Raw genomic sequence first — 141,361 nt, 5'->3', positions numbered from 1 at the left:
TTCATCATATGTGCACTTGTAAATTGAATGAATTTTGAAATAATTTGTGGGTCCATGCAAATTTTCAGGACATTAAATGCTGATTTAAACCACTTTCCGAATCTATCTTTCCCTTCGACCATGAAAAAAAATTCCTTGTGCACCAAATCAACAATTTCTTTTGGTGGGTGTTCCATGCAGCCGTTCTAGAATTTATTTAAAATAAAATTAAATAAATTAATATATTATGAATTAATTTTTTATTGTAAAAGTGCTTAATTTGAATTGTATATGTTTACCTTTTCCATTTCATCCAAAATTTCGTTGCTTCTTTTGTTGATCAGATGACAACCATCGCTATAAAAATTTGTCAAAGTTGTAGATCCAATATTATCAGCAACATGTATCAACAGCTTGTACCTAAGGTAAACATCCATAATTAAACTAAATGTAATGTTTATTGAACAAAATAATTTATTTATTCAAAATGGAGTTTACCGTATGGTAGAAGTGATGAGCTTGTTACACTTTGGACAAAAATATAGTGCTCCATCAGAGTATGTTGTTGCTCTATCATCTGTGCTCACAATTTTCTCAATCACAACATACACAATGAATATTGTGCGCTGTAATAATGGATATTTGATTTAGAATTTTGTTGTATTAACAACTGTTTGTAATATGAATAATGATAATAAAATATGTATATTTAATACATTTAAATATACCTACCTAATAACATGTTTTTTTAAATATGTATGTATTATGGTAGTATTTGTTGCTATTATTTAGCTAAAATTTTATGTGTAAAAAAAAACATTAAATATGTTTACTAATAAAATTTATTTCATAAAAGTAATAGAATTTTGTTCTTACTGTTGCTATCATTTAATAAATATATTAGGAGTTAAATACGCAATTAACTCTACCAATTATATATATTTTTAAAAAAAGGGTAATACATAAGTAATTGTTTTTATAAAATTATTATTAATATATGTATTTAAAAAGGACAGGAATATAACATTTTTTAATTGATTAAAATTTAATGTATTTAAAAACCAGTAAATGTAAAAAAATACGCTTTTTTTAAGAATGGCAAAAAAATATGTTTTGTTCTATACAAAAGGAAACATGCTTCGGTTTTTTTTAAATTTATATTTTATAAATACAGCTAAAATTATTTAAGGACTTAAGTGTGAAAAACATACCGATCTGCACGCAACCAAATTTCCAATGTTTGTGCGTGGAAATAGTTTAAGAAATTCATCTTCTTCAATAACTTTGAAGCTTTGAAGCAGGACATTTATAACTTGAGTAGGGATTGCGTCACACTGAAATAACCTGTAAATAAATATTATTAGTTGGAATTGTCATTAAAAGTTGTTGAAACGATTATTCAATATTTTGCATTGACAAACCTGTCTCTGTAGCACTCCGCTTCATGAATGTTAGGATTGAACATGACTTTTGTGCATTTTAACCCAGTAGTTAACTGATATTCCCCTGCAAATTTTTTATTGATCAGATGTTATTTACATATTAAACCCGTTACTGTTTTATAGAGAAGATTATTTTAGAAATTAGATCAAAATTATAAAATGTACCTTGATGCCTTGTTAGTGCTCCCAGTAAAATGATAAAAACAACATGTTTGTTATCTTCTCCGCTTAGAACTTTATCTAAATTGTTGACAAATTCGCCGTATAACAAACATTTAAATTTTTTCCTGCAAAAATAATAAATTAATCACGCTAATTTTTTTTTCCGGTAGGTAATATTCTTTTTTTTCTAGTTTTTTTATGGTAAAAGCTAATAACTTACCCTTCAGATTCGATTTCAATGTATCTGATATCACTCGTCACTCCGTTCCACTCATATCCTTGATAGTTTCCGACGTGCGTAATTTCCCCCATGACATCTATTTTCATGTTAATGTAAATGCTTGAAAGTGATAGCCTACGTGAATTTATTTGAATCAATTGATTTACTTACCAACCAAGTATCTCTCATCGAAGTCATCGTTAAGAACATCATGCACGTTGTCAAACTTCAGCTCACGCAAAGGAACCATACTTTCATCATATTTAAATATCATTGTTCTATTCAGCAAGTGTATCTTATATTGGTGTCTTGATGAACTTAAACCTTGGAAGTTATGCCATACGAAAAACTATTCAAAGCTGTATACTAATCCTTCATTGATTCTTTTTGCATGACGTTCTGAACTGCTTAGCCAACATTCTGCATGCATTGTTTGACCCTACAAATGGTGAAAGTTCATATCGATGTAAGTTTCTAAAGTAAATTAAACGTTATTAGGACAATTAATAAAAAAGTTGGTGTTTTTTGTCACTAACCTTGCGATCCATCAATAACAGATTATAGGTTGATGGTGGATTCCCTTCTCCTTCCACTTCTGTATTCCACACCCTGATGACTCTGACAACAATTTTCCAGTTTTTTGTTGCAGTATTTATTTGGTCAAGATTACTGACGTGAGGATTCATGCTGTAATTTCTTAGAAGAAAATGAAAAAATACTTGTGGTGTAATGGAGGAGACTTTGGTGCTATGATATGAGTAAGGAGATACATATATATAGATGTTCGCTTAAATGATGCTATCCAATCAGCCTATTTTTTGTGGTTTTATTTTTCTTTTTAGAGTGTTATCACACGAAATTTATTTTTAGTTATTTTTATTTCTTTATAATTATAAGGAGGAAATTAGGATTTTATCATTAAATTCGAGTATTTACTTTTAAACAATAAATGACCGTTCATTTTGCCTTAAATTTGGTACCTTTAATTTTAAATACAATGATGAATGTAATGTTATTTTATTTGAAACTGATGAAATATTTGAAATGTTTGACTTAAAATTGAGTGGTAATAAATTTATTTTAATTTATTTGTCTTAAATGTATGGTGTAAAAGACAACAAAACGTGATTTTTTTTTATCAGTAATTATTACTGAATTAAATGTTGTAAAAGGTTTTTTTTTTTAAATTAAGTCAACGAATTAAATTTTATTAATATTTGAATTTTTTGACTTAGACTTAATTGGTAATAAATTTATTTTAATTCATTTGACTTAAATGTATGTTGTAAAAGGCAGGAAAAGGTGATTGATTTGTTTTAATAGTAATTATTATTGAATCAAATGTTGTTTCACGTTTTTTTTAAATTAAGTCAGCGAATTAAATGTATTAATTTGTGATTTGTTTGACTTCGAATTAATTTGGTAATAAATTTATTTTAATTAATTTGACTTAAATGTATGCTGTAAAAGACAAAAAAACGTGTTTGATTTTTTTAAAAAAGTAATTATTAAGTCAACGAATTAAATGTATTAATTTATGAATGATTAATAACTTAATTAAATGATGGTAATCATGACATTTAGTATATTTTGTAAATTTACGATAATTAAAATAAATGATGGTAATTAATGTATTTAAACTATTTAAGTAATGGAAAAAAATATGATTATTTTAGTGAAGAATTCAAGCTATAAACTTGTTTCCCCCATCAAGCAATATAAGATAATGTTTCATCCACACCTCTCTTTTGAGGTGGAGAGGTTGAATGATGAGAGAGATAGGAAGAAAAGAAAAAGTAAGAGAGAGAAAATATGAGATGTGATAGATGATAAGATGAGAGATAGAAATAAAAAGAGATGGAAATGAAGTGTTTAAAAAATGGGGTGTGTATATATCATTACTCAGTAATATATAGTGATGAAGTTTTCCATCCATGGAAATGGGTAAAGAAATATTGATTAGAGCTTTGAAAACACATCTGATAGATTTGAGCTTATGAAGTGTCATCAATCATGGGCCAGTTGTATTTCTTCAAATCAAGTGTTAAACATTAATATTACATTTACATTTATTAAATGAACAGTGTCTATATAGTCATACCACCATGATGACCATCTGGACTATGAATTGAATATCCATGTTGAACATCAATATTACATTTACAATGGAGCAAGCCTATGTTTGTTTTAGATGAAAGCTGCTGCAGAGGGAGAAGCGCGAGTCCAGATGCATGTCTTCTTATAGCAATTTATTTTATCCCATCAAACCACATTTCTACAATATTCCTGCCTCTAAAACATATATACCACAGGTTTCATGTTCCTGCTGAACCTAAGAGCCTGAATCCTGATATTGTGAAATCTTTCTGAAGACGCCATGCATTTAGAACCAGAACTGCTGCAGCTTTCTTCTTTGCTAAACATCACCATTTTTTATAATCTATAAATGCCTGGGTCAGCAAGTAAAAAAAAGTTGCAATGTCCCACTTTAAAAAGAAAGAATATAGAAGAAAAATAGAATACCTGCACTGGAAACCCAAATCATGTCATGGCACCTGCCTGTTTTCTAGTCAACCAAGCATATAAACCATCTTTTAAGATAAGTTCCCTGTGACTTTCATTCTGCGATGATAGAAGTTAATGACAATTATGTTTCAGGTCACGCAAAGAAAGGATAATGAAAAAGAAAAAAGAAAACCATATCATTCAATAAATGAAATCCAAACAGTTTCAGGAATGCATTGAATGTTAAAGAAGCAATACTGTACTCATAAAGTTCTATGAGGGCAATATGAACTGAGTTTTATCTCCACATTAACCCTATCAAATGCCATATTCATCATGACCGAGCCGGAATCAAATTCAGTAAAAAGAAAAAAAGAATTAACACACATGTATAGCCTTTTTTTTGGCATCATAACTGAATAAATTCCATTTGAGGAAAAAATTAACTTAAAATCAACTAACCAAGTATTGGTTAATACATAGTTTTCAGCAGTTTTTTTATTTCATTATTCCATTTACTTGAGAGACAAAGCACTTGAAAGGCTTTCTCCGTCCAACTTTGTTGAATTGAGAATGGCAGAATGATTAAGCATCATCTGCATCACTTCCACCAATATTTGCTTCATGGCTGATCCAATAATTTCTTCCATCAGGACCTGACATTTTGTACCTGTTCAAAATAGAACTCATCTAAACCACCACATACTTATGGCTCAAGATGATTTCACTTTGAATTATATTAACATTTTTTTCAACCTTCAGTATTAGCCCAACATGTGTGTGAAAATTTGCAAGAAACGTGGACAGAGAAATGAGAAAAAAAGAAAGAAATGAGAATTGTTAGAGAAGCATTAGCCCAACATGTGTGTGAACTTTTACATTGTTAATGAAACAAAAAAAAAGTGGGGCTCATGTATGAAAGATAATAAACCTCAAGAAAGAATACTGATTAGAATATTTGAGGTATTCAAAATATAATAGAAAAATATACCAACCTCAACAACATGACCTCTATCCATCACCACAATCCTGTCAGCTACTTGTATGGTAGAAAGCTTGTAAAATCAGTTCACACATTTCAAAACTAAAAAATTATGAATTGGAATACCACTAATTAACACTGACAAGTGACAACTAAAGTATCACCTGTGTGCAATGACTATGACACTTCTCCTTGATGCAGAATCACATCTAACAGATCCAAGAACACCCTACATATAATGGAAATTGAAGTTTTCTTAATATTCCACACACTTAACACTTAGTGTGTGTAATTTCCATCTGGCTTCTAGTAGTTTCCAGAAGCAGACATTCACATTATGTTCACTTTTAGCATCCAATGCACTCGTAGCTTCATCAAGGATCAATATTTTTGGGTCTTTAAGAATGTCTCTAGCAATAGCTAGCTATCTCGAATGCTAATAATAATATTCTTTTCAAATTGCAGTTTGAAGAAGATGGAGAGTGTTGAAGATTTGGTCAAAACTACTTCTTATTTATAGTAGAAGGCTCTAGCAATTCAGGATGTATGGGTTGGCAAGATTGGCCAATTATAACAAATATGGCAGAGCAATAATAACAATAACACAGGTAGGTGTTAATTGAAGTGGGAATCAATGAAAGAATTTTTGTAAACAATCCAAAGTGATATATGAGGCAACTAATCAAATAATCAATTCAGCAGCTTATCAGCTAACTAATCAATCACCTAAAAATATTTGAAAAACGAAAAAACTAAATACAGCTTGAAGATACCTGAGATGGCAATGAGGGCATAATGTCAGCCAAGGTGAAGATATGGAAGACCTAGCCGCTTGTGAAGATGAAAATTAGGGAACAAACGCCACTGAGAGACATCCAGAGGGAGAACCACTTATTGCCTCCGTTCTCACCTGCTACGACCTGTTCAAAGATACAATACTTCATGGTAAGAAAAATCAAACATTACACTGTCACCCGTAAATAACATACCAAAATAGTAAAACAAAGATGAGAGATGGGAGAAACGCGTTTTGATAATAGTAATTGACATTAAAGAGAGATGAGCGTAGGTTAAGAAGAAAGGTGTAGGATAATAGGAATGAAGGAATGCATGCCATGTAGGATTTTTTCTTATATCAACCAATCAGGAGGTGTCATGCAGGCGATGACTGGACTGAGATCTTTTCCTGAATGTATATACTATGGATGGGTGTCTTACCTTAACTGCAAACTTCACTCCTTAATATAAGGGTCATTATGTTTTTTAAATTAATTTCTGAAAAAAGTCAAAGAAACATAACAGTCAAATCACTGATTAATAGAATCAAATTTTGAAATTGCAAAAGGCATATTTGGAAATACATTCAACATAATGGTAAGAAAGCAGCTAGTGAACATTCAAAAAATTAAGGATATCTTAACTATATAGCAATTGAAATTCCAAGTGGAGTGTAGACTGGCAATTGAACTACCCATCAAATTGATAAAACTTATCTCTGTAGCATTTTCAGTTTCAAACACATCCCAATGGAGAATTTTTAGAAACCTAGAGTGAACATTACCTAAAGGAGAACAAAGACAAAAAAGAAAAGAAAAGGTATATTATGCATTACCTAAAGAGATGACTGCAACCAAAACAATTGTTTTTTTGTAGATAAGCATTAGTCTTATAGAGCCATAAACTAAAAATCAAGTACTTCTGCTTATTGTTTTAAACAAAACCATTTAGACTATCAGTTTTGGGGCTTGAGAGGGAAGAATTAACAGGGGAAGTTTCATACACAAGTGCAGAATTTACCTTGATTTGTCATGTAAACTGCAACATTGAATTCTGCAGCTATCTTTATCAATCAAGAAAGCATTTGTGCCAGTTTTGACTGCAATGGTTATTTTTCATATCAGCAAAAAATGACATAGAGAAGGGAAAATGTTGATGTAAAGGAATTTAAATGACCGATTCATATACCTGGCGCTGCAAGCTCTCCTCTTCCTGAAAAGTCCACCCTATACAAAGCAACCACTGAATCTACAATCTGCCATAAGTCAATTCTGTTAACTCTCCATATCCCATAATATTGCAATTGAAGATAATTCTGTTCAATGTCAGTAACATCACACCGGTTCTTCATACATTTTAGCAGCTAAGCCAAGGAGGAGGTTGTACTGATGCTCATAAGTGTAGGCACGAGCATAGATAATCTTGCAGGCACAAATAGATGATGGTGAGCAGTCAGCACAAAATTATTTCTCTCCAGTACCCAATTGAATGATCCAGGAAATAGAGGAAACTTACATTATCCAAAAGCCATGTAATAATGCAATTAACAATGTATATATCTCAGGTAAAAGATCCCAGGCAGAAACATGATTTCCATCTAAAATTTGAAAACAAAGAATCATATCAGACAAATCATTGCAATTAATTTTACAATCACAAAATGACTCAAGTGTATGTTGTTGCTCTATCATCTGTGCTCACAATTTTCTCAATCACAACATACACAATGAATATTGTGCGCTGTAATAATGGATATTTGATTTAGAATTTTGTTGTATTAACAACTGTTTGTAATATGAATAATGATAATAAAATATGTATATTTAATACATTTAAATATACCTACCTAATAACATGTTTTTTTAAATATGTATGTATTATGGTAGTATTTGTTGCTATTATTTAGCTAAAATTTTATGTGTAAAAAAAAACATTAAATATGTTTACTAATAAAATTTATTTCATAAAAGTAATAGAATTTTGTTCTTACTGTTGCTATCATTTAATAAATATATTAGGAGTTAAATACGCAATTAACTCTACCAATTATATATATTTTTAAAAAAAGGGTAATACATAAGTAATTGTTTTTATAAAATTATTATTAATATATGTATTTAAAAAGGACAGGAATATAACATTTTTTAATTGATTAAAATTTAATGTATTTAAAAACCAGTAAATGTAAAAAATTACGCTTTTTTTTAAGAATGGCAAAAAAATATGTTTTGTTCTATACAAAAGGAAACATGCTTCGGTTTTTTTTAAATTTATATTTTATAAATACAGCTAAAATTATTTAAGGACTTAAGTGTGAAAAACATACCGATCTGCACGCAACCAAATTTCCAATGTTTGTGCGTGGAAATAGTTTAAGAAATTCATCTTCTTAAACCCCTTGTTCATACTACCTTTCCGATACATAATTGAATGTTTTGAAAAAAAAAACCATTTTTTGCATATTGAACTCGAAGTGTCATGCTATTATTACTTAATATTCATACGGCGCAGGCATAGTCTTTTATTTTTTCTCGAAAAAAAAAAAAATCATTTGGGCCAAGCGTGAGGGAATGCCAAAATAAAAGATCACATTGAAGCGGTTAATCCCATACATATTATAAGTACGACGGCTATACAAATTGCATAGCATCATAAATAGCTATTTCGGAGATTACCCATCTTCCGAAAGAATTAATAAACATATATATACAAATGAAACTTTTCTAACTTTCTTCACTCGCTTCAAATTGTCATTGTATCTTTTATAAGCAAAAAAAAAAAACCCATGAAGAACAACCTCATTCATAAGCAATTTAATTTTTAAGAAAGTCAAAATTTAAACATAGTATCAAGCTATGGGTTCACATATTATTTGATGAACTCACCAACTAAAAGAAAATGACTCAACATATATCCCAGAAAATTGTTGCACAAAAACGGTCGTAACTATACTCAAGCAATTTTTTTCTTAAAACACATTTGTGAATTTGAGTTTTTTTTATTTCACCTACAATATCATAATCTGACATTCAATTTAAGAAAGAACTCATAATTAATTAAACCAATCTGAATAAAACAAAAATGAAAGAAAATCATAATCACTTAAAAATATGAATAAAACAAAAATGAAACCAAAAAAATAACATTGACACTATCACAGTCTCCCAAGAGAAGAAGACCTTGAGGGAAAACATATTGAGTTAGGAAATTGAAATAATCAAATGACTGAAGCAAAGTGACTGAGTCATACCTTCATGTCGAAATCGGCTCAGGTTTGTGGAGGGCTGGTAGAACTATGTTTCTCTGTTGCATGTGTGCTGTGATGTGAGGAAAGCTTGTTGAAGAGATTTTATAGGGTGATAGTTGAAGTTGAAGAGGTAGGTGATAAATGATCAAGTGGAACTTGAGAAGGTGGAAAATGAAGAAACAATGTCAACCTATTTGATCTTAGGAATGCCCATTAAATACAAAGTAAATTCGTTGGATGGTGGAAAGATTGTTGAAGCCCAAAAGGTTGATGAGAATGTGTAACTTTTGAATGTGGAAGAGGAAGAGGCTAGGAAGAGAAATTAAACGGTCAAGATTGAAAGTAATAGATGGCCAAGATTTCATCTTTGATTATTATACTGAGATTTACTGAAATATCCATGAGTAAACTCTAGTTCATGTACAATGATTTATTGAATTCCCGTTTTACCCTCCAAGTTGTCAAAACTTTCCCTTTATATATAGTATAGATATACTTTTATATTGATTTTTCCAAACTTTCCAAATTGAATCCTTCAGATCAGCATTCAAACGTTGACTAACAAATCCACATTTATTAATTCAATATATCGTATTTATTAATCAATAATTATAATATATTGAATTAGTAAATGTTATAGTATGATAATTAATAAAATTAAACATATTGCTTTATGACTATTAATTTATATCCACTTTATAGTAATTTTTAATATTTATAAAAATTGAAATAGATGAGTTACATGTCAAATTAATACAATAGTTATTTTTGGAAAAAAGTTACAATTAACTTTTGTTAATTAATTTAATGTCATTAATAATTATTAAATGAAATATTAATACATTAATTATTTAAAAAAATTATTGTTAATTTTTCATTTTCAAAAAAATTATTTTAAAAAAAGTATGGAATTAGTTAATATTTAAATTATTGAAAAATCATAAAATATAAATATATATTAAAAAATTCATTTTATAATATAAAAAAAACAATAATTAAAAAAAACTTTGTCAGCATACATCTTAAGGGTACAAAAGTCACAATTTATTTTTATTACTTATTCTAATGTTATTAAAAATCATTAAATATCAAATTACTGCAATAGTTATTTTTGAAAAAAGGCACAATTGATTTTTGTTAATTATTCTAATCATTAAGAACTATTAAAGGCAATATTAAAACATAAATTATTTTCAAAAATATGAAATTTCTTAATATTTCAATTACTAAAAAATCAGAAAATAAAAATAAAACTGAGTGGGTGACACTTGTAGGAGTGTCCACTTTTTTGTTTAAAAAATAGTGTATAGTATAGGATAGGATTTTGTGTGTTTTACAATTTTGATTCTAACATTATTTTGTCGAGCTGTAAATGAATTATCAAATGAGCAATTTGAAGCCTCAAACTTTGAACAAACACAACTTCTTTGTGAAGCTTGTTGCTTTAAGTGGTGCCCAATTTCGATAAGAACTAAAATTTATTAAGGAATTTAATTATGTATTTCTTCTGTTTCTTTGTGTTCATTAGGCGTGTAAGTGGGTATGGTCTAATTCGTGAACCCGATCAAACAAAACCAAATATATTATGTTGGTGGGTTGGAATGAGTCCTTGGCCGGATTGAATATCCGACGAATCCGAATCAACCCAATCGTACTTAATTTTTTTTAATACCATATAGTGCAAGGAGCTTCATTCCATTACATAATTTACATTTACTCGTTTTACATTTCAATAAATTTACGGATTTACTTTTACCTTGTTTATTTTGGATTACATGGATTATGAAACATTTTGTTCTTTTGAAGATGTTGGGTTATATGAAGTTTCAATATTTGTTTGATAACTTTTCACATTTATAGAATAAATATTGTGCAATTTTTAATTTTTTTTATTTCAAATCTAACCACCTGAACCAAACCAATCCAATTGAGATCGGGTTGGTTCCGTTCGGATCCATAAGCAAAAAATCAAGAACCTTAAACCAACTCAAACCGAATATTTTTGATTGATTTGGATTATTAAACACCCTAAATTCAAACCAACCCAATCATATTACAACCTAGTCTTTATTTTTTTTGAAAGCAAAAGAGATGATATACTAATCAAAGTCAAGAAACAAGCCCTCTTGACAATGGGCAATACAACGAAAGCACGAAGAAAAGACGAAAGCAAAAGAACAAAACTAATTTGTTGTCAACGGGCAATACACCCTAGTCTTAATTATCAAGGTGACATCATTTGTTTAGTTTTTATCAAATATTTTGTAATTAAACTCTGCAATTCAAATATTTATAAAAAGGAAAAGAGAAAAAATCGGTTGAATAAAAGTATTTGTTCAAAATGTAGCTAACTCATTTTATTGCAACTTCATCCAAATATTAATATACAGCAATTGATCAAGCACCTCTCAAGTCATTTGATAAGACAAGAATAATTGAAGTAACCTGCTTAACAACAAAAGCATATTTTGGAAGTAATGAGGGATCATGAACACCGGGTTGTCCCGGAAACTCCCCTGAAATACAATCTTCACCTCGATCAAAGAGAGCACTTGCGTGGATGTTCACACCAAGATAATCTTTCATATTGAAAGACCGTTGAGTGTCATCAACATCGCCAAGAGCACCTTCTTCCCCATAAATGTCCAAGCAATCTTTGTAATGGGCTGCTAGCTTTGGATCTTTACTTTTTTGGATCAAAGATTTGAGTAGAGTGATTGTGTTGGTCACATTGGCACGATCCACGTCAATTATATATTGGGTAAGACTAACAAGGTCTTTTCCACCTGGGCTGGAGTTTAAAAGGGCTGAACAAAATGAAGGAGTTACAGTTGTTTTGCAAATCTCACTGATATCCACTATTTTGTTGGTTGCATCGGAAGATGCAACAAATAGAATAAAAGCTAGTACAAGGGATGAGAGGACATATGAGAAGGTGTTAGCCATTGTATGGGTTTTTTTCATTTCTAGCTTTGATATTTCAAGTATTACATGAGTCATTTTATAGTAGTTCTCAATCAGAATAAATAGACCCATTAATGTCATAAAATAGTATTTTTAAATATTTTATATTGATTTTTTCAAACTTCCCAAATTAAATCCTTGAAATGAGCATTCAAACGTTGACTAACAAATCCACATTTATTAATTCAATATATTATATTTATTAATTAATAAATTTAATATTTTGAATTAGTAAATGTTATAGTATGATAATTAATAAAATTAAACATATTGCTTTCTGACTATTGATTTATATCCACTTTATCGTAATTTTTAGTATTTATAAAAATTGAAATAGATAAGATTGTTATTTCTCATTAAATGTCAAATTAATACAATAGTTATTTTCGGAAAAAAGCTACAATTAAATTTTTTTAATTAATTTAATGTCATTAATAATTATTAAATGCAATATTAATACATTTATTATTTTTAAAAAATATGGAATTAGTTAATATTTAAAGTCACAATTTATTTTTATTAATTATTCTAATGTTATTAAAAATCATTAAATATCAAATTACTACAATAGTTATTTTTGAAAAAAGTCACAATTGACTTTTGTTAATTATTCTAATCATTAATAACTATTAAAGGCAATATTAAAACATTAATTATTTTCAAAATATGAAATTACTTAATATTTAAATTACTAAAAAATTAGAAAATAAAAATATTACATCATCTATCTACTAATTATAATATGATGGAGAAAGCTTATAAAGAAAAACATAAAACTGAGTGGGTGACGTACACTTGTCGGAGTGTACACTTTTTTGTTTAAAAAAATAGTGTAGAGTATAGGATAGGATTTGTGTGTTTTGCAATTTTGATCATAACATTATTTTGTCGAGCTGTAAACGAATTATCAAATAAGCAAATTGAAGGCTCAAATTTTGAATAGACACAACTTCTTTGTGAAGCTTGTCACTTTAAGTGGTGCTCAATTTCAATAAGAACAAAAATTAATTAAGAAATTTTATTAATTATTTTAAAGTCATTAATAACCATTAAATGCAATATTAATACATTAATTATATTGGAAAAATGTAATTAATAATCCTTAAATGAAATATTAACACATTAATTATTTTGGAAAATATCATTAATAACTATTAAATGCAATATTAGTACATTAATTATTTTAGAAAAATGTCATTAATAATTATTAAATACAATATTAACACAGTAATTATTTTTAAAAGGTTTAAATATGTTAAAGGTCCCTCTATTTTAGGGCTTTTTTGGTTTAGGTCCCCATAAATATTTTTCTTTGAAAAACACCCTCAAATGAAAAATAATATTGATGTTTTAGTCTATGTCGTCAAAGTTCATTAAAAAAATGTCACTCAATAAACAGAGGCTGATGTGAACATTTGCCACCTCATCAGGTGGGCCCTTGGGGTGCTGACGTGGAAATGAGAAGAGAAATTTGAAAATGTTCAAGGTAAGGTTCGAACCCCATCATGGTGCTTAAGGAGCTCAAACTTTACCGGTAGGCTAGGAGCTTTGTCTTTATTATGGTGCATAATTTAATATATAGCTCATTCACAATGACATTGCTGAAAATTCATCTTAAAATATTATAAAATTTACCAATTAAGATTTGAACCCAATAAGATTAAAGGGATGAATGGTCACTTTCGTCCCTAAAGTTCTAGGTGTCGGACATTTTAGTCCCTATTCTTTTGAAATGTCTTTCGTGGTCCCTAATGTTTAAAAACATCGATCACGTTCGTCCTTGAGTTCGATCCCGTTAGTGAACGGTAACGACCAAGGTGATTTGGCACGTTATGTGCACATGTGGACTTTCCACGTGGAATTTAAACGTTTAGGGGAAACTTAGAAGCTTCAAGTTAGTCCTTGAGAGTAAGAACCCTAGAATACTTCAATTTGTGCATCTGCTTCTCTTGCTTCCTTCCTCCTTCCTCCCCTCATCTCCATTCACCGATTCAGCAGTACCCATTTGGGAGCAGAGGAAGAATGACATAAAGTTCTGGTTCAAGGAAAGCGCGATCTGAACATGATTATCCCATTACACGTCACCACCATCATCATCTTCTTCATTTGCTTTGAGTTTTTTTTTTTTTTCTGGGTTTGGGATTTTTCTGGGTTTGAGCTTTTTTCTAGGTTTGAAGATGCAACAAAACACGAATTGAATTGAAGCAGTGAACTCAGAGATTGAAGGAAGAAATTGCAAAGATAGAGTGTTGTCTGACCTAGATAGGCAAATAGAGCAGTTGAAGAGGTACGAGCCTCTGAAGGAGTCTGAAGTGAAGACACTTTGCCTCAAAACCATGGAAATTCTCGTCTGATTGTCAATTTACATACTGGGTTGTTGTGATTTTTGCTCAAATCAAGTAAAGGAACTTTCATTTGTATCTGGTTTTCATTAATAACGGGTATTCATTTTTCATGTACCTTTCTCTTAGGGGATTTGGAATTCCCACCCCAACCAATGGATTTAGCACCCCAACTTTATTAAAATAAATGGCAGAAGTGCCTTTCGGTACTTATTTTCTCGGATCGAGTTCGAAAGTTGAATTCCCGAATCACGTGATGCACATAAGTTTCATGTACTACCGTCTCAAAATACGGTAGTTTAACTTCTGAATTAGTTCGGAATTTAAATTCCCAAACCAATTCGGGAATTAATTTGTCGAATCACTTAATGCCGATAAACATTTGCTTGTAATTCAATTGAAGCAAAATAACATGAGTTTATAATCTTGAAGTGAAGCAAAATAACATACATAATCCTGAGGTCAAGCATTTGAAAAGTTACAAATAGTCCATAATCTAATATTAGCAAAATAACTAGTCTGATATGTGTTTGGAACATAAACTCCCGAACTAATTCGGTATATTATGTTCCGAACTACAAAAGTGAATTTCGCACCCTAGGAGTTTTCCAATGTTCAGAAGTTTATATTCCGAATTAGTTCAGGAGTTTAACTTCCGGACCCCCTAACCAGATGACTTAACGTGAACCCGTGCTATGTTCTTAAATGAAAGAATCCAGAATATTAACTTTCATATCAGTCCGACATTTTATTTCCCGGAGTAAAACACGCAGGGGCATTTATGTATTTCTCCACTATTAAGTGGGGTGGGAAATCTAATGCTTAGGGTGCGAATTCCAAATCCCTTCTCTTAGCTATCTTCTTCGTGTGTTTGTTTTTCTTTGATTTGAGAGCTTTGGTTTGGATTTTCTTTTGTTTGTTTACGATATGCACTGGTGCAAATAGAAAGGAAGCTTGAACAGAACCATGAGAAAGGGGTTCATTATATTGAATTACTAAATCAACTATTCATCTTATCTTATTTTTTATTTTTATGATTTGGTTCATGAATGAGATGATAAAGAAAAAGAGAGTTTTTATCATGTTCAATTATTTTTTCTGGGTAAGATTATGATAAGGAAGAAGATGATGAAGAGATTGAAGCTTTTCTGATTTGGGGATTTTGGCCAAGGACTAAATTGAAGTTTTTAAATTTTTTTAAAAAAATTCTTAATATTTAAAACCACGTGGAAAGTCAACTTGGGCCCATAACGTGTCAAATCACCTGACCGTTACTGTTCACTAACGGGATCAAACCCAGGGACGAACATGATCGACGTTTTTAAACATTAGGGACAACGATCATTTTGAAAGAATAGAGACTAAAATGTCCGACACATGTAAGTTTAGAGACGAAAGTGATCCTTCACCCAAGATTAATGCTAATAACAAAGTCCTCTACAACTAACCTATTGATTAATTTTTGATATATAGCGCACCATTAAATATAGATTTAGAAATATAGTGACATTGCTAGATTTTATAATGCTAGATAAACCGCTTATGGTAGTGTTCAAAATTACATTTTGTTCATTTTTTTGACAAGTAGAAAATGTATAAATTTTAAACAAAATAAAATATAAAATGTCAATATATACTTAAGTAAACTAAATTACAAAACATGAAAATGTTTAAAAAAAAGTTCAAAAAAAAAATGTTAAAAAAGTTAAACCTTGCAATTTTATTAGAGTTCAAATATTGAACTTTTTTAAATATTGATGAGTATATAAAAAAATAATTTTTTTCATGCTTCTAGTAGGATTGAATTCTTCTTTTGCAAATGTTTCAAAATTTAGTAGTATCACTTTGTTTTTAAAATATATTTATTTGTGCACATCAATAAGTTTTTTTTTTTTAACAAGAAGCTTTATTAACATGATAAAAATGAGCATCAGAACATCCTTCTCATGGTAGGAGAAACAAAAAGATACAAGAACAGTATCATAAGAACAGCACCAAACCCGCCCTAAAAGATGCACACCAAGCGAGAGCCTCATTAAAACTTCCCAAGGAAAAACCCAGTGGGAAAAACCCTTAGGAGGAAAAAGAGCCCTTGTAAGGAACCTTTGTCTTTGTGGTAAGAAGTTTTGTAATAAACCTCCATGAATCGGGTAAAGGTTTTGCCCCCAAAGCTCCATGTTGGGGGGTTTGAACCTTACATTAGACATTTTTCAAATTTCTCTTCTCATTTCCACGTCAGCACCTTGTGGGCCCACTTGATGAGGTGACAAATGTCCACGTCAGCCTCTGTTTGTTGAGTCACCTTCTTTTTAATAGACTTTGACGGCAGGGACTAAAAGAACACTATTATTTTTCATTTGAGGTGTTTTCCAAAGAAAAATATTTATGAGGACCTAAACCAAAAGAGCCCTATAATAGAGGGACCTCTAACATATTTAAGCTGTCGGGTTAGTAGGGAAGGTAGTTGGGTCAGTAGGGAAGGTAGTTGGGTTAGAAAAATCGAAGCTATCAGACATTTTGACATTTAGCTCCAAACTTTGAGCACATAAAGACATAGAGAAAAGCATCAGAAAGAAGAAAAGGATGCAAGGTTTATGAAGGTTACCTCTGTGCCTATGCAACGCAACTGAAATCGGGACGATCAGGCAAGAAACGACGAAGTTCTCTCCTCCTTTCTCTCTCTAGGCCGCGGCCTCTCATGTAGAAATGAGGAAGCTATTTTGTTTTTCTCCTTTTATAGGAGAAGGGAAAATGCGAAAAAGAAAGATTTCGCGGGTGCAGTCGTCTTGGTACTTTCATCTATTGATAAAAATTGAGTATTCGGCGACAAAGTGTCGAAACTCATTTCAGAGGTCATTCAAATTAAAGAAATGGTTCAAACGCAGTATGGATCGATTTTCGCCGAAAAACTACTTTTTGCAGTTGACGTTGGATGAAGAAACTTCCTTCTAGGAAAAGATCGCAAACATCGAAGGGAATGAGGAAACACAGATGGAAACTTCGTTAGAAGTCCCGAATAGAAAAACTCTTCATTCAAGGTCTTAATTAAAGTCCCCGAAAAGTTAAAGTCTAGCTTCGACGAACTTCCGGGAAGCAAAACCTAACGTGCGTACAGTCCAGAGATTCGTAACGAAACAACGGTCATGAGAAAAATGCCTTAAGGTTCTTATTCTTCGTTCAATTCTAAAATTCTCTTAAACAGTGCCCTAGGAGCGGATATAGCATTTTTTCGGACACTTTTGACCTTAGTCGGGTGCGAATATGACTCGTGCTAATATTTAAGCTGACTACAGTATCATCCATAGTCATAAACTAAACCTAATTATCATATAAATAATTTCCATGACTCGTAATAGGGTTCGAGTCAGAAAATAACATAAGAATAATAGAATATAAATACTAAATTAATTAATATAACGAATATAAATAAATAATCTAGTTATTTATTTCAGGGTCTTACATAAGCCATTTTAAAAGTATGCAATTATTTCTTATTTAAATCACTGAAAAATCAGAAAATATAAATATGACATAATATACCTACTAATTATAGTTTGAAAGAGAAAAACATAGAATGATGGTGTGACACTTGTTGGAGTTGCCAGTTTTTAATTTCGGAAATATTATATAATGAAATTATGACAAAGTTAAAAATAATTAATTCATTAATTAATAAATTTATTTTATCATGAAATTAATATTTAAAGCTATTTAATTAATAAAAGCTATGAACATAATACTACATTTAGTCCTTATAATTGTCAAGAAAGAGACCCACATATATTAATTAAGTGGAATTAATAAAATTAATTTCATTAAATTCTTACTATCCTTATTATTTTGAATTATATTTATTCTCATTTTTATCATAATTATTTTAATATAATTTTACCATTATCCTTTTTATATTTATATACACTCTAAACCTTCATTATTTTTATTTTTAAAAAATTACTATCCAATTTTCATAAAATTTAAAAAATATTTTGGTAATTTTTTTTTGGTTACAGGAGGAAAAGTAACAAATTAAAAACCCAAACTTGCTAACTACATCTAAATAGAAATAAGGATAAACAAACGATGGGGAGCGCCTCCAAATTCTTCTCTGAGCTCCGGACAAACTAGTATAATGCGCCAAACAATACGTTGTATTCTTCTTCTCACGCTGAACATGTAAGAGTTGCACCGGCAAGAACCTGCAAACCATATCTCGAATTCGCTGGAGGACATCTCTAACCTCACTTTATTAAATTAAAATATAAAGTTTTTATTCTCATATTTAAATTAATAAAAGTATGAAAATAAAATAAATTAAAAATTAATGTCATACTTTTGAGATAATAAAGAATTTGAACTGAATTAAATTATTTAAAGTGATAATTATTTTAATATTATATAAATATTGATGGGTAAGTAAATATAGACAAAATTTTACGAGATGTCATTTTCCAAACTTGTTCAACAGCTAGTTTTATCAAACATTTTCTCAATCAGGCAGGTTTCCAGTTATCTACTATCTACTATATGCTTTCAGCTAGCTTATAAGCTTCTAAACGATGAGTAGTTTTGGTTTCTAATACCCCCTCCATTCCAGAAACATTGTTGTTTTAGCCTCACTTTATTTTTTAGAATGTTTGTTGTTTCAAAAAACTATTGCATTTTTTTCTCACTTTTTCCATCTATAGCATTAACTAAATTTCATCTCACCTATCAATTTTTATATTGACCAACCACAATTCTTCTCTATGCCTCGGCAACAGCGTCAAATTTGATAAAGGTTTTTTCCTCATTGTTTGTACTGCTTTGGAACTAAACCCTTAAGATTCAATCATAGTAAAGCAGATACAGGTTTATCGTCCTCAGGGATTGTGTGAACATCAGTTCCACCAGTTAAATATTGATCTGAGCAGATAAAAAGATGTTTGATAAATTGTTTTTGTGGTTTTTGAATATAAAAGAAAACAGTAAAAGAAGGTTTACTGATGTAACAAAGAAGAAAACGTATTTAGAAATGTTGTCACCTAGTTCTTTGATTGTTTTCAACTCAAACACTTATGTAATGGTTCATTTCACTTATGATGCCGAGAGCTATCCACCTAACTATCCCTAGCCTAGGTGAATCTATCAATTAGAATTCATAGACGTAATTCATAGAAAACCCAAAAGGAATAATATAGCTCAAGTTCTCTCTCAAAGACATTCCCAATGACCAATTCATCCTAAGACAAGGTACCCTAGGCTTGCAAGTCTCCGTTGTCACCCCGGAAACTCCTGTTAGAACTCAAAACTCCACCTGTCACGTGGAAGCCCACTATTGTTCCTACCTAAGATAATCTCAACATAAGACAACTAGTTCATTGAGTAGTTTCTCTCTTGAACCGGACCCGCAATTATCTCCCGATCTCATGCTAGTCCATAAAAATCTATCACAAATCAATGATACTTGAAGTGTAGAAAGCAAAACTTTAACATACGGCGTGGCCTAAGACATAGACATTCTACTTTCATTGATCTAAGCATACACCAACTCATATCAACCTATCGATCTATTTATAAATTAGTGAAACTCTTTTGATTATCAATTGATTGGTTAGAAGCATGAAGTACGAAGAGAAACACCATACATGAAAGATTTCCACTTACATCAATGAACGAACTTAGAACAATCAAAGAGTCAAGTAATACAATCTAAATACACAAATAGAAAACAAAAACTATAAGGGAAAGAGAAGAAAGAACCGAAACCCAAGAGGAGACGACGTAATCACGACCATGGAAGCTTTCCATGGCTTCCGGGAGGTTGTCACTGTCCTCCCATGGCTGCCATCACCATCTTGAAGCTCCAATCCATCCAATCCTAGCCCAAGGACCCCTCCTCCATGAAGCCCATCTCCCTTGCTATGTTATGATGCCAAAATTGGGAGAAAATCGAAGAGAATGGGAGAGATCCCTCAGAAATCTGATTTCTGGCCTTTTATACGTGTTTGAGGCGGCCACAGGCGCTCAGCGCCCTTCAGAGGCCGCTCAGCGCCCCTGTTTCTTCAAGTTGAAGAGTTCCCACCGTCATGGGCGCTCAGCGCTCTGCTTTCTTCAGGACAAAGATTCTTCAGCTTCTTAGGGTGCTCAACATCTCCAAGTTGGTGCTCAGCACCCAGCCTCTCTAAAATTGCACATTTTTACTTTAAACTTGGATTCTTCATGAATTTCTTTCCTACATCAAAATCCAAGTTAAACACATGAAATATATAATGTTTACACAATTTATAAGTTAAAATTATGTATTTACTAAACTAATTACTTTGGGGATAAAATGATAAAAAATGCAAGCATACAAGTCAAATAAGTGCTTAAAATGATATTCAAATATACTTAAAATGAGCACTTATCAGTTCTACACTTTATCTCTATTGAATGGAGTGTTTATTATTTCTTGTTACTAGAAAATAATAAATAAGGGTACTTTAGTAAAATGCAATTATTAATAATTGTTTCATTTCTTTTTTGTGTCATAACCTTAAACAACAATATTTATAAGACGTGAGAGTAGTTTTTACTTTTTAGAGTTAACTAAGCTTTTGGTCATTGAACTATGATCGAGTGCTGGTATTGATTCCTCGTCGAAGTAAAGTTCGAGAATAGTCCCCACGGTTAGGGTAATAGTTGGGATTGGTCATCGCATGAGAGGCGGCTTCAACCAATATGCTTATTTGTCACCACAGTGCCTATCACAACCATGTCACTTAATGAAGTCTAGTTGGATTTTTTTTCTCTTTATTTAAATTCATTTCCAAATCAGATAAACTAATTATTAAAAATAAAATTAATAATAAAAATATAAATAACATAATAATTAATTATTATTTGAATTAGAAATCAATTAATCATCAATGTGTATTACAGAGGTAAAAAAAAACTTCTGAAACATCATCTTCTTCCTCCTCGTCATCTTCAACCTCTATCATGTTATTCAAAACCCAGAAGAAAAAATAACCCATCTTCAACATCTCATCACCATCTTCAAAACCCAGAACCCAAATCTCCAGTGAGAGAGACCCAGAACGCAGAGAACAAAACCACACCAACATCCCTCTCCTCCCCAATCCACAAACCCAAGAAACCACAAACGAAGAAACCCTTCTGGTTGTTCTTCTTTAACCCAGAACCCCCATAACCTCAACCCAGAAATCTCAATAAAAAAACCCTAAATCCAATGAGAGAAAGAAAGGGACGAGATTGGGATCACACGACAAAGATGCAGAGAAGACAGATCGAGATGTGGTTTGGGTCTTTCTTATGCACAACGGGAAGAAAGAACGAGATGTTGAAGAGGAGAAATCTAAGTCGGGACGAGGATGAAGAACAAATGTTGAAGAAGTAATCTGGTTTTTTTGTTGTTGTAATTTATGGAGAGATAATTAAGAGTGCAGTGTGAAGATGATCACCTATTAGGAGAGGAAGGCAAAGTTAATTGCACGATTGCAAGCTCAGATTGATCTGTTTCCATTTACATGGTGTTTTTTTTTTACATCAGAAAGATAAATTGTACATGCCAGGAATCGATTCCTGGACCTCCCCTACCCACCATATGTCCCCCAACTCCTACCACTTGAACTATCATAGTGGGACATTTACATGGTTTAATTAATTCACTACAAAATTTAAGGATTTTTAATTAGTGTAATATAAATATTAATGAAAAATTACACGTAAGTGTGCCACGTCAGCACCATCGTACACTTGGCAAACCTCGCCGGAGCCGCCTCTCAGGCAAGGACCAATCTCGACTACTACCCTAATCGTGAGGACTATTCTCAGACTTTGCTCCGGTGAGGGACCAATACCAGCACTCGATCATAGTTCAGGGACCAAAAGCTTAGTTAACCCTAGTTTTTGAAGCAAATTGCTATCACTACTAGATTTTCTTTATTCTACTTGACTCTCAAAATTTTATTTTCTAAACAAAATGTTCATAAATTGGTTTAAATAAATCATTTCAAACATCAGTCCATTAAAAAATAATGAATACAAATATTAAATTTTTTCCCGCTCTTTAAACACCCTACCTACTCTTGTGAATGTAAAAATCATTGATTAGTGTTTTACCGCTTGGTGCGCTAACCCGAGGTGAGTAATTAGTCTCTCGACTACCGGCACTGGAAATATATTTGTTAAAAAACCTGAAAATATTAAAATAAAAAATTAAGTGCTTTTGCTACATTAATTTATTTTAAAAGGACCAAGTTTTCTTCATTTAAAAATAAAAATATTTGATTAGCTAAAAAAAATCAAATGATAATAGTATAAAGATTTTTTTTGTGAAATGTTATTTTTTTTCAAAAGAACATGTACTTGTTTTGGTTGGGTTAAAAAAATTGTCAAAAGAAATTGTTGATTCCAAAAAGTTGTTTATAAGTGAACATGGTTATGTATCAAAAAAAGAACATTTGAGGTATTGAGCCCGGACCATTACCTCATTCCATCCGGCTCAACATACCATACCATAAAGTTTTCTTTTCATTTTCTGGTGAAGGGAGTGTTTTGCTCTTTGGTTTGCTTTTTCAACAATTGTTTTCCCTTTTGTAGTTTCCTCTTGATTGAATAAAAGTTTCATCTATACGACAGATACTATATCAAGTGCCTTTTAATTTGTTTACTAGCTTGTTTAATTATCATGGGAGTTTTATGAAGGATTATGTTAAAAACTAGTCACTTATGAAATTTAGTACATGTTTATGTCCCAAAACTAATTTGCTTGAGAAACTTTTTTAAACTTTGGGAAATATATTTTTCGTGATTCATGAAAGACAAAGTATAAATTTTAAGTAGGTTTTATGTGACACTTGTTGAGTTAATAGGCGCTAGCATTGATTCATTGTAATTGCTCAGAAGGAATCTAAACAACCATAGTACTCCTATGTCCTAACCCTTTATCAATATTGGCTGGCCAAATTAAAGTGGCGGCTATCCAGCTGGTAAAAGGGGAATCAAGGAATGCATAGTTAGAAAAACTCTCATTGAGTGGTGATTATATACTTTTCATTCTTCAATAGATTTTTCTGAGACAGAAGCTCATTCTACATACGTAGAGCTTGCAAAGACCGAAGATCGATCGGAAGATAGAAGATGAAAACTTGTCTATGAATGAATTAGATTCTTAAGAGGAACAACCCATAAGATTCCTTATGATGATGAAAATTAAGAGGTGTTATGGATCTTTGGCTTGACCTAAGCCAGGTTGATCAACAATCAATGTTAACTATGCATTTGATCTAGTGAAATAGAATTGACTAAACTTTAATTTCTTTAATGAAACAATAAAAATAACTTCTAAGTGAATCAATGGTTATTAACTACTTAGTGTCTTAAGACCAACTCATTTTAGCTCAATTGGTAAGGACGAGTGACTTCCTTTTAAAATGTTGTGTGTTTAATTTTCACTATCAATGTAAAAACTGTGTTGGTGAACAACCTAGCTAAAAGTGATTTATGGTCCAGAGCATGTCGTGACATGTACTGGCAACCAAAACCGAACACACTCTAACTTCCAATCGTAGAAAAAGAAGAAAACTTGGAAAGGGAAAATTATATACGTAATTGGAGGTCGAGGATACTAACACAAACAAAAAATGACGAGAAATAATATATAAACTTACACTTTTTTATCGGACATTCGATCGATACACACATAAATGACAATTTTTAACTGCTATAAAAGTTAGCATAGGTTGAAAAGAGCCACCAACTATATACGTGCCTAAAATTTTGTCCGATTCAATCCATTTCTGGAAGAAAAAAAATTATGCTTTGGTGTATGCTTTCACCATTTTTTTTTTTAATTTGAAAAGTTCTTCTTTAACTTTATCTATGTAGAAAAGGGTGAAGCTAAGGCCTAAGGGAATGCTAAAAGAGAGTTGTAAAGAAAGGATGTAGAGTGATGAATAAGTACGGCAATGGTTACCAAAGTGATTGTCTCATCCAATTCAATGGCGTCTGGGAGACTAAGCGAATAACATGGTTATAGTATGTGCACGAGAAGAGAAGAGAAATACATGAATGTGTGTCAAATGTCAACAGCTAAAAAGGAAACTAGCAATGAATAAACACTCATATTTACGTTTCCTCTTTGCCTTTGTTTGGTAAAACTGAAACACATGAAGGAGAATGAACGTTATGACCACAGCCCCATCTAACATTAACATATTACGTTTCCTTTGTTTGGTACACTCCTCTCTCCTTACCTGCAGATTATTCCAACAAATGCATGATTCTTTATTTCAAGGAAAGCAATTCCTAAACTATCACCTGCAGAATCTGAGAAGACCTTTTTGGAAGACTAACTGTATGTTGTGTCAACGCTTAGCTTTTTCCCTCTCCACTCTTTATATCGTCTTAGAAATAGCAAGATTGCAAAATTTTCAGTTTTGATTGATATAATTTAGGGTTTTGTCTATCGTTGATCACTCTCAAAGTGAACCACGGTGAGTCAGCTTACATTTGCTCCGTTGGATATGATATTTTTAATTTTTAGCAGTTCAAATAAATTATCATTAAAAAAATTCATTTGTTAATTATATCTTAATTTACTAAAACACCCTTCTTCATTTCCAACCCATCCCCACCCCCACATTCTCCCCCAATCTTGAACATGGTTTCACGTTCTGTAGAGTGCAGATCCACTCCTATCGTCGACCGTTTTGATCCAAAGCGGTGGCGGTGTATGATCAAATCGAAAAATCACTGTCGATGACAGTTAGAGCAAATGGTGGTGTCGGGGACTATGGAGATGATGGAGGGAGAAAAACGAATTTTTTTTCGAAATAGAGGATATTTTTGTCTTATTAATCTAAAAATAAAACTGACTCACCATGGCGCAGTTTGCAAATAACCACGGTAGACACAACCATGATTTAGATTTTGTATCCATTAACTTAGGTTTAGATTTACGAAAAAGATGGGTGTATACAACCTTTTGTGGTGGATAGTACTATGACACTTTTAAGTTTTTTTTTACCGTCATTAATTTTATATTAGCTAGGCAATTTTTGACGATAAAAAATCCTAACAAACTTTGATGCTTACATGTTTTAACCAAACAATTGTACGTTGTATTTATTTATCAACTTTATTTACATGTTTTATGTGGCATTACAATCTCTACTGTGTTACGATCTCTTATTAAAGATGCTCTAACCACCATAGCCACCAGCCACCACTCCCAAAACCTCTCCCTCGTTAGGATTAAAAATAAAAACATTGTTCCCGTTTGATATTTGAACTTTGGAACCACCGCCGCACCAAACGAGTAATTGGAAACAATTTCCTGCATGTTGTTGGCTGGTATAATTCAAATTAGAAAAGCTAAACCCTCAGTCAGATACGTGATGGGGATTGGGACTGTTTAGGCATGATTTTGTTTTATCATTATAAAATAAAACAATTATAGTCTATCTAAAGTGGCACAAGTGGTGAATGTGCATTTCCTTAAAGGATTTTATCTAGATTTCTGGCCCGGGTTCGATCCCCTCTAAGGTAATAAATAATACATTTGTGGCCATGGACATCACTACCGTATCCTGAGCCAGATTAGTGATGTGAAACCCCTTTTTCCCGTGGAGACTAGTGGTCAAAGGAAAAAGAAACGATAAAACACATATTTTCCTCTTATAACAAAAAAAAAAACTAAAAGACCTCATGTTTTTGCTATGTGGACATAAGAGAAGAAGAGGAAGAAAAGGGAAAATCAGGGAATGATTAAATTTGATGAAGAAAATACTAGTATTTTAACCTCGCACAGGTTGTTCAAAAAATAAATCAAACCTCTCTCAGAGAAAATATTTATAAAAAAAAACTAAAGGATTTAATTTTCTAGTGTGAAAATTTTAATATATATTTCCAACCAAATTTCTTCATTAATCACAGTTTTATATAGATATCTAATCACATTTTTTATCTTATATATTTTTTTTACCTTTTATAGTTTTATTTGGAATATAATGTGATAGGTGTGAATTATGATCCATGTTAAATGTTTTTTTTATTTAATTAGATTTGAATCTTATCACATTATAAGAAATAAATAAAATCTAATATTTCCAATGTTAATTAAGTTATCTACCTAATTGATTATTAGCGTACCAAGCAAATAAGATATTAACTGATGACTTTTTTTTCATTCACAACAGTTGGGAATCGAACTCCTAACTACTACTTAATTCTTTTTTCTTAAACATACTTTGATTTCTTACAGTATTAGTCTATAGTATTTTATTAGCCACACATATACATGTATATATGTTTTTATCATATCTAGTCAGCAACACGCAGCTAATCATTTTATATCTTGTTCAATACACAAGCCAATTGGATCAAATCACTATTAGCCGAAAAAGGATAAAATAAGTTCGAATCTAAAACCATCCAAAACTCCAAATACAACATTGATTTCCCAACCAAAACCAATGACCAGACACCAAAATCTCAACTTTCAGCAAATCAATTTTATATTCCTATCTGACTCCTCGATGATAACCTGAGTGCCCCCTGACCCTGAGTGCATATTTTAGATAAAAATATACAAAATTTAATCACCATAAAAACCTAACTATTACAATTTCTTTAATTTTAATCTCCGTAAAAATTATTTTTAATTCAATTATAATGTGATAAGACTAATTTAGACCCCATTTGAAATTAAATCTTCTCCTTAATTTTCATATCCATTTCATAATCTTTTCTTTCTTATTTTGATTAATTGGATGAATCCTTGATCATGTAAAATTGTAAATTACTTAATTTGTTATCTATCTCAATTTCATTCTCTCTCCTTCTATATAAACACCACCAACCCCATTCTCTGCCTCTCCCAACACTCATTGAAGAAAATCAACACCTATCTCTCTCTCTCTCTTTCCTCAAAAGTCAAAATCAACCTCCAATGGCGTTGAACAATGGCGTCCCCAGCACCGGCACCGGCCTGATCGTCAGCTTCGGCGAGATGCTGATCGACTTCGTCCCCACCGTCTCCGGCGTGTCCCTTGCAGAAGCCCCGGGATTCCTCAAAGCCCCCGGCGGCGCACCCGCCAACGTCGCCATCGCTGTTTCCCGACTCGGCGGCAACGCCGCCTTCGTCGGGAAGCTTGGCGATGACGAGTTCGGTCACATGCTCGCCGGGATCTTGAAGGAGAACGGCGTCCGCGCCGACGGGATCACGTTCGATGAAGGCGCGCGTACCGCACTGGCGTTTGTCACCCTACGCGCCGACGGGGAGCGTGAGTTCATGTTTTATAGAAACCCCAGCGCCGACATGCTCCTCAAACCTGAAGAACTCAACCTCGAACTCATCAGATCTGTATGCATCTCTTAAACTTTTCTTTAACGTTTTGCTATGTTCGTCGTTTGTTTCGTTTTCATGTCATGTTTTTGGTTTTGATTTTGGTCCTATAAGATTCAGATATATTTGTATCTTCTCCGAACGAGTGTCGAGTTGCTCCATCTAACCATCGATTATGGTCCATGGTTAGATGATGGTCCATGGTTAGATGAAGCAACTCGACACTTTCTATTGTTTTCAATAGAGAGGATCAAACCCATTTATGTGTGTGTTTGGACGCACGCGCGTAAGCGATTACGTGGGCGTGAGGTGGGAGGAAAAGACATGGCCGCTGACGCGGCGGTGGTGGGGCCCAGGGTAGATCTAGGATGCACGAACCTTACGTTATACGCATAGGTAGCATTGATATTTGTTTTTGTCGGAAGTGGGTGGTACGGTGACCGGACACCGATAATGAAGGTGGTAAAAATGGGTGGGTGGGGTTGGTGGTGTATCAGAATGCGTGCTTCACGTGCCACTTGATAGCTACAATTAAGCAGCAAATATTGGAGTGGATAAATGGATTATGAATCCACCGATCCTCTTGGTTTTTTTCCTAAATCAAAGGTTTTGGACATTTCTATTTTCTTGAGTTGTTTGTTTTTGACAATTTGTTACAATGCTATTCCACCGGCTATCCGACCGATGATAGTTATCAGACTAATCATTTGAAGGCTCTGAGATCACATTAAGAGAGTGAAAATCGTATTTGATGGTTTAAGACTATAGGCTTACAAATTCTAGTATGATTTTTGTTTTTTCTTTTAATAATATGTGTGTGGCATTGTATGTCACGCTTTGTTGTATTTGACAATCTCATGCTCTACCACGTGATTATCGCCTTCATTTTATTTTATTTTTATTTCCAATTTATTTCCTTGTTTTAAATAGTTTGTAGGACTTCACCAAAAATAAAATAATTTGAAGGACTTGATGGGAGAATACTTTTTTGGGGGCCCACATTGAATTTAGTGGTTTGTTCGTGCTCTTTAAATTAATTGAATATGTAGGGGTCGGCGGCACATTGATAATTTAATAACTTTTCCTTGGCTTTTCGATATTGGACTCTAGATCTATAATTTACAGCCAGCATGCTACATGTAAAAAAATGCATTATTTAGTGGCCTGTCTCAATTAGAGCAATTATGCTGTACAAAGGTTTGAACATTAGAAAAAAAGGAGAAGAAAGAGATGTGTTGTGACTTATGAGTATTATAATTGATTGATGAATTGATACAGAGAAAAAGATGCTTTTGCAAAAAAATGTTGAAAAAATCGAACACTGCTTTGGTTATTGACCATTTACTTTCTTACTACAGGCAAAAGTTTTCCACTATGGTTCCATAAGCTTGATCGTGGAGCCATGTAGATCAGCACACTTGAAGGCAATGGAGGTTGCCAAGGATGCTGGATGTCTTCTCTCCTATGACCCTAACCTCCGCCTGCCGTTGTGGCCGTCAGCAGATGAAGCTCGCAAGCAAATTCTGAGCATCTGGGACAAGGCTGATCTGATTAAGGTCAGTGACAATGAGCTGGAGTTCCTCACTGGAAGTGACAAAATTGATGATGAATCTGCTTTGTCATTGTGGCACCCCAACTTGAAATTACTCCTTGTCACTCTCGGTGAACATGGTTCAAAATACTACACCAAGGTAAAATCTACACCCTAAATTTGATTCACCTACCTCACTTCCTTTTTGTACTCTACACTGTTGGTTGTTCAAACTTCACTCTTGAATGCTTTAGTGCTGTCATACTAATAAACAGATGTTTGGTTAGCTTCACCTAAAAACTGAAAAGAATGTGTTTCTATAAGGTAGTGGATATGGTGCATGTTTGGATATACAATAGAAAACTGCAGTGGACATCCCCAAAAGCTAAGGGAAGTTGTTTCTGTCTGCCGTGATCTTGGGTGTATCCAAACATGAACATATACTACTTGATCTCAATTTGAAATAATTTTGTTATGCCTTAGGTAATTTTTGTTTAGGGTAGAAACACTAACGAGCTTCTCTCTGTTTTCTTTCATGAGCCAGAATTTCCGTGGAACAGTAGAAGGTTATCATGTCAACACGGTTGATACAACAGGCGCCGGTGATTCCTTTGTTGGTTCTCTGTTGTCCAAGATTGTTGATGATCAATCCATTCTTGAAGTGAGTGTTTAGCTACTAGTTTTGTTGTGATTTTGACAACTCTTTATTAAAGGCTTGGAAACACGAATTATAGAGATCCTTTAAAGTTTTATAATTGATGACTGATTTGTTTTTCACCTACTCTATTTGCAGGATGAGCCAAGGTTAAGAGAAGTGCTCAAGTATTCAAATGCATGTGGAGCAATTACAACTACTAAAAAGGGAGCAATTCCAGCCCTTCCCAAGGAAGAGGATGTGCTGAAGCTCATCAATGGAGCATAAAAACTTTTTACCGCATAATCTCATTTTCTTGTCCAGTTTTTTTTTTCACTTTTTTTTTTCGTTTGAGTTGCTGGTTTAAGAGGGAATTTGTCTCTTGAATTTCTTTAGTTTTCATTTCTTGGTCTTCTGTATTTTGACGGCAAGATCATGTGCTTTGAGATTTTGCCAAATAATGTTAACTTCCAAGTTTTGAGATCAGTGATTGATGAAAGCTTGATTCATAAGCGTTGCAGCTTCTTAACCCACATTACCTTTTTATTAATTAGTTTTTCTTTTCTGTCTAATTGTCGATAGAAGAGCTTGTGCCAACTAATTAACTATAACTAGTTCCATGAATTTGTTCAAAACTAAATTTGGCCATAAATTAAATCAAATGCTCACTTCTACATACATATCAAATTGCCAACATGTAGTTAACAAAAAAATTTGCCAACATGTATGTATGATTGCCTACCGGTTGGCGTCTGTGTTAACAAACATTAACACTCAAAAAAAATATGAACGAAATTCTTATAGATTAAGATGATAATGTAACAAACTATATATTCTTTATTTTTGAAACTCCCATGTACACTTTATAAGTAGTCCATGTCGCAAGTAGCAATTTCAGAATCATATATCCTTCAACAACTAAAATAATTTAAGTACACTTTTCAAAGTACATCATATACCTTTTTGGGGGATTCAAATTCTATTCAGCAAAGGTAGAACCTAGATGAGGTGACAACTAATACTAAAGCACGATAGCTTGAGGATGACACTCACTAACCTCCATCTTTAACGACTTCCAAGCATTTGGACATCTTTCCCACTTTGCACGCATGTGAGCCATAAAAGCCTCTACCCATTCTTCATTACTCCCCCTCATGCTTAGATCATAAGGCACTGTAAAGCTGTTTAAACATGCTTAAAATGTAAGCAAAGTGGTGTTACATCATCAATGTAACAACAGACAACCTATTATAATTGTTAGCAGCTCCAAGAAATAAATAATGGACAAACGATCTGTATCTTAATAGTAATTATAATTTGTCTCTTTTTCCCACTTTTTGCATGCAGCTTAATCATCTTAAAGGTTACCATACCAATATTTCCAAAACTTGGAATTACAAAATTACCAAGGAGTTTTTTTCCCCTCTTTTAGGGTAAAATGCTTCATCTTCTCACACCTTTTTTTAATGTGGGGCTAACCCCGGGTCAGTTGTTAGCTTGGCCTAGGTCTCTTCAGAGCTCAATTTATCAATTAAGACACACCTAGTGGCTCAATTGCCAAAATTCTGATTGACTAAATGAAATTCACAATCACATGCAATATTCACCTTAACAGTTCTTCAGCTTGAGTTCCTTTCTTGAGAGTACTATTCCTGCAAGAGTTCAAATTTTGATGTACTCAATTTGTGAGAAAGTGCTTAACCACAAATACAAAAAGAAAGAAACTAAGAAAGATTGTTGTCATCTTAAGTGAGTCCAATATATGTATGCGTGTGCGTGTGCGTGTTTTACTTGGTAAGTCAATGACATCATCCCCATTCTGAAATTAGGTTGAACCGTGGCCAAGCATAATTAGACCTCTTTTCTTGACATAAAGCACCCTAAATACCTATATCACATTATCATTGTTATCTCCTTTTACCACCTTTCTTGGCCTTATTTATCCTTTTTCCTTACTTTCTGCCTTTGCAAACAAAAGCTTTGGAACAAACTACATTGTGGAGAATTTCACACAATTCCTACATCAGACATATAATGGCAACTGCACAATATCAACCATGGACAAAAGTGTACGAAAACAAACCTGCAGACAAACACTTGGAAAATATGAAGATATTTGGTCGACAGATTATAAATGGCATCAGCTATATGCTCCTTGCCAAACAGATACACCACTGGGTAGCCTAGAAGCCATCTGTAGCAAATAAATACAGTCAAATTAGACAGTTCCTCCACATAATACATGTTTATTAAGAAATCAGAAGCAAATAAGATATGCTATACAACAGAACCACCATTCATGTGGCACAAATTGATACTGATCCCCCAAAAATCCAAAATGATTCAGTGTTTGGTAAAAATGCAAATTCCTTCATACAGACTAGTTTTAATGGGTTTACTTAGATTTTTTATATCAGGACATTACATGCTAATGTTCAGTTCTCCACAACGTGTGACAGTATTAACTTACTACTTTTCAGTGACTGTAAATATAACAGTGTAGTTGACCAATTGGTTTGAACCATCCTTCTCCTGGCAAGAATCAGGTAGGATGACACAAACTGTTGTTTGGAATCTGACTCCCCAAAGGGCAATGGAATCTGGCATAAACCATGTATCCTCCAGCAGATAAAAATATACCCTATAACATACTATTACATGCAATTTGTGTAACATTCCTTGCTAATTTCTATGAACTCTTCAATCTACTGTACATGGAACACTTCATACATAAAAGAAACAGCAAATGGGTTACCAGTGGAACTTTAGGCAACAAGAATTTATTTAAGTAAAAGGAAGTTTTTGAGATAAATGTGAACAAAGTTAATCAACTTTTTGTCTCCAGACTCCTATACATTTGCAGTTATATCAAGATGAAACCAATATAGAAAATAGTAAAGTAAATGCTAAATTTCCAGAGTCATGTCAGCATTCTTTTTTAATCAGCATGTCTTGAATCCGCAAGTACTAAATCAGCAAGTGTAAGTGTCAACAAGCACATCACTAGAAATGAATTACCCATTCAAGGTTGGCACAATCACATCAGTGTTGTCCAAGAAGTTACTGAGATCAATGCAGTCAGTAGAACTAGAGTTAGAACACCCAACAGAGGAGTTAGCATCATCCACACATTTCGCTTCCTGGGATGGCGAGGGATCAGTGATCCCCTCAGAAGAAAACACTGTCAAAAACTGCTTCTGAATCGACACGAACTGCATCGCTAGTTGGCTTTCCTCTATTTGTGTTATCAACTGAACACAAATTAACAAAACACACATAAGGATAATGTATGAAATTGAAAAAAAAAATGATAAATTAACAACAATCCAATTTGCAAAGCAGTGAAAGAAAATACCTTTGGGGGATCATGTTCCAGGTCCACAAAGAGCAATTTGGGTTGAGAGTTCAAGCATGAAGTGACATAGTGAGCTAGTTCAGTTGCATGTATCAAGTATATCATGTCTTGTATAACCATCACTCTTATATGCTCAAAAATGGGTGACTCCTGTTAAAAAGTGTCGATGAAAAAATGACAAAATAAAAAACCATGAGAAGAATGAAGACACCAAACAGTCACTACATCCCAAACACACCCAACTTTTCTTTCTATGATCCTATCAAATACCACATATATCACTTCCCCAAACTGGTGACAACGAAACGATCTCAAAAATAATAACAGGGCGTGTTTGGATAAACATCTTAATTACGTGCTTATGACAAGAATCACTTTTCGCATAAACGCTTATTTATAAACTAAGTCCCCGTTGGGAAGAGCTTATTTGAGCTTATCTGATAGCATAAGCGCTTATGCCAGTGTAACAATGTTTGGGAAAGCTTATGCAAACAGCTTCCATAAGCTGTTTTGAGCTTATTTTCATAAGCTACTTAGGATAGCTTATGCTTATATATAGCTTATTATCAATTTATTTCAATATTTTTTTTAGCTTATGAGTAAGCCCTAATGTCATAAGCACTTAATTAAGCTATTTTCCCAAATGGGACCTTGAGAAACTTATTGAAATAAGCTGAAGCTATTTATATAAGTTCTCTCGAACACATGCATAAGCACTTATGCTATAAAATAAACTCTTCCAAACAGTGCCTTAAAGTGAAGAAAATGGACCTTGTGAGCAAGGTGGAGGAGTGAAGAGAGATGGTGTTGAAGTTGAGGCATGATTCCTCCATAATCAACCATAACAACTGGTCTCATTCTGGTACAGAGTGCAAGAATATCTGCTATTCCACAAAAATCAATGAATGAATATGAAGAAAATTGATTGAAGAAGATGATGAAATTGAAGTAGAGAAAGAGTGACCTAATTGTAATCGACGCTTGGAATAAGGTTTGAGGCGCCAATTGATGAGGGATAAACAAGAGTCCAGCACTTTCATGGCTTCATCCAACTCTGACGCTTCCATGTTCATGGTTTCTTCGTTTCAGTGAGTGTTTGAGCTCTGAATCTACCACCACCATTGCGTATGTGTATTGCGCGGTGGGGTTGGTTGCAGCACCACCAGCCACGGTGGAGAATGTTTGGGCCGGCCCAATCATGATGAATGAACGTACAGGCCCATATTGAATATTATGTGGTTGGACTTGGGTCCATTGGAGAACGCAAACCGAAAAAAAAAACTAAACAAGAAGATGGATCGAGTGCATGATGTGTGAACCGAAGTAAATTCATTCTCTTTAGATGAAGTCAATCTTCATCAAGACGGCTGACCGAGTCTAAACCTACTGCTCAAGTTTGGTGAATGTTCATGAGCTGGTAAAGTTGAGATCAATCAATTGGGATCGCGCGACACAATTCCTCAAGCATTTGAGACAGTTTATGGTAAAGATACTCAGTTTGCCTATCTTGACGCACAAGAGAGTTCAAGTTGGAGGGGAGGAACTTTCCATATCCGACAATGAGTTGTATCTTATAGATTGTACGCTTGAAAAATCAAAGTATCTGCAACTAAATTGAGCTTACGAGAAACATGAGATAATGTTCTTTTTTATAGGCAAATGTTAGTTGTTAGTACTGTTAGTAAATTAGTCATTCTCAGGGTTCGAACCTTGGACCCTTCACCCTTCATCCTACTCAACTCTTATGTCCCTAACTCTTACCACTTGAGCTATCTTTCGGAACATGAGATAAGGTAACTATCCAATCTCTGACCAAGATGATATAAATGCAAATAATTTTCTCCATCTATCGGTAGCTATGAAGGTATATATTAATTTTATTTAAGTTCAATACCTATACATTATGTTTGCTATGGTACCTTAACCCAAATCAAGGTATGGTACCCAAAATGAGATAATTCAATAATAAAGAAGTATGTACAAGTTATAAATTTGATGTTATTTTATCGTAGTGATGCAACGTTTAATTTTTAGAGACATGAGATTTGTAGGTTGTGTTTTTTAGGCTTTGTTCATCCGTCAATCATGGTCATTTTGCGCGCATCCTAACAATCATCGTTCATCTCTACAACTAAACCATTTTTCATTAAAAAACAAATTTCATGAGATGAAATTAATTGAATAGTAAAATGAAATGTGAAAATGTAAAAAAATTTACCTAAAAAATATAATAATCATCTATTAAATTACTCAATGCGGGTACCATACCCAAAATATTTTATGGGTACCACAAAATTTACCAAATTTTTTTATACATATATTTGCTAGGTGGGTGATAAAAATAGATGAGATTATATATGCCACATCAGATAGGGATGAGATAAAATTAAAAAGAGAGTAACATTTATTAAAATTTAAATAATAATCCATTTTAAATAAGGTACTAAAGAATTTTGTGGAGGAATTTTGTCCCACTTTTTCAGGAAAATAAATATTTTATAAACCCTAAACAATAAACATGCACAATTACCTAAAGCATAGCTACCTATATAAGGAAAGAATAATCATACCTAATTACCTAAAATATGGCTGACTAAATAAGAAAAGGATAAACATATGATATTAGTATTACCTAATATATGGTTTTTTTGGTAAATACCTAATATATGGTTAACTAAACAAAGAAGATATAAGCATATATTGTTACCTAAAATATAACTAACTAAATATAAAAAATATATCATAAAATATTCCACGCACTAATATGTAATATCCCTTAATATTGGAGCAAGGTTTAAATTGACCAACTACTTGCAATGAGGTTGTCAAAATATCGCTTCCAAGAGCCTTATTAAGAATATTAGTCAATTGATTCAGAAGTATGGACATAATAATCTGGTTGAATGTTCATACTTTACCCCCCTCCATTCTCCCATTTAACTTTTTCACTTAGCTAGCTTGTAATTAACTTTCGAATGATTATTAACTATTAGAGATTCTTTTAGTTCCAACGGTAATTAACATTATCAGTTATTTAACTAACCCTCAAGCTTCTTAAACCTGTTATATCTTTAGGGGATTGAGCCTGAAAGCCTGTTCCCAGAAAGATCTAAGTGTTGAAGGTTCTTGAGCCTGGAACTGTTTTAGGAATTGCCCCAGTGAAAAAATGCTCTAAACTGGTGAGTCTTGTTAGTTTTCTTAGGTTGCCAAATGCCAATGGCTTCTGGTATTGGCCCTCTGAAATTATTATTGTTGAGATTGAGCACTGTGAGTGAGCTATGTGAGGTTCCCAATAAGTGGTGTTAAGAATCCTTCATAACCAATGCCATCAAGATCAACTTGTGTCACTCTACTAGAGGAGTTGTCTATAGGCTAGTTGGCATATAAGATTCCTAGAAACTGTGACCCTGTGCTTCACATGGGTCCATTGTGAAGTCCCAGCTGTTGAGATAGGAAGATGGGGTGACCGAGTTTGGATCAATGGCACGTTTTATCTCACGAAGGACAATGCTATCAGCTTCAAGGGTAGATGAGAGGGTTTGTGTTCGCATAAGACATAGAGTTATGGTTAGCATGGAGTAGAGAGAAAGAAGAGTTTAGTTGGAATTGTTTTGGCCATCTTATGAGAGAAACTTGGGTTAATTTTAGGACTTTGTTTGATGATATGAATATGAATTTCCAAATCCTTTTTTATAGGATGCTCATAGCATTGATGAACAGGAAAAAATGATTTTCTATGTAACTTAAGAGTTCTGGGCCATGCCAAGAACTCAGGCTACCTAGATACATATCATAAAGATTAAGCAGCTGAACCTACTGAACTTGGAACAAAATCTAGTAATCTTGTTTCATTTAGAGGATTATTTGCAAAGAAAGTTTATTTTTGAATAATGGGCAGGTATAATATGTATGTTTTGATTATTCCATAGCTAAGTCTGTCAGATTATTGAAGCATAGAGTGAACTGAAAAATGTTGCCATAACTTTTTGGGGAAATAATTATTTTTTTACAACATCTTTAAATTAAGAGCTATTGAAAAAAATAATGTATATTTCCAAAACTGGTCCCATGCACATGGTCATGTGCTTCAGCCAAGATTAGGCACAGTGAAGTACTCATCATCATCTTCATCATAATGTAGGACTTCAATCCTAGCCTTTTTGTTTGACATGGGGGATTTGGAGGTTCGGTAGGAAGCAACATTGCTGCTGGTATAAGTTGCTGGAAGCTGAGGGACTTCGGCTGCAGCCAATGCTTCCTGAGAAAATTGGTCACCAAAAAGACCATCATCTGCAAGCCATTCTAGCTCTCCAAACTGCAGAGAGTCCTTCTGAGCATACTGAAAAAAAAATAGAGTCATAAATATTATAAGGTGCTGGAGGCACATCATATTTAAGTAACTGATTAACTACTTATTAAGGCCAGTATGAAAATTTCTATATCATAGCCATGATTACATATAGTTCAAAGTATATTTCAAATAATCAAGAACCAAATAAAAAACTGGATTGATCTGTCTTCATCACAAAAATCAATAACCTTCATAGCTACCGATTTTGGTTCCCTACAGTCGATGCAATCCTAAGTTCGCACATGTTAGGGTTTATCAAGATCAGACAGCTCAGATAAATTAAACATTTGAGCCGTCTGATTTTGATCTTATAGCTCAAATACCTTGACTGTGTGAATTTAGGATTTCACTGCAGTTAGCAATCCAAATTCCCCTTATCTACTAACCAATTATCTTGATGTGATAAATCAAAATGCCCACATTTTACTAAAACTGATTTTAATGTTCACATGTACTATTGTGTCAGGATCATCAGCTACAACCATGTGGAATTTCAATTGGGACAATAAATACCACATGCTAATGGTACTAAGATCTTTCATTAAAAACACATTAATTTCCAAGTCAATTTAGACAATTTATATAACTCTAATTATGGAATAAAGCTGTCTTACTTTATCAGGGGAATCAAAGCTTGATAACTCCATATCCAACAAGTCATCAACAGCCCAAGAGGATGTGAAGTTAGGCACTTGCTGAGGAGGAACTTTTTCAGTGAAGTTAGGCACTTGCTGAGGAGGAATTTTTTCAGTGAAGTTAGGCACTTGCTGAGGAGGAATTTTTGCAGAAATTTTAGATGCATTCCTACTAGGTGGCTCCAAGTGGCTTTTTTCATCATCTTTGGTGCATTTTGAACTCCCTGCTACTTTGATACCGGTAGCAAGGAAGCGCTGGTGGTTCGCAGAGATGCTTCCAGGTGCATGAATTGGTTCATCACAATCCTGACAGAAGAGTGCTCTGTCTTCAACACAAAATATGAAAGCTGTCTTTTCCTGTGGTTACATATAGAAAATAGCAAAATGAGAAATAGTTATTGGATAATTAATATTTAATATAACATCCATAGACATTAGACAAACATAAAACAATGTAAAATCCATTTTGAGAGAAGGTATTAACTCATAGTCATAGATGCAACTTCAGATATCCTAATTCATGTTTCAACAGTTAGCCCAGCTCAAAATCCAGGTGTTAACAGTAAAATGGAGTCAACAAATGTCCACATTTCACAATAATGTCGAAAATATCAAGCAACATTCTCATCTAGAATGTTTACTTTACCTAATAATATGTTTTTAGGAAGAGTTTCTCTAGAGTTTATTTGAACTTATCTTGGGATATCAACAATTAAGTATATATTTGGTTAAATTTATTAGAATAGCATATAGGGATATTATAAGGTGGACCATTTTATAGTGGTCCAATGGTGCACCATTATATTTGACCTTCCAAATATGATGGTTCACTTGTGGACCAGTATTAAAATACATGGTTCACTATGTACCAGCCCTATCTTATAACCTAAACTCCTTTGAGCTTATCTTATTAAATTTCTCAGATAAATTGATGAACAGATGCTCATTGAATAAGCCTTTTTCTAACATAAATCTCAGTCCATTGGCCATTCACTGGTGGTGATTCCAATAACATAGCGCATGTTTGGAAATCTTTGTTACAATTAATTTTAAAGTCAAAATCAATTATGTGGATAAGCTCTTCTGCTGTCAGAATTAATTCTAAAAACAAGAGGTCGGTCCAAACATGCTAATAGTAAGTTTGGCCTAGCTTAAAAGTAAAACAATAGAACTTGAATTACCTCCTAGTTTCTCATGTCAAAACATGTATTGATATCTAATTATCTATAACTAAGAAAAATCAGCACAGTCAAACCATCCAAGCACAACAATTTATGAGTAATAATTTAATAGCATGATAAAACTAGAAGTTAACATGGAAAATTGAGGTGCTAACCTGACATATATCACACTTTGGAAGCTTGTTTGATAGACTTTCAAGAAGAAGCCTCTGGTGCTTGCTAGCAAGCTTGTTAGCAGCATGAATCTCAACATCACACTGAGCACACAAAGCAGCTTCATCTGCACAACAAATCACAGTAGCCGGAGCTTTCTCACATGCATCACATTGAATCTTCATAATATCCTTTCCTTTCCTTATGAAACTTGAACTTCTCAAGTGGGAACAATATTTCAAGACTCTAGAGGGAGTGAGTGACAGCTAGCTTAGCTATTTGCTAACAACTCTTCCCAGAAAGGAAAGATTTAGAACCTATAGTCCTATAGTTGTTTAGCCAAATATAGTTAATGATGGTGTAGAAGAAAGATTATATGAGAACCACAAAAAACATAGACATAACATTTGAAGTTTGTGATGTGAACATAGATATTTAATGTAGGAAGAAGGTGTTGGAGGCAGAAAATGAAATGCATGGATGAGGTTTCAAAGGCATCAAATTGTGACAAGGGTAATGAAAACAACACGAGCTAGTGGGGTCAACTTGCATTGTGTGTGTGGCTGTGGATACATCAACAAAGCACTAAGCATGTTTGTGTGGCTACTGTATTTTCTGGATTTTCTTTAACAGCTCAGGTAATGTATGGTCCTTGCATTTGACTCTGCTTTCAATAAAACAAATAAAAAAATGAGCGGATCAAAATAATGCTCCCTTATTAAATTTGGATTTTAAAATTCAATTTTCTTTACTCTAGTCTCTAGGAAATCTAATCATGCAAAATTTCAGTCAATAATAGAAAAGGAAATAGCAACGCAACGTGCAGAGAAAAAAAATTCCGTCGCTAATTATTTTAGGATTTAAAAGTTTCATCTCAAATTTTCGTCGCTAAATTCTTTTTTATTATATTTACCGGGGATTTTGTGATAGATTATTATGTTGCTAAATACTTAGTGACAATCTCCGAATGATAGCTTAAGTGGTAAGAGCTGAAAACATATGAGTTGGGATTAAAGAGATCCAACGATCAATCATTAAATGGTGCAACTTATCTTTCCGATGTACCAAAAAAGATAAGTACTTAGTGACAAAATATTATGTGACCAAATTACATCTTAAATTTATTTTTTATTATTCATCAGGATTTTGTGATGACTTAAATTTCCATCGCATTAAGAGTAAAAAATAAGTAAGTAAAATTTTTTAAAAGTGATATCACCAATAGGAGTGACGATTTTAAATAAAAAAATATCCCAATATTAATGGCAATTTACACTTATATAGTAAATAATAAAAATGAATATCTCTATGGATTAGAAAAATTACTTTCATTTTAGCTTTTAACTTCTATCAAAAAATAGAGTTGAGGACAGATTTAACTTCTGTCCAAAAATGTAGTTGAGAACCAAAAGAGATTTTGGCCGAACATAGGGGGGGACTTCTTTTGAGTTGGTTGGAGTTACCCTGAAATGCAATTTTTTTCCCACTTCTATCCTCTCTCATTACTGATCTTTCTATATTGTTGTTGACCCACCATGTGCTTCCAAATCAATTCTATGATATTCAGTAATTGTCTCATCAACAAGTATCAAGGTCTCCGGTTGATTAGAGAAGTGGATGCTTCTGCGGTGGCTATGCCTCCAGCCCTCCACAAACATAAACATGATCTGAATGCAAAATTGTTGCATAGGCTTCTCTAGGACCATTTTCATTTTAAACCCTTGATATTTTATATTTTAATAAAATATTAAAATAAAAATTATAACACTACTTTTTAGTACACCTTGAATATAATGAAATAAAATAGAAAGTGAATTAATATAAGGAGATAGGGACTTCAAAGTTCAAACCAATTTAATAAAATGGAAAACTATCTCATCAACACAGCTCTTCTGAAATCTACTTTTTTATAAACTTATTCAGTGTGTTTGGAAGAAGAAATTTTGATAAGCTGGCCTTCAGCCAATTTAGTGTGTGTTCAAATTTTCATTGAAACGAACGTCATCCCCATTGAACTTCACACTAAAAAGTCTTATATCTTCATACGTGGGCTGGGATATGTAAAATGGCTTTTGCAAGGGAATACAGAGTTATTGGATATTGGATAGTTGTTGTCTAGAAGATGCTCAATCCATTGTGAGTTATACCTTATCAGCATAAACATTGTAAGAATATTCGTCTATTTGAAAGTATTAAATCTACTAGACAAGTTACTAAAGGAGAACAAATTCATAACATCAATCCAACCAAAAAATTGAAGCAATTGTAATTTGGATAAGCACAAAAAGTACCCTAGACAAGAAAAAAGTCATGAATTTAATTTTCAGCTACGGACTATTTTTCAACTATAAATATGAGGGCATTCTAAGTTCTAACTTTCTGAAGTGATACAAAATACTACCATAGGGCAAGAATTCAGTTGTACACCCCAAAAGGCTAAAAGAATAATCACCTAAAATGGAACTTCATACCCTTTGCAATTCCTGCAATTCCTCCAGTATATCTGCAAATGATAACATGGTACAGAAAATACAAAAGGATCAAAACATGGAGGAAATACAAAAAACAAAAGGAAAATAACTTCACTAGAAATATAAGGCCTAATATTCATATATGGGAAGAGGGAACCTGTTTTATGTGTGAGTCGATTACAACTTATTATACCTAAGGTTTTTTTGACATGATGTAGCTTTTAAGTCACAGATGGAATAAAAAAGAATAGAAAAGACAGAGGATGCTGTAACAAATAACAATACATGTAGTAATGACAATCAAAATCAGTAAGAAACTAAAAATGCTCAATCAGCCAACATACATAAAGTGGAAGTTTTGTGTGTGTGTGTGTTGCAATGAAATATCCTAACACTACTAGGTTACAAGCAAATAGGCAAACTGGAATCCGAATTGGTCATATTTCTTCCCTGTCCATTCTGTTAATCCCTTCACAAAGCAGGCAATTTTCAATCCAAAAATTGCAGGACACATGTTTAAAAACTAGTTGTACACTTGTACTATTAATTGCTGCAAAGAAGACAGGGCCTGTTTAGATGCTAACCAAAGAGCAATTTAGTGCATTTTTTAGTAGATAAACTCAAATACTCTTTTGATCCACATCCAATCGGGTTCATAATAGATGCTAAAAATATACGCAGATAATTAAACCTGTGATCTTACATATATGATCACAATGACCACTTCCCAATCATGTCCCTTGGTAAAGGGAAACAAAAAAGAGAAGAAAAACGTCTTTGAGCAGTTGAGAAAAATAAGTTTTAAACATGCAGAATATTTCAATAGCAAACTTACATCTCCAAAGCATCTGTAATCATGTTACCAAATGGTTATTAAACTGCATAAACTTACCATTGCTTGACATCAGTCTGACTATCTTTTTTATCTAAAATATTAGCATGTTGTGATCCAGAAGTAGAGCCATCTTCTTGAGGACCTGAATGAAGAATGTGGGAAAACCCCTGCCCAATAGACTGCCACCACCTAGTAGGTAAAGATGTCTGTAAACCTTCCGAACTCTCGACAGACGATGGCTCGATTGTTTTAGCTGAAGCAGGATCGAGGTCAGAAAATCTGAAAGCACCTAAAAGTTTTTCTGGAAGCTCTAATTCAGCTTGGCTCTCAATAAGAAAAGCCAAATCAACCGTCAAACATGAGATATAACCGAACGCCAAATGAACTATTGCACTTGCAACCATAGAAGACCCTATATCAATATCTACTTCTATGAAATTCTCTGTAACGGAATATTTACAGGAAAGGGCACGGCCGATTACGCAAATAGCCTGCTCTCCAACAGCTTTTCTAACAATCCAAGGACCTTTTACAATGTTGGCAATCAACTTAAGTCTTGAGTTTCTGAATGCATCATCACCTTTCAAGAACCTATCCATTAGCGACCCTTCAGCAATAGGCTCTTTGGTTGTAAAATATGCAATGGCACTATAATGATCCTTGGTTGGGACTTGAATATTGAAGGCCCATATAAAGGGTTTATCACCTGCTGGAAACTCATTATCAATGACCTTCCTAACTCGACTATTTGGATCATTTAATATCTCCCCGATTTTCACCGAACTTCTAATCCAATCAAAACCAATAGGCTTGAGTAGATAATCACCGGCAGGAATCTTAACCCTTGTTGTAAAATACTCAGGACCTCTAACCATGAATGCATCTCCTGGAGGGGAAGCCCAACCTTTTGAACAATTATCCGGCTCAAGAAGTGGAACGGCTCCTTCAGATAGTATCCTTTCCATCCATTCAGCTTCCTTTCTATCACCAAGGCTGGCCATAATATGCCCTGCTTCCCAGTAATAACAATATAAGCTTTGAAGTGCTGAGAATAAATAATACTTTGATTAAAAGACAAAAAAGAATCCCACATACATGAGTTATAAGGTCATCTAAATTCCAAACATGTACAAGATTTCACAGATACTAATAAAAAAGAAAGAAATATACATCCTAAACCGGGAATGAAACTTGAAATAGACAAATATGTAACTAACATAAGCTTAGCCTGGTTTGCACCCCTTCCCCCCACAAAAAAAAAAGAAAAAAGAAGAAGCTTATCCTTCATAGGCAAACATGACCAGCAAAAGAAATCAAAGTAGGCTTTGATTGTCTTTAGGTTTCATTGATGGAAAAGGGTATTAAAAATTAAAATTACTAAACAGATGAGATTGATGATCATGTTCATGTCTTTCAAACTTTGTAAACACTCGCATACAGATCAACTACATTGGCATCATTTACTTGTAGTGTTGTTAATGGCGGATCGTGGACAATGGCGGAAAGCCAAAAATCCACTATACCAAGCCCTCAAAGCGAAAAATAGCGGTGAGCCCTAAGAGCGCTACGCTATTTAACAACAGTGTTTACTTGCCTACTTAAATGTAGAAGGTCATATACATTAATAGAGAATAATATCATAATGACTTGATAATACTACACTACTATAGTTGGTACAGTAATGATAAGTTGAATTTGGCTACTATATGATGGATAAATCAATTTGGAAAGAATTGAATTTTAGGAAGTCCATATGGAAGAGCAGCACAGTAACAATTTTTACAGTAAAACCTATTCCATATAATAATATACAGAAATAAATAATTGGGTGATTACTGGTTAAACAAGTGAAGAAATGCTGGGGAAGATAAAAATCAATTGTGAAAACAACACAGATCATTGTGGTAAGCTTAAACCATTGCAAGATCATGAAGGGACATGTATATGCATCATTCATCTATAACTATGAATCAGAATTCAGAATAATAGGCACAGTTGACAGAAATCTATGAAGTAACAACGCAAGGTGAGGTGAAGAGAAGGAGAAGTTAAACGCTAACCAGCTCAATTGTTAGGAATCGGAGGTTTGGATTTCTCTGCAATTGCGAGCGAGCACGAGCACTCTTTGATGATGGATTCAGGGTTTTGTTTTCGTGATCTTCAAAGACACCTTTGTGTTCTTTCTTTCTTTCGGTTTTCTCTTTTCTGAATAATTAAATAATAATTTAAAATTACTTTATTGTTTTGTTCGTTGGTGCCACCGACAATTAGAGGCACCTAGGCCCAAATGTTTGGGCTGTTATGTGGACTTGTACCTCTTTCTAGCTACTAACAAATTCATATGTTTCCAAAAATAAACATAAGAAAACTAATTAGTATGAGACAAAACACTCTCACTCTCTCAAACTATCGGGCAGGACGTTAGTGACTTGCAAGAACAAAGTACTTATGTGTGCCCTGCTTCTTCAGGTGGAACTCCAGGTTGAGGAGTTACTCGAAATGCTGTTAAGATATCCGTATCTTTGGTTTCATAGTCAGGAGTATAATAAGTCAATTTATAATCTTTAACACCAGCTTTGAACCCAACACTTGCTTTAATTTCTGTTTGTGGGGACATAAATTCCTCCCTACAACTCATGAATTAAGAATTCTCGCAACAACAAGGGCTACTCGACATAACTTAATGACATGGATCACGCATTTGTGAGCTTGACGATTAGCTTAGGGAAATAGGTCACTTGGTGATACATGTCATACTTTGGTTTGAACTTATTTTCTATCTTGGATTTGCACCATGAGATCTCCTTTAGGTGGGAGACCCACCAACTGAATGCAAGTGATTTGAACCATCAACCTATTAAAAAGGTAAGTTAAGTCCGGAAGCAGTGGTCATTTGTGTCAACTCAACATAATTGTTTAATAGTTTATAAATATATAATAAGACATTTACATAAGTTCATTAAGGCCCCGTTTGAAAAAACAGCTTAATTAATGACATAAGCGCTTATTCATAAACTATTTTTAAAAATTTATTGAAATAAATTGAAAATAAGTTGTACATAAGCATAAGCTGTTTCTCATAAGCTATCCTGAGTAGCTTATGAAAATAAGCTGAAAATAGCTTATGGCAGGTCATAAGTTGTTTGCATAAGCCCTCCCAAACACTGGCATAAGAGTTTATGCTGTCAGATAAGCTTAAATAAGCTCTTCCAAACTGGGCCTAAATCATATGGATAAGAGCTAAAATAAGTTAAAACAAGTTATTCCAAGACTTAAATCCTTTCTTTCTTTTCTTTTGTAGTTTTCTTCTCACATTGCAATTATTCATTAACTTCTTTTATCTAGATGGTCCTGAACAAGTGTGTGATTTACAAATTATGATTTATATATTTTTCATTTTTGGTTTAGTGCATCATATATGTGAGGACCTATTCATACTTTTCACTAACTTGTCATCCTTTATGAGTTTCTATTATCGAAAGGAGAAATGATATGTAGGTGGTAGAATATTATTCACCAAACTTATAAATAAAATTAGTATGACTTTCAAACAATCCCACTATATAATACCATGTGAAAGTTGTTTGTGTGTTGTTGTCTCTTGCTATCTATCCCACCCTAGAAAGTACACACACATCTAAATAGCAGTTGTATCATGTTGTAGCCATGCTAACACATAAGTTCATCAGACACATCACATAAACCTCTAATCTTCCTTTACAAATTTTTTCTTCAAAAACTTAAACTTTATAAATGGAAATATCACAATAATTTGATAAATAGGTCTTTTTATTATGTCTAAAATTTATGCTAAAATTCAAAATATTGATTCTCTTTTGAAGTTTTAAATTTCTTATATTAATACTGAAAATGATGAAACACATGAAACGATATGACCGCACAACTTGGGTTATAAAGAGAAAAAAATGAAATATATATGGTGTCCGATAATTTTGAATTTTAATATTTAAGTATCATTAATGTTTTCACATGTGTTTTTTTTTTGTTACTTATGAATAATGGTTACCAATTACCATTTCTAGCTTTAGTGTAGTAATACTGTAATGTAATAGCTTTAATAATTGGTTGTTCAGTTGATTGGAGACCAATTTTTTTCATTAGTGTTACATTTGTGCTCATCTCAGTTTTTAGGGATGTGATTTCTCAGTGAGAGGAGAATGAGATGGACAAAGTTCCTTGAATAACCTGCAATGCGATTGTATATATTCTATTGTTGTTTATTATTGTCTAGATTGAATGCGAACGTGTATCAGCTTGGCTTGATCCATCTAAAGTAGATGTCTCTGATTTTCCCCTCTAGAAAATAATTGTAGTCTAGATTCAAAACATATATTATTATTGTGGATACAGGTTTCCTTTTCCTGGATTCAAGATTATAAGCATGTCAAGGACATGGACACGAATTCTAATTAGGTGAGGCTTCATTTCCCTTTACATGTAGCCACATTCATCAAACCATGATATATAACAAATGATGATTCCATAAACATGATCTAATCATCTCCCATTTCTCAGTGTCCTCATCATAATTTATCATTCTGTTATGCATAATCCAAGGTAAAAAAAAAGGTTTTCCAAAGTCCACCTCCTCTAGAGAAGTCACACACTCACACTCCGTACAAAGAATCATAGCATTCGTCATAGGATTCTACTACGGTTATCCTAATTTGTCTCACAAGTCAGCATAGATGACACTTGGGAATAAAAAAACACAAGACTTTTTCACCAAGCAAATGTTGTTTTCCAACAAAGTCATAGAATGCAATCAATATAGGAGTGTTAGTTTAAGGTTAAATTTCAAATTTAACTTGTTTGTTACGTATAGAATATGCTGGCTATTTTAACTCAACCTACCCTCAACCTGCACAACAATAGACAACCTACCTTCAACCTTAAATGCCATCATGAACAAAACATGCTTTGAATTCAACTCCCTCAAACCAATTCAAATATGAAACTCTCTCTAGTTCCACCAAGTTAGACAACACTCAAGTCTCAACTCAACACTTTTTTCTCACCTTGGTGTGCGCACAATGGAGAAGAAAAATCTGCTAAAAGATGAGACATTTCTCCAACACCCACTTCTTCTTACCCTTGTTCTGCTTCTGGGTTTCTTCGTGATGGACCCTTTTCATCTGGGTCCAGTTTCAGAGCATGAATTCAGACCCGTGAAGCATGACATTGCACCATACCACCAAGTCATGGGGAACTGGCCTAGGGACAACGTGAGCAGATTAGGACTACATGGGAAATCAGAGTTCAAGGATGAAGTGTTTGGACCAGAATCTCTGGAGTTTGATAACATGGGTCGTGGTCCTTATGCTGGTTTAGCTGATGGTCGTGTTGTTAGATGGATGGGGGAGGAACTTGGTTGGGAAAATTTTGCATTTGTCACATCCAATTGGTAACTCTCATATTCATCATCACCCACAATTATCACAAAAAATTTAACAAAACACTTGATTCTCATAAAGTTTTGTCACTTAGCATGTTTGAATTATATCATTTTTCCTCAAAATGCACTCATAAGTTTATTATTCTATAGAAAAACACCAAAATGGGCAAGCTTTTACACATTCTTAAATGTTTATATTCCATCTCAAGCTAATTAAATGGACTTTATCATGGGCCTTTGGCCCTCCATATTATCCAAAAGAAATGGACTCTATCAAGTCAATTTTTACATCAAATAGTACAAACATTTTACACTCGTCACATTTTTTTCTTTATTTTTTAGTTTTTTACATTACATTATATATCACACATGAGAAGATGAGAAGTGAATTATATCAGTCAATTTTTTATGCAGCCACTATAATGAAGGAGTCTAAGGCTCTCGGCCTAAACATTTGACAGATAATATTCAAAAAAACATGTTTTGCATGTGATTTGTTAGACTTAAAAACAGAATTGTCTGATATTCATTCTAAATATGAGATTTCTTGACTGCAGTAGTGCAGTGACTACACCAAAAATTGACAGTGAACTCAGATCCCACTTTTTTCTCTTCTTTTCCTTGCTCTTTTTCTGTGGGTCTACATGTCTACTTAATGACTTTTGGTGCCTAAAAGCCTATTATAGCTTATTCGTAGAATTAAATAATCAATTATAGTAGAACATACACTTGATTATTCTATCTAATTCATGCTAATGAATGGCACTTGGTATTTTGGTTTCGTGATTTTGAAAGGACTGAGAAGCAATGCGTGAGGGGGAATGATTCAACCACTGCCAAGCAATGGAAGCATGAGAAAACTTGTGGGCGACCACTTGGCCTAAGATTTGATAAAGAGAGTGGAGATCTATACATAGCGGATGCATACTATGGGCTTCTTGTGGTTGGGCCAAATGGTGGACTTGCTACATCATTGGCAACCCATGTTGAAGGAAAGCCCATTCTCTTTGCAAATGACCTTGACATTCATAAGAATGGATCCATCTTCTTCACAGACACTAGCACAAGATACAACAGAGTGTAACACCTTCTTCTATTGTCATTTTTGTGTTATTCATTGTCAATTTTAAAAGGCTAATGATGGGTGTATACTTGTTTACAGGCAACACTTTTTTATATTGTTGGAAGGAGAATCTACTGGTAGACTTCTGAGATATGATCCTCCAACTAAAACAACCCATGTTGTGTTGGATGGTCTTGCTTTCCCTAATGGTGTGCAATTTTCCAAAGATCAGTCCTTTCTCCTCTTCACTGAAACCACCAATTGCAGGTGAGATCACTATCTTCATACAAACAACATTCTCTGTGATACACTTTTTTCATACACTTTTTCTATGCAATGAAATTCACATGAAAGATTAGCAAGTAAGAGTGTTTTCCCCTTCAAGTGTCTGCTATAGAACCTTGATTATAGTGAATTTCAAAAAAATCGATGATATTGTGAATTATAGTAAGTCGTCTTTTGATATTATATGCAATTCTATTTCGTTGAAACAAATAAACACGTAACTTAAGGATCTACATAATTTAAAGACTACTCATATGTAAACATACATATTTGATATGTGTTCAAATATTTGTGGTGGTTAAAAATCGCTACTAACATATATCTCAGCTGAGTGACATCCAGTTTATGTATGCTTAAATATCATTATTGAAATATTAATTCCTTAATGACATGACAGGCTAAGAAAGCTTTGGATGGAAGGTCCAAAATCAGGGACAGTGGAACATGTAGCAGACCTCCCAGGTTTCCCAGACAACGTGAGAATAAATGAGAAGGGTCAATTTTGGGTTGCCATAGATTGTTGTCGCACTCCAGCTCAAGAGGTTCTGAGCAACAATCCATGGTTGAGGAACATCTACTTCCGCTTACCCATCAGGATGAGCTTTCTTGCTAGAGCCATGGGGATGAAAATGTTCACAGTGATCACGCTTTTTGACGATGAAGGGAAGATTCTAGAAGTTCTTGAAGATAAAAAAGGGAATGTGATGAAGTTGGTCAGTGAAGTTAGGGAGGAGAAAGGGAAGCTTTGGATTGGAACCGTGGTTCATAACCACATTGCTACCCTGCCTTATCCTTAAAATAAATCAAACCTTATTGTTACTTTAGTATTGCATCTTTGTGTGTTCTTGTTGATCTCACACTTTGTAGTGTGTATTTAGGAGTAGGATTTCCATTTGGTCGAATGTAATGATGTTATTGATCATCATTAATAAAATAGACTTCATGAACTTCCATTCTCTGTCTAGATTAGGTATATTTTGTTTTATTTGCTCGGGATAGAAATGACATGAACGAAAAATATAAGTGGATTTACATCTTACAAATATTGATGTTACTACCAAAATTTTGAATTTGAAGAGGTACGACGAACATTGTTTCTCGAAATAGAGGGTTGAGTGTTGACCATTGATTGGTTTCAAGAATCTCAAAGAACAATATCAAGCTATGGAATCAGGACAACCAAAGTTTCATTGATCTCCTTGATCATAGACGAATTATAGCATCAATTATGCAAAAGCTTCACAACAGACTGACCCACCACATCCCATTAAGATTGGGAAAAAAGGGATTCAAACCATCAAGACATGGAGCTTTTTAGAGCATTTATGTTGAACACCGTCGCTCTAATCTCCTCCTTCGAGAAAGAAGCCTACTGATCCCTACCGGGTTGAATGCAGAACCGTTTGAATCTGTGGCTCGAATGGTCAGGGGAATGAGTTCTGGTTCTGGTCACCTAAAAGTAGAGTGTTTAACTCAAAAAAATTATCTAAGATCATTTAGACAACTCATTGAGTTTATTAATTTAAATTAACTTGCAAAAGTTAAACAAAAGACACAAGTATAAATGATGGTCAACATCAACGAGTGTTTGGTCCAAACCGTACATAATTCTCTTTAAATAATGGATGAGTTTGAGTCTTATGGTCGAGAAGAATTTTCAAAGAAAAAATTAACTCTATCAAGATGTGAATGATTCCAGATATCTTTACGCTCGTGTCGATGCGGAGTGACTATTACTAGAGGAGATAAAGTTGTACACTTGTACTAATAGATGAACTCAACACGTGAGACTCAAACAAACGTGTTATCATGCGCTTTCTTTCTGATTACAGTGAGATAGTATCAAATCAAATTAAGTTATGAACTAAACGATCACTCATTCACTCACTCACTCTGTGTTTGAAATCGATCATCAACACTCGTGAATCACGCTCACTCTGCAGCAGAAATGCTCAAGTTTCGAACCATCTTCTCCAAATCCAAATCCAACTTCAACACCATTCTTCTTCGCACTCTCACTTCATCATCTCAATCCACTCACATTCACAACAACCTCCACTCTCCACTTCGCGATGCTTCCAAACCACCACGTGCACCCGCACGTGCCAATAACCGTCGCGGTTTCTGCACCGCACCGGAGACGGAGAGGGATTCCATCGAGTACGACGTCGTTATAGTCGGAGCAGGCCCCGCCGGTTTATCGGCCGCGATACGCCTGAAGCAAATGTGCATCGAAAAAGGCGCCGATCTCTCCGTCTGCGTCCTCGAGAAAGGTGCTGAAGTAGGTACGTGAGTGAAAGCTTCATTCCTCTTTCGATTTCAATTTGATGATTGCTTCGTGCTTAGTTTGTTTGCAATTTTGTTGAGTTCATCAACATCAATCCACATTCAATTTGATGATTGCTTAGTGTTTGTTTGCAATTTTGTTGAGTTCAATTCAAAATCAATCCACATGCAATTGCAAATTCTGCGTTGTTGTTGTTTTTGTTAGGTGCTCATGTGATTTCCGGAAACGTGTTTGAACCTCGTGCATTGGATGAGCTTCTTCCACAGTGGAAGCAGCAAGAGGTGCGTTCTGAATTTCCTTTGTATAACGAACTGAATTCAAGTGTATTCGATTTGCAATTCAATTTGAGGTTTTCTGTGTTATGATCTGCAGGCTCCGATCACCACTCCAGTTTCTTCTGACAAGTTTTGGTTCCTGACTAAGAATCGTGCAATTTCACTTCCATCTCCTTTTGATAACAAAGGAAACTATGTAATAAGGTTTCTATAACACGTGTATATTCATTTCGTACGCAGTTTTGTGATGAATCATTTGTTTGTGCAATTTTACCTGAACACCTTATGTTTTGTGATGAATCAGTTGTTTGTTCTTCTATCTAGTTTCTTACATGTGAAGTTTTGATTATTGCTTGACTGCTTAATCTTCTCTTTTGAAATTGTTCCTTTATTTTTTTCTTAATTATTTGGTAGTTTGCTGTATTTGGTTTCAACCGTAATAGCATTTTGTTCCCTGTGAAAGTATTTGTGTAAAAATGTTGGTCAGTGCCTGTAGAAATCAAAACTGCTGGAGAGATTGCACTAGACATAAGGTTGCAAATTAGAATTTATCATGTAGACTATATCAGAAGTACAATCTGCTATATGCCTTTGGTGACATGAATTTCTAATAACTGAAGTGGAGATATTTTTTTTATTTTCTCTCCTTTTTGTTAATTAATAAATAAACAAATTGAAGATTGAAAGATTCCTTTTTCAATTTTTGTGTTTTAGGTTTACAATATTTTTGTTCACATATTTAGTTATCTTTTCACTTTGAAAAAGCTTCTTATTTCGGACCATCTGATACAGTCTAAGTCAGTTAGTACGTTGGATGGGATCAAAAGCTGAAGAGTTAGGAGTGGAAATATACCCAGGATTTGCTGCTAGTGAGGTATTTCTGCATTTCCTTGGATGTTACTTCTCCGCATGTGTTATTGTGTTATTGTTTACAGGTGTTTTTCTGGACCAGATATTGTATGATGCGAACAACAAAGTTATCGGTATTGGAACTAATGACATGGGAATTTCAAAAGATGGTTCAAAGAAGGAGACTTTTCAACGTGGTGTTGAGGTCAAAGGTTCTGCATGTTTCTTTCTCTCATACATACATGAATGTGCTTTGTCTCAGTTCTTGGAGAAAAAATGGATGCCCTAACTACTACTGCCTGTCTAGCTGTTCCAACAACTTGACTATGATTTGGATCAATAGTTGGTTGTCCAAGTGTTTGTGCATATTGCTGTCTTTTTTGGAAATGGGTTACAAACTTTTGCGGACGTGTGTTATGGCATGCCTAAACTTGTGTGTAGTAGTCAATAGAAACTAGAGTACTGTCACAGCTAAGCCTTTGTCACTTCTATGGCATATGATATTCATAACTTCGAAGTGAAGTTACTACGATTTGCTGATTGTAGTGCTCATTCTAAGTATATGAGTCCTATTGTTTGATTGGTTTCCCTTATACGTTGTGTGTATCATACATATGTTTGGAATTAGTTGTGATCTGTTTATGTCATTGCCTACAGTTATTTATATCTTTAGGAGGCTTAGTTGTTAATTGTGTATATGTCAAATCAAATGTAGGTCGCATAACACTTTTTGCTGAGGGATGTCGAGGATCATTATCAGAGGTTTGAAAATTAAATTTTAGGATTGACTTAGATTCAAGTTTTTCCATTTAATTATTGTTTTGATGGCACAGCCTCCAAACCTCATCCCTGTTTTCCCTACAGAAAATAATGAAAAAGTACAACCTGAGAGAGAAGGGAGGTGCAGAACATCAAACATATGCTTTGGGAATTAAAGAGGTATCATTACTTCACTTATTTTTTGAAGCATTATTTTAAAAAAATCTCATCTTCATTTTTTGGTGAAAATTGTAATCTGTCTGGATTACACTTATTTGTCCCGGTTTGTGCATGAAGATAATTTGATTGTGTAATACCTGAAAATTATGGGTGTTTTCATTATACATTTTTGCCACCATCTCTTAGATTTTGTAACCTTGTATGTATTCTTAGGTTTGGGAAATTGATGAGGAAAAGCATCAACCTGGCACAGTGCTCCACACACTGGGATGGCCCTTGGATCATAAAACATATGGAGGATCTTTTCTGTATCACATGAAAGATAAGCAAGTAAGAGTGTTTTCCCCTTTAAGTATTATGCATTTTTTTTTTTTGAATTTTGGACTCAACTTGTACCATTTACAAAATCCATCTTTTTTAACGTAAATCAAACTGATTAGGAAATCATCTTCTATTATATTTTCATCGTTATATTGATCACTGTTTTTATTCATTAAGTGCTGCCTCCGCATATGTGCATGTTTAATTGCAATAGCGAATATTAATTTTTCTTGTCTTGCATACAAAACTGCAATCTGAAGATAAAAGTAAATTTGTGACTGCATATATTTTTCAGCTGCCTAATAACATAGTTCCAATTTGGCAAACTAAGTTGTTAGTTGCCTGCCAAAAAAAAAATTGTGATTTGAATTTTGAAAGACGGACTGCTATCTCATTATGATTAACCAATTTGGCAAACTAAGTTGTTAGTTGCAAGCACTATTCTGTATTTCAAAATTAACCAGTTGATTTTCTAAAATAATCTCTATAAAAATGCACATGTAGTACAAAACTAAACTCACCAACTTTCTAATTCTATTTATGATCACACCAACTTGTTTTAATCCATTTATTTGTACATTGTTATACTCACAGTCTAATCACAGCTCGATGGTTGCTCATTACTAGAAAATGCACAAAACCACTATGGAACAGAAATGATGTTTCAATTTAATGAAGTTATATTTCTTACTTTTATATGGTTTTTTGTTCTCACTAGAAATCATTTTTACCAAGTTATTCGCAAGTTACACTTACATGCAGCTCTTGGTAGCCTGACTGAACTCTACCAGTTAAAACTTTTCCTGCTAGTTTTTTTAATTCATTTTTCTGACAATATATTCGACAGATATCTATAGGCCTTGTGGTGGCTTTGAACTATCAGAACCCTTTCTTAAATCCTTATGAAGAATTTCAGGTAAAGTTTCTTTTTCTTGGGGTATGTTTAAAGCCCATATTTAAAAATATTTGTTATCATGTTTCTTGATCTTGCTTCATAATTTTGAAATTTGGAAAGAAAAAAAAACAAAGGGAAAGCATTTCCAGAACTGCTGCCCTTGCCCCCGCAGCAGGAGATTTTATTTAACCAGACAAGCTATGTCAACATAAAGTGATTTTCCCGTCTTTTTATGACATCTTCCTGTGCTTTTTAAGAGACATTTTATTCCTTATAAATATTAAAATATGTGAATATTTGTGGTATTTATCTTGGCAAGCTTCGACCAAGTTTGTTTTCCCATCTTTCTATGATGTGGATGTATGAGTTTTCTTGGGTGCCTGTGTATTTATGCAATTTATATGAACGGAATATTTGGGTAACATCTATCTGAGTACCATTTAAGGAACACTGCATGTTAATAGTTCATACACTATCTCTTTAAGAATTCTTTTAAGTTACATTACATATTCTGATCCCTACTCTTGTTCGATACTTCTTTGCTCCTGCCTTCCCTCTCCCTTGTGCATGGTTCACCAGAAACTTAAGCATCACCCTGCAATCAAACCAATTCTGGAAGGTGGAACAGTTATCCAGTATGGAGCTCGCACATTAAATGAAGGAGGTATTCAGGTACATAATAATGATGATTCCTTTTGTTGCGTTAATCAATCGGAAAAATTCAAGAATGTAGAGAAAAGTCTGTTAATGCCCCACACATTGTATGTAGTATGCCAAATGGATAGTCCTTTAACTTTTAATATTTCTGATGTAAAATTTCATGGTATTTGGTGGTTGGATAAGAACTTAAGATTTGAATGATGTGGACTAAGAAGCATTAACACTGCAGACATGGACATTACAAAAAATTGTAAAAAATAATAGTAAGTGTCCAACACTCAGGGTACTTTTGAAGCGTCACATTGAGAGTGACACCAAAGCAGCTTCTTTTTTAAAATGTTTATGCTTCATATTATGTGGGCAACATGTCTGCTAATTGTTACAGTGATCCATGTAAGACTTAATTGTTGTTTTTGTTATTGATAGAGAAATCTTACATCAATGAAAAGCAAGTTTTCAGAAAAGGATAGCTAGATCCATGATTGCCTTTTATTTACTCATTAAACTTTATACAAATGCGAATGTGATTCTAGTTAAATTTCAGTCTATCCCATATCCAGTTTTTCCTGGAGGAGCAATTATCGGATGTTCAGCTGGCTTCTTGAATGTGCCTAAGATAAAGGGAACTCACACAGCGATGAAATCAGGCAGGGTCTTACTTCATTTTTTACTTAGTTAATGTTATAGTTTTGGTTGAATGGGTTTTCACTTAAAAAGTTCCATATTTCAGCATTAATATGAACAGACATTCATTCACATTTGACATGGATATAAAATATCATTCTGCAATTTCAAGGAGTTTACTTGCCTTTAGTGCCTTCTAAATTCTTACATTTTTAAGTCAACCATGAATTCATTCTTAGTCAACTACATAATGGGTTATGCAGAGTTGTCAATGGTTCCATGTGATATGGAAATAACAATTCTTTAGATCTTCTTTTACATACATCTAATACTTTATTTTGCAGGAATGCTGGCAGCTGAAGTTACATTTGGCGTGCTTAACGAAGGACTGGATATGGATACATATTGGGATACTTTGAGGAATTCGTGGATTTGGGAAGAACTATTTAAATCTCGGAACTATCGACCAGTTAGTGAAGCAAATCATTGCCCTTTTTTTGTTTTTGTTTCTTCCCCTCTCCTTTAAACGAAACTACCTTAAGTTTTCATTTTCTGCTGATTTTTCGCTTTCATTTTGAAACCTTGAACTGATATACGTACCATCTTATCTTAGATGGCTATGTATTTGTTTGATAGCTTTAAAATAAATTATAATATTATAAATGTTTGCACTAGGTGGCACCACTTGTTTGAAACATAAATCTCCATCATTTTACCGAATGAAATACTTATAGGTCTTTCCTTATTTTTCATTAACATACAGTAAGCTGGATCTGACAAAATTCATGTTAGATATTTTGCACACAGGACAAAAGCATGATATTAATTGGTAGATATATTTCTAGCAGATAACCTAGAATCCTCTGGGCCAATAACTCTGGAATTCTGCAAAATTAAGGGAAACTCCTTGAAACTAATTATAACTTATGGGAAGAATTCTAAACACTCTCCTAAAGCACCAGAAATCCTTAATAGTAATTGGAGATAATCCTGAACATATTAGTTATCAATTACAAAATAGTTATAGGAAGGTCAATGGATGTCATTGTATAATCAACACCCTGTAGTTGTTCTAATTCATATATTGTTACGGAAAAGCATGGTATATTTTTAATTTGTCAAGTTATTTTCCCATATTGATCTTATAGAGACATCTTTGATTGCAGGCCTTTGAGTATGGACTAATTCCAGGATTAGCCTTAAGTGGTCTGGAACAGTAAGATCTAACTTTTCTTACATGAAACTACTCTTCAATTTCATGTACTTCCTTTCTTATCTTCAAAGTTCTTTTACACTTGTGTTATTCCTGTCAGTTACTTACTCAAGGGGAGGCACCCTATTACTTTGAAGCATGGTAAACCCGATCATGAAGCTACAAATGTAAGCAACATTGTTAAGTTTGTTAATGAATTCTTTTATCTACAGAATGTGGTACTTTAATTTTTCTTTTAGGGGTGGAGTGATTGGGATTATTATGACATAATTAAATTATTCATGATATTTTCGAACGTACATTTTAACATATTGTCCTTTCTGTTTATCCTCATGAATCATGATTTATTTATATATTCACATCTTTTTTTTGTGAAGTGCCTTGCCTTCATTTTTTTTTCATCATATCACAACTTCGTCTGGTGGCAATCAATATTTGGGCTCTCATTCAATGTGCTTTTATCCTTTGTTTAGGCCTTCATGGAAACTTGAATGTTTTATCGCTTAAATATGTTTTGGGTCCCTATCATATAGGAAATATATGTTTTTGGACCCTATTTTTTGTTGTTGTTTGGGTCCCTTGCCACCATGACCAAAAGGACTAAATTATGGTGATTTATAAAAATTAGAGACCCATACCAAAAAAAAATGTAGGGACCAAAGCCATCTTTTTCCGATATTATACAAACCAACAACATATCTAGCCTTGTCTTATATTCGTGAGAAGTGGATCTGCTAAAACCAATTGATTGTACTGATACCCAAAATCGACATTGAAGTTAGCATTGTATTCTTTTGATGCGTGTAATAGTATTGCATTATATGTGAAGAAAAAATGGAGATGTATTAAAAAGAAAAGGAGAGAGAATGAAGGAGGGAGGAGGAATGAAAATATCACGTAAAGTCCCCTGCCTATTCTACCTATGTTTCCACCCGTTTAGTTTAGAGCACATCTTGATTGCAAATATGCTTGACTAGGAAAGCAAAAAGAAATAATTAGAAAGTTAGAGTTAAGATGATGGATATTTTTGGGTGGAATATAGAGGGAAAGTTTCTTTTTAATGTGCAATCTATGCTATTAATGCCATAATATTCAAGGATAGTTTTTTGCTTTTGCCTCATATCATATGTTTATATGGTAATAAGTGGTTTACCGGCCTAAAGGTGCCCGTATTTAATATATAGAGAGATTAGCGTGTTTTTCTTACTTAATGTGTTTTACTTGTTTGTTCTTGCAAGAAAACAATATTAGCATGTTTGTATAATATTTTTTTGGACATTCATGCAGGCTGCACAGTTGCATTCTCCCATTCACTACCCCAAGGCTGATGGTGTCTTGTCCTTTGATGTACCTACCTCTCTGCACAGGTTTTGGACCGTTAATTCCCTTCTGTTGCTCACAGTTCAGAGTTGAGACAAGTGATCATTTTTATAGAAATGAAACAAGGGCATGGGAAAAACCGAGCAAGGTTGCTCAATGTTAGGTTCTAACACAGATATAAGGTTGCATGGTTTTTTTTTCTAACCCTGTACCAAACTAATACATGATGAGAAGAATTTTATGAGGTGAGAGAGCATAAAGAGGGAGCTAGATTAAGGATAAGAATTCAGATTAATGGAAAGGGCTCTAACTGAAACCCAAGTAGTTCATTTATATAACCAGATACGCTTGATATCCTAATTTTGTAGGAATAACCAATTTATGATCATTTCCCTAATTTTCAGCTCATTTCCTTGGTCTTTAGGCACTTATGTTTATATTATATGCAGAAGCAACACAAATCATGAGCATGATCAACCTCCTCATCTTCGTTTGAGGGACCCAAAGATTCCTGAACATGTAAATTTACCAGTGTATGCTGCTCCTGAGTCACGATATTGTCCTGCAAGAGTATATGAGTAATCCCTCTTACTAGAGCTTGATTTTTAAAAGGTTTTTCAGCTTTTGAATTATTATTTTGATATTTTCCATCTATCCCTTTCAAATATAGGTATGTTGTAGATGAGCAGAATCAGAAGAAATTGCATATTAATGCACAAAACTGCTTGCATTGCAAGGTAAAGTTTTCAGACCAATATGGGGGGATTGCTTGATTTTATTGGTACAATATTATATGCGGTTAGAACACAGGAATATATCTTATAATAACTTGATCACATTTTAGAGTATTTTAAGGTAATTTTGATTATTGTTTAGGATTGGTTTCTTTATTTCCTTGTTTATATTGACTTGTTTCTTTGTTTACTTAGGATTATGGGTCTTAATTAATTTCATTCTTTTACTAGAATTAGAAGTCTACAATTACTACAAATAAGGGTAACTGTTTTAACTTTGTAGGATCAAGTTATATATGTTATATCAGTACACTTATATTGTATATCTTCATTTCTTTGTAATTTCATTATGATATATCCTCTGTGACCCGTCTCACCACTATTACGTTGGTGAGTTCCGCAAAATTTGGAATTCTATTATAATAATGTCATTCCCTTTCCAACAAGAAATTTGGTCAGTCCTCAGCATGTTATTCTCCATAGGAAAAAAAAAATTACCCTTAGGAACGATGGCTTTGCTTGATTAATAATGAACCCTAACTTTCAGGCTTGAAATTTCCTGTGTGGTCTCTGAGTTACTATATATCTTTAAAATCTTACATATTATTCTGGTAGAATTTACTATAAATGAAGAGAAAATACAGTTGGTAATAACGGTTTTAGCTTTTAGCTAAGTTGAAAGTCTATATTCTAATCTCTGTTGCGATACCTATTTCTATACTGAGATGAGTCTTCCGTGCTTAACATTTTTCTTTCTGTCTGCAATTAGGTTTAATCTTTAAATATCAAATATTATTTAATACGCTGCTTCCAATATACAGGCTTGTGATATCAAAGATCCAAAGCAAAATATTGAGTGGACAGTGCCTGAAGGGGGTGGAGGCCCGGGTTACTCAGTCATGTAGAACCACAACGTAGTGGTACTATCAGCAAACTGCGACCTCTTCTATGTTGATATGTTTCTCCAGATTAAAAAAACTATATGAAACTTTTCATAGTTAAATTGTATAAAAAAAATTAAGAGCCAGTTGAAATCAAAATTGTATACAATTTTAGACAATTTTAGTGTCCACAATTATAAATTAGTTTTTCACCTCAATTATTTTGATAGTTGCAGTGTTTGTTTTCCAGCTATCCTCTTAATAAACTTCAGTTCTCAGGAGGTAAAAGACTTGCTTTTCCGTCTTTAAAGCAGCAGGATATTTATGGAATTGTCTAGGTCATCAAAAATCTTACCTCACCACGTTTTAGGGATTTGACTCTTTTAAAGTGAATGATCTTATTTAGAGTGTAGATTTATCACAACTATTGATTGAGATTTAAATAACATCATATTTTGGTAGGCTTAATTGCACATTTGGTCCGTCAACTTTGCCCTTCCCGTGAAAATCGTCCCCCAATTACGAAATTTGCAAAAACCGTCCTTTTGGGGGACAATTTTCGCAGGAAGACAACGCTGGGGTGTAAACTTCCAGGACGGTTTTTGCTTATTTCATAGTTGGGGGACGATTTTCGCAGGAAGGGCAAAGTTGGGGACCAAATGTGCAATTAAGCCTATTTTGGTATACTTGTGCAGACATATAATCTCAATCACCATCGTTTCAACCTTTGAAGTGACTCCCTCATAACTAAATCCAACAATTTTCAGCACTCCAGTCCTGCGGTACATAATTATCATTTTTAAAAAACATTTAAAACTCGAAATAATTTACTATAAATATAAGGTCTTGTGAGTTTTAAAAAAATATAAGGTCTTGTGAAGTTGTGATTTAAGATGGAGTATTATTACTACATGAGTAATAAGAAAATTCTCACCGCAGGAAAGATTATTTTACTGACTCCTACATGACTTCCCTTCTAACCCTTCGTACTTCGTTCCAACTTTCAACCAACGGGAACGGGACTACTTTCTTGCTTTGACGTAAGGCATGTTTGAAACTGTGATTTCTGATTCCCCATACATTGAAATGTTGCAAAATGAAATATGGATGGCAAAACAAACATGCTATAGGACACCAGGTGAAAGAGAAACGAATTAATCTTGATTAAGACATAGAGGAAAATAATAAAAATAGCTAGTGCTCTCCTAAGTTGGTTTGGTTCAGGTTTCCCTAGATGATTATCAGGTTTCTTCACCAAACTAATATACTGACCATATGTCTTGCTCAACAACAATCAACTGACTTGAGTCCAGCTAACAAATCTTAGTTGGTTGGACCAGGTTCAAGAGTAAGTTCAAACCTACTTACACCCCCTTGAAGACTATAATCACCAAGTAAAAACATTAACAACTACAAAATCAAACCAACAGAAGCTTATCACATAACCTTGCGTCAAGCCTTGTGCAACATACCAGTATGATTCCATTTACTTGTTTCTGTTACAACTCAAGTAACAAATCAGTTAGAAGCTTCCCAAAATGAAGTAGAACTCACCGATGTGACCTCTTGTAACTAATTGGGAAAGCCCTTGTTTGATAGTCCAAAGCCCTCCAATTTGACAGATTAAACAAATTAACTAAGGGTTTTGGAGGAATCTTGGAGGGTTTTTAGAAATACCCCTAATCCTTCCCCCTTTTTAAAATCTCTCAGACAATGGGGAAACTTCTCATAAGCCTCCCCCCCTTCCCTTCATTCCCCTCCCCTCCAAAACCCAACTCACATATACACCCTAAAGGGAGACCGCAAATGGAGCTTCAAATAAAGCATTCGAAGATCACATCAGCCGTGCTTGTGGTGAAGTGCCAGTCTATGAGAAAGGCTCAGATACAAAAATTGCCAAGGAAGTCAAGTACCAAGTATCTCAAGAACATAAAGTTGAGGGTAAAAAGCAACTAAGTCAGACTTAACAAACATAAACCTAACCCCCCTATATCCATAGTCAATTAACTAAGGTGCCAAATGATTTTAGAATTATACATAGCAAAGATGCAAAGCATTATTCCCAATCTCTAACTAGGGACCATTTCTATTGTTTAAGAATAAATAAATAAAACAAGGCTGGAACCTACAGACACTAGGACGCGAGACAAAAGGATTTAAAAGCAATAAGATCATAATGTGCAGACTCAACAATCCTTGGCCGTAGAAGGATTTAGATCTGGTGAATCGTTATCTTTGGGGGAAGGAGAAGATGTAGCTGATCTCATTTTCAAGTCCCCTGATTGTTGATGTTGTTCCTGCTGCTGCTGCTGCATCTGTTGCTGTTGCTGTTGTATTTGTTGCTGCTGCTGTTGCTGTTGCTGTTGAATTTGTTGCTGAAATTGATGCTGGTGCTGCTGGTGCTTCTGAGGATGAATTTGGAGCTGTTGAAACTGTTGAGCAGCTAAAAGAGTGTGCATGCTGTGATTATTGGGATAGAACTGCTGGCCCCCTCCAAAAGAAGCATAGTTCATCATAGGTCCTCCTCCATTAGGTGGCATAGCTTGCCCAGTCAGTATTTTCAAATGCTGAATTTCCTCTTTTAACGCATCGTTTAATGCTAGAAGGACAAAAAATGAATTAATTCTCATGATATTTGAAGAACCAAGACCAATATAAAATGGACACCTTCCATGTGCTTAAACATATATTTAAAACAAAATATGAAACTCAAATTTCAGGCAAGAGAGCATGTTTCACCTATAACCAACCCAACAACAAAAAATTTAGTAGCCAGCTTTAAACTGAACATACGCCTTCATGGTTTCATCTAAGAGTTATATGTATTAATCCATTGGGAAAGCTAACTAAAGTCATATCATAATGTAAGGTGCAAACAAGATACTGCATACATAGATCATAAGGCTTAAAATGGTCTTCTAATAAAGATTTTTTTCAAAGATGGGATTATAAGGAAAACAATATAGCATTAGCCTCAGAAACATTTATAAGAGCATGAGCTTACCATCTTGCAAGTGAACTTGTTGCTCCATGGTTTGCAACCGCAGCTTCAGCTCACTGTTTTCAGAATTAAGTCCGGTTGTATCCCGCTGCTTATAACAAACCAAAATGTACCATGAGAATGTTGTATGATGCAGTAGTAGTACACCATAGAATGTCTAAACAACAGACACAAAAGTTAATACCTGCAAGAGAGTTAATTGTGCAGACAAAGACGTTGCTTCTGTCTGCAATGTCTGCACCTTCCGTTCAAGTTCAGCTATGTAACGCATCTTCCTCTCTTTTGACCTCGCAGCAGACTGCCTGTTGGCCCATATCCTGTGATACACAATTAAAAGCAGAGGTTATCATTGTGGAAAGTTTTTCTCCCAAAATAAATTAATTAATAAATTTGTGCGCACGCGTGCGTGTGTGAAAGAAAAAGACAGAAAACAAAACAAAAATAGTTCACGCACTCTCCGCCTTTAAAGTGTCGGAGATAAAGCAAAATAGGTCCCACAGGAAGTCAAATACAGAGAGGCTGAAATGTTAATTTGCATTTTGCAGCAATATAAATATGGATAGACTGCCCATATGGGGGTGGGGCAGGACCAGGGGCATTGTGCTTCAGCAATATTTCCCCAATGCCCCCTGCAATGCAGGCAGTGGATCAAAATCGCTGATAACGAGGCATTTCGGAATAGGACAGTCCCTACTGACTAGCCAAGTAGCCATGACCAGAAGGCCAAAACAATATTTAACAAAATTACTAAGGCCCCGTTTGGAAACACAGCTTAATTAAGCGCTTATGGTCATAAGCGCTTATCCATAAGCTATTTTAAAATATTTATTGAAATAAATTGAAAATAAGCTATATATAAGCATAAGCTCTTTTTCATAAGCTATCCTAAATAGCTTATGAAAATAAGCTCAAAACAGCTTATGGTAGGCCATGAGCTGTTTGCATAAGCTCTCCCAAACACTGGCATAATAGCTTATGCTATCAGATAAGCTCAAATAAGCTCTTCCAAACGGGGCCTAACACTATTTCAGTACTACCAACATAATGTTAATGTATAAGTATAGCAAATTAGAACTATGGCCAACAGGACATCAACATTTTCCTTCCAGTAGGCCTTAAGAAAATTGTAATTTTAAGCCTCCTAATCTTTCACAATTATCTTTAACATATAGAGTTTAGTCAATGCCAGCCTCAACTATTTCTATAATGTTACCAACAAAGAAAAGTCATAAATCATAAACTTACCAGGTATCAAAGTAAAATGCACATAAATATTAGTCACAATTCACAAAGGGTTACAAAACCTAGCAATATACAATATACTAGTTAAAAACATTATACAATACAGTGTTCTTTCTTGCAGCTCAATTTCGATCATGCCTAGCATTGTGTTTCTTGCAGCTCAATTTCATCAGGGAATCACTTTCCTATATAATTAGATCTTCTCAAATTAATCTACAATCCAACTTCTGAGAAAAAAAATTTCATACAGAATGTCCTAAAACCCAAATGAGGTAACATCTATGGATTTGAGTATGTGCACTAAACATCATGTTTATAAGTTATAAATGATATAATACCTAATGTACGTAAAAAAAATATGCACCAAAATATCACACAGCATAATAAAACATTCGGAAGAAAACATCGTGGAGACACACCGGAAAGGATAACGACAAAACAAAAAGGACTCGTTCAGAAACCATACCTTTTTGCGCGCTTGGGGTCAATCAAGGCAAGTTCTGCAAGCTTGGCAGCCGACATAGCTTTCTTGGAGTCAACTCCAGACATCTCATCCGAACCCGACACTAGCATCTCAGGTTTAATGGAAGTTGACCCATCCATGGACTGGCTATGCTGGTGCCTAACTCTCCTTTCACTACCACCAACAGCAATGTTCTGTGCAGAAAAGCCTTGCCCTGGCATCGAACCTGACGGCCCTCCCGCATTAGACGGCTCACCCATTTGAAACGACGATGTAGCGGACGACGAGTTGAATTTATCCATATCAAGGTACATGGATAGCAAGTCCTCCTCAGTGTCATCCGAGAAAGAGGGCCCATCAGCACCACCAACCACACCAAGGTCACTGTCAAAGCTAATATCATCAGGCAGAGTGAGAATCTCCGAATGAGCACGCCTGTGACCTCGATTCCTCGGAGGATTATCCGGCATTCTGCTAATATCATGGCTAAATCCACTCGAATCCGCCGCACCGGTGGACATTCCATGTCCAAAATGAGTATTCACGTCTGAGCTGGTACCCGGAACCAGTTGCGGATACGACGACGTTCCCGCCGGTGGTTCAGATTTCACATTGAAGGCGGTTCCGGGGGGTGAGTAACCGGAATAACGACCTGGCGGAGGTGGCAAACCACCGCCATGACCCACAGATTTGTCCTTATCCATTCCTTAATCCCCCCACCAAAGAAAGACACAATCTTTACGCAATTTCAGAGCTAACCTAGTCCAATCAGTGCAAAACCCTAGTTACATCTCATTGTAGAAATGGAAAAAATTGAAACTTTGAACATGAAAATAAGAAAGTTTTCAAATTTCTTATTGGGAAAAGAGAAGAAAGCACTGTAAAGATGAAAAATGAAGAAGGGTACCTTGATTTACGCGTAGATCATTGAAGATCGGAGAAGGGGAATAGGAACCCTAATTCAATGGAGAAAGTCAATGAAAGGGGAAATTGAATGAAAATGAATGAATGTTTGGTTGAAATGGAAATTGTTGTCTGGGAGAGAAAGAGAAAGAGAGAGATCTGGAGAATTATGAAGGAAGATTTGAAGTCAAGACATGAATGAATGAATGATATCAAAATTGAGATGATAGGTACTCTTCTTCTTCTTTTACCTTTCTCTCATTCTTTCTCTTTCTGTGAAAAAATAAGATTTGATTAATTAATAATTTTTATGAAGAAGTGCAGAAAAAGGAAAAGAAAAGAAAAAGAAAGAAAGAAAGGAAGGAAATAGAATATGATATTCTTATTCCCTTCCTTTCAGAATTCAGACATTTGAATAAGATTGTTTGTTACAAACAGGTATTTATTACATAGCCTCCGATAATTTGTCCTCATTTTTTTCAATTTTTAGTCCTCATTTTATGGCAACATGTGATTTTAGTAGTGCTTCTACAATGCATTGAAAAATTTACAATGCTTAAAAAAATAGTGCTACTACACATAATAATTTTGGTTTCATATATAGTTGGGAGCTCCTTCCATATAGGTTTTCATATAAAATTAGTGTCATTTTTAAAAGTGTTATTAGTCATTTAAAAAAAAAATCTATACATATACTTTTAAGTTACGGGTCATATATTTTTGTCTTTTGATGTCTTAGAGAAGACATTGAAAAAATTCCATGTACTATTTCACTGTATAGGCTACAGGTTTACCTGGTCTAATAGGAGGAAAGCTCTGGACACCATTGACGAGATGATGGATTATGCGTTGATAAATGACTTGAACTTTGGCTGGTCACGGCGGTTGCACATCTCCCTAGGTAACATTATGATCATAATCTCATTATTTTATCGTGTAGACTTACCAAGAAAATGAACGAATTAACCGTGTAGAGCCTGTTGTTTAGGTTTGAGGAAGTATAGCTTCGAGCTTGAGGTGGAGGTGGAATCTTGGTGTCACAAAGGTTCTAATCGCTTATCAAAATTGGGATGTGTTGGCGAATCCCTTGGTAGTTGGGTGCGAGAAAAATTTGAGGATATCCCATAAAAGATTGCTAATTAATAACAAGGTAAGCTTGCAAGAACTTCAGTGAAGGACCCAAACTGAACAAGTACTTGAATGACAGAAGTGGAAAGAACTCTTGATTTGTTGCTTGATCATGTGGAGCCAACGCTCTTGGGCCTCTTGGCTATAGCATAGGGATAAAAACACTAGGTTTCTCCATTCAAAAGCCTCTCAAATGTGTAAGCGTAACATGATCAAAAAGCTTGCAGATGACAGGGGAAGAGAGGTGGAGGACAATAGAGATACTGCTTGTAATTGATTATTTTATGAATTTATTTTCCTCTTATAACCCTGTTAATATTGTTGAAGTTACATCTCTTGCGACTAACAGGATTACAGGATCACTAAGGGTCATAGAAAGATCATCAATATGTCATTCACTAAGGAGGATATGTGTGATACTCTTTTCGAGATGCACTCACAAAAGCTTCAGGTTGGATGGTCTGATGGCTTGACTTTATTATATCAAAAGCTCTGGTACATAATTGATGATGATGTTTTTTTTTTAATTTTAGAAGTGCTGCAATGGAGTATCTCCCCAGGTATGATTAATCAAACCCTGTTGGTTTTAATCCCTAAGATCAAAAAGCTTTTACATGCTAGTCATTTTAGGCCCATTAGCTTAATTTATGCAATTTACATTTTAAGATTATTACAAAAGTTATAAAAATAGAATTAAGCTTATTTTACCTGATATTATTTATGGTACTCATAGTGGAGAGACTGAAAGTGATATATATTCACACTCTGCGTATTCATCCCTAATCCGGCTAGATTGATCTAAAGACAGTTGAATGAAAAAATAATGACACGTAAGAAGAGATATCATTTAGACTATTTGAACTTCTTTTTTAAGGTCCAATTATAATGTTTATTCTCATAAAAACCAATTTAGGGTTCTCTTTAAAAGTTAAAGCTTGAACATATTTAAGCCTAATTTTTTTTTTTTTTTCATTTAATTTTGTAATTGATACTTTCAATACATATTCATAAAACCATTAAAGAATCAGACAAAACCCAATAACTTATTGCCATAACATCTACCACTCCCCTTTTTTCAAACAATACACTGGGTAAGTGGTCAAACGTTGAAAAACTTGATGTTCAAGCTCACATGTCACATCACATGGTGCAACAGTATTTGTTCTCTTTCACTGGATTCACGTGGTCATGTAAACTAATAATGAACCAAACACAACACAGCACAGGTTCTTATTATAAATTTTTACAGGTAATAATGGAGTGAGCGTGACGGTGGGTTCAATTCCTCTGGCACGTAACCCATCACGAGAGAGAGACACACACATATAGTTGACAATTTACCATGAACATTCTCGACAGAGAATAAAATAACCCAGGGATTCAACCAAAATTTTAGTTTTCTGTACTCAGAATGTTTGTAGAAAATTGATTTTCAAAATAAAAGAAAAAAATAATTTGAATTAGATGTTTTCTAATATTAAGAAAATTACAATTTTAAGATTAAAAACAGAAACAGAAAGCATTTCTAAACTGTTATGCCATTTTAATTTTAAAAATTGAAAATGAAAAACTGTTATATTCATTTTTAAAACAAAAATCCATTCTAAAAACTGAATCAAACAAGGCTAGAAGTCAAGAATTGAGAACTCTTCAATATAATTAAAGAGAGACAGATAAAATAATTGATATATATTTTTCACCAATCCAGCAGCTATGTAACTCATTTATCAAAGCTCTGAAATCACAATCAGTGGGTAAATTTTTTACAATAAAACATTTTCTATACACAATAACACACTACTCAAACAATATGTGATGTGATGCTTAAAAAACTTAACAATCAACCAAATACTTAAAGAACTCAATTATCAACCAGATATGTCAGTAGTATCATACAAAATTTAACATGAAAAATAACTAGATAAAAATATTCAATAATGTCACATTTATTTGACCAATGAAGTATTAAAGAGCATCCTAATACGGAAAATGAAATGATAAAGTTTTAACATGAGAAAATCCTGCGGAAAATGAAATGATAAAGTTTAACATGAGAAAATCCTGCTGCAGAAAATGAAATGATAAAGTTTTAACATGAGAAAATCAGAAAATCCTGATACTGCAGAAAATGAAATGATAAAGTTTTAACATGAGAAAATCCTGATACTGAGCAAAAGGGAGTAAATAACAAGTGCAACTGAGCATCATCTCCACAGGCAAGTCTGATTGTCCCTGTCTCTACGTTAATGCTAACTCAACCATCATCATCACCTACAAGTCCATGCAGAAAAAAGAAGAAACAAACGATTAGGATCTTGTGTCAATTATTTCTGTACACATGTCAATAACTAATAAATACTTTTGCCCATAAAATTGCGCAAGTTGCTGCAGCCAAACAACATTTCAATATCACAATGGTGACAGAAAAAGAAAAGAATATCACAATGTTGAAAAATAGTTAAACCAGTACTAGTGCATATTTAGATATATATGGTACAAAATCATTGAACTTAAAATCATGGTAGATAAAAACAACTTCTTCTAAACTATGTTTTTCGCTATCATAATTTTGACTTATGATTTCTACTGTGTATCTAAACATATATTTAGTCCAGCTAACTCAATGCAAACAAAATTATGAAATCAACCACAAAATATTCGTTATGTCGAATGCGAAATATTCCATTTGCATGGGATATGATTCATATAAACAGGCGTAAAAAGTAGCAGAAATTAATTAGAAAACAGAGAGTCCAAAAACTAAACTTCTTTTAATTAATATTCTTAGTCAAAGCCTTATCCATTGATGTACCAAAAAAGCCTTATCCATTGATGGAGTTATATACCACGATTCTTAAATTGAGCTGAGGTTATGTCAACGCTAAACCATAGTATTCCTCATAATTTGAAACATGACAATCCATCATTAATGGCTCGGGAATTTGGAAAAATCGAATTGAATCCATTGTGGAGAACACTTAGGACTCTAGAAAGTGACACAAAATGGACACCAAACGCACTAACATTCATCACTTGAAGTCTCTGTACCGCTCTGCTTCTCCCCCTTGGGGGATCCTCTTTTACCGTTAGGGAGGTTCTTTTTCTACTGGCCTTAAAGTGTTTTTCTCCCACAATAAGTGAGTTTTTCTCACGCTAGGTGAGTTTACTATCACATTAAGTGGTTTATTACCTAAATAAGTCTCATTTTCACCATTATTTAGCTGACCCCATAACCACCCTTCCTTAGCCAAGAACCACCAACAACCTAGCAAAAACCACAACGACCCAACCAAAGAACCGCTGAAGTCCAACCCCTCATTTTCATCACCACCTCCACACCTCATTGGAGATCTATGTCTCCCCTAACTAAGCACCACAACTACTAGCCAACCACAAACCTCACACCATTGCTGGAACAAAATAGGGAGACACCACACTAGGCGATACCATCGCAGTCAGCATTACAAAGCCTCCATTGTTGCATCCTCATCACTTCAGATTGATCCATAATTTCCATTGTCCTTGACTTATTGCACCCACTAGTAGACCACATCCCTCCACCACCCCTCTAACCAGCGAAGCCCCTCACCGTTGAACCCATAATCCACCAATGCAGAACCATTTCCTCATCGCCACAACCCCACCAACTAACCCAAACTCACGTCCCACATCATACCGCATCAAGCCACGCGAAGTTCTAAAAATAAGGGGCACCACACCAAAAAATAAGAGGAAAGGGAATAGAGAAATCATAAAGCAAAGCAAAGATGAAGGGGGCAACGATTCCACTCAGGATGCTCTGAGCATTCGCAAGCGACACTTTTGGCATCGGAAAACCTAGTTATAACACGTGGTGGTGTGCAATAGAGCGAACATTGACAAAGCGTGTGAAGGGAAAAGGGTAATGGTTGGATGGTCGTACGACGTTGTGATGCAATTATAGTTGGGCGATTGGAATTTCGTTGCTCATACACAATGAGTGGCTTAACAAAGAGGGGAAGGGAGACAGTCGAGGAAGGTGCCAAATTGGTGGCTTGGTTGTGACGAGGAATAGTGGGGTTTGCAGGTCCTAGAGTTGCTACAATTTTTTGATTTACAGGGGGTGCCAAGTTGGTTCGATGAGTGTTTTGGGACGATGCGATGGACATAATGGTGCAGTTGGTTGTGTAGAAACAAAGCACAACTAGGTTTTCATGGTAGGGTTTTGACAAGGTATGTTTATGGGTCGATTCTACTCTTTGAAGTCACTTTATCCATCAGGTATCCGGTCATTAATCCAAACCATCGATAACAAAAAAAATTAAAATATGTGATGGGTTAAAATGCTCTTAAACGAGTGAAGAACCCATGCACCAATTCACCTATGACAAAATCGATAATAAGTTCCAAATAATTTTCCCATAGCAAACAAATTGTATCCACGTTCTAGCATATCATAATAAAAGTATTAGTCGACGTTTGGCCTAACTTCTTTTTGTCTTAAAAGCTACTTTTAAGTAAAAGCTTAAAATAAGAGCTTTTAAAAAAAGGAAAAAGTTTATCAATTTTTATTTTAGCTCAAAAGCTAGTTTTGATTTAAAGGCTATTTTACAATTTGTAAATTTACGACAATGAGTGGTCACATGACACGATGGTAGAGGGGTTAGATAACGTAGATAGTGGGTGTCAGTATTATCTAATACTGATGGCGGAGGTGGCGATGGCTATCTGGTGGCAATGGTGGTTGTGGTTATGGTGGTGACGATGACGGTAGTGATTGACGGTTGAGGCAATGACAGTGGTGGTGGTTGTAGGTAGGTCTTATTAATGGTAAAGGTGGTGGTGGCGGCATTGGTGGAGGATTAAGGTGGTGATGGTTGCAGTGGCGGTGGTAGCGGTGACGACAACAATGGTGGTGGTGGAGGGCGGTGGTCTTATTAATGGGAGAAGTGGTGGACTGGTGGTGGAGGTGAAGGTAACGATGAAGAAGGTGATGGTGATGGTGGCGACAACAAAGTAATGTTGGTGGTGGTAGTGAAAACGACAGTGAAGGTGACGATGGTGGTGGTAAAGGTGGTGGCGATGGTGGTGGTGGCTAAGGGCGGTGGTCTTATTAATGGTAAATGTGATGATGATTGAAGGGTGGATGTGGTGATGAAGGAGATGGTGGTGGCAGTGGTCTTATTAATGGTGGAGGTGGTAGTGGCGGTGGTGGTGGAGGGTGAAGGAGGCAATGGTGGTCACGGTGGCTGGGACGACAATAGTGGCAATACGATGGTGGTAGCGATGACGATGGTGGTGGTTTGGTTAATGGTAGTGGTGGTGGTGGTGGTCTTGTTAATGGTGGTGGTGGAGGTGGTGGCGGCGGTGGAGGGCGAAGGTGGTGATGAAGGAGGCGGTAGTGGTGGTTGTGGCGGAGATGATGACGGTGACGACGGTGGTGGTGGTGGTGGACAACAATAGTCTGATTAATGGTAAAGGTGGCAGTGGTGGTGGAGGGTGAAGGTGGTCGTGGTTGTGGTGGCGGCGGCGGCTGGGACGGCGACGACAGTGATGAAGGTGGTGGCGGTAGGGGAGGTGATGGTAAAGAGACCGTGTAAGAGTACGACACTTTGACCTCCATACAAAAATAAGTTGCTTTTTGAAAAAAAGCTCCTCTTAATACCTTTTTTTCTAAAAGGTTACTTATCATATTTTTCTTCAATAAAAATAAGTTACTTATTTTTCAAAGAACTTATCCTCAAATGTGTTTGGCCCAACTTTCACTTCTAAGGAACTTTTAAGTCGTAAAAAAGCTGGGTCAAACGCTACCTAACTGGATTGTGTTAATCCCAATTATATTGGAAGTTACATGGATGAGCACAGGACATGCCATAGGCATCTATCGCAATCACAAGGATTATCCGAATCCCATAAAAGTAGAAAGTTTTAGGAGGATTGTAATTTTCATCAAAATTATCCTGCCTAAAATAAAGAACAAAATCAACAAGCTCGCTCATGAAGGAGATTTTCATAAGCCACAAGTCAATTAAAAATCTATGCTATCAAGCCAGTTGGAATAAGGACAGATTCGTGGTTGCTATACATTTATTGGAAATCAAGTAATTTAACGAATCTCTGTACGATCCCTTAATAGCAAGGAAACATAGGGGAAGTTAGAATTGGCATTTGGTACCAAAATTATTTAGATCCAGTCAACCGATCCCGAGTATGGTTTAGCTGGGAAAGAAGTAAACAGTGGTAACTCTAAATTTACAAATTTGATAAGTATCTTCACATAATCTTTGAAAGGACATTAAAGATCCTTACATAGTGAAAATTACAGCTTGCAATGAAAAAGTTATAATGATTCAATTCCCAACCATAAAAGCTGTCTTCTAGGGGGAAAAGTCCTCCAATCCTACCACTAAAAAATATTGGCATACAAAAACTTGAAACTAAGGTTATTACCATGCAATTGCAGTAGAGCAAAGCTCACAATATTCAATCAAATGAGAAGCTAAGCAATGGCAAATTGAACAAAAGTAGAAAGAAATTTTATGACCTATAATGACGATAGAGGACACGAAGCAGTATGATGGAAATCTAAAGCAGAATAATTCAAATCAATCAGAAATAAGTACACTGTAAAAATAAAAAAATAGACGCTAGAAGGAAAAATAAACAAAAGTGTGTCTACTATAAATGAAGTGTTTACTAGACTCCATCTGATCCATAATGCAAGGATCCTAATCTGCAGCTGTCATGGCAGATTTCCTGTACAGGGGATAAAAACCCCATAAGTTGTACTACCCCATGTCATGTTTGATTTAATGAAGCCTAAAACTCCTTAGCCTAGCATAATTAATTATGCAAACCTACCAAAGAACACCCACGCTAATAAGAAATTGACAACAAAAAATTTACCAAAAGAAAAACAGCCTAATGACAACTTGTCAACAAAATCTACCAGTTCCAGTCTTGCACTCTCTCTTCAAATCCATCCCTACCCCCAAAAGCATAAATGGTCAAGTGAAAGCACATCAAAGGTTTATATCATAACTAACACTCCCTCAAGTAATAGCACTTTGGGGTTGGAGCGTGGACAACCTGGGTTGAAATTTAATTTTTTTCTTTAGAAGAATGGAAGCTACAAGAATTGAAACCTAATGTCCACCACCACCCCACCACCCAAAAAATAGAGGTAACCTGTTCCAAGTGAACCCATCCTCAATCTGGATCACAAGAGTTTCTCACAAAGTCATTTAAATTGCCTAAGAGTGCTTAATTTTTCTTTTTAAGTTCCAATGATAAAAGTTTCCATAGTGATCATGTGAGATTATGATTTTCAGGTTAACAATCGAAGATGGTTTACCTTTGCCATTTGCTACGAAGCCATGCAACAAGCCACAAGCAACATAGTTTACACATATGGCATAATAAGACTTGGGAAAAAAAATATGATGACATCTCTAAAATCATTCAACCTTAGTCTATCATGATATAAAGGATTTCTCCATTTAAATGAATTAGCCATAGGATAGATACTTACAGAAAGCAATTCTTATTGTTGATTTCCTGGCCCATGCCCTCCTTGTGGTTGCTGTTGCTGTATTTGGAGAAGGTTTCTAGCAAACTGTAGGGTTGACTGGTCTCCAAAGAAAGCCAGTTGATGCTGCTGCTTTGGAGGCTCTGAGTTAACGCTGTCTGCTGTGTCCGCTGTATAGGGTGTCACAGTTTGTTGCTGTAAACCATTAGCACTGGGAACTTGAGTAGATGGGGGAATAAAATTACTAGGTTGCTGGAAGCGATTAGAACTATATAAAATTGATACATCTGTTCCCTGAGTGCTGGCGGAGACATCAACATGATACTGCTGACCCACTTGAGGAGATACAGCTACCTGTCCACTTTGAGAAGGTATGGTGAAATTAGGCATGGGTTTATATGAAACAGTACCTAGCTGCTGCAGGCTGGCAGCAGTATCTTGGAAATGATAACTATCTGAGCCAGAGACCACTTGAGCATAGTGGTAAGGAGTAGAAGCTGGTGGATAAAAATGATATTGAGCACTTTGAACGTTATATGAACTCCCAAACTGCTGAGGATGATGACTAGTTGGATATGTAATTTGATGATCTTGTTGTTTCCATAAATGAGCTTGGTTTCCATCATTAGGTGCAAAAGGAGGAAAACGTGGCTTCACAGTCGAGGAGTCAACTGATGTCTTTGCAGCAACAGTGGCAGATGATTGTGTTGTTGCAGGGGGTAAAGAAGTTAAAGTTGCAATAAGCTCAGGTGTTAACAATTCAGAAACAGTATTGTTAGGAGGAACAGGACGAACTGAATAGAGCCCACTTGTAGCACGATGATCTGGTTTTGAAGGAAGCTTAGAATCTTCATGCAACAATCTGTTATAATCAACAGGTAAAACCTGTTCCTGCTTTGCAGAGATTGAACCATACTCAGCTTGCGTAGGAAGAATATGCTGCATATAATGAGTTGAGGGTGAAGGCAAATGCATAGATTGTTGCATTGGTGTAGTACTAGGATTTAGCGGAAATTTGAGAACTACACCATATAAACGTTCAGGTCCTATGACTCTCAAAACCTTCGTCAAGAAATCCGAAGGTGGGACTAAAAATAAACGGGTGTTATCAACAAACTTGACAACACCAGCACAGTTTTTTGCTTTGAGGTAGTTAATGAATTCAGTAAATGAAGCAAAATCAGCTTCGCTATCAGGGAGAAAGAAAACAACATCAAAACCGGCTGCATCAGCATAGTGCTCTGTGAGCAAATCCAGTCTTATCTTAGCTGCACAATTGATGACATCAGGACTGCAGCAAAAGCACAGAACAAACTTTAATTACCAGAGCAACAGTACCCTGAACAACTACATGCAGGACATCAAAACATTGAAGGGAGCATGGAGGTATAAACTATAAAGAAAATAGAGAAGACAACAAACAATTTTCAGCTGCAGACAAAAGTAAACTTTAAGAGTGAATAAAGTGATAACTTTCCCTCGGCAATAGCACAAAATAACGTCATTGAAGGCCCAACCAAAAACATTATATCTCCAAATCTTAAACTAATGCAAAACCACAATTTGGATGCTAAACAAAACCAAGTATTTTCAACATAGGATATTTTGTAAAATTTTAATAGAAACAATATCATTGACAGTGCTCATAGCCTCAAGTTCAAGATAAATGGTATCCTGCACAAAAATAAATTATCAAAGCAAAAATTCATTAATTGTATGCAAGTAAACAAACTCCAGGAACAGAAGACTTTGCAGAATCAAAAGAACAAAGGAAAGAAACATCATGCAAAGGACAAAAAGTTCATGTAGCATAAAAATTTCTCTGCAGTAAAGAAACATCATGCAAAGGAAAGATTGTATGTCACATGACACCTCACTACTAGCAATGACAAAAATGCAAATGCAAAAGAATCCATCAAAAAAGCACCAATTCTAATGAACATTGCAATTTCGTCCATCCTGTCTTGGATTTCCAAAAGTAAAGAAAAGGAAAAATTATACTCACAGCTCAGTCGCTATCCCTTTCCCAATAGGTACACATCTAGCACGACACATGTCTGTACCTCCTTTTGCAATTATTCCACGCCATATATGATCAACATCAAGTTGGACAGAAGTCACAGAACCAGTAAATGCAGCTGAGATCCTATTGCCGACCGGACCAAGGTGACTCTTTGGACCAGAACCACCTCCATCAATAACAGGATCAATTCGATATGTCTGTTCTAGTTCGAACCCATGGTTATCGATATTCCTTGAAAGATTACCAATAGGAAAAGCACCATTTGTCCTTGAACGTTTAGAATCTCTCTGAAGTTGGTTTACGCCAAGTAGATCCCATGCACCAGAGGTGGATCTTGTAGGAGGCCTAATACCAGGCATAGAAGAATGATGCATTCCTGGTGCGGGAGGAGATGGCCTTTTCCAGTTTGGACCGATCTGATTAAACCCAGGAGCAGAGATAAGAGGATCATGACCTTGAGGACCAAAAGGGCGCATTGGTGCAAGCGGCAGCTGTCCAGGAAAATGATTTGGAACCCTAGGACGATTATGACCAAATGTATCCATTGGCAGAGGTTGAAATGGAAATAACACAATCCACCTATTTCAATAAAAAAATGAAAGCAAACGTCATCATAACAAAGCTGATATAGCTCCCACCCAGAAACACATCGAATCAATCAGACAAAGGTTTGATTTAAACTACAGAATCCAAAGTTCTCTTTATAATTACTTAATTACAAATATTTACCAAAAGTTGTTTACTCAAAAATGGAATATTGTTCAAGGTTGTAAAGATTAAGATAAATCACATAAGATTTCACACTCCAACAATCATCACCCCAATCACAGCCACCAAATGGATTTGATCGGGTTCAGGAATGATTTTCAATCGAGCTTCTAGATGAGTGAAATGAGACGATCTATACGATTTGGACGAGACCACCATTGAAGGTGGCCGATCAACCCATTTTTTGAGTGGGCAAATGGGGAAAAAACTAAGCCCACCCAAAACCTAAACACCCCAAAGGCCCATTTCAACTCCGATGACTATCTTTCGTTTAACCCCTTCTCTCATTCTACCTTGTCTCTCATTTGACCCCTTTGATCTGCTTGGATCCTTGGTGTTTGATATGATACAAGCGATTCATGATACGATACAAACGATTCAAGTGCAACTCAGGGGAAAATCGATACACACATGCGATACGTATCGCCAGACCTCAAAAACGTATCGTATCGGTGTATCGTACGATACTTACTACCATGCTTTTGACGACTTGAGGACTTATTTAAAATTATGAAGGTAATTAAATTGGTCACAAATTCATTTCTAAATATACTTAATATAATATAGACCACATTTTTTTAGGGGCATATAGACCACATGTTTAAATCTATAAATAAGTAAAAAAATAAGTAATTGCAAGATAATATAATAAAAATCTAATTTGACAACAACAACAACAATAATAATAATATGAATTGTATTCATTTAAATAAGATGGTTTGTTGGCCTTAAAAAGCTTTCTGAATGGCCTAAGCCTCACTTTATAACTAAATAGGCTTTTGAAAAAGCAAAAGCCTTGGCCTAGTTTATTTATTAATTTTGTCTGGCCTGACCTGATGTAGGCTAGGGCATAGGCCCCTGGAACGGCCTGACGTATTTCCATCCCTACTTTGAAGCATGGATACTTCATTTCGTGAGTCATACACATACATATTGAGTACATACACATGTTGGATTCAGTTGGATATGAATCAGGTAGGTACCGAAACATTTAAAAAAAAAATCTAATATGCATCTCGAGTACATCTCCAACTAGATTGGATACAGCTTGACTACTAGCTAAGCCATTTTTTCTCCCAAAGCAACACACTTTTCAGTTGGGATTAATTTTTGTTTTTCTCTTTGTTCCTCATTTGCCTCCTCATGGTTGTCAATAACGCAATATATTAGGGTGCCACATCGCGATATATTAAACTCTCTTTTGGGTGATCTCGTGAGATGTCGCGATATTACCAACGAGTTCACAAGAGAGCACATGATAGGATAGTAAAAAAAAGTTGGAACAGGGCAAGGTTGTTAGTGGCGGATGTGGCCAAACACGTCATATATTACAAATAATGGCGGGATATCGGCCTTGATGGAGATCAAAAAACCGCCAAGAGAACTCGCCATGGCGGCAATGTCGTTAATTGCAAATGGCGGGACATGGTGGAAAGCCAAAATCCCGCCATAGATGACAAATAATGGCGGAATATGACGGAAAAGGCGGCCATATGGTGGGATATCGGCCATGGCGGAAAGCCAAAAAACCGCCATGGGGGATATTTGATAACACTGCATGGCGGATATTTGATAACACAGGAACAGTGGCATTTTAGAAACTTTGCGCTTAAGTATTAGGGTTTTGCTTTCATCTTTCAACGCCCAATCCCATTTGGAGCTGAACACCATCAACCCCCCTCTTCTCTCTCGCCAGCGACCAGCAACCACCGCACGGACACCATTCCGGCACGGCGACCCATTATCTGGCCACACCTCTGACTCTCTCCCCTTCAATCTTCTTTGAACGGATTAAGTAAGGGAGTTGCTAATTGCATGACTCTCTCCCCGTTCTGTTTTTATGAGTTGCAGTCTACTTAATGTCTTGTTAGTTGTTATGACTTATGAACCTTAGATTTGGATATTTAGCAATTTTATGCATGGTTTTAATTGTTATTATTAGATGATTTGGTTAATTTTATGCTATTATTGTGTCTTCATCATTATTATGGCTTTGTAAATATTATTTTTGCATGTGTTAATCTCTTACAAGATCACAGTACGAGATTGCCCCCTCCACGAGATTACGTAAACTCTCGAGATTGAAACCTTGTGCCTCCTTACTCAATTAGAGCCATTTAACCAGAGATGAAACAAGAAAAAACAGGTATTGTGGGCAAAAAATTTAAAACATACTAAACAATATTAATTGACACATAATAAACACTATTCGAGTCTTGTGGAAGTAATTTTTCAGTTTTATTCTTTTTTGGTTCGGCAGTTTGAGATATAAAATATTAGTATTAAGGGATGAATTTTGTTTGGCAAGAGATGGAGCACAAACTTTGTTCAAGCACAACGTATTGATATTTTTATTTTGGGGGGGGGGGGGGTGTTCCCTACTTAACCAAAGGCAGCTCAATCCCTGCATTTGACAAGTTTATCATGCTATATTATATAAAGTTCAATTTCACACACATAGTGTGTGTGTGTGTGTAACCCCCGAGCATGTGACCAAGCAGGCAGGGTTGATCTAAGTTAACCAGTGTGTGGGGTTCGAGCCCAAATATGTAGATGCATTGAATTGAATACTCAATGGAGATTTTTGCCGGCTATACCGATCCTACCCTGCCCTACCCGACCCTAGTACAATATACTTGTGGTCTAGACCAAAAAATCATATATATAGTGATCCTATGTAGAACATTGATACATGTAGCATTACTAGAACATTGAAACAAAACATTCTCTTCTTAAAAAGCAGAAAACAGACATACTTTCTTTGTAGATTGTGACCGGGGGAAGTCGACGCGAATCTGACCCCCGCCTAAACGCTTCCCGTTCATGACTTTCATGCCCCGAGTAGCATCCTCCAAATCAGGAAACTCAACACAGGCAGTGTTGCGGTCTCTGAAGAACCTAAACTCCACAACATCACCAAACTTGCGAAACTCCACCTCCAATTCTTCCTTCGCCACAGTGGAACTCACACCACCAATCCATAGATTCTTACACAGTTTTTCCTAACAACAACAACAATGATAATAGCAACATGATTGGTTAACAGAAACATAAATTCATCATTGACAGTGAAAAACTCAGCAGAAGAAGAGATTAAGAGAAGAAGGAAGTACAAACAGGTTTTGCGAACTCGATTCTGATGGTGAATCCGCGAAGAGGAGAACCTTGCGATGTGGTTTTAGCGTCTTCGACGCGGTTGAAGAAGACGAAAGCGTAACTCCGAGAGGAATAGGAGGTGACGCTGTCGAGTGCGAGAGATTTCCGACCCGGAGGTTGTTGGAAGGGCCCCCGCAGTCGTGGTATTCCGGCGCCGATTTGCTCTGATGTGCCATTGCCGTTGTTCAATAACCGCTTCTTCGACGGTGGGAGGGTTCACCGAATCTTACAGCGGGCACATGTCACCGCTCACCCCTATTCCAGGTGCTGTGTTTTTTGTAATATTCATTTTTTTTAAAGGTATGCACCACACTTTAAGAGTGGTGCAATTTTACACCCTTTACTTTAACCGATTATAGCAGGTTAACACATTATTATTTTTTAAAGAAATATTATCATTAAAAATTTGTTATATATTAAATTTTTTTAAAAAAATATGTGTTGACATGTTATAACAGGTTAAAAAAAGTGGTGCATATTAAGGGTCACCTTTTTGAAAGGGTGTTCTTTTAATATTTAAAAAAGACAAAAAGTGGATTAGTTGCTAGTTCAAAACACCTTATTATTGCCTTCTTAGCGAAGCATGGAGCGGAGCAGGATATGCCTTTAGTGGTTATAGAGCAACCCTTGGAGGGTTTGAGGTTTTTGGTTTTGGCTGATGCCTTGGGAGTCTCCTCTGTGAGGCCTTAGCTGTCCTTTTCTTTATGGAATGTACCAAAAAAAAAACACCTTATTATTTGAGTTTATCAATTTGTTTGGTACTAAGTCCTAACATCGTGATGCTGATGTAATGACTTCGTTGTTGTTTTAATTTAATAAATATCATGTTTTCTTTCAAAAAAAAAATGTACTAATATGGTCTTGTATAAACGTATCCATCAATCCATTCATATACGTTAAAATGATTGAATATTTATAAAAGTATGATTATAAGTTATTTGAAACATTTTATCCACCACTACGCCACCAGCCCACCACCACCCTTCACCATCGCCAATCGTTGCTACTATCGCGCCACTGCCTCCATCTTTCACCACTACCATTGTCGCCACCACATTAGAACCACCACCCTCCATCACTGTTACTGCCACCACCACCACCCTACAACAATACCACTACTACCACTATTGCCGCCCCTCCCCCCCCACAACCGCCAATGTCACAATTATCACCCTCCACCACCATCATCACCACCACCACTACTACTGTCACCTCCATCGCCACCATCACTACCATTTCCACCAACGTCATCACCACTATCACGACCACCACTCTACACCACTGCAACCACCACCCTCCACCGCCACTACCACCATCACCCTCCACCAAATATATGTATTTATCTGATTGACAGTTTGAGTTGTAAGAGCGTGAATTAAGGAGCGGAAGATTCAAGGATAAGTTATATAACAGCCTAACTCCTCTAAAAATGATTCCCTCTCTCATGATTTTCCATTCATCTAGATCTCTCCTTATCATCCACAAGAATCACAATCTTGACTATGTAGGCGAGTCTGAAGGGAGACTCGCCCATTAAACAATGAGATAAGTCTGATAGGTTCATAAGATCTTATTCAATTGCCCAAACCCAGTTTCCTTTGGCCTCATCTAGCATTCTTCGAATGCTCAAAGGATAAACCTAGATTGTGTCTTAGCTTACCCAATTAATTCTTATAAAATCTATTCTAATTATCAAAGTACATAATTACATATATATTCTATCAGTCATCAACCTATTTTAAAATAGTTTACATTTTTATATACATACATATTTACAACTTACAAGATCCGCTAGTTAATAACAATTTTTTAATGTTTAGCTAATAACAAATAGATCAGTGTCAAAGGTCACAATCTTATTACATTTCGTGGCTAGGAAGGCCGTTTCTAAAATGATAACAACAGAGAGTGAGAACTGAGAACCACATGAATTGATACGTCAAGTTACCCTAAAGAAACAACCAAACAATGTCATAATCACAAATAGAACCAAAAAGGATTAATAATCCTCAAGTGACAAATCTCTCAAGCACCAATAAACCAAGGATCTTCCATATACATCCATTCAAATTTTGAACCCCATCTTGCCAACAAACCACACATTCTTTATCTAGTTCACTAAAATAACTTCCAAATGAACTCAAAACCAAAATTCATAAACCGTATTGAGAAGATAGCATCAAGCATAACAATGTTCCATGATGGATCATTGACCTACTCTATACAAAAGAAGTGCATATTTGGAAACCCTTCTACAATTGATTCTATAACCAAAATCAATTAAGGGAAGAAGCATCTGCGCATCTGAATTGATTCTGGGTTATTAGAAGCTAATCCAAACATGCCACAAGTCTCTTTACACTTTTAAATAAAAAAATTTAAAAATTATCTTTTGCTTGCCGTATGATAGCCAGGGCTTCTATATCATCTGCTGTGGCTGCAATCTTTAAGGATTGCCGGATTTGTGCACTGGATGTACGGAGGAATGGATTACAAGCCTTTTCCATCTTCAGCGTGGTTGGAATCTGGAAAAACAGTAATTGGTCATTTGGTTAAAGCAAAACATAAAAGGATTCAAACACACTAACAAAGCTTGATAACAGTGATTTGTGGCGCGTGAAAAATATTAATAATTAAACGTGGTTCAACAACTTACCGTGGGTAAGCCTTTATTTCTAAGGGAAGCTACATGAGCAGCATAAGCTTGAAGTTCCTTGTTTTCAGGTTCGATAGACAGTGCAAACTTTGTATTACTCTGCCAAACCCAAAGCATCAATGTAAATTCCGCAGCACTTGGGCTAAGAAAACAAAGTTATATGAAGGATGAAAGTAGAAAATAACTAACCAATGTGTATTCGTGTCCACAGTATACACTTGTAGCTTCTGGCAAAGACATGATCTTGCTTAGAGAAGATAGCATCTGTAACATGGATGAAATTCTAAATAATTGAAAATATAACATCTTTTACAGGCTTATCAAGTGACTTGACACGCAAGAATTGGCTTGCATTCACAACCACACATTGCATCAGCATATTTACTCATGAATATCCAATATTCTCATAACTCATGAATATCCAATATTCTCGACATAAAAGTATGATGTGCACATCCTCACAAAGACATATATTCAGAGAACAAAATGGAAGCATTATTGTAACAATAACTAGACAAGTATTTAATCATGCGCAATGGACATCGAGTGATCCATATAGCCGACCTCACTTCGTGAGATAAGGCTTTGGTTGTTGTTGTATTAATTTCTTAATCAGACAATAACTGTTATTGAATAACACAGAAAGAAATGGCACAACATATGATTCAATCAAACTTTTCGTACACTTAGATTGCAATTTAAAAATAAAAAACATATAATGGGTTATGGAAAAGACTCCCCTAACCTCATCAAATATAAGGCCTTCCAGAAATAAGTCAAATAACAGTAACATATTTTATACAGGCATCTTACATTCACAGGTTGTGAGTTGCAGAAAAGGGTACCAGTTATCCCAAAGTCCTCATTTAATTGCAATTCAAATTTAGTCCAATAATGATATGTTCACACCTCATTTCCTTTCATTTTATTTCTATCTCTCTCCTCTTATCATCTATCACATCTCATACTTTCTCTCTCTTACTTTTTCTTTTCTTCCTATCTCTCTCCTCCTTCCACCTCTTTCCACCCCAAAGAAGGGGGTGAAAGCAACATTATTCAATCTAGTCCCTTTAAGAAGGTATTCCAAAATTTCAAGGACTTCAGACAAAGGGGTAAAACAAGATATACAAACTATGAGACATCAAAGATGCAACGACTTACGACTAGCTCAAATCTTAAAATGAATGTGGAAAAGTAAATGCAATTCAATCCAACCTGTTCTGGGGTTCCTTCAAAGAGCTTGCCACATGATAAGCTAAACAAAGTGTCTCCTGTAAAAATTGCCCCAAATCCAGGAAAGTAGAAGCTAATGTGGCCTGCTTCAGCATAAATAAATAGAAATTTAGCAGGGAAAAAAAGAGCCACAAAAGACTACGCCGCTTTTAATAAAAATCAAGTAATCAACATTAAGATGATTCACTAAAACTGCAAATAGGGCATGAATGTGACCTCGGGTGTGACCAGGCGTGTCCATTACATGCACCTCATGGCCAGCAAACATCCACTTATCACCATCATTCAAATAGATATCAATCCCAGGGATCCTTTCCTTGTCAGCTCCCGAACCAATTACCTTAGCAACAAAGGAAAGGTTAACATTTACCCTAAGTATAATGAGTAAGCATATAAAAACTACATCAAATGTTGCTTTTGGATAATCTAGATCTTTTCCTTAAGTAAGCATAATTTAGAAACACACATCACAGACTCCAATCAACTCTTCCAAATTGTTTGATTTGTCACAGAAGTTCTTAATATGCCAAACTGTCAATAACTGATCCATTCAAATTTGCAACACTTTATTTTGCCAAATTTCATAGTTATTAGGCCAAACATGAATGCTAAGTTGGACAAGAGGTAAACCCCACTGCTAATCTATTCTATACAAGGGGAGTTGTATTTCAAACACAAACAAACTCTTGTTATTATTCTCCAATGCTATTCACTGAAATTACATAGAGAATATTGATAAAAAGTGGAGCAAGAAGATATAAATACCATACCTTTGCTCCATATTTTTCTTTCAATTCCACATTTCCACCAGTGTGATCATGATGGTGGTGGGTGTTGAGTATGTATGTCAAATTTCGTTTTGTCCTGCTCAACGCATCTATGATAGGCACAGCTTCAGAAGGGTCAACAACACCAACTGTACCCGTATCCACATCATGTAAAAGATATGCATAATTGTCCCTCAGGCAAGGTACCTAATTTTTTTTCAAAAACATGATAACATATCACAAATTAGGCCTACGGCATATTTCTTGAGAAACATTATCAGCTTGGGCAACTTGACGATAATACTTAATCCAATTGCACCATAACAATTTATAAAAGCAGTAAGAGACCTGCTCTCACCAATTCAATCTGCAACGAGGAAGACATATTTGCAACACTGCAAAACCGAGCCACTCTGAGCGAGCGACTAGCTCCCCCACGCAGTGTTTTCAACGGAGTAGAAAAGAACCTCATAAATCCGTATAGAAAGTCTTTTCTAAAGCAAAGCTGTCTCACATCCGGCCACACGCTAAACCCAGTTCTCATCTAAGAAACAGAAAATAATCAACCTCCATTGCCAAATAATCAATAGTGAGTGACCTCTTCAATCAAAGTAATAAGTCAAAAACAACTCTAGCTATTGCTGATAGGTTACAATCACAACAAACAAACAAACAAACAAATGATACAACATATAAATGCAAAAGCGTAACTGAAGCAAGCACCTTAAAATTAAATCTAGAATTGCATTGTAACATAACATGATAGCAAGGAAAATCCAAATACATAAGCCAAATCAAATAATGAAGACACATATAATCATATAATTCTCAAATAAAACAAGCAAACCAATGTTTTTCTAATAAAAAAAATACATCTATCAATGATTGAGTTGCTACGGTAAAACAAATCATGACAGGGACCAAAAACAAAACACAACACATTCATACCATTGGAAGACAAAAAAAAAGATTTTTTTTCCCTCTTGTTCCCTTGGAAACTCAAATGAAAAAAACCCCACATGAAATTTTTAGTTTTTTCTTCATAATTCACCATAATTTACGAAAAAAAATTAAAATTTACAACAACGAGATAGACAAAATGGAGAATTATCATCATGACGAATGAATAAGAAAAAAGAGGGAAGAGAGAGAAAGACAAACCCTAGAACAAGGGAAGGTGGCCATGGCAGTTGAAGCTTTGGAGAGAATCTGCATCTGGGAAATGAAAATTGGTGGGTTGACTCAATTCAGTGTTGGGTTGAAATTGAAGATTTTTCGTCCTCTTGTATCTACTACTACCACCGTGTTTTGCACCACCACCTCTTGTTCATGTTCATCAACATTCATTCATTTTCACATCATGTTGTTGTGTCTTTCTCATTATATATGATTTTGTTTCTCGTTTTTGTGAGGTGACGAAAGAGTATCCATTTTTCAATCATCACACGACCTCATAAATTTTGGCAAATATTTAATGTATTAATGATTCCACGTGGACAACTTGTTTCAAATCATATCATTTTTGTTTTCTTCGGATAATCATATCATCGTTCTAAGTTCATCAAACTCGCACTTCATTGGATTTCGTTTGTTTAAGTGGTTAAGTTCAAATGTTTAATAATTGGATTCGATCAATATTTAGGGTTAGTGAAAGACGAGTACAGCTCGTCCCAACTTGTCCGGTAAACCCCACTTAACCACTATTTCAAAACAGGATTTTTCATTTATATAATTACTTGGAAATACATTATGCATGCCACCTTATTTAGTTAACGCTATGTCACTTGCTTCTGTTAGAAATTATATGGATGGTCTAAAATTGATGGTGATACAAATTTGAGGATGCAAACTGCTCGTTTTAAAATAGTGAGATTAAAATCGCACAATTTTTTTGAAACAAACTTATTAGTGAAAGATATAATGAGCATAATTTTTATATTTTGTACATCAGAAAGATAAATTACTTTTTCAATGATTGATCCATGAACCTTTCTCTCGATCTATATGTTCACAACCCTTACCACTTCAACTATATATATATATAAGGAATAAGCTAAATTTTTGTGAGCCTACGTAATAATTTTGATTCAGATTTTATATCAGTTGATATTTTAAGTGGAGTTGGCCAAGTTAGGTTGTCAGTGTGAAAGGGAGATCATCTGTATGGTGGGTGACAATGATGATGTGTGATTGTTGTCTTTGAGTATCTGGCAAGAGGCAAACATCTTGCACCACCTACCTCTTAATTTCTTTGATTTCACTTACAAGTGGTATGAGTTTTAATATATTCACACTATACTTTTTTTTCTTCTTTTTTATCGCAATTTATTTTTTCTATCATATCATATTAGGATTATTGCTATCATCAATAATTCAATATGCACACAAATCGTAGACTATATGATGTAACATATATCAACGTGTGTGGACTCAATAAAGAGCATCATCTTGTCTATTAAAATTCTTCATTGAAGGTTCAAGGACGTATCACTAAGTGACCTTCAACAAGATAGATAGATGTTGTTGGAGTTTCTTGAGCTAAGCTTCAACCATATTTTTATGGATATACTCTTTGGTACTCGTCAAGGTGCTTAATCCAGAGTCTAAGCTTTTTTTTTTTCTTTTCAAAAGAGTCTAAGCTTTGATATCAAGTGAAATAACCACAAAAATGCAAGATGAGATGTTGAATTGATTTAAGATTTGGCTTAGGATTTATTTCCTCAACTTTACATATAAAATACTGCACACATGATTTGAGAAACACAGTAGAAACTATTCCTATTCAGATTTAAGTAGTTCATTTGTCAATTGTCCTAATGCACCCCACCAGTTAGATACTGTTTGCGATTGATACTCACAAGAACAATGATGCCATAAAAGAACCACATTCAAGGCAAGGATTGGAAAAGTTTCTACTGATATCTTCCACCGTTTTAATTTGTATGATTTCATTTGAACAATATCAAGAAAAATCAAAGAAAGAAAATATCTTCACAAATCACATTTGCTATCTCCATTGTCCCTCTAATAAATAATTAGCACTCCACCATCTATACCTCAAACCCCATGTAGGATTTATGTACAAACAGATTAGAAAGAGGGAAAAAATGATCTTTTTGAGGGGATCTTGATTTTTGGACAACTTTGAGTGACCAAGGTTAGTCCCACTCTACCCTACTTATGCAATTGTTAAGCTAAGCTATGTACTCATTCATTCACCTTTTGCCTTTAATCTGTGTTGTTTGGATCGGAGTTGATGATGATTGTGGTCCACCACTGAGTGCAGCAGCAGCAGACTCAACATGAGTAAGAAGATATTCGTATATCTTCTTCCTTAGTCGGTCAATCGTCTCTGCTGGAATCTGGCATGATTCTCCCTCGTCTTCCTCGTCCCTGCTCGACCCTATCTCATCTAACCAATCATTTACACTCTTCAGCTGAGAGAGCATACCTGCAATTTGGCCATTATCTGACAAGGTATTGTCCCCGTCAATGTCCAAGAACCTCTCAACGAATCCTACGAACCAGTCTCGGGACTGTAATTGCAACATTTCAGCCAAATTAACCACCTCATCGAGGCCATTTCCCCTAACCCACTCCGGGAGCGGTGGTTGGACTAGCTGCTTGTGCCTGTTTGCTGACCCATCACCAGGTTTGCGAGTAGCTCCTTGTGAGGCGTGCTTGGAATAAAGTGGTTGACGAGTTTTCCCAGGAACTTTTGATGAAGAATCTTCACTTGAAGAATTGTGTAGTACTAACATGGGCTGATTTCCCATGAGAGTCTTCTGATTTTGAGAATTACTTGAAGCTGGAAGCTTGGATGATTGAGGTTCTCTTGTGAAAACAGCGAAGGATGAAAGATTCGTGGCCAATGCTGCTTGGACCCATGAAGATGCGTGTTTTTGTCTTTCTGATTTTAGTTTCAGTGCTTCTTCCAATTTGCTCCTTTCATAATCTGGAGATGAACCATCTGGAATGGGTTTAGATAATGATTCAGCAATCATCAGGGTACTGTTTAGGCTAGCATGAAGAGTTAAAAACTGCTCTACTGCTGGCTGGGGGTTCTCTTCCTTCGCAGAATTTGTTAACTCCGAATACTTACTGCCAGAAACATCACAAAAAAGTGTTAGCAACAAGTACAACTTGGTATGTGGCATTGAATTACAACATTTCCACATAATAGAATAGTCTATTGAAATGGGTTAACTGCATTGACGGTTAAACCGGAAATTCAAAATTCTGCTGTACAATCAGCATCTTACCATGGCATAAGCTACAATGATTTTCAGTAGTATTGTGAAATTATGGGTAGTCTCCAACAAACGAATCTAAGATAAGCTATGACACCATCATATAATTCAGGTTAGGCTTAACTCTATCCCTAAAGCTAGTTCATGGGTGAGGATTGCTCTATACAATGACTTATTTGGCCATATCTCTAGTCAACGTAGCCCTAGGACTTCAGTCGACTTCTTAAATCTCAACACAAAGAACAATGGAGGAAATATTTTAATCAAAATAAGTACAAAGATCCAGGATTTGTCATGCAGGTGCCGTTCCAAGCCTACTTAGTTTGGATGAACTACATGTACTCAAGAACAATGAGTATGGCCAGTGGATTTGCAAGATGCTATATCAGTTCCAAGCACATAAATGAAAATGCAAATATAACTTTCATCAGGTATGAGTATAAAAAAAACATCAGAAATACAGGGGCAGGAATTTATAATGACAATCTATCCAACTGTTGACAAGAGATACCCAAGGAATGATAAAACAGACTATTACTAATAAATACATGACCGGTAATGAAATAGGGAAAATAGCTTCAAATAGGACGAAATGGTGAAGAAAACCTGTATATAACATTGCTAATAAGTAATGAAGTTCAGGATTCCTGCAAATGCCTCAGTTTCTACATTCTTATCTGTATCATCTGATGATTACATAGAATATCGTAAAAGTGATAGATAATAGTAAAGTAGCAAGAATATTTTTTTGATTGAGAATGATTTATTGATTTACATCTTAACTGAACCGAGTATAGAAATGTTTTCCCTATCCTCTAGAAGTGTTGTGCTTCAGTAGATGGAGAACTCACTCAGAAGTACAACTATCAGCAATATATCTAGGTTTTCATGTATACACAGTTAATCTCGGCAGTGTGGAGTAACACTAAGAACTAAGACCTGATCTAACAAATCGAGCAGTCCAGAAGAATAATCTATACTTAGTTGCATGAAGTTAATCTCCTGAATATTTTCATACCTTAGACATTGCAGCAAACTCTCAGCGGCGGCAGCCTCTTGCATAGCCTCATTTGCTGCTATCTGTGCCGCATCTCTGTGCCTCATAACTTCCTGTCACAAAGGTGACCATGGAATAAGAATGAAACAATACAGTTACAAAATTTATAATTTGAACAGAAAGATTCAGTAAGCCATATATAATTTTCTGAACAATGCATCAATTGGTTGAAGGGCTTGTACTCGAACAAGGACACAGAATGTTCATCAAAGTGTAATCCATGCATATATCCAAAACTATTATACTTGCAGCATACTTATTATATTTGTATTCATGAATGCTTAGACAATTGACAGCCAAGAATCAAAGAAATTAAGTGTAAAAAGCCAAGGATTTTTCAATGAATATACCCTTCCAATCTTTGAAATAGATGAGGGGAGTGAAGCCCATTGAACACTTGCATCTGTCACTTTTCTACTATTGAGAGAAACTTTGACCAAGTTTCCGGGGAGTCCGTGGTTAGCAACTTCTGCTGATTTCTTTCCAATGGAAGTTCTTTGTTTACTTGACTTTTCTTGTTCCTCCAAAGTTCCATTAGCAGTAGCCTTCTTTATAGACATCTGAGTCTTATGTTCGTCCTTGGAAGACTTTGTTGGTGCTTGGACTTCTTTAGATGGCAACTTCCCATTCGAGAAGCTTCTCCTAGGAGTCTGGTAGATCATAAAACGTAAGGAAGATAATGGCTTGATTGAATCAAAAGTCAAAGGAAATGAAATCCAGGTATCACAAACACCAACTATACTACATAGCACATATTCCACATGAAATTTGAAAGGGACAGAAAAAAAGAACAAAACAAAGATGCAATATATCCTACAAGGCTTAGTGTTTGACATCAGGAGCTGCAACTAATAACATGTTTGAATCAGGTTCTCTTTTATCAAAATCACTTCATGTCTCCAGAAATTACTCACATAAGCTTGTCCCTATAATTGATTATGGCTCTAAAATCAAATGTAAAAAAGATCTCCAAACATGCACTAAAACCAAAAGAATGAAGATGAAATTATATCACACTCACCGAGCTACGAACTTCAGGCTTAGGATCAACCTTGGCAGCACCCCTAGCTCTGGGAGACTCTCTAGTCTTGACCTCCATATTCCCTTCCCAGCTCTTCCGCAGAACCTTAGCCCCAAGGTCAATACCCTGCATCCAATTTCTGATTGGATTCCCCACCACCATTTTCTTCCCAGAAGAACCACCTTTTCCTGTCTCCACCACTCCCACATTTGCAGTGACCTTCTCCACCCTCTTACCACTAACCTTTGCCTGCTGCTGCTTCACCCCATTGGCAAATTTCTCAAAAGAAGTCGGCAACGAGTAGCAACTACTCGGCGACGAAGGAATCGACCTTGAATTCATAGACTTCATCCGAGGCAACGGTTCCTTCTTCACATCAATCTTCAGTGCTGCTGGCTTTGTTGGCTGAGCCTGTGATTTAAACCTACCAAGAAGACCACTCTTCTTCTCTGATCCTTCTCCCATACCACCACCACCACCACCACCACCACCACTACCAACCCCATTTGATCTCACTCTCCTCTCCTTCTCCTTCTCCTTCACCTTCTCCCCAGAAGAACCACCACCATTATTCAGAAATGCAAGTGGATGAGTGGCAACAATATCTTCAGGTGTTCCTACACAAGGATGCCTCCCCGGAACAGGCCTAACCCCTCTCAAAATCGGAACCGGCGAAGCCGCCTCGACGCGATCCACAAACACAAACTGCCCCAGCTGAATCTTATCACTCAAAATAAGATCATCATCTTCATCAGGCAGAGAAACATACGTAGCATGAGACGAATCTGAAACCTTCAGATAAAACCCTTGATTCGGAAACAATTCTCCACCTGCAAGCGCAGGAACAATGCTCACAACTTGCAACAGTGATGATCTATGCTCCCCTCCAACCTTCACATCTGTATTCATGTGCTGTAACAGCTTCAGAAGCACACCAGGAACCAGATTCGCCATTTCCACAACCACCTTCTTCACTCTGCATCACTCACCAAAATTCCACACAAGAAATTTTGTTCGTACCCAATTTGATTTTTTCTCTTAACAAGCAATTCTAAATCATGGGCAATCCTAAAATGACAAAAAGATTCAATTTTTAGAAAGAATTAATCAAAATTAGCAAAATTTAAATGCATAACAAAAACAACAAAATAAAAAAAATAGTTTGTATTTTTTTGATTTTTTCCAATCATAGAACTATACCCTTTGTGATTATCTGGTTTGGTAGTGGCACAGCGAAGAATCCAACATCAAAATCTTAACTTTAGGAGAAATCAACAATCATGGACATTTTTTATGCAAATTTCAGAAAAGGGTCATGAATATTGAATAATAATATATAGGTTTGCAGACAATAATAATATTGAATAATAATATATAGTAGAAATTAGGATGAATATTAAAGGGGTGGTGTCATTGTCTGTGAGGTTGGATAGAGCTGAAGAAAAGCAAGGATCACAGAAAAATGGGTGAAGGTTGTAATTGACGGCAGGTTTGAGTTTGAGGTTCTCATGCATGATGGATACGCAAAGAGCTGTCAGTGTCTGACAAATGCATCTATACACACATGCGTTTCAACTCATTCAATTTCTGGAATATGACCCACTATCTATTGTTTGGTTATAGTACCATGTTTGTTTAGGGGAAATAATGTCTTTTTGTCTTTAATCACCCAAAATTCACTGAGACTTGCATTATGTTTGTTTTGGGGGAAGATAAAGGAAGGAAGAGAAAAGGAAAGGATTATAGAATCTTTCGTGTTTGGTTCGCAAGGATAATGGAGAGGAGAGATGGACTGGGAGTAAGGGGCTACGCCCAGAGGGACTCTCGCTAAGGGGCGGGCGCACAATCCGTAGTTGGGTCTCGCTGGCCAAGGCGAGGCCCAATAGGCCCATTAGAGGCAGTAGCGCGGGAAGCTCACTTCCCACCCTATAAGTAGAGGACACTTACCAATTGTAAAAGACTTTTGACGCATTTGATCAATTCATACATATGAAATTCAGTTATCTTCTATCTTTCTAGTGCAATATCTCTACTCTTTAGGGGCTACCCCTTCTTTGAGTGTTCGAACCAAGAACAAGAGATTAATTTATGTGGGGCCCCGAGTTTTCCCTTCATTCAAACAAGGAAAATTTTTAGAGAAATCATATAATATGTGATGGATGTTGTGATAAGAAAAAAAAAGAATAAATAAGATGAAATAAAAAATTAACGGTGATAATATTCTCATTTGTATTAATAATTTTTTTTTACATTTTTATTAATATTGCTATTTGACTTATTGATATATCTTTATTTTTTTAGATTTTGACTACTCAATTTTCCTATTATCATTAAGAATTATATCCCGTTATTATCAATAAAATTTAATTAATACTTTATACAAGTGACAAATAAATAAAATTTGAAAATGGTAACAAATTCACATGAAAATTTCATTGATATTAGAATATCATGAACCAGAAATATGGGGTCAGTTGGACCGTGAGATAGTTTACTGAGGATCCAAAGCGTGACAGATTTAATACTCAGAGGATTAGAGGAACAAAAAGAGAATGTAATTGGGGGCACATAATATGATTCTATTTTTATCATGTGAACTCATTCTCTGAATAAAGTGGAGGATAAATACAACTCATTTTATATAAGCTATAGAATGATTAGTGTTTTTGGACTTATCATGCGACTGCATGTGCTTTGGTTAGGACCTAGGTAAACAAGAGTAATGGTGTGTCGGTTATCTATAAAAAATGAATCACCTCCTCATATACTAGTGTGGAATAAATGCGACTTTCTCATTTGATCATAACAAATATGTAAGGGCCCTGCTATAGATAATAGAATCAAAACATAGAAAATGTTTATTAATTAAGACTATATGATTTTTGCTAACTTTTTTTTTAACGTAGAACATATATTAAAATCAAGAGGTCATAGAGGTAGTTACATCAGACGCGACCAAACCGAAACAATCTGGGGGAACCTTCTCAATCCAAACGCAGTTGGGATACCTTGAGGAGTTCTTAGCAAAGTAATCAGCTACAGAGTTACCGGATCGACGACAAAAGACAAACGAAAACTAGAAAAATATAAAACCAAATCCTTACAATCTTTAAGAATAGAAATAAAATAAGAAGCTCCCTGCAAATGCTTGTTCCAAGCTTCATAGAGTTTGAGACAATCTGTTTCCACCTCTATATCATGGAAGAAAAGATCAGCTGCAAGAGAGAGACACCATCTAAAAGCAAGAACTTCAGCCATCAATGGAGATGAAGCATCCACCGGAGAGACCGTTGCTGCCGCCATAACCTCACCGTGGTGGTTCCGCGCTACACAACCGAAGTCCGCCGCACGATTAGTCTTCCAAGAGCCATCAAAATTGAGCTTGGTCACGTTCGGTTGAGGCCTTTTCCACACTGCTGCAAAGTCACGTCCTGGAGGAGAAATGGAGACGCTAGGGGGCGCATGAATCATCTGCAACCGAGAAGCCAAGACGTCCAACGAAGACGTAATGCCTTGAAACACCAACCTGTTGCGAGCTTCCCATATAGCCCACACAAAATTCACACACCTTGAAGCCATATCTACATCATTAATATCAAAACAATACTGCAAAATACCTTGCACCGAGCCATACGCCTCAACACGTAAAGAACCCATGAGAGCGAACCACCAACGACTCACCACCGGGCATGAGACCAAAATGTGGTTGATAGACTCCTCCTCATCATGGCAAAGTGGACACACCTCCTCAACATCAACACCCCGCGCATGAAGAAGCTTCCGCAGGGGTAAAATCCCTTTGACCGCGCGCCAAGCTCAATACTAATTCACTCTATACTTTTCACTTAAATAAATTTGATTAACTTAAAATCAGAGTGAATTAACTCTATGGATATATCAGTACTGTTGTACTGATGTGTTTTTATCGAATGAATGTTTAAAGTGATTTAAACTTACTTATTAGTAAAGATTCGCAAAGAAAAATGAGAATTTGAGATATTTAGGTATAAAACTAGTCGATGGATTTAATTATAATTATTGAAAATTTTGAGGGATTAAATTTAATAAAGATATATTGGGATCAAAATCATAGGTACATTAAGTACAACCATGTTCCTACTGACACTATTCGTTTGAGGTTGTTTCCATTCTCTCCCTTACGGATAAGGTGTCGGCTTGATTGTCCTCCTTGCCGGAAGGATGCATCACTACATAGAAGACACACTTCCTTCGCAAACAGAGCCCAACTCCAAGGACACAAGACACACTTCCTTCACAAACAGAGCCCAACTCAAGGGAGGAAGCTAAGACTATCACACTTGTTGGACTTACAAAAGAGGATGCACTTAAAGCTGAAGAAGCACAATCAAGTTTTGCCTCTGTATTGATCGTAGGAATTCGCACTAAAGGGAGTTCCCAAGAGCTTGAAGAAGAAGGTAAAGGCCAATCTGCATTGGCTACTATAAGTATTCTTATTCATGATAATGAGTATAATGCTGAATACAACATAATACTAAAGCTATTGAAGAAAATCAAAATGGAGAACCCAATAAAGATCAACTAGATTACCATCTAAGCTTAAAGATTCAGGGGAATTCAGTCAATTCACCAATCCTTGAAATGTGGGAAATATATACTCTGAAAGTGTTTCATTGATTTGGGGTCAAGTGTGGATTTAATGCCTTATTCGATCGGTTTTATAGAGATTAAGAATAGTTAGGTTAAGAGCCATTAACATTTCACTTGAGCTTACTGACAAGTCAATCGTTCACTCAAAAGAGATAGCAGAAGATGTGTTGATTCAAGTGAGAAAATTTACATTATCTTATTATCTTACAGATTTCAAGGTGATGGAATAACTAATTCTAATAGAAAACATAATGAACCTAATAATACCATACATAAACCTGAAATAATCTTCTAAGTTTACTCTCCCTTATTTTCCTTCGAGCCAGTCACGTTTTTTTTTTCTCTCTCTTTCTGAAGTGGTTGGGGATGAGCATCCATGCGTAAGCATGCAGCTTACGTCGAATCAAATAAATATTGTCGGAGTGACACCTGAAAACCTAACGCCACTAATGGCACCTGTTTGACCAACCTTGTCCTTGGGAAGTGTATTTTCCTTTCCTCTCAGACCGGGAAAAATGTTAGTAGGTGGAGTCCCATAGCCTTGCGCCATTAAGTCTCTTTCTCTCTCTGAAGTGGTTGAGGATGAGCATCCATGCGTAAGCATGGAGCTTACGTCGAATCAAATAAATATTGTCGGAGTGACGCCTGAAAACCTAACGCCACTAATGACACCTGTTTGATCAACCTTGTCCTTGGGAAGTGTATTTTCCTTTCCTCTCAGACCGGCAAAAATGTTAGTAGGTGGAATCTCATAGCTTGCGCCATTAAGTCTCTCTCTGTGAAGTGGTTGGGGATGAGCATCCATGCGTAAGCATGCATCTTACGTCGAATCAAATAAATATTGTCGGAGTGACGCCTGAAAACCTAACGCCACTAATGGCACCTATTTGACCAACCTTGTCCTTGGGAAGTGTATTTTCACTTCCTCTCAGACCGACAAAAATGTTAGTAGATGGAGTCTCATAGCCTTGCGCCATTAAGTCTCTCTCTCTGAAGTAGTTGGGGATGAGCATCCATGCGTAAGCATGCAACTTACGTCGAATCAAATAAATATTGTCGGAGTGACGCCTGAAAACCTAACGCCACTAATGACGCCTGTTTGACCAACCCTATCCTTGGGGAGTGTATTTTCCCTTCCTCTCAGACCGGCAAAAATGTTAGTAGGTGGAGTCTCATAGCCTTGCGCCATTAAGTCTCTCTCTCTCTCTCTCTCTCTCTGAAGTGGTTGGGTATGAGCATCCATGCGTAAGCATGCAACTGACGTCGAATCAAATAAATATTGTCAGAGTGACGCCTGAAAACCTAACGCCACTAATAGCACCTGTTTGACCAACCCTGTCCTTGGGAAGTGTACTTTCCCTTCCTCTCATACCGGCAAAAATGTTAGTAGGTGGAGTTTCATAGCCTTGCGTCATTAAGTCTCTCTCTCTCTCTCCCTCCCTCCCTCCCTCCCTCCTAGCCTGCATACAAAACAATACTCTAAAGTTCCACCATCTTACAAATGCCCTAGCCTCTCTTTAAGTAGGAAATAATTAGGTTTTCACGAGGCTTCTGTTGTGCAACTTAGCAAGCTAACTTTAATACTTAGCATGGGCAAAGAAGAGGAGTGCATGGTTGTGGAGCTTCATTTTCAAGAGCATGGTTGTAGTATTTGGCAAGCACGATCATGCCTCTACGTTAGCATGTAAAATTCCACTAAAAGAGCAACTTTTCACTATTTTCTCTTTTTCCCCTCTTTCTACCTACATATTGCGAATACACTTAAAAACATGTGAATTTTGTATAGCAAATACAACAATTAGGCCTAGATAAAACCATAATAAAAACAAAGTACAATTTATGCTATGTTAACGCACATCAATAATTCAATATTCGAAGTAGCTTTCCGGCCCTTTCTTTCTTATCGCAGCAAAGATCTTGATCTCCTCACTCAATTAAATTCAATGATCTGTTTTGACTTGTTTTTTGGTGGCACCCCTTGTGCGTAATAAAATCATTGCTTATCTAAAAAAAATTAAATTCGAAATTCCATTATATTTCAAAATAATTAAGGAGCACTCGCAAAAATTCTGTTTGAAAGTCTACTATTCTCTGTCCAAAAAATAAATCCTAACTATTTCAAGAGCACTATACCAATTACCAATTAACAATGTTCTACACATGACACACGTGAAATATTATATTAAAGGATCTACAAAATTAAATGATACGCCTTACCTTGTGGGGGATTACTTGTACTTTTTATAAAGTCACTCTTGTTATTCTATTATTGATTTAGTGTCCAATAATTCAAGTTCAGAAAAGTGAGCTTCTATATGTGTCAAGCATATATATCAATTTTATGGTTCCTTTGTGTTTTGCTGAATGAACTCATCTCTGTAATGGAGTTTTTCATCACTCAAATATCTCTTTTTGTTTTTGTTTTCACTGCTACGTCAACTACACTACTGAACCCTGTATATGGCGGCGGTTGTGATTTTCCAGCCATCTTCAATTTTGGTGCCTCAAACTCAGATACTGGAGGCTACGCTGCTGCCTTTGAAGGACCAAAACCACCACATGGAGACACTTATTTTCACAGACCCGCTGGAAGGTACTCTGATGGCCGAATCATCATTGATTTCATAGGTAACGTAGTTCTATTTCTTGTGGGAATGTTTTACTTACCTTAAGTATAAAAAGCATGATTCTAGATGCATATATGGAAAAATAGTATTTATTACAAAACTATTAGGAATTACACACATATTTTACTCTTTTCAATGAAGAGCAAACGTTTTGGTCGGTTTGGTTATAGTGACTACTATAGTTCATGATATGCCTCCAGGATTATATGTCACTTGCAGATTGTTCATTAAACACACAATCAAATACACAATTTTTTTGAGGTGAAGTGATTTGTCTTTAATAACTGAGCCAAGCATATCTCGGTCACACACTTTTTACTTGAATCTTTATATATAAATAACACCTTTAAATATTAAGTCTAACTTTGATTCATTACTTTGCAATTTCAACAGTGGTTCGGGAAAAAATAAAATTATCCTTCAATCACTTACTAACATGTCGAAATTTAATAATCATTTAGATCATTCATCATTGTAAAGTGAAAGGTTTTAAGTTTAATTTTCATTCACATCTTTGTAATTTCAGCACAAAGTTTTGGACTTACATATCTTAGTGCGTATCTTGACTCTCTGGGATCAAACTTCTCTCATGGTGCAAACTTTGCAACATTAGGATCAACAATTATACTCCCTAAGAGTGTTAAACCTCGAGGTAGTCCTTTCTTCTTAGGAGTTCAGTACCTTCAATTCAAAGAGTTTAAAGCAAGATCACAATTCATAAAAGATCAAGGTCAGTCTAGAAATTATTTTCATTGATATAATTTGGTTATTTTGAGTTCAATTAACAACAATGTGTTTTGCATGTTTTTCTTCAAATGTTTGTCGGTTAGGTGGCATGTTTTCAACGTTGATGCCCAAAGAAGAGTATTTTTCTAGAGCTTTATACACATTTGATATTGGTCAAAATGATCTTATTGATGCCTTTTCTGGTAACACGACTATACAACAAGTCAGTGATTCTATACATGATATGGTCGACAATTTCGTAGCGAATATTAAGGTAGCTAAACACTCTTTTGATATAGTCGTGAGTCAATAATCAAATTAGTTCTTTCATGGAACGCCACTTTCATATTAGTTCTCAATTTCTTAATTTCTTGTTTTAAATGAATGAAACTTGGTGATCAAGAACATATATGATTTGGGGGCTAGATCGTTTTGGATACACAACACAGGACCAATCGGGTGCCTCCCTGGCATATTGACTAAATTTCCATCTGCCGAAAGAGATAGTTCTGGTTGTGCAAAGCAATATAATGAAGTAGCACAATATTTCAACAAAGAATTGAAGGAAGCATTAGCTAAACTTCATGAGGACCTTTTGGTTTCAATGGCATATGTAGATATCTACTCAGCTAAGTACTCTCTATTTTGCAATCCAAAGAAATATGGTGAGCCAAAGCAAATTGACCTCAATTCTCATTGAAATAATCAAGCTTACCTAAAAGGAATGTTACTAATTTAAAGATTCATTAATGTGCAGGATTTGAGCACCCACTAGTTACTTGTTGTGGCTATGGAGGAAAATACAATTATATAGATGGAGTTGTATGCGGGGGAACTATAACCGTAGATGGTGATAAAATTTTTGTGGGCTCTTGTGAAAAACCATCCACTAGAGTGATATGGGATGGGTACCACTACACTGAGGCAGCTAACAAAGTTGTATTTGATCTAATATCTACGGGAGCTTTTTCAGATCCACCCATTCCCTTGAATATGTCATGTAGTAGAAATTTCATAGGAGGTGCAAGAAGAAGTATTTCTAGCCCAAGAAAAAAGGATTTTGATGAAGACAATCAATAGCATGAAGAAGGATGCTTTAAGTCTCAAGTCTAGTAAATTTGTTATATTAGTATATTTGTTATATTTTTTAGATTTCATGTATGTCATGATGTATCATTAATTAATCTCAAATCAATTGTTCTCAATCAATATGCAAATGATATTCAAATGGGTTGTCTAAATAACTCATGCTCAATTTTGGGTTATATCACCCATTGCCTTGTTGTACCAGTTATATTGTGACATGTGTCACGTTATTATCCACATCACTTTTAATATTTTATTTTCGTAATATATATTTTATTATTTAATTTAATTCTAGAACAACCCCTGCTAATTTAGTTAATAGCTTAGTGCTCCTCCTTTTTTATAAAATTAAAAAATATACCCACAATCCTCTTTCACGTTCTTCCTTTAGTTTCAAAAGAAAAAAAAAATGCTCTTCCCTTCGCCGGCGGCAACCGCAACCTAGATCGACGTGGTGCGGTGGTGGACGCTTCTCCAACCAGCATGCCAAAGCTGTTTGCCTCTTCTTCTTACGTCCTTCTTGAATTGGTTTGTTTTTCTTCAATTCAGTTGTTTACACAGTTTACAAGTTCAATTTTTCTATACTGTTTTTATTTCAGTGGTTGATTGTTTCCATGGAATTTTAAGACTTTAATCTGAGTCTAGTTTCTTTTCTACAATTGTGGTGTTGCATTTCTACATTTGTACAATCTGATTTTTATGATGCCCTTAAGTTGTTCGATGAAATGCTTCATTGAAGTGTCTTTGTTCAATTACTTTGTAGTAAGATTGGTGTCAATCCTGGCTCTGAGTTTTGAATGATTACATATCATGCTTTTTTCATGCTGAACTAGTTGGTGTCCTCTGTGACATCGAAGATTGTCAAGATGCCATTGAAGTGTTTCATTTGTTGGCTGGCCTTGGAAGGTTGTTCCCATGTCATGGTTCTTCACAAAGCTGTCAAATTCTCTTGGTTTTCCTCTCACCTATGAAGGGGTTCACTATCCATCTTTCAATTTTTCTTTTACCTTTTGAATTACTGATTTGGATTGATTATGGTATTGCTGTTGTATGTGTTGTTGTGTCTGCTGCATCGGAATTTCACTTCAACATCATTATGTTTGCTTGAGGTGGCCACTCCTTTTTAGCAATTTGTTTGCTATGAACCGAACTGAATCTGCTACCACATTCTTAGAGATCTTCAAGTTTCACTGTTTTTCTTTTCTTTCCTGCACTTTTTTCTCGTTTGAAAGGAGTCTGAGAGGTTGACCTGCTTTTTTCGCTTAACGCCAGTGTCACTTTTATCTATTTGTAATTTCATCTCATAGGTATTCATGCCCTTTTTTTTTGCTGATCAAGTTTCTATTACTTCTGCCAGGATTAGAGACAAGAGTCCAAAAAAGATGGTAACATCTACGCAATATGAAAGATTTTCAAAGGATTTTGTCATGGGAGGAGTTGCAGCAATCATATCAAAGAGTGCAGTGGCACCAATTGAGAGAGCCAAGCTTTTATTGCAAAACCAAAATGAATTGATTAAAAGAGGACGACTCAAAAAACCATACCTGGGTGTGTCAAATGGCTTTAAAAGGGTTTTCCTGGAAGAGGGTCTGATTGCTTTTTTGGAGAGGTAACCGGGCCAATGATATAAGGTATTTCCCCACACAGGTGAGTTATTCACTTTACTGACATTCTGATTAATGTTCAAGAACTGTATCCCCACATACACCATTTTAATCTCCTCTTTCTTTCAAGATATCATACACATTATCTTTGAAGAAAAGAAAAGAAATCAAAAGAATGAACATGACATGTTATGTGGGATGCTGATATGTAGTTATATACCATTAAATGTATCAGGTAATTATTTCTTGTGCAGCTCACTAAAAAATAAAAATTCACATCACATAATAGCCGTAAATTCTTGTGTTCATGGGTTTTATATTTGTTGTCATCCATGGATTTTAGATATTAAAGTAAGACGAATATTTGATAACTTCTCTTCCATCCTAGCCTTTTGTCTGCCTAATTCACTATTAAATTGAAAAGTATATTATCTCAGAGCCTAGACTAATCGCATTTTCTTATACATAGTTATTTTATGGCATGATATAATATGTACCTGACAAATAATCACATTCTTTGATATGTGATCATGTCCAATTTGTAGTTTTGTACATTATTCCCCCTGAACATGCTTTGTGTTTTTCCTGTCATCACATGTGAAATATCATTAGTTGGGCATCTGCGCTTATATAAAATAGGGGCCCATACATATAGAAGAGAAACCATTAATTTGACTGCTTTCTATTCCCATCAACTCATGTGATCATGGCTCTCAAATAATGATTTTCTTTTATGTATTAGAAATAGTGTTTGAGCAAAGAGTTAATTGGTCTATAGGCTTTCAATTTTGCATTCAAAGGTTACTTCAAAAGCATCTTTGGATAGTCCAAAAAGAAAGACGGGCAAATTAAATGGTTTGCTGGGAATGTGGCTTCAGGCAGTGCTGCAGGAGCGACTACTTCACTGCTTTTGTATCATTTAGACTATGCACGTACGCGATTGGCTACTGATTCACAGGAGTGCCGTGCTACTGATCAGCGCCAGTTTAAAGGAGTAGTTGATGTTTACCGTAAAACCTTATCAATTGACGGAATTGCTGGCTTGTACAGGGGATTTGGGGTTTCAATATTAGGAATCACACCATGTATCGAGGGATGTACTTTGGGATCTATGACACTATGAAGCCCCTTGTTTTAGTTGGGCGGTTGGGCCTTTTTAGGTAAGCATTACTACTTTTATAGAAAAGGTCTATAATTCACAGCCAACCGAAAAACATGTAGTTGATACTCTATACTTTTAACTGATTCTTTTGTGTAATCTGTTTGATCTGTTCCACGGGGTATGTTGCCAAATACAAACATTTACCCTGGATTCTGCATTTCTGCTAGCTATATTGATGCTTAATGCTGAACTCTTGATTGTAGCTGTATTTTACAAATTATTTTGCCAAATTTTAAAACTTCTACACCTAGATAAATGGCAATGTCTGAATAATTAGAAAAATAATGTAGCATTTTATTATGTCCAAAATGACACATACTAACATTTAAAATATTGATTTTCTCATTTTATGTTTATGTTATATTAATTATAACAAGTGGATGGCATTGTTGTGCTATGTCTTTGACTCTTTTCCCACCGTTTCTTATGCTCAGCAGCAACTTTGATGATCTTATTAAAATTGGTAAAATGGTAAACTTCACAATCTTTATAAATTTAAATGCTATGTTTAACCAAAAAATATTTTATATGATGTATATAATATAAATCTTTTGTATATAGAACATAAGCAATATATTTAAACGGTGCAAACAAAGACTATAACTTGTGGAGTCCTAGTGGTGATAGAGCCTTTTTATAAGGCCTCCCGTGTATAGGGTTCGAAGCATACCCAGTGCAATTTTAAGAAATAGTTTGACATTATTATTCTTTCACCTAGCATGCTGGGCAAATGTGTATAATTTCCAAATTTTTATCCCTCTTTAAATATTTGTTTTATTTATTTGAGATCTCATCATCTACATATTTTTAAACAGTTTTACATTAAAACAAAGACATATTTTATTAAAAGGTATATATATATTATTTCAAAAAAAAGGTATATATATATATATGTATGTATATATGTGTGGAGAGAATAAAAAATTGAGAAGCAAATTTTTAAAATATTAACTTAACTCATAATAAATTTCTAATATTCATATTATATGAATCAATTGAATCTTTGATTTTTCTTATGAACATATGTGTGTATTATTGATTAAAAAGTATTTAATTTATGTATTGAAATTTTATTGCAACCTCTGAAAAAAAAACTCCTTGCTCTGCCACAGGTCATTATGTGTATAGGTTAACTAGTTTTGATGGGTGTTTCGAGTGAAAGGTTTGTTCTAGACCACCTTACTTTAATGTTTTATTCTCTACCAACGTGCGATTTCCATCACCACCACCACTGCAATTTCCACCACCACCTCTGCCATCTACCGCTAAGTCACGCCCGAAACGACCTCCATCACTATCGGCATCAGTGGTGGTTGACAACGCTAGCGACTGTCAGAGTCGTCGATACCGTAAGGGCCACTTAGGCATGTGCCTTAGATCCCCATAACAAAAAACAATTAGTACCTATAAATAGAAGATTAATATATTAAGTTTCTTTAAGATTATTGTCGATTGAAAATCACTTTAACATTTTCACCTTAAGCCCCAAAAAGTCTATACACAGCTCTGGCGACAGTAAAGGTGGCGACTACGTTGGTGAAGGTGGTAAAGGCGACTACTACGACTGTAACAATGTTGGTGATGGTGGTGGCAATGGTGAAGGTAGGGGAGGTAGTGACGCTGATAGTGGTAATGGAAGCAATGACAACACATTAGGTTTCGTTTGATATGTTGTTTTATGCATGACCATATAATCTATCACCACTAACGCCGCCTCGACACCTCCACTATCGCACTCTTACACTGCCACCACCCTCTACAACCACTATACGACCACAACTGCCACCACCACCACCATCCCCTTACAACACGACCAATACCGCAACAACAACCTCCTACAACACTGTCATCACCACAATACCCTCCACCACCACCCTCCACCCCGAAAATCGGCTCCACAACCCTCAACCAACAACGTCATCACCGCCAACACAACTTACCACCACGACATATTGGAAAGACTTTGTTTGGATACTAAGGGTTATTTAAACCAATAAATATTCCTTAACCAAAGTAATTAAAGTAGTGTCATTCATATTTAAATAAATTTATAGAGGTGATGGTGGTCGTGGCAATTGAGGTTGTGGTGATGTAGTTGTGGAAGCGACCATGGTTGTGGTGAACGGTTATGATGGAGGTGATGGTAGAGAAGGTGGTGGTGGTGGTGTTGGAGGGTGGCGGTAGCAGTAGAGGTGACGGTGGTGGAGGCAATGACGGTGGTGATGGCAATGGAGTGGTGGCGGTGGTCGTGCAGGTGGCAACAATGTGGTGGTGGACGATTGTGGTGGTGGAGGGTGGCGGTAACAGTAAAGGTGATGGTGGTGGTGGCAATGGAGTGGTGGCCAAGTACTTTTTGTAATCGACTCTATCCTCGCTTTATATCTTCAACACACAAGGAAGGACGCAGTGGGAAGGAAGCAGCCCTAGCCTCTGTCCGGCCGATCATTCTGCTGGCATCTTGCATTCACGCCTCCGTTTGACTGCCGCTCGGGGATGGAGTTGTAGATACGTTAGTCTTAGCGGATCCGAATCCGAGTTTGCTGCTCCAACCATTACCAAACTAATACCTATTCTGTTTAGTACTTCAGGTGCTTCTGTTGCGTATAATGTAAATTGGCTGAATCCCGTGAAACCATTTCATAAAAGTTCATTGATATCCTCTTTTTATAAAGCAAATCGACTTCGATTCTTGAATAATCGACATCACTTCTGCTTCTATTGGAACAAAAGATTGCTACAATGGTCGTGCAAGTGGCAACAATGTGGTGGTGGAGGGTGGCGGTAGCAGTAGAGGTGATGGTGGTGGTGGCACTGGAGTGGTGGCGGTGGTGGTGACGGTGGTCGTGCAAGTGGCAACAATGTGGTGGAAGTGATGGTAGAAGTGATGGAGGGTGACTGTAGCAGTGGATGTGATGGTGGTGGCCATGAAGGTGGTAGTGGTCGTGTCGGAGGTAACGATGGTGGTAGTGGACGATTGTGGTTGACATGATGGTAGAAGTGGTAGTGGTAGTGGAGGATAAATGTGATGTCTCTACAGTTTATTTAAAAAAAAAACTCCCTCGTTTAACTTTTTACTTAAAAGTCACTTTTTTTATATTTTCTTTGTAAAAAAAAATAAGTAGCTTATATTTTAAGAGCTTAAAAGTCAAAAATAAATTGGACCAAACACTACCTTAATGCTTAAATTTAACATCCAAGTCAACACAAATTTCCGTGGATCTTCTTTTTGATAGTAAATTTCCGTGGATCTTGCCTTGCTTCTACATGTAAGTATCTCAACCATGTAACTATTTTAAAAAAAAATGTAACATGTATATTAAGTTTCCGTTTTAAAAGAGACATCAAATCCTTTATCATATGTATCTCAGTGTTTCCATGAATCTCAACCATGTATCCTTTTTCATTCACCCCAAATCAAGTGCGTTACAGATTTCAATTGATTCACTTAGATTCTCATTCTCAAATCCTCATTATGAATTTCAAACAAATACCTAAAAATTACCCTGCTTCAGAAAATCCTCAATTTTTTATTATGAAAAATCCCCAATTTTTCCTTCCCTATGTACCATTTTTGCGCCACTGTACGCATCCTCAAATCTGTCTCCCCAACCAAATTTTAACTTCCCTCATATCCCCCTTTCAAGTTATAAATTCGTATAATGAATTTCAAATACCCGTGCAAATTTGGGATTTCATAATCATCGGTTAAGGGCTACCGCTTATTACAGACTTTGAAAAATAGTTTATGTACTCATTATACTGTGTCACATAGAAAATCTGATAAAGTGGCTACAAGGTATGTTCTAAGGCATTGTGATTTCTTGATGTGTGCTCTTCTGCCACATAGAAAACGTGTTCTGCAGCAGCTCCTAAGGTTGCAAAAAAAATAAACAGCAAAACAGGGAACCAGATGAGGCGAAAAACAACTCTGCTCGAAAAACAGCTCCTTTGCATCATAACAAGAGAGGTCATGTGCGATTCCACCTGCTGAATATGCTCAAAACCCAGCCAAGGAAAACAAGAAATTAGAAACTAGGATATTAAAAACAAACTCTTACAAGTGAGTAGATAGTACAAACAAAAAGTAACAGAACAGTACCTAGAGTAAAAAAAAGGCTTAATTACAACTTTGGTCCCCGACGTTTACCAATGCCACGATTTTGGTCCCCCACCTAATTTAATTACATAAATGGTCCCCGACGTTGTAGGCTGCGTGCAACGTTAGTCCTACCGTTTATTTCTTAATGGAGGAGGCTTACGTGGACGTCTAGTTGGAGAGAAAAAGGAGATCTGAGGAGAGAGGGGAGCACGTGAGTATCACGTGAACCTTATATGAACCCATTATACCCAAATCTGAAACCCTAGGGATCTAAATCGCGTTACCTTCTTCGTTCCAGGGAGGTCAGGGGTTTGGGTATAATGGGTTCAGATAAGGGTCACGTGATACTCACGTGCTTCCCTCTCTCCTCATACCTCCTTTCTCTCTCCAACTGGACGTCCACGTAAGCCTCCTCCATTAAGAAATAAACGGTAGGACTAACGTTGCACACGGCCTACAACGTCGAGGACCATCCATGTAATTAAATTAGGTGAGGGACCAAAATCGTGGCATTGGTAAACGTCGGGGACCAAAGTTGCAATTAAGCCTAAAAAAAAAGCACAAAAGAATAACAAAACATGGTACTCAAAACAGAAACATAAAAACGCAGGTAAAAAAATCACCATACTTGTTTGCTTCATCACATGCCACTCGAAACTCAGAGCCAGGATTGACACCAATCTTACTACAAAGTAATTGAACAAAGACACTTCAATGAAGCATTTCATCGAACAACTTAAGGGCATCATAAAAATCAGATTGTACAAATGTAGAAATGCAACACCACAATTGTAGAAAAGAAACTAGACTCAGATTAAAGTCTTAAAATTCCATGGAAACAATCAACCACTGAAATAAAAACAGTATAGAAAAATTGAACTTGTAAACTGTGTAAACAACTGAATTGAAGAAAAACAAACCAATTCAAGAAGGACGTAAGAAGAAGAGGCAAACAGCTTTGGCATGCTGGTTGGAGAAGCGTCCACCACCGCACCACGTCGATCTAGGTTGCGGTTGCCGCCGGCGAAGGGAAGAGCATTTTTTTTTCTTTTGAAACTAAAGGAAGAACGTGAAAGAGGATTGTGGGTATATTTTTTAATTTTATAAAAAAGGAGGAGCACTAAGCTATTAACTAAATTAGCAGGGGTTGTTCTAGAATTAAATTAAATAATAAAATATATATTACGAAAATAAAATATTAAAAGTGATGTGGATAATAACGTGACACATGTCACAATATAACTGGTACAACAAGGTCATGAGTGATATAACCCAAAATTGAGCATGGGTTATTTAGACAACCCTTATTCAAATATGAAGAAATTTTTTTATATAAAACTAAAAGATCAAAACACTATTGGAAAAATTAGCTTTAGAGTTAAAATCTTCAAAGTTTCATACTAATTAAATTTGTGATTCTCTTCGTGATAAGTGCTCAAGATATAAAAATGGTTCTCTTCGCGAGTTCATCTCAAAACCAAGAATGAAGAAACTGATGGAATTAGTAATGTGTAATTCAGAATTAGGCCATTGAACTTTTATTACTTTTAGAGTTTGGTCCTTGAGTATTAGTGACCAATGATTAGTTTGACTCAGCTGTAATAAGGTTGTATAAATACATTACTCATAGTGATTATGAGTAACACAATCAGTAAAAGAAACATTCCCTCTCTCTCGTTACTGTTAATCATTCTTCTTCCTCTTTCTCTCTGATATTGATAGTGTGTGTGTGTCATTGGGATCAAGTGGTTCTGTGACTGAACCAACAGTGGTATCAAGAGCTCGGTGACATTCGGCGACCTCAAACAACACGCGAAGGCGGCGAGCTGCGACGGCGAGCTGCGGCGGCGTCCAAGAAGCGACGACGGCGGAGATTCTGAATACGGTGAAGGTGGACGTGTCTTTCAAAGTCATGGCGGGTGCGAATGGAAACTTTCCGGCGTCACTGCCAGTTCTTGACGGAAAGACCGACTGGGATCGTTGGCATACCCAGATGGAGGTGATCTTCGGTTTTCAAGAGGTTCTTGAATACGTAACTTCTGGGTAAGATCCATTACCGGCGAATCCGACGGCTGAGCAAACCGAAGCTCACCGTGAGGCGAAGAAGAAGGATCTGAGAGCTTTGTTCATCATTCACCAGTGTGTGAATCCAGCCAATTTTGAGAAAATTGCGGCAGCAAAGACGTCGAAGGAGGCATGGGACATTCTGAACAAGAGCTACGACGGCGTGGCGAAATTGAAGAAGGTGAAATTGCAGACTCTACGGAGGCAATACGAAGCTATGCGTATGGAGAAATCAGAGACGATTTCGAAGTTTTTCACCCGTCTTCAAACATTGACGAACCAGATGAAGTCGAATGGTGAGTCAATGACTGATCAAATTCTTGTGGAAAAGGTGTTGCGTTCACTCACTCCAAAATTTGATCATATTGTCACAACCATAGAAGAATCTAAGGATCTTGAATTGATCAAGATTGATGAGTTACAAGGGTCTCTTGAAGCACACGAGATGAGGTTGAGCCTGAGAGATTCTGAGAAGGAAAGTGAGCAGGCTTTGTATACTCGTGGTGGAAATTCCAGTAAGAAGAGTTGGAATGATAGAGGAAAAGCCTCAAAGGGAAAGAATTGGAAAAACAAAGATTCTGGGCAATCTTCACAGCATGAGGAAGATGACGATTCCAAGAGAAAGTGGGATTCAAAGGAGAAGAATCAGGACAAAGATAAGTTCAAGAAAGGGAAGAGCAAAAAGCAAAGTGTCCAGTGTTTTGCATGCAAGAAATATGGCCACTATGCTTATGAATGCAAGAACAAAAAGAAGGGCAACAAGCAGAATGGTGAAGATCGTGCATATTCTGCCCATGATGATGATAACTCTGATGAGGAACAGGTACTCTTTGTAGTCCCTGATGATCCTGTTAGTTCTTGTCCTGAGAAATTGCTTAGAAATTCTAGCTATGAAGTTAGTAATTCTGCTGTGAGTTCTCATAAACTTAGTGAGAACACCTGGTACTTAGACTCAGGTTGCTCTTCTCACATGTCTGGCCACAAAGAGTGGTTTGTTGATCTTGATGAGGAGAGGAAAAGCAGTGTAAGATTTGCAGATAATAGCACTATTGCTTCTGATGGTGTTGGCAGAATTTTGTTGAAAAAGAAAGATGGTAAACAAGCCTATATTCCAGAAGTCTTGTATGTTCCTAGTGTTAAGCACAATTTACTTAGCCTAGGACAATTGATAGAGAAAGGTTATTCCTTGAAGACAAAGGGGAAAAGGCTCTTGGTGTATGATCCTAAACACAAGCTGATTTTGCAATCAGAATTGTCTAGAAACAGGACATTTCGTGTGGATTTGAATACCAATGGTGTACAGTGTTTGTCTGCAAATGTTGAGGAAGTTGATAGGATTTGGCATCTCAGATATGGTCACCTGCACTTCAAGGGGCTGTATCAACTTCACCATGAGGATATGGTGAGAGGTTTGCCTATGATCAAGAGTTCAGGGCAAGTGTGTGAAGATTGCTTGTTGAGCAAGCAACCTAGAAATTCATTTGCTAACAGCAAGACAGTAGAGTCTAAGGCAGCTTTGGAGGTCATTTTCTCAGATGTGTGTGGGCCTTTTGAGGTTATATCATCAGGAGGGAACAAATACTTTGTCTCCTTTATTGATGATTACACTAGAATGATGTGGGTTTACTTGCTTGAGAAAAAGTCAGAAGTGTTTGATGTGTTCAGAAAATTCAAAGCTCTAGTTGAAAGACAAAGTGAGAAGAAGATCAAGGTACTGAGAACTGATGGTGGTGGTGAATATGTGTCCAAAGATATGAAGCAGTTTTGTGAAGAATCTGGCATCTATCATGAGATCACAGCACCATATACTCCTCAGCACAATGGTGTAGCTGAGAGGAGAAATAGGACCATTGCTAATATGGTCAGAAGTATGTTAAAGAGCAAGGGTTTACCAGCCAAGCTATGGGGAGAAGCTGTCTCTACTGCTACCTATATACTGAATAGGTGTCCTACAAAGAAGTTAAAGTCTTTAACACCTCTGGAGGCTTGGACTGGTATTAAACCTAAAGTGAAACATCTCAGGATTTTTGGCTCAGTATGCTACAGACATGTACCTGATCAAAGAAGAAAGAAGCTTGATGATAGAGTGAGAAGCTTCTGTTGGTAGGTTATCACTCAACTGGAGCTTATAGACTTTTGAACCCTGTGACTAACAAGATAGTAGTCAGCAGGGATGTGATAGTTGATGAAGGTGCTATTTGGAACTGGAAGGATGGTGATTTGATATCTTCTAGTTCAAGAGCTCAGTTTGATTTGTCGGGGTTGATTCCTGCTGTTGTTGTTTCTGGGAATGGTATGACTGAGGATCATAATGTGAGTGAGGTCCAAGCTGATAGAGTTGTTCCAGCTGAGAATGTGAATCAAAGGATTCAAAGGGTGAGACAACAACCTTCAAGACTTAATGATTATGTGCTTTTCCCTGACAATGAAGTCACAGAAGATGGTGATCTGGTGCATTTATCTTTATATGTGGAGTCAGAACCAGTGAGCCTAGATCAAGCATTTAAGCATGAGCATTGGATAAAGGCTATGAAGGAAGAACTAGGCTCTATTGATAAGAACAATACTTGGAGTCTGGTTGATTTACCTAAAGGTAAGAAGCCTATTTCAGTAAAATGGGTGTTTAAAACTAAGCTGAGGCCTGATGGTTCTGTGTCAAGGTACAAGGCAAGACGAGTTGCAAGAGGTTTCCAACAAAAGGAAGGCTTGGACTACACTGAGGTGTTTGCTCCAGTGGCAAGAATGGAAACAGCGAGACTGATGGTGGCTACAGCAAGTTTGAAAAACTGGAAAGTGCATCAGTTAGATGTTAAGTCAGCATTTCTGAATGGCCCTCTTGATGAAGAGGTCTATATTCAACAGCCTCCTGGCTTTGAGGTTCAGAAGAGTGAACACAAAGTATACAGGCTACACAAGGCATTATATGGGCTTAAGCAAGCTCCTCGAGCTTGGAATAGAAGGATTGATTCTTTCTTAAGCCAATTGGGATTTCTGAAGTGTACTTCTGAGCATGGAGTCTATGTTAAGAAGTCTAGGAATGCTGAAATATTAATTGTATGTCTCTATGTTGATGATTTGTTGGTCACAGGCAGTGATGATACTGAGATCAAGAGGTTCAAGGAGAACATGCAATCTGAATTTGAGATGAGTGACATGGGGGAGCTCTCATATTTCCTGGGAATAGAGTTTTACAGATCTGAGAAGGGAATTTTCATGAGTCAAAGAAAGTATGCTGGTGATGTGCTTAAGAGGTTTAATCTGGCTGAGTGTAATTCAGCAGCTACTCCAGTGGAATGTGGAATTGTACTGTCTAAATCAGATTCAGGGAAGTCAGTTGATGCAACATTGTTCAAGCAAATGGTGGGTTCATTGAGGTATCTATGCTGCAGCAGGCCAGAGATTAGCTATGGTGTGGGTCTGGTTAGCAAATTCATGGAAGATCCTAAAGAGTCACACTTTCTGGCAGCTAAAAGAATACTTAGATACATCAGAGGAACCCTTGACTATGGTATACTATATCCTAGCAGAGCTTACAATGAGAGGCATGAAGTTACTGGCTTTGTGGATTCTGATTGGAGTGGTGATAAAGATGACAGGAAAAGTACTACAGGCTATGTGTTTCTTTGTGGTGATGCACCAATCTCTTGGTGCTCAAAGAAACAACCAATTGTAGCCTTATCATCCTGTGAAGCTGAATATGTAGCAGCTTCTTTCGGTGCTTGTCAGGCCTTGTGGATTAGCATGCTCATGAAGGAAATAGGTCTGAGAGTTGCAGGTGCAATGAAGTTGCTAGTGGATAACAAGTCAGCTATTGACTTGGCAAAGCATCCAGTTGCACATGGAAAGAGTAAACACATTGAGACAAGATTCCATTTTCTGAGAGATCAAGTAACAAAGGGTAACTTGGAGTTGGTTCATTGTCCAACAGAGAAGCAGCTTGCAGATCTGTTCACCAAGCCTCTGCGAGTTGAGAGATTCAACATGCTGTGCAAAGAGCTAAGAATTGGTTCTGCTTCTGAGATTCTGAATTAGGAGGGAATGATGGAATTAGTAATGTGTAATTCAGAATTAGGCCATTGAACTTTTATTACTTTTAGAGTTTGGTCCTTGAGTATTAGTGACCAATGATTAGTTTGACTCAGCTGTAATAAGGTTGTATAAATACATTACTCATAGTGATTATGAGTAACACAATCAGTAAAAGAAACATTCCCTCTCTCTCGTTACTGTTAATCATTCTTCTTCATCTTTCTCTCTGATATTGATAGTGTGTGTGTGTCATTGGGATCAAGTGGTTCTGTGACTGAACCAACAGAAACAGCTGAAAATGTTCTACTGTAAAATTCAAGGAGTTCAATAAACTAGCAGCATTATCTATATGCAAGTTGGACCCCTCACAAAACATAAAACTATTCATAAGCAACAAGAAGAACAACAATCTCTAAGCCAATTTACTAAACACAAAATCCCATCTCCAAAGTCCAAACAAAACATGATCTTCATCCACTACAAGTCCAGAATCACAGGTCCTGCACACTTAGACCTGCAAAGGTTAATTTACATATATGTAAGAAGACAAGAAATGATGAGCATGTTTGGATATGGTTTAATCAAACCAAAATCAATTCCTCAAAAATTAAGCAACACAAAGCTTGCCATTCACCATTATATTTCAAAACCAATTCTGACTGAATGTGGAAACTTGTATAGTTTCCAAACATGAAAATCACCAAAAAAGCTCTTAATCATCACCGTACTTCATCCAAACCAATACTTAAGAAAGAAAGAAACAAGATCTCTTGACCATCATACAATCTTATACTATGCAATTTCCAATTTATGGCCAAAGCAGAAAACAATCATACCATTTATGCAAAGCAATTCACCTACCTAAATTTTGCATATTGACATATTATCATACAACACACAATAGAAGCATTAACAAACAAGAGAAGCCTAAACATATCAACAGAAACAGTTCTGAAAAACTAACCAGGAGGAAGTGATTGCTTCAACTTATCAGCCTTCTCAGAGTCATAAGACAACGAAGTCCTTAGGAACATTTCATTTTGGCTCGCTATACCTTTGAATTTCATAACTAACATGGACGTGTGTTTGTGAATCTCATCGTGTGTAACCTGCCTATAAACGTGGATGAGTGCTTCTTAGTTCTTAATCGTGAGAATGTGTCCTTTGACCGCGACTTGCCTCGAACTAGGTATACCTTCAAATAATTCTAAATACGGTTGGTTGTCTTGGCTTGATGAGAGTAACTTAGTGTTTGGTTTTGAAAGCATCTCATTGTTTGAGCAAGAACCCTTTTAACATTAACTTATGAACTCCTTTAGCATGATTTCGAACTAGCATTACCTATGGGCCAAGTTTCTTTTCTCTTTTCTTTGTGTTATTTCTCTCCATGGTTTGACTTTAGCTAGATTTGACTTCCAACCATGACACTCGTGAAATATTATATTTATACGTAATGTAAATATCATATTAAATGAAAGTAGCTCGTGGGGATTTCTTATTTCTACTTTTTTATGAAATTAAGTGGCACTTGTTTTTTTAATATATTGGTGTCCAATAATTCACGTTTTGGATTAGTTCAGAAAAGTCAGTTTCTATTTGTGTGTCGAGCATATTAAGGTTCCTTTGTGTTTAGCTGAATGAATTATTCATCTCTGTAATGGAGTTTCTCATTACTCACATATCTCTTTTTGTTTTTGTTTTCACTGCTACATTGACAACACTATTGAACCCGGTAAATGGCAGCAGTTGTGATTTTCCTGCCATCTTTAATTTTGGTGCCTCAAACTCGGATACTGGCGGCTTGGCTGCTGCCTTTGGAGGAGCAAGATCACCATATGGAGAGACTTATTTTCACAGACCCACCGGAAGAGCCTCTGATGGCCGAATCATCCTTGATTTCATAGGTAACAAATTTAGCTATTTCCTTACCGACTTTAGAGTCAATTTCATGCGGCTTCTTTGTGCGGCTTCTCTTGCAATATGTTTAGACTTCATAGTCATATTGTCTAAATGATCAATGAAAAAATTTGGGTTAAATAACTCATCATCCAAATACATTGATGATAGATGAGTTAGAATTTGGGCATCGCAATATCCTTTTGTGTGGTTCGAATAAAATTAAACTAATGCTCAAATAATTTTTTACTTGTAAAAATTTAATCACCATCTAGATTATTGTCAAGTGAAGGTTTTTAAATCTAACCTAGTATTGTCATAATATCAGCCAATTTCATTCTTTTAACTAATTGAGGAAGAATTTGCAAATTGATAAAACCCGGTGGACGAATTTTCCATCTCCAAGGAAAACCATTTTGATCTCCTATTAAAAAAATCCCCAATTCTCCTTTGGGGGCCTCAACTCTTACATAAAGTTCTTGTTTTGGCAATTCGAAAGTTGGAGACGGTTTTTTACCAATGAATCGATATTCAAAATCATTCCATTCTGGTTCTTTTTCTCTACCAAAACATCGGATTTCTAAATTTTCATAGGGGCCGCCGGGAATCCCCTCCAAAGCCCGTTGAATAATTTTTATGGATTCCATCATTTCACCAATTCTAACTAAATAACGAGCCAATGAATCTCCCTCTTTTTGCCATTGAACTTCCCAATCAAATTCTTCATAACACTCATAATTATCAACTTGACGTAGATCCCATTGTATTCCGGAAGCCCGAAGCATTGGTCCTGATAAACCCCAATTTATTACTTCCTCTCCACCAACAACACCCACCCCCTCAACCCTTTCCAAAAAAATAGGATTGCGCGTAATAAGTTTTTGATATTCAACAACCCTTGTGAAAAAATAATTGCAGAAATCAAAACATTTATCTATCCAACCGTGAGGTAGATCGGCCGCTACTCCTCCAATACGAAAAAAATTATGCATCATTCTCATACCTGTCGCAGCTTCGAATAGATCATATATGAATTCCCTTTCTCTAAAAATATAGAAGAAAGGAGTTTGTGCACCAATATCTGCCATAAAAGGTCCCAACCATAGTAGGTGAGAAGCTATACGACTCAACTCTAACATAATTACTCGGATATAGCTGGCTCTTTTAGGCACTTGAATATTTCCTAACTGTTCCGGTCCATTTACGGTTATTGCTTCCGTGAACATAGTGGCTAAATAATCCCAACGTGTTACATAAGGCAGATATTGTATAATTGTTCGATTTTCCGCAATTTTTTCCATTTCTCTATGTAAATAACCCAATATTGGTTCACAATCAATAACATCTTCACCATCCAGAGTAACAATAAGTCGAAGAACACCATGCATTGATGGATGGTGAGGCCCCATATTTACTATCATGAGGTCTTTTCTTGTAGCTGGGACATTCATAGGTTTTTCCTCGATTCACATTCTTCCGTGAATCGCTTAAAAGAAAAAAAGTTCATCAAAATTCAAGATCTAAGAAATCGAATAATTGAAAATAACTCTTGAAATTAACGAATTTTTGACTCTCGAATATCCAACAGATTTATTAATTTTTTATAACGTATTTTATTTTTCTTTGACAAATAAGAAAGTAATCGTTGCCGTTTCCCGAGAATTTTACGTAATCCTCTTTGAGATAAATAATCTTTTCGGTGCAATTCAAAATGTGAAGTAAGTCTTCGTATCTTGTTGGTGAAATTAAATACTTGAAATTCAACCGATCCTGGGTTTTCTTCTTTTTTTTTCTTGTGAAATAACCGGTATAAATGATTTTTTTACCATCTTTGGTACCATAAAAAATAAAATGATGAAAGCTTTCCTATCCTCCTCCCCTTATATATATATATATATTTAATTGATCAGTAATAGTAATGACACTAGTTTTTAATTTTGTAAAGAAAAAATATTAATTTTGGGAAAATTCATTCTTTTTTTTATCAAATTGATTATTATTAATTAATCCAAATTTATTGATTCAACAAGTAAAATATTCTATCATATACTTCAAAAATAAGACGCTTTTCGTGATTCATTTTTCGATCTAATGAATACATCACATCATTGAATTAGTATCAATGCCACGATACGTGTGAGCTTTTATATATAAATATCTTTTTCCTCGCATAACAGATATGTTATTGCAAATAGAACACAAATGTGAATTACCGCATTTTCGACCGTGGATACATATGTATCCTTACTATACTGAAACGACTTCCATTATAGGTATCAAACCAATAGCGATTTATACAAGCTAAATCTTCTAATCGATAATTCAGCCAAAGGATTAATTTTAAATTCATTAGTGTTTTTTTTCTTTATCAAGATCTTTATTTTTAGCAAAAACTTGACAGCAATTATTTATTTTATTTTCATTGTCAAATATTGTCTTTCTAGGCATACTATTTATACTCCTAGGATTGAAACAAATTAGAATTCTCAATTCTCTACGACGTCTAGCCGATAAAATATTTTCAATAACAACTAAAGCATAATGTTTTTTTTCTTTATTTTGTGTTATCCTTTGATCTCTTTTTGGGGGAATGTTTTTATAAAAAATTTGCTTATCAAGATCACTTTTTTCTGGGTTTCGTTGATTAATTTGGCGTTTACTCTTATGAATTAATAGGAGGAGCGCGGTTTCATACATAAAAAATTGTTCATTGTTTTTTCTAGACAGGCGGACTGGTTCGATAATAAAAATTCCTTTTTCTATAAATTCTTTTTTTTTTCTGAATCCTGTAAGAGTGGAATCCTTCTCATTTTGAATCATCATAATGTCTAGACTTAGTTCTCCCCTTTGAATAGAGGATATAGCTTTTTGTTTTATATTTTTCAATCTAATCAGTAGACAATATACTTTGACATTATTTATTACTCTTTTATTTAAGAACCCTTCCAGTTCAAATGAAAATTCAAATACTTTCTTAGTAATAAATTAACTTCTGCCTCTATCTTATTCTTGTATTTCTTTTTATTTTTATCCTTACCACCTTTTTTACTGTTCGATTCTCCATAATCTTCTTCAATATCTTTTTCTTGGTTTGAGAGAGATGGTTTATTAAGATCTACTCTACTTGTGTATTCTTTTTTTGCTCGATTTGGCGTCTCTAACTCGACTTCAAGAATTTTTTTCTTTTTCCATGGTTTAAAAATATCTATTCTTCTTTTCTTTTCAATAATGTCTTTAATTTTATTAAAATTTTGATTTACAGAAAAATGTAAAAAAAGGAATTTGATTGGTACCTGGACTGGGCGAGCCCCTAGAGGGGCAACGCCCAGCATGTTTCCCGCCCTGAGGCGGGGCCCTGGCCTTCAGATGGGCCTTGACCTCGGAGGCCCAATTGGCCCAATAGGTAGTACCCAAGCTCTATAAATAGGAGGTAGTTATCAAGTGTAGGGGACTTTTTGGCTCATTTGATGAAATAACACTCGAAATTCAGCACACTCTCTCATTCTGATTCTCTCTTAGCACAATCCCTCTACCTCTAGGTACTATACCTCTCTTTAATGTTCATTCCCAGAACATTTGGCGCCGTCTGTGGGGACTGTAAACTTTCTACTCCCATTCACGTGGATTGATTGTGCATGAAGTTACCTCTGATTGTGATTAGGCAATTCTCTGGTTTTCTGATTTTGATTCTGTGACTAGTGATTGGTTTTCCGATCGAGTTTGCATCGTTTCTGGTTTGGATGGAGACTCGACGCAGGAGGCAACATCATTCACCAATGCGACAGCGGATTTCGCCGCCTCGGCGGCCTCATCGTGTGGTCCTGGATTCTCCGGTACGAACGACAGGAGTACAATCGCCTTCTCCTCCTCCATCACCTCCTGTACCACCACCTCCTCCATCGCCTTCACAGGTGGGATCTCTGGAGCGCTCACCAGAGAATTCACCTGCTCCGGAACAACAACCGGCGGTGACACAGGAGCAATGGCGCCATTTGATGCGCAGCATTGGCAACATCCAGCAGCGGAATGAGCATCTATAGGCTCAGTTAGATTTCTACCGTCGCGAGCAGCGAGATGATGGAAGCAGAGAAGCAGATTCCGTGGCTGAGTTCCGTCCGTTCTCGGAAGATGTCGAGAGTGTGGCGATTCCGGATAACATAAAAACGTTAGTTCTGGATTCTTACAGCGGAGATTCCGATCCGAAGGATCATCTTCTGTATTTTAATACGAAGATGGTGATAATTGCGGCGTCAGATGCGGTGAAGTGCAGGATGTTTCCATCGACGTTCAAATCGACGGCGATGGCGTGGTTCACAACTTTGCCGCGCGGATCGATTTCAAATTTCAGAGACTTCTCTTCCAAGTTTCTAGTGCAATTCTCGGCGAATAAGAATCAGCCGGTGATGATCAACGACCTATATAATATTCGCCAGCAAGAAGGAGAATCACTGAAAGAGTACATGGCAAGGTACAGCGCAGCGTCGGTCAAGGTTGAGGACGAGGAGCCTCGAGCTTGTGCTTTAGCATTTAAAAACGGTTTGCTACCGGGAGGGTTGAACAGCAAATTGACACGTAAGCCGGCGCGTTCGATGGAGGAGATGCGTGCTCGCGCCAGCACTTATATTCTTGATGAGGAAGACGACGCTTTCAAAAGAAAGCGCGCGAAGTTGGAAAAGGGCGACACGTCGCCCAAGCAGCGATAAAAGGCGGAGTTTCAGATCGGTGGCAAGGCGGAGGGGAAAGAACAAGGTGCGTTCACGAGAGAATGACAGATCGAGATTCAGCGTGAAGGCGCATCCAGCGATGGCAGATCGGAGCAACACGGTTCAGACCGAGAATGAAGAACGTCAACAGAGGTGAAGCTTCAGATCGAGGAAGCATGTAGGCAAGGGAGAGCAGATCGGTAATGACGAAGAAAAGAACAAAGGCGAGGAATCTGTCCAGAGCACAATACATGAGGAGCAGAGCCAATCCCGAGACGTTGGAATTCTGGCGGGCACGTTTTTGCTTTGGCGGGCACGTGTTGAAGTTAGGCGGTGAGCAAATTCTGGTGAGCACGTGTTGGCTTTGGCGAGCACGTTTTGAAGGTAGGCGGCGAGCTAGTGTTGTTGGCGATGGAGTTCGACGGCGAGAGAATGTCGTTGGCGTTGGAATCTAGCAAGCACGTTTTACTCCGGCGGCGGAATTCTGGTGGGCACGTTTTGTTTTGGCCATGGAAGTTTGGCGAGTAAAGCGTTGCTATGGTTAAGATCGCTGGCCAACAAATTTTCTAATTCCTTCAAACTTTTCCTCCATCTTTCATTTGATTCCCTTCTCAGTTGTTGTATTTCCTAATTTTCTTATTTTGAAGTTGATATTAGAAGTTATATTGTCTTCACTGGTTTTGATTCAGACAGAGGGGAGCAAATCGGATCAAAGAGAAGGAGTGGGTGAATTGAGGCACACCATTAAAGTTTTGTGAAACTTGGAAGACTCTTCCATAAGCGGTTTGTTATTGGGTGGGACAAGCTCCTGATGGCGCGATTTAGTTACAAAGTGAAACAAGTTTCACGATGAACTAAATTAGCCCCGGAAAAGCCCACGTAACAACCGGATTCATTGGCGATGTGTGGGGTACAAATTGCCCATTCTACTGAGCACCGCTTTGGTAATCCAACTGGCCATTGGAACCCAAAGCACTTTGAGTCCCGAAATGGGACGATCACACCAAGGGTGGCGACCTACCGCTAGGGTGGTGACCTCATGCCAAAGGGTGGCGACCAAACGCTATGGGTGGCGACCTGTAAGACTCAGTTTTTAGACACACAAAAGTCGCCAAAAGGGTGGCGACCTCACGCTAAGGGTGGCGACCTACCGCAAGAGGGTTGCGACCTACCGCAAGAGGATGGCGACCTACCGCTAAAGGGTCGCGACCTACCGCCAAAAATGAGGGTAGCGACCTACCGCAAAATGGTGGCGACCTACCGCAAGAGGGTCGCGACCTACCGCAAGAGGGTTGCGACCTACCGCCAAAAATGAGGATAGCGACCTACCGCAAAATGGTGGCGGCCTTACGCTGAGAGTGGCGAGCAAGTCAAACTAATTTCTTATAAGGCTAAAGCAAGATGGTGATGGCGATGCGGCAAGTGAGGACACTCCTACTCCTCATGACTTGGACAGAGTCTGGTGGACTTGTAGACTATGGCGAGTGAAGGAGCATGCGTGCTGGGCGGATCTTCTCCTAGGGACGATGCGGCGGCGACTTCAGCTTGAAGACACATTGTGCTCTCATGCTTCGAGCTCGGTGTCTTGTGGACTGGTTGAGTCCCTTCGCCATATTAGGGGACTCGCCCAGGAAGCAACTTGATCCATGAAGATGCTACGAGGGGCGGATGCGGGAGAGATTGGCGGTTCGTGTTTCATTTGCGCCATGTCGGCGACCTACACGCTTTATACATTCTTTGTTGATCCCGCCAAGTAGCGTGGCTAGGTGATCTCCTAGGCGGGGAAGCTATTGCAACTAGAAGCTTGGGAATAGTTCCTGCGCGTTGGTCGAAACCGCCAGCCGAGGAACGCCGTACCAAGTGGAAAGTGGCAACGGGCGACCTGCTAGGGGGATCACAAGGGGACAGAGATTGACGGTCACATTTTGGAGACACACTTCGCTCTCCTGCTTCGAGCTTGTGGACTTGCGGACCAAGGGCGCTCGCCCTTCATCTTTTGACTGTCAAACCCAATTGTTATTGTTTGTGGGAAAGCGCGAAAAGCCTCGCCACTATAAAGATCAAACACCATCGCCTGACAGGTGACACCAACAACAAAGTTCAGTCGCTCGCCGGGGTTACCGCCAGTCAATGATTGAATGATCAGCACATGACCCATGTCTGCCACCTTTTCCACCGGCGAACGATCATACACCTGCTCCAACTTATCGCCAATACGAAGTAATCGTTCTCGCCGCTTGTGGACTAGTGGACTTGCCAGCTCGGGTTGCTCGTCAAGTCAGTGGACTGGGTAACTGAAAATGACAGTTTCCTTTTGCTCACGCCATGTTGGCGATATAGTTTACTTCTCTTTTCTCAAGCCATGTTGGCAGTGCAGATTCTGGTGTACTGTAAGACATATGTAAAAGCATTTAAAAGACACCCTTAGCTCTCGTACCTCGAGCTCGGTGTCTTGTGGACTAGTGGACTGGGCGAGCCCCTAGAGGGGCAACGCCCAGCATGTATCCCGCCCTGAGGCGGGGCCCTGGCCTTCAGATGGGCCTTGACCTCGGAGGCCCAATTGGCCCAATAGGTAGTACCCAAGCTCTATAAATAGGAGGTAGTTATCAAGTGTATGGGACTTTTTGGCTCATTTGATGAAATAACACTCGAAATTCAGCACTCTCTCTCATTCTGATTCTCTCTTAGCACAATCCCTCTACCTCTAGGTACTATACCTCTCTTTAATGTTCATTCCCAGAACAGTACCATCCACGGTTTATTCCTATATGCATCATAAAATCTCAGGAATTAAAAAAAAAACGAAAATTGAAGATTCGATATAGAATTATTTTGTATTTTTACATCCATTACCACCCAATCAAAATACTTTCTATCCCGATTTTGTTCGATATAACGAATAGCATCTTCTGCTATATAATTTTTGATAGAGATATCGTCCATTCTATCAAAGAATTCCTTTTTTTGCGTGTTGTAATCATAAGAAATTGCTCGCTTTTTGTTTGCTTGGAATGGCGATCTATATCCATAAATAGATAATTCTTTCTTCTCTGCATAATTAATAAATTTATATAACAAAAGATCATATCTAGATTGTTTTTTTATTTTTTTTTGTATTAATAAGTTTACTAAAAAGTCTACTTGTTGTTTTTTGTTTTTGGAAACAATTAATTGGGTTTTTTTATATGAATCACATTTGGTTAAATCTTTATTTTGATCCAAACGGTGTTTATTTATTCTATTTTTCAGGTTTTTTTGTACTAATCGAGACCATCTACTATGAGATAAATCATATTGATAATGAACCTTTAACCAATTTGTCCATTGATTCTTTAAAGAAACGGGAGAGTTCTTATGTCTTAATTTGGAATGAATTATTCCTTGTATTCCAAAAAAATAATCTTTTATTTCATCCTTAATAAAAAACGATCTCCCGTCATAGTCAAAAACATATTTGAATTTATACTTATATACGTTAAGAACTTGGATTTGGGATATTTTTAAAAATACATATGCCTGGGACAAAGCGGATACCTCATAAGAATTCGCCGCTGAATTTGTATTTTTAGTATTAGAAGATTTGTTTATAATCGAAATAAAATGAATTATACTTTGATTTATTTTATCAATTATTTCCTCATCTGTTTTTTTATTGTAAATGGATTGATTTATAATTTTTTTTGTTGATTCAAGAAAAAATTGTACATTGATCCTAGGAACACTAACGATACAAAGAAATATATCAGTGTATACCTTTTTCATAAAATTCAGTAAAAATTTAAAAAAGGAATACAATTTATGGGTTAATTGAACATTTCTTCTTTGTAATATTTGCAAAATCTTTTTTTCTAATTCTAATCCTTTAGTATTAGAACTTGTTTTCTTAGAATTACTATTTATCTCTGAAATTAGAAACCCACCCTTATTTTCTTTTGTCATCCTTTCTATTTTCTTTATGATTTTCTTTGTCTTAGCATTTATGGCCTTTATTTTTTTTTCTGTCAATGAACAATTTGTCTTATTAATAGCTTGAATTAGAATGGTTGATTCATAAATTATTGGATTATTCTTAGTGATTGGGAAATTTTTTTTGTTTTGATTCAATTCATCTATTTTTTTGAACCTAAATAGAAATAAATAATTGTAGAGTTTTTTTATTTTTTTGTTTAGGAATAGAACTTTTTTAAGAATACTTTGGATGATCCGTTTTGATGTTTCTTTTAAGGTGGTTATAAAGTTTTTTGTTCTTTCATTGACAATTTTTAGAATTAGAAAAAAACTATTTTTCAATTTTTTCATTTTTTTTTTGAGTTCTTTTTAAATGGGATCAAAAAATGAAAATCGATTTCGGGGATAACCAGAAAAGGGCAATTCAACTTCCATTCCAAAAATTGTTAAAAAGCAAAAGTTCTTTTTTTTTTTACTTTTTTATTTTTCAGGGGATCTTTTTTCTTTTCAGTAAATCGTAATTTAGATCTGTGCCAAGGTTTCAGACGAAAGGGAAATAAGATCTTTATCTGAATACCGTCTGTTAGCCATTTTTTTGGAAATTCTGTTTCGGATAATTGAACCCCATTATAGGTGCATTTAATATACATTTCTCTCTGCCAATCCCTAAAATCTTCTGACCATTCGGGAAATTGAAATAATAGTATACGAACGATATTTTTTGTTATTATCAATGAAGGTAATAGAATATATTTTCTAAGAATCGATTGGGTTATTAATAAACAACCTCTAATTACTTGAGCAAATATAATGCTATCCCAAGCTTCTCCTATTTCTATACGTCTTTTTTCCTCTTTTCCGTTTTTTTTTATTTTTTCCTCTTCTTTTTTCTGACTTTCTTTTGCTTTTTCGTCCGTATAATCCGAGTTTTTTAATTCTTTCTTTTTTCTTATCCAATTTTTGAACATAAAAAATATTTTACTTGAATCTAAAATATCAAAACAAAAGAAGGAGGTTTTTTCCATTTTTTCCAAAAAAAGAGGGGAATCCACACTTCTTTGAAAGAGTTTACAAGTAACTGTTTTACGCGTATAGATCCTTTTATTATGTCTCGCCGAAAATCTGGTTGCTGTGAATAACGTATTAAAGCCAATTCTTTTTTTTTTCAGTATTATCGGTGTCTGTAGTCTCATCATAATTATCGTCATTTTGTGAGTTTTTGGTCAAAAGTACTACACGTTTAGCTTTTCTGGAACGAATTTGATGATATTCTACTTTTTTTTTCCTCCAGTTGTTCCAACTCGTCGATTAGGTTGTATGACCATCGGGGAAGTTTTTTCACGATTTCGTTTATTCCAATACATTTTTGGAGATTTACAATTTTATTATCGTTCAGATCAGGTCGAATTGTGTCAAATAAGATTTTTTTTTTTGAAGACATTTTTCCTTTATTATCTTTGGGAAATAAATAAAGTCCTTCAAAATTCAAACTTGATACAGATTTCCTTGAAAATTTAGTGATTAAGTTAAAAAAAAAATTAATGTCAGTTAATAATGATTTTCTATCAAATATATTTTTTTTCTGTTCAAATTTTGGATAATTATTAGTATTAGAAAAAAGGATACCATGAATCTTATTTATAAAAAGAGAATTTTTTTTGTAAGTTTCTTTTTGAATTGGGGGTGAAAACCATTTTTGGATTTGTCCACGACAGGGTCCATTCAAAAAAGGATCATATTCTTTAGTTAAGTATTTTTGTTTTTTTTCATCATTACACAATCGAATTCGGTTTTCGAATATATCCACTGGTAAAGATTCCTTATCTAAAACTTCTACCCTATTTAAAAATTCATTGTTTAGTTTTTTTTTTTCTTCATTAGTGGATCTCTGGACTGGGCGGGACATAAAGAAGATTATGTCCCGCCCAAAATGAACAATAAACCATTGACGATAGCCAAGGCGGGAAAGGCAACATGACGAGCTTCATTGCCCTCCCTTAGGTGATGGACCCACAAGCCAGCTGGAAGATTCCTTTGGATTTGTCTTATGTGTACGGGGATTTGGGCCCTGATTGTCAGGCCCAAATATAGGAAAGATCCATATCATGACCACCCCCTCTATAAAAGGGGAGGTCATCCACTTGTACGAAACCAACTTTTTCAGCATTAATGAGAATATTCCTTTTATGGTAGTTTTGCTATTTTAGTGCTCTGCTAGGGTTTACTTTTTGTCTTTCTCTTACATAAGCTTGCCCTAGTACAGAACATTGGCGCCGTCTGTGGGGAAGACTCAGCTCTTCCGGTGACAGAAGGAGGAATCGCGAGCCATGGAGACTCGTTCATACGGCGTAGGTCGGCGCGATCATCGCCGGCGCGGTGGTGGTCGACACGGCGGTCGCGCCGGCGGACGAAACAACAACCGTCCCGTACTGGACGACCAAGAGCAGGAAGCTTCCTCGGAGGGGGTCCACTCAGTGGCGCCGTCGCCGGCGTCATTGGTGAATGCAGCTCCGGGAAGACCTTCAGATCTGATCGCTAAATCAGATCCAGGTGTTCGGCGGCGTTCAACGCCGCCTGACTACGTGAACTTGGAAGATCTTAAAACAACTGCTCCACGGAGAGCGCAAGAGGCAGTGACAGGTATCACGCCTGCGGCTTTGCAACAAATGTTAGATACCTTGCAGAAGGTGCAGTCCCAAAACGAGCAGTTGCAAGCCCAAGTTGAGTATCTTACTCAGCGGCAGAATTTTAAGCAAGAACAACGCCTGGAGGCGGAGGATGTAGTTGAATTCCAACCTTTTGTTCCAGCCATCACTAGGGTGGACATTCCAAAGCACCTGCAAACCATGGCATTAGACGCCTTTTCGGGCGAATCTGATCCTATGGAGCATCTTAGATACTTCAATACTAAAATGGTGATCGGCGGGGCGTCGGATGCGGTAAAATGTCGATTATTGCCTTCCACGTTCAAGGGCATGGCGATGCAATGGTTCATTCGACAACCGCCCTTCTCCATTGATAATTTCACTGATCTGTCCACTAAGTTTCTGACTCAATTTTCCGCCAATAAAACCACAAAAGCAACAATGTTTGATCTTATCAGCATACATCAGCAACCAGGCGAGAAACTAAAAACCTACATGGCACGCTTCAGCAAGATGGCGGTGCAGTTGGAGGATGAAAATCCAGATGTCTGTTTGGCGTCATTCAAAAATGGCCTTCGGGCGGGAGATTTGAATAGAGACTTAACAAGGCGACCGGCGAAGGATATGATGGATCTTCGCGCTCGTGTTCAAGAGTTCATATTGATTGAGCAAGATGACCAGAAGAAACAAGAAAGAGAGGAAGGACGTAAGCAGTCTCAATCTGGCGGTGTTTCACAAGACAAATCTAAGGCGGGGAAGGAAACCAGGATAGCGCAAACCCCCCGCGTACCAAGACCGGGACCATACCACAACTCTAAACCTGGCTTTCAAAATACATGGCACAGAAATTCACAAGGTCCCGCTGCTGCCACAGCTGGTCAGCCTGGTGCTTCGCCAACGCCAATCCCACTTACTAAGTTGAATGCACCCTTAAGTACCATTTTAAGGGCGGTTGGAAAGACCAACGTTGTGCAGTACCCACCACCCCCACGGCGGCCGCCAGCTAACGTGGACACCAATAGGTGGTGCGAGTACCACAGAGCGTTGGGGCATACGACAGATAATTGCTGGAATTTAAGGCGGGAAATTGATCGCTTGATTAAAGCTGGCCATTTGGCAAACTTTGTCAAAGACACAGCAGCGCCGGAGGTAGCTAAAATCACTCAAGGGGACAAAGGTAAAGGTAAAGAGATAGTTGAAGAGTTGGGCGATCCTGCTGGGGAATGCTCATCTATTGCAGGAGGATTTGGCGGGGGTGCAATTTCAAGTAAGGCTAGAAAACGCTACGTAGCGGCAGTACACTCAGTACAGGAGTCGAACGAAGGCGAGTGTTGGGTGAATCATTCCCCTATTATATTCACCCCTCAGGATTTTGCGCATGTAATTCCCCATGACAACGATCCAATTGTGGTAACAATTAGGGTTAACAATTATGTGACAAAGAAAGTATTCTTAGACCAGGGATCTTCGGCAGACATCATCTATGGAGACGCCTTTGATCGCCTGGGACTAAAGGAATCAGATTTGAAACCATACAGGGGAACTTTGGTGGGATTCACAGGAGACCGTGTCAGTGTGCGGGGATACGTCGAAATTCCGACTGCCTTTGGAGAAGGAGAGTTTGTCAAGAAGTTTCAAGTAAAGTACTTAGTATTGGCGTGTAGAGCCAATTACAACGTACTCTTGGGGCGAGACACCCTCAATAAGGTCTGCGCGGTCATCTCAACTGCTCATTTAACTGTTAAATATCCCGCCTGCAACGGGAAGGTCGGGATATTGCGTGTAGACCAGAATGCAGCAAGGGAATGCTATTTGAGGAGCGTGGCGCTCTATGGGCGGAAGGCCGCCAAGGAGAGCCACCGAATTACAGAAATCTTCCCACAAGAAGGATTTAGCTTGGACCCAAGAGATGATGCTGATGATTTTCGCCCACAACCGCTGGAAGAAACCAAGCAGGTGCAAGTCAAGGACAAGTTTCTAAAGATTGGCAGTGGGTTGACAACAGAACAAGAGGACAGACTAATCACCCTTCTGGGTGATAATCTAGATCTCTTCGCATGGACCATCAATGATGTACCAGGGATTGATCCCAAGGTGATCACCCACAAGCTAGCCATACGACCAGGGGCGACCCCGGTCATCCAACCAAGGCGAAGAATGAGTGAAGAAAAGAATAAGGCTGTACAAGTAGAGACTGAAAAATTGATCAAGGCCCGCTTCATCCGTGAGGTACAGTACCCAACGTGGCTCGCCAATGTTGTAATGGTCAAGAAGGCCAATGGGAAATGGCGAATGTGCACGGACTACACGAGCCTGAACAAAGTGTGTCCCAAAGATTCGTACCCACTTCCCAATGTTGACAAGCTTGTGGATGGAGCTTCAGGGAATGAACTTTTAAGTCTCATGGACGCTTATTCGGGCTATAATCAGATTATGATGCATCCCTCGGATGAGGAAAGTACAGCATTCATGACCAATCAGGCGAACTATTGTTACAAGACAATGCCTTTTGGTTTGAAGAATGCAGGAGCTACGTACCAACGGCTCATGGACAAAATTTTTTCAAAGCAAGTAGGCAGGAATATGGAGGTGTATGTGGATGACATGATTGTAAAATCCGCCAGGGCTAGTGATCATGGCGGCGACCTTAAAGAAGCGTTTGATCAGTTAAGAACATATCAAATGAAGTTAAACCCTGAGAAGTGTTCTTTTGGGATCCAGGGAGGAAAATTCTTGGGATTTATGTTAACATCAAGAGGAATAGAAGTAAACCCAGATAAGGGAAGGGCGATCTTGGAAATGAAAAGCCCAACAAGTATAAAGGAGGTTCAGCGTTTGACAGGGCGAATGGCCGCCTTGTCACGTTTCTTGCCAATGGCGGGTGACAAAGCGGCCCCGTTCTTCACATGTTTAAAAAAGAATTCAAAGTTTCAGTGGACAGAGGAATGCGAACAAGCTTTTACCAAATTGAAAGAAACATTGGCCACATTACCGGTACTCTCCAAGCCAACGAAAGGCGTTCCATTAGTGCTCTATTTGGCGGTTACTGACAAGGCGGTAAGTACGGTTTTGCTCCAGGAAGAAGGAAAAAAGCAGAAAGTTATATATTTCGTGAGCCATACTTTACAGGGGGCAGAATTGCGGTACCAAAAAATTGAAAAGGCGGCTTTGGCGATTCTGAAAACTGCAAGGCGCCTCAGACCTTACTTCCAAAGTTTCCAAGTCAAAATTAAAACTGATGTTCCCTTAAGGCAAGTACTTCAGAAGCCTGATTTATCAGGGCGATTGGTTAGCTGGTCGGTTGAGCTGTCAGAGTATGACTTACAATATGAGCCAAGGGGCCAAGTCACAGTCCAGAGTTTAATTGACTTCGTGGCGGAATTAACACCCACTGAAGGAGAGAAGACTCAAGGGGAATGGGTCCTGTCTGTGGATGGATCCTCTAATAACACTGGAAGTGGGGCGGGAATAACAATCGAAAGTCCAGATAAAATGATCATTGAACAGTCTCTCAAGTTCGAGTTCAAGGCGAGCAATAATCAATCTGAGTACGAGGCTCTAATTGCCGGCTTAAGGCTGGCCATTGAATTGGGAGTCCAGAAGTTATTTATCAAAGGAGATTCGCAGTTAGTGGTTAAACAAGTGAAAGGTGAGTACCAGGTGAAGGATCCGCAACTGTCCAAATATTTGGAAGTGGTGCGCAGATTGATGATGGAGGTCAAAGAAATCAAAATAGAACATGTCCCGAGGGGACAAAATGAGAGGGCTGATGTGTTGGCAAAGTTGGCAAGCACAGGGAAATTGGGCAACTACCAGACAGTCATTCAAGAAACCCTGCCTCGCCCGAGCATTGATTTGGTAGAAATAAAGTTGAAAGCTGTAAAGTCAGTCAGTGAGGGCGAGGTATCTTGGATGGAATCGATTAAAACCTTCTTAGAGAACCCACCAAAGGAGGATGATTTGAACACGAGAGCAAAACGAAGGGAAGCCAGTTTTTACACACTGGTGGGTGGAGAGTTGTATCGGCGAGGAATCATGTCTCCTATGCTCAAATGTGTCGATATCAAGGACGCCCTCGGAATAATGGCGGAAGTCCACGAAGGCGTGTGTTCTAGTCATATTGGCGGGCGATCCTTGGCAGTTAAGGTGATAAGAGCAGGATTCTATTGGCCAACGATGAAGAAGGATTGTTTGGAGTATGTTAAGAAATGTGAAAAATGTCAAGTCTTTTCTGACCTACACAAGGCTCCACCAGAAGAATTAACAACCATGATGGCGCCTTGGCCGTTCGCCATGTGGGGGACCGATATCTTAGGACCATTCCCTGTGGCGAAGGCACAAATGAAGTACATCATCGTGGCGGTTGATTACTTCACTAAGTGGATAGAGGCTGAGGCAGTAGCAACTATCACGGCCGCTAAGGTCAGGAGCTTCTTGTGGCGAAGGATTATTTGTAGATTTGGGGTTCCCAGGGCATTAGTAATGGACAACGGAACACAATTCACAAGTAGTGTTACCCGAGAATTTTGTACAGAAATGGGAATCGAGATGCGATTTGCCTCTGTAGAACATCCACAGACCAATGGGCAGGCTGAATCGGCTAACAAAGTTATCCTGAAGGGTTTAAAGAAGAAACTGGATGAGGCAAAAGGGCTTTGGGCGGAGGAACTACCAGGCGTTCTTTGGGCATACAACACCACGGAGCAGTCAAGCACAAAGGAAACCCCGTATCGTCTAACTTATGGAACTGACGCCATGCTCCCAGTGGAAATTGAAAACCAAAATTGGCGAGTGGCTCGGTTTAATGAAAATGACAACGGAGAAAACTTAATAGCAAATCTAATTATGCTGCCCGAGGAACAACGAGAGGCCCACATAAGAAATGAGGCGGGAAAAGTGAAGGTGGCAAGAAAATTCTCAACAAAAGTGGTGCCAAGAAAAATGAGGGTAGGAGACTTAGTGCTCCGAAAAAATACAATGCCCGATAAACACAACAAACTCTCACCCAACTGGGGCGGGCCTTACAGGATTATTGGCGATGTTGGAGGAGGAGCTTATAAGTTGGAACAACTAAGCGGTCAAAAGGTTCCACGAACATGGAACGCCTCTCATCTAAAGCAGTATTTTAGTTAGTAGAAACAACAAATGTGAACGAAGTCGCACTCTTTTTCCCTTTCTTTGGAAAGGTTTTTAATGAGGCGACAATTGTAATGAAGGGACAATTGTTCCCATACGAAAGAAAATTAATGAAAAGATCATTTCAACAGAATCATATATGTTTTGAATTTTTATTACGAGTTCATGCAATGCAAATCGTATCAAGGTATGCAATACCGCGAGTAAACCTTTCGGAATAAGAAAGTATCGCCTTCAAAAGTTAAAAGCCTTGGCAATTCTAGTGGCCACTAGAAACCAAGCCTCGTCGAAAAATCGGCTAAGGTATATAACAACGAAAGTTGGGAACAACTAAAAACAACGAATGAACTTAAGATTATATCCATTTAAAGTAGAAAAAAGGGGGCGATGCCCATACATGATTTGGAATGAAAATAAAACAGGGCAATGCCCAAAGAGAAATTTCAACTTCATAAAATAAAAACAAATTCAAGCCAGGTTCTCGTTGTTGGCGTTGTTACCCTGGCTTGTCCCAGCTTGAGGATCTTCCTTCCCTTGATCCTCATTCCTGTGCTGCTCATTCCCATCCTCGCCATCTTCTTCAGGCTCACTCTCATCATTGAATTGGGGAAGGAGATCGAGGCTAATGTCATCATCACCAACTACTTGACCATCCTTGATCTCCTTCAGCCACCCAATGCGGGAAAGATCAAAGCCCGGCTCAACTACACTGATCTGCTCTTTGGCCGCCAGAAAGCCTTGAGCATATTGGAGAGAAGCACGCCCTAGGATGGAAGCATTCAGGCGATCATGTTTCTTCTCCAACTTTTGATATTTGGCTTGAATGGCAGTGTGCTTGTCATTTATGGCTTCTTTAAGAGACTTGGTCTTTTGAAGAAGCAGGTCCGAAGCAGCCAAGTCTTCAGTTAATTTAGCACACTTCTCCTCAGCAGATTTCAGCTTGTTGTTGGCGGTCTCAGCATCAGTTTTAGCCCGTTCATAGGCTGTCTTGTAATCAGCTGCCTTCTTCTCAAAACGGTTTTTGGCTGAGATCAACTCTTTCACACACTGAGCCATTCCCGCTACAGTACTGGCGGCAGACAGCGCGTGATGGATCGCCATGGAAGCAATGTTGGGGGGACCCTGACCGGAAATGTCCTTGTGAATCCGGTTGTCAAAAGTACGGGTCATGAATTCCAGCCCATTGAAGTGAGGATCCGACAAGCTCAGCAAGGGGGGAGGAGCTTCGCCACCAATGGCTGAACTAGGCCCAGCCTGGCCAAATGGAGTTGATGGGCGGTTGATCAGCGTGCTTGAATCTTGTTGAGGGGGCGGGACATTGTCATGTCCCTTCTTTTTCTCAGCGGGACGACTTTTTGAATCAAGAGTTGATTGGTGGAGAGGCTTACCACCAGCAGCACCTGAAGTTTTTTGACGTTTAGGGTCCCTGACGTTGTCAGAACCCGAGGTACCTTCATTCTTCTTCTTCTGCTCAGTTTCGGCGGCCCTCTTTTTCGCCGCCGCAGCAGACTGGGCGAGGTACTCCTTCATCTTGAGTGGGTTCGCGTCAACCTTGCCTTTTCCCATCGTAGCTGTACGGAAAACATCAATTAGACGAGATACATGAACAAAAAGAAAAAGAAGTTACGTACAAAGATTATAAACTTACTAAAAAATTGATTTAAAGTGCCGGATTTCGACGCCTCAATCAAGTCGTGACCGGAAATTACTGGTAGTGTGCGGAGGTAATCGGCGACGCCTTGTTCAGATTCATCCAAGGCGTCGTATGAAACAGATATTTTTCGGCGAGGGTTCTTTGTCCAGTAAAAAGGGAAGAGGGGGTTATTGTCAGAATCTCGGAACAAGTTCTTTATTTCGGGCGACTCCACAACTTTAAAGTATTTCTTCTGCCATACTTTGTAATGGCTTTTAAGGGCGGTAAACCGACTCATGTTCTTACGGGCTAATAGTGGAACCCATTTCACAGAAGTAGGTTTAGTGGTGACTGATTTATAGAAAAGGAAGAACAAGGGATAGGTTGGAGTGAAACTCAAGTGTTCACAAAGAATTTCAAAGCAGCGGAGGAAACCCCAGGCGTTGGGCTGGAGTTGGCAAGGCGCCACATTCAGAAAAGAAAGAACGTGACATATAAACGGCGAGAAAGGAAGTTTAATGTTTAAATCTAAGAAGAAATAGCCATAAACAAAGAAAAAATCGGGCGATCCATCGTCTGGTTCTTTACGCAACAGAACACAGTCATCTTCGCCACATGGGAGGACATTCAACAGATGATCTTCATTATTCGAGGTGGCGGGATCTATCTTCGTGAACCCTTGAGCAGAAATTCGAAGCGAACTAATGCTCCCAACGCTGCTCCAGATAGAATGCAACAGACATTTATCTTCAACTAAATGCACGTCAGAGCGCCATTCAGGTGAAGACAAATCTCCATTAGAGGAGAGAATTGAGTCTACAGAGCCGGCGGGACCGGAATCATCATGGGTAGAAGGCGAGGAATGAATTTCAATTATAGAGGGGGCGACAACTTCCTCCTCCGTGGAGGGTGAAGAAAGTTCTAGGGAAGAAAGGCTAGCGTTTGGTAAAGACATGCGAGGCAGTTTCATAAAAAGAAGATGAACAGAGTTAAAAGTAAAAAGAAGATGAACAGAGTTAAAAGAAGAAAGAAGATGAACAGAGTCAGAGAAAAAAGAAGTAAACGAAGAGTCTCAAGAAAGAGAAAAACTAACCAGAGGGAGAAACGTGAATTTGAGAAAGGAGAACGTCGGCGATAGGGGAGCACCGCGCAATGACGACGGCCGGAGGAAGAAAAGGTTCACCGGAGTTCAAAGAAGAGAATGAAAGCTGCGGTGAAAAGGGTTTTCAGAGCAAAAGTTTTAAAAAAGTGAAAAATGAAAAGTGAAAAGGGGATTTTATAGAGAGAAAGGAAGAGAGAGAATGAGTGGGGGAAGATCGTGGGATCGTGGGATTTGAAATTCGAAAAGTTAGGAAGCGAAAAGACATTACTCCTCGAGACGCGCAACTGAAGATTGCATTTATAACAAATGATGACGAAATCCCGGAAAATAAGGATACGTGCGTCAGTTGAAAAGACGTGGTTGACGGTTATGATTAATGGCGACATATCTTTGAAACGGCAACAAAGGTGGCGAAGCGTGAAAATGGCGATGTAACAACGAAGGTAAAATGGCGATGAACGAATAAACAATAGAGGCGAACTACTAGGTAACATGATGAAGACATTTCAACTCTTTACTCGAGTCTCATGTCTTGGGGGCATGTGGACTGGGCGGGACATAAAGAAGATTATGTCCCGCCCAAAATGAACAATAAACCATTGACGATAGCCAAGGCGGGAAAGGCAACATGACGAGCTTCATTGCCCTCCCTTAGGTGATGGACCCACAAGCCAGCTGGAAGATTCCTTTGGATTTGTCTTATGTGTACGGGGATTTGGGCCCTGATTGTCAGGCCCAAATATAGGAAAGATCCATATCATGACCACCCCCTCTATAAAAGGGGAGGTCATCCACTTGTACGAAACCAACTTTTTCAGCATTAATGAGAATATTCCTTTTATGGTAGTTTTGCTATTTTAGTGCTCTGCTAGGGTTTACTTTTTGTCTTTCTCTTACATAAGCTTGCCCTAGTACAGAACAATCTCCAAGAATTAGACAATTCTTCGTAAGAGATTATATCTCTTGTGAAGAGAGAAATTTTCATTTCCATCATTTTCTGAAAAGTCGACAAATTAGGTGGATATGTGAAAGATATTCGTTCTTTTCCATCACTTTGACATGTAAAAAAAAAAATTGTGAAATTTCATTTCTTACAACATTTTCAAATCGATCATTTTTTATATATCGCAATGGACGATTCCATCGATTATAATCGAAAAGAATAGTTACAAGAGGTTTTTGAAATCCGAAGATATCATTCTCTTCTTTAATTTTGTCCAAATTATTATTTTTTTTAGAAAAAAGATAAGGAGAAAGCTTTTCTTCAGCAGTTATCTTTTGTTCTTGTTTACTTCCCGCTCTTTGTGAATTTATTTCGATATCGATTTCCCCTTCCCTTTTTTCAATTTCACCCCTTTCTTTAATTTCTGACATTTTAGGAGTAAAAAAATAAATGGGCGGTATTCTTCCTAAATAATATAAACAGGTAATAAAAAAAAAATAAGAAAAATTTGAAACATAGACTTTCTAAATTTTGCCAGAATCCCCTTATTAGATCGAATAGCTACTGTTGATTTTATAGAATTGTTTTTTTCCTGTATCCAGACTAACATTAATCCAATCCATTTCATGAAAAAAACATGACCAATTAACCAACCAACAAAACTACTTGTTAAAAATAAGACTTTATTGTTTGATTGAAAGATATAAATGTTCGCTAATCTCATTAAGATTGAACTTGGTAAAAAAAAGGGGTTTAATAACTGAAAAAAAGATTCTGAAAGAATATTCTTTGAATACTAAAATGACGTATTGAATTTTGATTCTTGTATACATAATTCAAAAAGTTTTTTTGATTATTGCCGAGGAAATATAATAAAAGATACGGTAGAGTTATGACAGTTATTGTATGAGGTCTATCTAATGCTATATGCAAAGGCGCATAATAGATCGATATGAACATCACGAGCTGTCCCGTAATAAACCCAGTTGTTGCTGATATTTTCTTCTCGGTCCCTTCTTCCATAACGTGAGCTCGAAGAAGGAATAGATAAGAGGGCCCTGTGGAGAATGTGGTCATAAATCCATAATAGAGTCCGACCACAATGACCGAATTAATTATCTTGAGGCATAAGGATACTAGATTATCCAGTATAAAAGATTGAAAAATCATCGCAAACCTCTTTTTTCTTTTGGCTAAAAAGCATTTTTGGCCCCTGATGTTTCAAGTTTGTGCAAATTCTGCCCCTATCTATTTTTGTCGATGTTTCTACCCCTCATGTTTTCAAACAGTGCACCGTCTACCCCTCGTCAGGGGTAGACGGTGCACTGTTTGAAACATGAGGGGTAGACGATGCATTGTTTGAAAACATGAGGGGTAGAAACATCGACAAAAATATAGTAGGGGCAGAATTTGCACAAACTTGAAACATCAGGGGCCAAAAGTGCTTTTTAACCTTTTCTTTTCTATTGCAATTTCTGGATTATTATTGCAATTTTTGGATTATTATATGATAATTTTTCAATTTTTTCTTTCTATTTCTATATATATATAGAAATAGTTTCTTTCTATTTCTATATATATATATAGAAATAGAAAGACTAGAAACGACATCTCTTTTATCTCAATGACACCAAAGATAGAGGAATATTCAATGAATGGAATTAGTATATGGATGGAATATAATGAAATAGGGCCACTTTGAGGTTCGCTATGAAATAAGGCATGGAACGGAGCCACTGCGAAGAAGTTCGACAAGTTACGAAGAAAACTTCGAGCTCATATTGGTCATGGGTTAAGAACGGGAATTGAACTCTATGAGATAGAATTTCCCATTGTTCCTCAGTAGCTCAACCATGATTCATAACTTTGTAATTTCAGCACAGAGTGATTCGAATAAAATTGAATGTATGCCCGAATCACTTACTCACATGTACAAAGTTTAATCATCAACTAGATTATTGTCAAGTGAAGAAGGATTTTAAGTCTAACTTTGATTCATATCTTATAATTTCAGCACAGAATTTTGGACTTCCATATCTCAGTCCCTATCTTGACTCTTTAGGGTCAAACTTCTCTCATGGTGCAAACTTTGCCACATACGGATCAACAATTAAAATGCCAAAGAGTATTATACCTCAAGGAAACTTAAGTCCTTTCTACCTAGAAGTTCAGTACGTTCAATTCAGAGAGTTTAAATCAAAAACACAATCCATAAAATATCAAGGTCGGTTAAGAAATTATTTTCGTTGATATCTTTTGGTGATTTAGAGTTTAATTAACGATAAGGTTTTGAATGTTTTTCTTCAAGGTGGAACATTTGCAACGTTGATGCCCAAAGAAGAGTATTTTTCTAGAGCTTTATACACATTTGACATTGGTCAAAATGATCTTAGCTTTTCTGGTGACACAACTATACAACAAGTCAATGCTTCAGTGCCTGATCTAGTCGACAATTTCATAACGAAAATTAAGGTAGCAAACATTCTTTTGATATATTTATGAATCAATAATCAAATTAGTCCTTTCATAATAATATTAAAGGAATGATATTTAGTCTTTTAAATTTGAAAAATGAAAAGTTGTAACAAAAAAAAAAGTAACCAAAAAAAAGAAAAAAGAAAAGTTCAGTTTCAAAAAAAAAATGAAAAGTTCATATTCATAAATATTGTCACTGAATCTGCCTCTATTGGTAACAAATTTTATTATCTCTAAACTACAACTATGAAGATGATTGATCTCTGAAGGGCTCCCCTAGGGTTTAGCCATGCGGTGGCAAGGTTTTCAGCGCCTCCATGACGGCGGTCTCCACTAATCATTGCCCACAATAATATTCTTCCTCTCATACGTGCTTTACGTACCTTCCTTTTGCAACCCTTAGCAAGTGCTGTTACAGTTTTTTCTGGTTTTCCCCAAATCAAGGTCCCTTGATCAGTCTTCTGATTAACGATGGACAAAGGCAAGAAAGTGGTCCTCTCCGGGTCTGAGACAAAGGCGATCAATCTGGGAACGCTGAAGATCAGTCCGAGGCTAGGCAAAGATGTGTGGCTCGTTGGCAAGTTGCTGTGCCGTGAACCTTTTATGGATCACACTTTCCGGAACGTTTTCCAGGACCTCTGGAAAACACGTAATGGCGTGGAAATTCGCCAGGTGGAAGAGAACCTTTACACTTTCCGGTTCGCTTCAAAAATTGATCGTGACAGGGTCCTCCAGGCTGGTCCATGGACTTTCAATTGATTCTCTGTGGTGTTGGAAGTATTGGATATTAATGTCCCTCCTGCAAAGGTTCCTCTAGTGCGCTTACCTTTCTGGATTCGGGTCTTCGATCTGCCATATAGCTGCTGGTCAGAGCAAGTAGCTAAGGCTCTTGGAGGGGCGTTCGCAGGGTACATTACGGCGGACAGAAGAGGTAACAATCGGCTGGGTGCTTACTTTCGCATCAAAGTCTGGGTGGACGTGACTGTTCCCTTGCGCCGGGGACAAGTACTGACGTCAGACAATGGTGGCCAACTTGAGGTATATTTCCAGTATGAGAAATTGCATAAGCATTGCTTCATTTGCGGTTTCCTGGATCATGTGGCTAGGGACTGTGACCAAGGCCCTCTTGCTCCCAATGAGAGCCCTCCTTTTGGTGGATTACGGGCAGAGGAAGATGATCGGGATCGTGGGGTTCAACTCAGAGGGGGTGGTGACAGGCCCTCGCGTCCGAGGAACCAGAAAACTGCAACGCACCCCGCGACTCATGACCGCAAGGGTGGCTCTAACGAGGATGCAGGGGAAGATGCAGACTTTGGGGAATATGATGGCTACACAGTGACCGAACAGGAGAATATTAATGCTGAATATGGTGAGGGAAACCGAGGTGATGATGTTGTTCTTGAAGATCCACCCACAACCGATCAGCAAGCCAAGGTGATTCATGAAGAACCTAGTAATCACCGTGGTAGCAACAAAAAGACATCCCCGGGTTCCAACAAGAAGGAAATCAGATGGCAAAGGAAGAGGTCAGTGAGTTCATCTTCTGCTCCAGATCGCTCAGGCACGGGGGCCACACCCCCTCTCAAGAAGATTAGCTCTGATAATGGATTGGGATTGGCGGAGACTGCTGGGCAGTCCCGCCTACCTCAATGAAACTTATAGCTTGGAACTGCCGAGGGCTTGGGAACCCAGGGGCAGTTCAAGCCGTCAAACGGCTTATTTCTTCAGAAGCTCCCGACGTGGTCTTTCTTTCGGAGACACGTAAATCAGCTCAGGAAATGTTTGGTATGAGATATTCTTTTGGTTTTTCTAATTTATTTCCGATAGATTGTGCAGGTACAGGTAAGTCTAGGGCAGGAGGTCTTTGTTTGCTGTGGAACGATGAAACAGAGGTCCGGGTGGCTCATGGCTCACTAAACCATATTCTTTGTATGGTGGACCACCCACAGGTGGAGTCCAGAATGCAGATCCTTGCAGTTTATGGTTTTCTACAGGCGCAGAATAAGCATCGCACTTGGGAATTAATTCAGCGGTTAAAGCCTCCAGCAGCAACACCGTGGATTTGCCTGGGTGACTTTAATGACGTATTGAGCCCGTCCGATAAATTGGGTGGTGATCCAGTAGATTTGCTTCACCTTCAAACTATTGGCCAGACTATGTCAGATTGCGGACTGGAGGATGCAGGTTACTCGGGCTACCGTTTCACATGGTCAAATAAAAGAAGTGTCCCAGTGTCCCAGTGTCCATTGAGGAGCGCCTTGATTATGCTCTTATCAACTCCGCATGGAGGGCCTTGTGGCCAGCTGTTGAGATTAATCATTTAGCTCGCATCCATTCAGATCATAATCCGATCCTCGTCTCTTGTGGTCAACAAGGGCATGAGGTTAACCGTCGTCAGGCAAGGATGTTTAGATTTGAAGAAGTTTGGTTGCAAGACGGCAATGAGTGTGCAGAGATAGTGGCTGAGGTTTGGTCTGGGGAACAAGGCGATCTTTCCAGCAAGCTGACAAGTGTAGGCACAGCTTTACACTCTTGGGGGAGAGAGAAATTTGGTGCAATTCCCAAGAAAGTCTCAGATATGAAGGTTCAGCTGCAAACATTACAACAAAGTGTCCAAACTGAAACAGTAGTGGCTGAGATGCGCAGTACAGAATTAGAGCTGGAAAATTTGCTGAAGCAAGAGGAGATTCTTTGGAGCCAGCGCTCGCGGGCCTCTTGGTTGAAGCATGGGGACCGGAACACAAAATTCTTTCATCAAAAAGCAACCCAGAGGAAGAAGAGGAACTCAATAGATGAGCTCTTTGATGATGATGGCAGGAAA

At 36.5% G+C, this 141,361-nt stretch overlaps 15 protein-coding genes, 3 long non-coding RNA genes and 3 pseudogenes across 29 annotated transcripts; 6 read left to right on the top strand and 15 right to left on the bottom strand.

Moving 5' to 3' along the window:
- Positions 1–3,805: 3,805 nt before the first annotated feature.
- LOC130745127 (uncharacterized) lies at positions 3,806–7,687 on the bottom strand. Of its 10 annotated transcripts, none has more exons than XR_009021529.1 (10): positions 7,583–7,687; positions 7,421–7,488; positions 7,256–7,322; positions 7,088–7,166; positions 6,509–6,565; positions 6,064–6,210; positions 5,455–5,519; positions 5,304–5,363; positions 4,327–4,978; positions 3,806–4,243 (listed from the first exon to the last, which is right to left on the bottom strand). It is a non-coding gene; the product is annotated as an uncharacterized LOC130745127 (long non-coding RNA). The 10 variants fall into 10 exon arrangements; XR_009021528.1 differs by having other exon boundaries at positions 5,304–5,344; XR_009021526.1 differs by having other exon boundaries at positions 4,327–4,425; positions 4,771–5,519.
- A 3,967-nt stretch (positions 7,688–11,654) lies between these two features.
- Positions 11,655–12,278, bottom strand: LOC130749805 (pectinesterase inhibitor 2-like). Its single transcript, XM_057603172.1, has one exon. It carries the CDS (start codon positions 12,276–12,278, stop codon positions 11,712–11,714), a length of 567 nt encoding a protein of 188 aa, XP_057459155.1. The 3' UTR covers positions 11,655–11,711.
- Positions 12,279–27,442: 15,164 nt separating this feature from the next.
- On the top strand, positions 27,443–30,648 carry LOC130749553 (probable fructokinase-4). Its single transcript, XM_057602928.1, has 4 exons — positions 27,443–27,968; positions 29,309–29,641; positions 30,026–30,142; positions 30,275–30,648. Exons 1-4 carry the CDS (start codon positions 27,555–27,557, stop codon positions 30,401–30,403), a joined length of 993 nt encoding a protein of 330 aa, XP_057458911.1. The 5' UTR covers positions 27,443–27,554; the 3' UTR covers positions 30,404–30,648.
- Positions 30,649–30,934: 286 nt separating this feature from the next.
- LOC130749554 (uncharacterized) lies at positions 30,935–34,652 on the bottom strand. Its single transcript, XM_057602929.1, has 7 exons — positions 34,435–34,652; positions 34,242–34,351; positions 33,471–33,620; positions 33,134–33,366; positions 32,199–32,309; positions 31,723–31,767; positions 30,935–31,296 (listed from the first exon to the last, which is right to left on the bottom strand). The coding sequence occupies exons 1-7, from the start codon at positions 34,541–34,543 to the stop codon at positions 31,137–31,139; spliced, it is 918 nt and encodes a 305-aa protein (XP_057458912.1). The 5' UTR covers positions 34,544–34,652; the 3' UTR covers positions 30,935–31,136.
- Positions 34,653–37,429: 2,777 nt separating this feature from the next.
- LOC130748296 (B-box zinc finger protein 24-like) lies at positions 37,430–40,258 on the bottom strand. The gene is made up of 3 exons (XM_057601479.1): positions 39,793–40,258; positions 38,436–38,813; positions 37,430–37,809 (listed from the first exon to the last, which is right to left on the bottom strand). The coding sequence occupies exons 1-3, from the start codon at positions 39,973–39,975 to the stop codon at positions 37,558–37,560; spliced, it is 813 nt and encodes a 270-aa protein (XP_057457462.1). The 5' UTR covers positions 39,976–40,258; the 3' UTR covers positions 37,430–37,557.
- A 1,712-nt stretch (positions 40,259–41,970) lies between these two features.
- On the bottom strand, positions 41,971–45,298 carry LOC130749076 (protein ENHANCED DISEASE RESISTANCE 2-like). 2 transcript variants are annotated; one of them, XM_057602364.1, is made up of 3 exons: positions 45,157–45,298; positions 43,154–44,141; positions 41,971–42,293 (listed from the first exon to the last, which is right to left on the bottom strand). In XM_057602364.1, coding segments are annotated over exons 2-3 (945 nt in total). In that variant the 5' UTR covers positions 44,098–44,141; positions 45,157–45,298; the 3' UTR covers positions 41,971–42,292. The 2 variants fall into 2 exon arrangements, with proteins under 2 accessions (XP_057458347.1, XP_057458346.1); XM_057602363.1 differs by having other exon boundaries at positions 43,154–44,105.
- A 2,655-nt stretch (positions 45,299–47,953) lies between these two features.
- LOC130748289 (protein STRICTOSIDINE SYNTHASE-LIKE 13) lies at positions 47,954–50,813 on the top strand. The gene is made up of 4 exons (XM_057601472.1): positions 47,954–48,521; positions 49,308–49,592; positions 49,675–49,842; positions 50,258–50,813. Exons 1-4 carry the CDS (start codon positions 48,151–48,153, stop codon positions 50,655–50,657), a joined length of 1,224 nt encoding a protein of 407 aa, XP_057457455.1. The 5' UTR covers positions 47,954–48,150; the 3' UTR covers positions 50,658–50,813.
- An 835-nt stretch (positions 50,814–51,648) lies between these two features.
- Positions 51,649–61,076, top strand: LOC130748600 (electron transfer flavoprotein-ubiquinone oxidoreductase, mitochondrial). The gene is made up of 18 exons (XM_057601832.1): positions 51,649–52,145; positions 52,352–52,428; positions 52,520–52,626; positions 53,215–53,296; positions 53,375–53,483; positions 53,987–54,033; positions 54,136–54,210; positions 54,424–54,540; positions 55,379–55,447; positions 56,006–56,098; positions 56,631–56,733; positions 57,055–57,179; positions 57,877–57,926; positions 58,024–58,090; positions 59,211–59,290; positions 59,693–59,821; positions 59,914–59,980; positions 60,799–61,076. The coding sequence occupies exons 1-18, from the start codon at positions 51,809–51,811 to the stop codon at positions 60,880–60,882; spliced, it is 1,818 nt and encodes a 605-aa protein (XP_057457815.1). The 5' UTR covers positions 51,649–51,808; the 3' UTR covers positions 60,883–61,076.
- A 1,675-nt stretch (positions 61,077–62,751) lies between these two features.
- LOC130745486 (probable transcription factor PosF21) lies at positions 62,752–66,791 on the bottom strand. Of its 2 annotated transcripts, none has more exons than XM_057597780.1 (5): positions 66,472–66,791; positions 65,568–66,318; positions 64,044–64,176; positions 63,863–63,947; positions 62,752–63,457 (listed from the first exon to the last, which is right to left on the bottom strand). In XM_057597780.1, the coding sequence occupies exons 2-5, from the start codon at positions 66,266–66,268 to the stop codon at positions 63,045–63,047; spliced, it is 1,332 nt and encodes a 443-aa protein (XP_057453763.1). In that variant the 5' UTR covers positions 66,269–66,318; positions 66,472–66,791; the 3' UTR covers positions 62,752–63,044. The 2 variants fall into 2 exon arrangements, with proteins under 2 accessions (XP_057453763.1, XP_057453762.1); XM_057597779.1 differs by having other exon boundaries at positions 65,568–66,323; positions 66,472–66,790.
- Positions 66,792–67,164: 373 nt separating this feature from the next.
- LOC130745488 (uncharacterized) lies at positions 67,165–68,246 on the top strand. Its single transcript, XR_009021789.1, has 3 exons — positions 67,165–67,368; positions 67,456–68,046; positions 68,129–68,246. It is a non-coding gene; the product is annotated as an uncharacterized LOC130745488 (long non-coding RNA).
- A 5,560-nt stretch (positions 68,247–73,806) lies between these two features.
- LOC130742640 (flowering time control protein FPA-like) lies at positions 73,807–81,265 on the bottom strand (the record flags this gene model as incomplete). Its single annotated transcript, XM_057594745.1, has 5 exons — positions 73,807–76,393; positions 77,108–77,704; positions 78,727–78,797; positions 80,650–80,895; positions 81,011–81,265. Coding segments are annotated over 5 exons (2,445 nt in total), but the record flags the coding sequence as incomplete, so codon positions are not given.
- Positions 81,266–83,035: 1,770 nt separating this feature from the next.
- LOC130748454 (hydroxyacylglutathione hydrolase 2, mitochondrial-like) lies at positions 83,036–87,143 on the bottom strand. Its single transcript, XM_057601672.1, has 8 exons — positions 86,867–87,143; positions 86,064–86,249; positions 85,709–85,912; positions 85,155–85,278; positions 84,921–85,021; positions 83,895–83,969; positions 83,706–83,804; positions 83,036–83,574 (listed from the first exon to the last, which is right to left on the bottom strand). The coding sequence occupies exons 1-8, from the start codon at positions 86,918–86,920 to the stop codon at positions 83,428–83,430; spliced, it is 990 nt and encodes a 329-aa protein (XP_057457655.1). The 5' UTR covers positions 86,921–87,143; the 3' UTR covers positions 83,036–83,427.
- Positions 87,144–88,605: 1,462 nt separating this feature from the next.
- LOC130745496 (uncharacterized) lies at positions 88,606–93,579 on the bottom strand. Its single transcript, XM_057597792.1, has 5 exons — positions 93,234–93,579; positions 92,034–93,101; positions 91,363–91,662; positions 90,974–91,065; positions 88,606–89,806 (listed from the first exon to the last, which is right to left on the bottom strand). Exons 2-5 carry the CDS (start codon positions 92,985–92,987, stop codon positions 88,921–88,923), a joined length of 2,232 nt encoding a protein of 743 aa, XP_057453775.1. The 5' UTR covers positions 92,988–93,101; positions 93,234–93,579; the 3' UTR covers positions 88,606–88,920.
- A 1,490-nt stretch (positions 93,580–95,069) lies between these two features.
- On the bottom strand, positions 95,070–95,690 carry LOC130742639 (uncharacterized). The gene has a single exon (XM_057594743.1). It carries the CDS (start codon positions 95,688–95,690, stop codon positions 95,070–95,072), a length of 621 nt encoding a protein of 206 aa, XP_057450726.1.
- Positions 95,691–98,938: 3,248 nt separating this feature from the next.
- On the top strand, positions 98,939–101,352 carry LOC130748211 (GDSL esterase/lipase ENOD8-like). Its single transcript, XM_057601378.1, has 5 exons — positions 98,939–99,290; positions 99,816–100,019; positions 100,120–100,289; positions 100,419–100,680; positions 100,773–101,352. The coding sequence occupies exons 1-5, from the start codon at positions 98,978–98,980 to the stop codon at positions 101,093–101,095; spliced, it is 1,272 nt and encodes a 423-aa protein (XP_057457361.1). The 5' UTR covers positions 98,939–98,977; the 3' UTR covers positions 101,096–101,352.
- A 96-nt stretch (positions 101,353–101,448) lies between these two features.
- LOC130748212 (ADP,ATP carrier protein ER-ANT1-like) lies at positions 101,449–104,069 on the top strand (annotated as a pseudogene).
- A 3,312-nt stretch (positions 104,070–107,381) lies between these two features.
- On the bottom strand, positions 107,382–109,046 carry LOC130748576 (uncharacterized). The gene is made up of 3 exons (XR_009022734.1): positions 108,887–109,046; positions 108,595–108,651; positions 107,382–107,854 (listed from the first exon to the last, which is right to left on the bottom strand). It is a non-coding gene; the product is annotated as an uncharacterized LOC130748576 (long non-coding RNA).
- Positions 109,047–116,242: 7,196 nt separating this feature from the next.
- Positions 116,243–117,554, bottom strand: LOC130748030 (NAD(P)H-quinone oxidoreductase subunit H, chloroplastic). Its single transcript, XM_057601117.1, has one exon. It carries the CDS (start codon positions 117,404–117,406, stop codon positions 116,258–116,260), a length of 1,149 nt encoding a protein of 382 aa, XP_057457100.1. The 5' UTR covers positions 117,407–117,554; the 3' UTR covers positions 116,243–116,257.
- A 385-nt stretch (positions 117,555–117,939) lies between these two features.
- Positions 117,940–122,366, bottom strand: LOC130742628 (protein TIC 214-like; annotated as a pseudogene).
- Positions 122,367–123,388: 1,022 nt separating this feature from the next.
- LOC130748032 (protein TIC 214) lies at positions 123,389–126,475 on the bottom strand. The gene has a single exon (XM_057601119.1). The coding sequence runs from the start codon at positions 124,955–124,957 to the stop codon at positions 123,449–123,451; it is 1,509 nt and encodes a 502-aa protein (XP_057457102.1). The 5' UTR covers positions 124,958–126,475; the 3' UTR covers positions 123,389–123,448.
- Positions 126,476–136,069: 9,594 nt separating this feature from the next.
- On the bottom strand, positions 136,070–137,253 carry LOC130748031 (protein TIC 214-like; annotated as a pseudogene).
- Positions 137,254–141,361: the final 4,108 nt, after the last annotated feature.

The sequence above is a fragment of the Lotus japonicus genome, chromosome 3, assembly GCF_012489685.1.
Source record: "Lotus japonicus ecotype B-129 chromosome 3, LjGifu_v1.2".
NCBI classification, from domain to species: Eukaryota; Viridiplantae; Streptophyta; class Magnoliopsida; order Fabales; family Fabaceae; genus Lotus; species Lotus japonicus.
Note: the sequence above shows the minus strand (reverse complement) of the source record. Positions and strands in the feature narration are given on the sequence as shown.

Coding starts and splice junctions, on each gene's coding strand:
- LOC130749805 (XM_057603172.1), bottom strand. CDS start 12,278: ATGAAAAAAACCCATACAATGGCTAACACCTTCTCATATGTCCTCTCA.
- LOC130749553 (XM_057602928.1), top strand. CDS start 27,555: ATGGCGTTGAACAATGGCGTCCCCAGCACCGGCACCGGCCTGATCGTC. Junction 29,642..30,025: donor GTTCAAAATACTACACCAAG/GTAAAATCTACA, acceptor TTCATGAGCCAG/AATTTCCGTGGAACAGTAGA. Junction 30,143..30,274: donor ATGATCAATCCATTCTTGAA/GTGAGTGTTTAG, acceptor CTCTATTTGCAG/GATGAGCCAAGGTTAAGAGA.
- LOC130749554 (XM_057602929.1), bottom strand. CDS start 34,543: ATGAACATGGAAGCGTCAGAGTTGGATGAAGCCATGAAAGTGCTGGAC. Junction 32,310..33,133: donor ATTGTGCCAACCTTGAATGG/GTAATTCATTTC, acceptor TATTTGCTACAG/ATGGCTTCTAGGCTACCCAG. Junction 31,768..32,198: donor TTCCAAGTGTTTGTCTGCAG/GTTTGTTTTCGT, acceptor GAACTCTTGCAG/GAATAGTACTCTCAAGAAAG.
- LOC130748296 (XM_057601479.1), bottom strand. CDS start 39,975: ATGAAGATTCAATGTGATGCATGTGAGAAAGCTCCGGCTACTGTGATT. Junction 38,814..39,792: donor CAAAGTGTGATATATGTCAG/GTTAGCACCTCA, acceptor ATGTAACCACAG/GAAAAGACAGCTTTCATATT. Junction 37,810..38,435: donor GCTTTGATTCCCCTGATAAA/GTAAGACAGCTT, acceptor TTTTTTTTTCAG/TATGCTCAGAAGGACTCTCT.
- LOC130749076 (XM_057602364.1), bottom strand. CDS start 44,097: ATGGCCAGCCTTGGTGATAGAAAGGAAGCTGAATGGATGGAAAGGATA.
- LOC130748289 (XM_057601472.1), top strand. CDS start 48,151: ATGGAGAAGAAAAATCTGCTAAAAGATGAGACATTTCTCCAACACCCA. Junction 48,522..49,307: donor GCATTTGTCACATCCAATTG/GTAACTCTCATA, acceptor TGATTTTGAAAG/GACTGAGAAGCAATGCGTGA. Junction 49,843..50,257: donor ACTGAAACCACCAATTGCAG/GTGAGATCACTA, acceptor ATGACATGACAG/GCTAAGAAAGCTTTGGATGG.
- LOC130748600 (XM_057601832.1), top strand. CDS start 51,809: ATGCTCAAGTTTCGAACCATCTTCTCCAAATCCAAATCCAACTTCAAC. Junction 54,211..54,423: donor ATGCTTTGGGAATTAAAGAG/GTATCATTACTT, acceptor ATGTATTCTTAG/GTTTGGGAAATTGATGAGGA. Junction 54,541..55,378: donor ATCACATGAAAGATAAGCAA/GTAAGAGTGTTT, acceptor TATATTCGACAG/ATATCTATAGGCCTTGTGGT.
- LOC130745486 (XM_057597780.1), bottom strand. CDS start 66,268: ATGGATAAGGACAAATCTGTGGGTCATGGCGGTGGTTTGCCACCTCCG. Junction 63,948..64,043: donor CACAATTAACTCTCTTGCAG/GTATTAACTTTT, acceptor TGTTATAAGCAG/CGGGATACAACCGGACTTAA. Junction 63,458..63,862: donor ACAAGTTCACTTGCAAGATG/GTAAGCTCATGC, acceptor TTGTCCTTCTAG/CATTAAACGATGCGTTAAAA.
- LOC130748454 (XM_057601672.1), bottom strand. CDS start 86,920: ATGCAGATTCTCTCCAAAGCTTCAACTGCCATGGCCACCTTCCCTTGT. Junction 85,022..85,154: donor CACGCCTGGTCACACCCGAG/GTCACATTCATG, acceptor ATGCTGAAGCAG/GCCACATTAGCTTCTACTTT. Junction 83,575..83,705: donor GAAATAAAGGCTTACCCACG/GTAAGTTGTTGA, acceptor CTGTTTTTCCAG/ATTCCAACCACGCTGAAGAT.
- LOC130745496 (XM_057597792.1), bottom strand. CDS start 92,987: ATGGCGAATCTGGTTCCTGGTGTGCTTCTGAAGCTGTTACAGCACATG. Junction 91,663..92,033: donor AGCCTGAAGTTCGTAGCTCG/GTGAGTGTGATA, acceptor ATGATCTACCAG/ACTCCTAGGAGAAGCTTCTC. Junction 91,066..91,362: donor CTATTTCAAAGATTGGAAGG/GTATATTCATTG, acceptor CCTTTGTGACAG/GAAGTTATGAGGCACAGAGA.
- LOC130742639 (XM_057594743.1), bottom strand. CDS start 95,690: ATGGGTTCTTTACGTGTTGAGGCGTATGGCTCGGTGCAAGGTATTTTG.
- LOC130748211 (XM_057601378.1), top strand. CDS start 98,978: ATGTGTCAAGCATATATATCAATTTTATGGTTCCTTTGTGTTTTGCTG. Junction 100,020..100,119: donor ACAATTCATAAAAGATCAAG/GTCAGTCTAGAA, acceptor TTTGTCGGTTAG/GTGGCATGTTTTCAACGTTG. Junction 100,681..100,772: donor TTGCAATCCAAAGAAATATG/GTGAGCCAAAGC, acceptor ATTAATGTGCAG/GATTTGAGCACCCACTAGTT.
- LOC130748030 (XM_057601117.1), bottom strand. CDS start 117,406: ATGAATGTCCCAGCTACAAGAAAAGACCTCATGATAGTAAATATGGGG.
- LOC130748032 (XM_057601119.1), bottom strand. CDS start 124,957: ATGAAAAAATTGAAAAATAGTTTTTTTCTAATTCTAAAAATTGTCAAT.